The sequence below is a fragment of the Cydia amplana genome, chromosome 4, assembly GCF_948474715.1.
Source record: "Cydia amplana chromosome 4, ilCydAmpl1.1, whole genome shotgun sequence".
Classification (NCBI taxonomy): domain Eukaryota; kingdom Metazoa; phylum Arthropoda; class Insecta; order Lepidoptera; family Tortricidae; genus Cydia; species Cydia amplana.
The window spans coordinates 4,509,653-4,653,831 of NC_086072.1; the positions used below are offsets into that span (position 1 = coordinate 4,509,653).

General features: G+C 37.9%; 3 protein-coding genes and 1 long non-coding RNA gene across 4 annotated transcripts; 3 read left to right on the forward strand and 1 right to left on the reverse strand.

Annotated features, from left to right (window-relative positions):
* Positions 1-13,903: 13,903 nt before the first annotated feature.
* Positions 13,904-108,833, forward strand: LOC134663123 (uncharacterized). Its single transcript, XR_010098124.1, has 2 exons — positions 13,904-13,959; positions 108,695-108,833. It is a non-coding gene; the product is annotated as an uncharacterized LOC134663123 (long non-coding RNA).
* LOC134663081 (heat shock protein 26-like) lies at positions 67,500-68,956 on the forward strand. The gene has a single exon (XM_063519406.1). It carries the CDS (start codon positions 67,549-67,551, stop codon positions 68,407-68,409), a length of 861 nt encoding a protein of 286 aa, XP_063375476.1. The 5' UTR covers positions 67,500-67,548; the 3' UTR covers positions 68,410-68,956.
* On the reverse strand, positions 83,857-87,025 carry LOC134647578 (uncharacterized). The gene is made up of 2 exons (XM_063501935.1): positions 86,884-87,025; positions 83,857-84,353 (listed from the first exon to the last, which is right to left on the reverse strand). The coding sequence occupies exons 1-2, from the start codon at positions 86,999-87,001 to the stop codon at positions 83,896-83,898; spliced, it is 576 nt and encodes a 191-aa protein (XP_063358005.1). The 5' UTR covers positions 87,002-87,025; the 3' UTR covers positions 83,857-83,895.
* A 16,980-nt stretch (positions 108,834-125,813) lies between the features above and the next one.
* On the forward strand, positions 125,814-130,017 carry LOC134647445 (uncharacterized). Its single transcript, XM_063501793.1, has 2 exons — positions 125,814-126,301; positions 129,713-130,017. Exons 1-2 carry the CDS (start codon positions 126,187-126,189, stop codon positions 130,015-130,017), a joined length of 420 nt encoding a protein of 139 aa, XP_063357863.1. The 5' UTR covers positions 125,814-126,186.
* The last annotated feature ends 14,162 nt before the right edge of the window (positions 130,018-144,179 follow it).

A 144,179-nucleotide genomic window follows, 5' to 3' on the forward strand; every position in this document is an offset into this window, starting at 1 on the left:
TTCCATGGAAAGCATCATTTGATCACCGATCAGCCGTCATAGAAAATGACATGTCGGACCTCGGCCCGGCCAAGGGGCGTTCTCACAGTATATTTTAAAGAGGTTAGAATGGCTATCGCGCGCAGTTAGTATCGGAACCGGTGTCGCCGCTCGTTCCTCTCCGCATTTACTAACATTCGCGCAACGGTAGTAAAAACTTGGGTGCCTGGTGAATGGATACGCGGGCCTCCTTTAGACAGATTTGATGTCTGGCTTCTTAATCTGAAGGTTATTGTGGCGCAAAAAGGCATGTTTACTTCGTTTTCGGTCAGCGCGGGCGAGTAGCATCCGAGCGTTTGCTCAAAACCGTACCCTGCTCGCATCGTCATTCTAACTTGTTCTGTGGGCGTTCTAGCGTGAGTCATCCTTTAGTTCACTTCATAATAAGTTTAGTGAGATAATTATGGGCCAAAAAACAAAGAAACAAAGGATCTGCATTTATACATCCAAACTTATTAAAATGAGAATAGAAATTAATTCCAGCAAAATAACCATAAAAAAATTATAAAAAATATCCATATGTAGATGTGCCAAACAAAGCCACAAAGACATTTTACCCTAATGAATCACGTAACCACGTGTTAAAATCCCACTCACCCTCGCATGATATACTTAGGTAAAGTACCTATTTTGAACAAAAACGCATTCCCCCTTCCATCGGTCGCCAGTAGATTTATATGGGGCATTATCTATGAAAAGGGACCTTATTGTCGATGGCGCTTACGCCGCACAGCGTAGTGCGGCAATGGTATTTATATCGGAGCATCGTTAATAATGGCGTAAGTGCCATCGACAATAAGGTCCCTTTTCGTAGATAACGTCACATATGTACCTACATTTGAATTTCGCATTGAATCGCATTAGCCACATACTCTAAGCTGCAGAACGTTTTTTGTTGGCACGTTTTAGAGAAAAATGTTAACGTTCCACGGGGATATTTGTTTAATAACGAAATGGTGGTCGTATACAACAAGAAACACGAAGTTTGTGGCGAAATCGTGTAACTAAATATGAGTTAGGGCCTGTTAAACAGGTTAGGCCTCTCCACACGTCAGCGATAATACAAATGCGTTACATTGGGTCATTTTGATCTATCAGTTGAATTCGTTGCATCTATATCGGTTATATAGGTGTAACGAATTGAATCATCAAAAAATAAACAAAAAATAATTAAAAAATTAAAAATAAACCAAAATAAAATAACTTAATATAATATCTTTTTAAAAAAAAGGGAACCGCCTTCAAAAAACCAACCCACTGAAAAGTACAAAATAATTTTTATATGGCACCCCTTTACGTGTCCAGTCCCTATCCCACGGCGTAAAGCAATTTTTTGCCAAAAAGTAATTAATACCTAATAATAAGAAAATTAATAATCATCCGGGTAATTACTCAGTTTTTGAAGTCGGTGCCAAACCAAAATGTTTGAGAACCGATATTTTAGACAACGAAGAACGCTGTACTTACTTGCATTATAAAGACATAATTAGTTTACTCATTAATTTAGTTCTTGTAGGTACTACGTACTCGTATTGTTTTTCTGATTGATAGTAAAGACTGTTTTTGTTGGTTTGGCACCGCCTTCAAAAACTAAGTAATTACCCGGATAATTATTAATTTTCTTATTATTAGGTATTAATTACTTTTTGGCAAAAAATTGCTTTACGCCGTGGGATAGGGACTGGACACGTAAAGGGGTGCCATATAAAAATTATTTTGTACTTTTCAGTGGGTTGGTTTTTTGAAGGCGGTTCCCTTTTTTTTAAAAAGATATTATATTAAGTTATTTTATTTTGGTTTATTTTTAATTTTTTAATTATTTTTTGTTTATTTTATTTTATTTTTTACTTTTTAGTGATAGGTAGATATATACTTCATTTATTTTAGGTTTTGGGCTAAAATACTAGTTTGTTAGGCTCTCCATTTAGTCTACTAATGTTGGTGATGGCCTAACTCGATGATAATCGCGACACAACATAATATGACGTTTTGGAGCTAAACGATTTGTATGTATATTCCTCCCACTCCCATTCCCAGTCCCAGTCCGAGTCCGACTCCCACTCCCACTATTTTATCTAAATCGGTTTTAGCAACATAAATTTGTTTGTAGGTATACCGATAGCATGGCCACCTACCGGGTCCAATTGGTTTTTCAAACCATCCATGTACTGTACACTAAAACCTTCTCCAGAATGTAACAAACACTTTTCTGAAAACCGCATCAAAATCGGTTCAGCCAAACGCGAGATAATCACGAACAAACATACACACATACATACGTACATACATACGGGTCAAACTGAGAACGTCCTTTTTTTAAAGGCAGTTAGAAAAAAGTTCATCGACCCACCTAGTGGAACTCCGCAACATAGGCACACGACGACAAGTCGGTTAACCAAAACAAAGTGTGCCTATGTTGCACCAAACCTAAGTTCCACTAGGTACAGCAAGGGTTCAGCATCAGCTCTATCTTGGGTACTGCTCTCCCAAGTGCTCATCAAGATGTGACAGATTACCAAAATAGCATGGGCCTATGTTGCACCAAACCTGAGTTCCACTAGGTACAGCAAGGGTTCAGCATCAGCTCTATTTTGGGTACTGCTCTCCCAAGTGCTCATCAAGATGTGACGGATGACCAAAATAGCGTGGGCCTATGTTGCACCAAACCTGAGTTCCACTAGGTACAGCCAGGGTTCAGCATCAGCTCTATTTTGGGTACTGCTCTCCCAAGTGCTCATCAAGATGTGACGGATGGCCAAAATAGCGTTGGCCTATGTTGCACCAAACCTGAGTTCCACTAGGTACAGCCAGGGTTCAGCATCAGCTCAATCTTGGGTACTGCTCTCCCAAGTGCTGATCATGATGTGATGGATGACCAAAATAGCGTGGGCCTATGTTGCACCAAACCTGAGTTCCACTAAGTACAGCCAGGGTTCAGCATCAGCTCTGTCTTGGATACTGCTCTCCCAAGTGCTCATCAAGATGTGACGGATGACCAAAGTAGCGTGGGCCTATGTTGCACCAAACTTGAGTTCCACTAGGTACAGCCAGGGTGAACCCTGCCAACCAGGGTGGTTTGGTGCATCAGCTCTATCTTGGGTACTGCTCTCCCAAGTGCTCATCAAGATGTGACGGATGGCCAAAATAGCGTTGGCCTATGTTGCACCAAACCTGAGTTCTACTAGGTACAGCCAAGGTTTAGCATCAGCTCTATCTTGGGTACTGCTCTCCCAAGTGCTCATCAAGATGAGACGGATGACCAAAACAGCGTGGGCCTATGTTGCACCAAACCTGAGTTCCACTAGGTACATCCCGAGTTCCACTAGGTACAGCCAGGGTTCAGCATCAGCTCTATCTTGGGTACTGCTCTCCCAAGTGCTCATCAAGGCGTGTCGGATGGCCAAAACAGCGTGGGCCTATGTTGCACCAAACCTGAGCTCCACTAAGTACAGCCAGGGTTCAGCATCAGCTCTGTCTTGGATACTGCTCTCCCAAGTGCTCCTCAAGATGTGACGGATGACCAAAATAGCGTGGGCCTATGTTGCACCAAACTTGAGTTCCACTAGGCACAGCCAGGGTGAACCCTGCCAGCCAGGGTGGTTTGGTGCATCAGCTCTATCTTGGGTACTGCTCTCCCAAATGCTCATCAAGATGTGACAGATGGCGAAAATAGCGTTGGCCTATGTTGCACCAAACCTGAGTTCCACTGGGTACAGCCAGGGTTCAGCATCAGCTCTATCTTGGGTACTGCTCTCCCAAGTGCTCATCAAGATGAGACGGATGACCAAAACAGCGTGGGCCTATGTTGCACCAAACCTGAGTTCCACTAGGTACATCCCGAGTTCCACTAGGTACAGCCAGGGTTCAGCATCAGCTCTATCTTGGGTACTTGCTCTCCCAAGTGCTCATCAAGGCGTGTCGGATGACCAAAACAGCGTGAGCCTATGTTGCACCAAACCTGAGTTCCACTAGGTACAGCCAGGGTTCAGCATCAGCTCAGATCTATGTATACTAAAACCTTCTCCAGCATGTAAGAAACACTTTTCTGAAAACCGCATCAAAATCGGTTCAGCCAAACGCGAGATAATCGCGAACAAATATACATACATACATACATACATACATACATACATACATACATACATACATACATACATACATACATACATACATACATACATACATACATACATACGGGTCAAACTGAGAACCTCCTTTTTTTTTTGAAGGCGGTTAAAAATGGCTTGCAATTTGTTGCAAAGTTAATGGTGCTCTTAAGTATCAGGATCTTCCACTACATAGAACCTCACTCAATGTTATTATCCACGACAATCGTTAAAATAGTTATATTTTCCCACTACAACCGTTATCCACGACAACCGTTAGGTTGTCGTGGATATTATTATTCAGCTACTACCCTAATTAAGTTATATTAGTATAACGCGCATTTTCATTATTCCGCCTCTAGTGCAACTTTCCCGATGTCTTAGCACCGTTAAGTTCAATAAAGTCGTATTTGTCGAGTATTTCTTTCTCAGATAAATCCTTTTCAGAGAGAAGGGTGGAGTAATAAGCAGTGATGTGCCGTGCCATTGTCGTTTACGGTAAATTTGGCAAAGGCATTTTGCCTCAGTAATATTTCCCATGGGTACAATACGTTCCTCTGGTAATGGGCGATAAATATCTTATACAATGTTTTATTTGAAGATTATAGTCGAGGATTTACAAAATTATATTCATATGTAATATAAGCTAGAAACAATGCCAGTTTTAGAGATGAACCAAGCTAAATTTCATGTCGTTTTCTGTAGGTATTCAAGATATACGGCGGGTAATATATCATAGAATATAGGGTAAGTTGTTGATCAATGAAACACTAAAAGTTCAAGCCTTCCTATCTCTGGTGTTTTTAAAGTTATTGGTGTGATATTTTGCATAAAGATAGAGAATTTAGTTGGCTATCGTATGGCATTCTTGGTTTTTACATATTTTTAACAGTTTCTGTATTATAAACCTATTTTCAAAAAATGAGTTTTGTTTCATTGTGTACTTGTGCATGTTTTCAATGAAACACTCTCATTTTAACAGTGAAACAGATGTAATAGTCTACCATGAAACATCGTTAATAAACATTGAAACGGTGTAATAAATCAGTGACATTACTACACATATGCTTTCAATCAATTAATGAAAAATGAAAGGAGAAAATAGTGGTAGGCTCAAATTGGTTATTTAAAAGGTTTCCGACATATGGAATCACTATAAGATTGCTGAAATATCTAAAAGCGAAAGACTTGTTTCATTGTACACACACCTGAGTTTCATTGTGAAACGAAAATCTGGTCGGCACGTATGTCATGCTGCGAGAAAGGTACGCCTTTTAGGTCCACGGAGCATAATCGCCAACTAGGTGGAATCGGGAGGGTTTTGAGCATCTCCATGCTGTATATCATATACTTTCTTGCAACATAGTGTTTATAAACGACTGTTTCAATGTTAGACATGTGACCTTAACCTTACTATCAATGAAACATTCAACATATAAACTATCCTATCTCAGCCATCTTTAAAGTTAAGTATCTTATATATTGTCATATGATAGACAAATTAGTATCCATTTTCATGGTATTTTACTTTCACAAATTTCGCACATAGTCTTTAATTATTAAAAAAAATAATGATTTGTTTCATTGTGTACTGGTACTTGTGTTTAGTGAACATCACGTTTCATTGTTTACTACATAAAAGTGTTTCATTGTGATACTAGGGGGTGTTTTTTAAAACAATTAAAAAAACTGCACCTAAGAGTGAAAGAATTTTAAAAATATTTAGCTCTAAATAAACTTTAATACACATAGAACATAACAAAAAAAAAATATCAAACTCGATTCTATATCTTGTTAAAAAATTGTCAAACTTAAATAAAATAATTTACTTTTGTCCCACAAATTCACAATAACGATCGTAGCAACGTGCTCCTTCTCCGAGGCTCGCTCGCGTATTGGGGAGGTGCTGGGGGTCCCTGAGCCTGTCCTTGCTTGACAGACGGCACTAGCTGGTAACACCTAGTTTCCGAGATATCGCAAAGTTTCACTGTGTACTATTGTTTCAATGTTCGACAAGTGACCCTACTTATTGTTTCTTTGTTTTAATCTTTAACATTGTAGACCTGTGCCCGCTTCACTAGCAATAAGACATAAGTGCGAATGGGGTCGGTGGTTAATTATTTTTTATTGGAGCAGAGATTGCTGACGGGGCGTTATTCGGTGTTAGACGCCATCATAGAACTGGGAAGATGGAACTACGAGACTGGAACATTATTGACTCACGCTAGACCGGGCCGGGGCCGGGCCGGAACTCTCTCATACACCGGACACGGATAACATAAAGTGTGTTTTATTGAGGACATTAAATTTGTGCAGGATGAGGCTAAACAAACTATCTTTGCCAGTTAAGAGGAAAGTGGACTTCCGTTTCTCCATACAAACGTGGACTACATTTTCCTCTCTGGATACAACATTTCTGGATGGAACATTATGAACAATATTTTTATATAATATATTAACCATAGCTATGGCCCTTATGTTTGACTTTTTTCGATTTTTTTACTATTGTAAAAATTAGAAGCGAATAATAGATTTCATACAAGTTTTTAAATGCTCCAGTCCTCACTCTTATAATACTTAAGGTTCCGTCTCACAGGCGCGTTTTCCGAGCGGGGCGTTAGCGGGGCGCGCCGCTTTTACATATAAAACGCGTGACGGAACCTTTAATAAAAAATAAAAAAAAAAGCTAACGTGTTCACATTAACATAGCTGTGGTTGATATACATAAAATTTTGTCAAAATATTTTAAATAATGTTGATATCCGGAGAGAAAAATGAGGACTACGTTTTACTAAAAGGCGATTTATATATCCTCCACTTTCGTCTTAAAATCTTATAAAAGGCAGAGGGGCTACCACGAAAACCGATATTCGCAAATTGCGGGGATCTTTCTCTTTTACTCCAATGAAGGCGTAATTGACAGAGAAAAAAGGCCGCAATTTTCGAACTTTGATTTTCGCTGTTTATAGCTCAGGGTTCTAGTAGAAAACATCTGAATTACCACGCGAGTTCAATGGAAGTTAGTAAAAAGAGTTCTAGAAGAAACGTCAACAATCACGCATGACATAAAATATTAATTGGTCATCGGTATACACCTAATTAGTAATTATCACACGGATAAATGAGCATTGAGGTGTTATTGCGTTACATGTGTCGTGCAATGGACCGTATTTGGCCCGCTTTTTGCCAACGCAAAAAGGACGCGGTGCCTTTGTACCGTAAAGAAGTAACCACACATAAATCTATATTAGTTGAAATTTGTGTTTTTTTTCTATAACAAGTTCAACTGGCCAAACTTTTGTTCAAACAACGAGAATTACTAATTACTGCAATGTTCTGCCGCCAGAGTGCAGCTCTAATAGCACCCATCGTAAACCATAGAGTAACTTATACATACTGTGCCTTAAACTGTTTTTTGACATGTTTTCACCATTCACAGACAATAAAATATGACATTGATACATCAAGGCGGTTTGTTTACAAAGGGCTTACCGGGAAACACGAAAATCGAAACTCAGCTATCTGCCTCTTTATCGCTCGAATATGCAAAAGTGATAGAGAGGTTAGATAACAAAATTTCGACTCTCTCGTTTGCGGTACACCCTTAGAGTGTGACTGATTGTGGTAGTTGCGCCCCCTACGCAGAGTTTCACGTAATATTTCCTATTTCGTTTGAATATCATGCACTTATGTCACATACTCTGTGCAGCTAAGTGTGTAATCAATCATACCCCTCAACTCTTAGAATATGGTACCTTGGTGCGTAGCCAACGTGCAATCGTTAACGCTCCGTAGCGAACGAAACGCAACTGTCACTGCCGTATTCGAACTTCAAGATATTCACAAGAGACGACACGTAATAGATTCATTCTAGAAACGTTATAGTTTAGATTTCAACTAGTTCTCTTTTGCAGCGCGATTCGGGCAACCAATGTCACTTTTTCGATAGATCGTGTTAGATATATATTAGATGTGAATTAGATCTCTAAGTATATATCTTGTGGAAATCGTTCAAGAGTATCTCCAGAATCGCGGAAATGTCAAATCAATCGGATCGGGCCCACTGTCGCACTAGTCGCAGTCTAGACGCACTCTAAACATGTTGTTAGTGTTGTTACTTGTAATGTTACTTTTGAATTACTTTTTTTTTTTTACTTAAGAAAACTTTCTCATTGACCATCCAAGAACCTTTTTTTTTATATACCACATCGGTGGCAAACAAGCCTACCGGCCGCCTGATGGTAAGCAGTCACCGTAGCCTATGGACGCCTGCAACTCCAGAGGTGTTAAATGCGCGCGTTGCCGACCTTTTTAAAAACCTGTACACTCCTTTTTTGAAGAACCCCATACTGTAGACCCTCGGGAAAACCTCGGAAGGGAGCTCATTCCACAGCCGGAGCGTTCGCGGGAGGAAATTCCTCTTAAACCGCACAGTACGCGACCATTTAGGTTCTAGGGTGTGTGGATGAACACACTGCCGATGGCGAGCGGTGCGGTGATAGAAAGCGGCGAAACCTAGGCAAAAGTTGTTAAATATGGATCGCTTATGTCGGCTTATTTATTATGTATTCTTTTCCAAATTATCCTAAAATACTAGTGAGTAACTACCATTTATCTCAGGCGGTTGGCAAAAAAGTTGCACGGTGTATTATTATGTAGAATGTAGATTTGAGCTAAGTTTTGAGAAATTGGGACTAAAACTTGTTTATATATTATAATGTTTTTTACTTATAATTATAATATAAATCAGCTTTATGCAACCAAGCCTTCAACCAGCCATTGATGACCATAAAAAAACTCTTAACATCGGATTTCCTAGGATAGCGGCCGTTTCCATACTAAATAATACGGCTAAATATGGATGTCGTAGTATTTGTATTGAGACGGCCGCTATATGACGGCACCGCTTTCGAGGGAAACCAAAGCTTTACCAGCAATCTCCGTTAAACGGTAGACCTAATATACATGCCTCTAGTTAGTGTTTTTTTTTAACTAGTCTATGTGTGTGTCCCACTCCTCGACAGAGGCCTCCCCTCTCCAATCCTCCCTGTGCTGAGCAAGATTCCGCCAATCTCGCTGTCATTAAGTATACATATTAGAAAAAAAATACTCAATCAAAATGATGCTTAGGGATGCAAAATCACAGCGACGAATTAAAGGTTCGGTTTCGATCTCTCTTCAGGCAGAGAAAATTGAGGCTAGCCGGCATGTGTGTGGGGCCAGTAAATAAGCGAAATTACGATAAAATTAACACAACAAGAGAACGATTCTTTTTTTAACAATTGAGTTTAATTTTCATCACGTTTTGGTAACACCCTGAGTCGTGTTATCAGGTGTCTCACGCGCACAAAAAAGTACGAGCAAAATGCCTTATGAAACGACCCCTAGATGTTTTAGCCAAAATGCCAATCGCTTAATATGCTTCGTAGTGAACGAAACGCCTCCGTCGCGCTATGGCCAATGTCTCTGTCGCACCATAATATGGAAGAGTGATAGCGAGACACTAGAGAAGAGTGAGATCGATTGGCATCTTGGCTACGCACCCTGATTGCACTGTGTCAGCACGAATCCGCGTGACCTGTAACGCTGATTGATCCTCACTTACAAGGTTGTATTAAAATAAGATGAAAACCATATCGCATCACAACAAAATCGGCCTAGTTTTTCCATGTTACATGTTACACAGAAAAGGAAACGCGCTTGTGGAAGGAGAAATGATTGCCAATATTTTTTATATGAATGACACTTCTCTGTATCATCTCCAATATCAGAATTATCATTGAATGGCACAGGTTAAGGCAGTTTGTAGGGAATGCCATATTCATTAATGTAATTTTACGAATTCTTTATTGCCCGAGAAAATCATACGAATACCCGTATAAATAGCGTAAAATTTTATTAAATTGAAAACAAAAAGCATGCATGACGCATTGGCTAAGGCGAAAACCATAGGTGGGAACGAAAGGTCCGATCGCTGTGTCTCGCTCCAACCTATGGTTGTCGCCTTAGCCGAAGCCAGTCACGCAATGTCGTGGCCAGGCCGTCAGCTCGTACTGCCGTGGCGTCAGCTTGTACTGCCGTGCCGAAAATATTCAGGCGCGATACGTAAAGCGCCTTAGGCCCACTTGCACCATCCCACTAACCCGGGGTTAAGCAATTAAATCGTTAACATAATGTCAAATTGTACTGGTAACCATGGTAACGGCAGGTTTAACCGGTTAACCCCAGACCAGAAGCAATATCCGGCTCCGCAGTGTCACACTGACTCTTGCGAGGAGCCTTGCGTGTCTTTAATGATGATATAATTTACCTAATGAATAGCCAAACATCTCACTTGCTCAGTTGTGTTAGAAAGCCGATAACCGATGAAAGCGATGATTTAATATGAAAGACGTACTGGTAGTCTATGTGTACCTACTCTACAAATTGATCTCATTCTGACATAACATAAATATAATATTTTTATATTGAAGCGAGCGATATGATGCACATTGAGTGATGTCAAATTAAAAATGACTTGTAAGGAGCACTCGAAAGTATTTCTAAATCTAGTAAATCTACTACCTGTTTTATTCGCTATTCCAACGTTTCATGGCCCCATTAATCGAATTATAGCGTTAGGAGCAATTAAGCGTCGCAGCTATAATGGCGTCGCCCAAGTCTGTTCAAATTAGTCGATTATCGGCTGAGTGCCGTATCACACGATATAGGTATTCGGTACAGGAGGTCGATTTTCAGGTGGAAATTGGCACGGACGGTCCACTTACCTACACACACTTTTTTAGTTAATTGCAACATAGATAACGGGGTTTTATTGTCACTGCCAAGAACGTACGGATATAAATCATTTTTTGTTTTCGTGATAAACTAGTTAAACATACAAAAGTAACATGAGAAATTCATAATAATTACATATTGTTTACCACGAAATGGGCTCGCCTCAGCATAATGCTGACCCGAGAGTCTGCGCTGATCTTTCGGCGAGTCCATTTATTGTGGGCCACGATCGCAGCTGTACGGCACGGCCTCCTAAGGGCGATTGTGCACTACAATGAATTTTACTGTCCGGCAGTCCGAGTTTTCATGGTCCGATATGGCATGAAAAAAACGGATGATTGGCTTGTGCACTTGTCCGTCTTTTTACTCGCAGGTGCGGCGCAGTGTCATGAAAAAAACGGATGATTGGCTTGTGCACTTGTCCGTCTTTTTACTAAAAGAGAGGCTACGTCAGCCACCTAAGAGCCCACGATCGTCGCTCTCAATAACTAGTACAATCCCAGTCGCCGTGGCCGAAACCGGCCAGGAAAGGATGATGATGAAAGAGAGGCCCGCCCCCGCTCGGCCAAGTCATGAATTATACTAATTCCACACGCAGTGCACAAGCATAAACACGTTTTTCATGGCTGTCATCTCGGACCGGAAAAAAACTGTCCGGAATGGGGAAAAGTAAAATGTCGGACGGTAAAATTACGTCTAGTGCACAAGCTACTATATACATTTAATAGCGTGCCATATCGGACCGTAAAAACTCGGACTGCCGGAGAGTAAAATTCATTGTAGTGCACAATCGCCCTAAAACTGAACGCATCCACTTGCGGTGACTGCCAGCGCCATCTGGCCTACGGGTGTGACAGATACTGATAACCTAAAAGGCAATGCCATACAAGATGCTAAAAATAACAAACAAATTGAGAAATACTAGAACATATCAAGCATAAAACACATGAAACAACAGTGAAAACATTACAGATATTTCGATACAAACATATTTCATAATTTGTCCATGTATCGTGTATAGGTAGTGCTTGTCAAATCTAACCCAAATCTTTTCCACATATACCTACATGTAGTAGTAGTAGTACACTCTTTATTGTACAAAAAGACATAATAACATACAAGTAGTGAGAAGTACAAAGGCGAACTTATCCCTATGAGGGGTCTCTTCCAGGGACGTGTCGGACGCCTCGGCCAGAAGCCGGACCATTCTAGCCGCTAGAATGGTCCGGGTCCTGGCCGAGCTAGAATCTAGCGTGAGTTAGCCTTTATGTATTTACGGGCATTTTGAGATTACGCTCTTTTTTTATGATCAAAACATTTATATAATATGATATATTCTAAGGTAACCTACAAAGCTCAGTGTTGTCAAACTTCAAAGATATATTCGGCGAGGCACTTAGCTTGTAGAACATATAGTTGAAAGAAATGATTTTTGTGAGTAACTTTTATAAAGGCACACCATGAAAAAGCTTCGAGAATATATACGGATCTAACATGCTCCTGGTCAGCCACAATCCATTTTAACGCAAAAAAAATTCTCTACCATACCCTATAGGACTTTGTGGCTGACTATAGTCAGCCACAAAGTAACAAGAAAAATTAAATTTTGTTAAGTCCATAAAAAAATACACTGGAACGGAGGGCCTTAGTCTTGTGGGCGGCAAGAGTTTTTTTTGTGCCGTGACGACTCAATCCAATAATTATCTAAAAACTTGAAGTGCCACAAAAGATCTTGCTCCACTTTTCAAACATTTCCTTCGACAAACTCATTTTCTCCGACCCATCCCTTTGTCCGAATCGATCTCGTAGTCAGACACTTTAGAATCACTCTTCAATCCTGACGGGCATTGACATTTCTAATTTCCCCCGATAAAGAGGCAAGTGGTGTTCAATTAGGCAAACACTTTCCTCCGGATTACCGGAACCCTTTTCAGATCGATCCTCGATTCACTTTTGTTATAATTGACTTTCGCCACTCGAGCTTGACGAATGCTGAATGTCAATCGATGTTCGATTGTTTTTGGAAGGAGTTCTAGGGCACTGAGGATAGATAAGGGCAGAGACGAGAATAAAAGAAACTGTAGTTCTACAAACAGAAGTCAGGTTCTTGTCATTTTGGGGGATGAAACCACCATGCGATGCTTAGCTAGGTCTCTAATAATGATGTACAGTGCTTTGATTTCCCCTTAACTAGTGTTATCCCATTTGTTTGCTGCAGGGTCTTTTCATTCAAATTTACTGATGATATGCCATAAGTTCATAAGTGCTAGTATTCTATAATCATATTTTTTTTATTTGCAAGTACACGATTACAATAGGTCTTAAACATAGAATACCGCCTATAGAAACCTAATATTGGTCATTTTGTTCGCGACGCAACTCACCAAACTGTGAGGTGCGGGAGGGGTGCTCACGGCGTTGCGATTGGTCGTTTCAAATATGGCGCGATGTCACGTGTCAGCGTAGGGATGGGACACGTTCATTACGGACAGTGGTACAGTGGTACAGTAATTTATTGTGGTAAAATTGTTATCATTTAGTTTAGGTAGGTACTTAAAGTAAACTTATTTAAGAATATTATTGACTAATAATATTTTAGCAATGTAAAAATGTAGGTAAAACCTAAAAATTTTACTTAACATAATGGCATTTATATTTAAAGTTGTTCCCGCATCTTGCATTTTAAACTTTAGATCTTTATATTATTTCCACTTAAAATCGCGATCTCTTTCAATACTAATACGAGAAAAAATTGTCACCTAAAATTCATACAATTTACTTTCCGTTTTGTTACGGTCATTATAGAGTGTTCTATTAAAAACATAATGAAATAGGCCAAAAAAATTGGGTACATTGTTTTTTTCTCAGTAAAAATGGAAATGGTTTGTTATTCTGAGTAGTGTCGCGGGTTCGAAACCCGGTTCGTACCAATGAGTTTTTTGGAACTTATGTACGAAATATCATTAGATATTTACTAGTCGCTTTTCGGTAAAGGAAACATCGTGAGGAAACCGGACTAATCCCAATAAGGTCTAGTGTACCCTCTGGGTTGGAAGGTCAGATAGCAGAAGCTTTCGTAAAAACTAGAGCCTACGCCAATTCTCGGGACTAGTTGCCAAGCGGACCCTAGGTACCCATGAGCCGTGGCAAAAGCCGAAACAACGCGGGGAAGATGATGACGTATGTCTATCACAAACCAAAACCGAGTTCCCTCGCACTTCTTTGAAGTTCATCATCGGGTCCATCTCGTGACATGAGGCCTAACTGCTCCCCTAGAGGATTCTAAAAAACCCACACAACATATGCCTATCACAAACCAACACCGAGTTCCCTCGCACTTCTTTGAAGTTCATCATCAGGCCCATCTCGTGATATGAGACCTAGCTGCTCCCCTAGAGGATTCTAAAAAACCCACACAACATATACCTATTACAAACCAACACCGAGTTCCCTCGCACTTCTTTGAAGTTCATCATCAGGCCCATCTCGTGACATGAGACCTAACTGCGCACCTACGCGATTCTAAAAAAACTCACCGATTTCTTATTTTAATACTAGAACTCTATAATGATTATACTACTAGCAAAAAACGAAAATACGTACGTATACCTACTTAATATTTAAGATAAACTACCATTATATTAAAACTACAGATTAATTACATTATTATATTCAATTAAAAGTAAAAGAGAATCACAGTTTTGTTTTATATTTCTTAAAATGGTACAATACGGTACGAACGAAGGCACGAAGTTCGCGCAACTGACGAAACCATCATCGTCGCATCCCTAGTCGTAACGTGAAAGGGATAGCACATTGCATTTTCAAGTTGACGAAAAGGGACGGACATACTTCGCCCTGAGCTTATTGACCACTATAAAATGAACCCCGCGGACAAGAAACAATTTTCAACGTAATAATGAATTTGACTTTCCCGTCGAAGGTAATTCCATCTGTTTTGTAAGTAGAAGTCTAAGATGACTTGCCACACCATATTACTCTGCAATATCCCATGATTTCCTCAAGAATTCAATAGTTTACGATTTATTTTCTTAGACACGTGCACACTGCTAACGGGTCGTAAGCTTGGTCGCTACTGATCGGAGCGGCGCGCGTGCAATATTATATTTGACCTATGCACCATACGGGTGATGACCGCGAGTCGTCCTATAAGCTCTGTCTATAGGGGTTGGTCTGTGGTCTTAAACATACAACAGTTCCACCAATATAATTTTTATGGATAAAGGAATGAAAGGAATGAAAGTGCGCATCCCATACCTCAACTACTTGTCAATTTTTTCCTTAATGTTTCAACAGATGTCTTTTGCGACACCTTTTCAATTTATACTTGGAATTGGAAAAGATTTTTTAATTATGTTATTCCTTTTATATGTTTAATATTGTAGAATTGTGTAATTTGTGCCTATCGTTCCAAAATTATATACCTATATACTTACCTACTGATCAAAAGGGGCAGAGCACGCCATCCCGCCACCTTAAATATAGGCAAATGTCATGCATATCCTTGAGAAATAACGTTCTCACGACAAATCAGTCTACATGTACCTAATGCGGCACGGGAATGCACTCGCAATTTCTATTTACCCTTTACGCAATTTTATATATATATACGTATTTTAAAACTGGAAGAGAAGGAAAGGGAGAACGTCTTCCTCAAGACCCAGGTTGTAGATCTCCAAAATCAATTAAACCAGCAAGCTCAGCAGTCGCTAAGTTCAGAACTGGAGATAATGGGCCTTCCTGAAACGCCAAATGAAAACCCCTACCACATAGTCCTGACTACAGCCTCGACGCTAGGGATGAACCTCGATGAAGTTGATGTAAACTTTGTGACCCGCGTGGGCCCGCGACGCCAGGGTGACAAAATCAATCAATCTAGGCCCCTAGTGGTTTCTTTTGTGAGGAGGGCGAAACGTGAAGAGTTCTTAAAACAGGCAAAAACTCGGCGGTCAACGCTCAGTAGCAAGGACATCGTACCAGCAAGTCCCACGACGAGGGTATTCGTGAATGAGCGCTTGACCAGTGACGGCAGGCGCTTATTTCGTGACACACGGTCATGGGTTAAGGAACACGGTTATAAATACTGCTGGATTCGCAGAGGTAACATCTACATCAGGAAGCATGAAGGTAAAGATGGAAGCCCGGCCCTTCAGATTCGATCTCACGAAGATCTCCAAAAGTTTTCAGGACAATGTAACGAATAACTTTCTAGGAATGTGTTTGTTTACCTGGTTTTATTTTGTCTCACGTTTTTCGCTAATAATGAGACAGCAGTGTCTAACCATCATGGCCTTACATTACTTTTTGAATAGAATGTTGACATATGTTACCCACATCCACATCAACTCTTCACTTCACACACACATACATACACACACACATACTTATAGGAAAATATACGTAATAAGCATACTTTACTTTATACATTATGTCATTGCTCATACCGTAGATGGGATGCTCACAACCCGTAGAGGCATTATCACTTTCGAATACAATACTCTCTTTTATTTATTCTTGTATTGTGAATGGCAGCGTTAGAACTAATGTCTGAAATCGACAACTCCTTTAATGTTGAATGCCATGCAATATCCACCCCTGAAGAGTGTAGTCCCATTATCTCTAAGTATTCATTGAAACTTCTTCAAATAAACATAAGAAGTGTACAACGCAACTTTGACAACTTCTTATTGATTTTTGCTCGTTTAAATATAAGTTTTGACATTATTATTTTCAGCGAATGCTGGATCAATGATAACTCTACGATTAAACAAATAAACGGATACACATCCTTTAGTACAAGAAAGTATATAAACAAATCAGGAGGGGTAATCGCTTATGTGAACAACAAATGGTCACCAAATGTGTCAGAGCCAGATATAGCTGACGCAAACTGCTTAGAGATAGACATTCCAAGCGTTTCTACAGTTTTAGCTATCTATCGGTCCCCGTCTTTTTCTAATGTTGACAATTTTTGCTTATCCCTGGACCAGTTTCTTAGAACCGTCTGCCGAAAGTCATGTCTAATAGTGTCAGGTGATATGAACATTAACATTTTGGAATCAGCAGCAGATGACGAAAATGCATCAAGATACCTGGATGTGCTTGCTTCGCATGGATTACTCTCCTCGGTCAACAAACCAACACACAGTAAAACGTGCATAGACCATATATTCATATCAAGCAGTCTTTCTGCTGAATCGATTGTATGCCAGTCCGACCTAACTGATCATGATCTAATTATGATCGGCATCGTAACGGAAAGTATTAGGAATACTACTCAAAAAAGATCAAGACTAAAGGTCAACTACGCCGGACTCAGCAGAGAACTTGAATTTGCTGACTGGTCCCCTGTTGTGCGGGCAAGCTCTGTGAATGATGCCGTGTCGGTTTTCTCAACCATTGTCACAGAGGCGATCTCCAGAAACTCCGAAAAGATTCAAGTAAGCCGCTCTAAATTCTGTATCCAACCTTGGATGACTCCGGGGCTAATTAGGTGTTCAAAACAGAGAGACAAACTACACCGGATTTCGCGGCAATCTCCGAACGACGAAACTAAAAAACTTGTATACACAAGATATCGCAACTTTTTTACTAATCTTCTAAGAAATCTTAAAGTGGAACATCAGAGAAAAGAACTTACTGCCCACAAAAAGTCGCCAAAAAAACTATGGAAAACCATAAATAAAATTACACACCGGAACTCTACAAAATCTACTGCGCAAAATCTGACAAAGATTAAAAATACTGAAAAAGAGTCCCTGAACGTATGTAACGAATACTTTGCAACTGTGGGTCAGAACCTTGCGAACACAATCTTAACAGAGGAAAATGAAACACAAGAGTCTTTGGCAGCCAAAGTTAAAGTAAAATCATCGAGATTTAACTCAATTTTCATTTGCCCCACAGACAAAAGTGAGGTTCTCAGCCTGATCCAAAAATTGGACACAGATAGTTCTCCAGGCCTTGACAATATTAACAATAAAATTTTGAAAGCCACTGGTTCGGCTATTGCTGAACCCCTTGCAGTGATTTTTAACCAAAGCATAGAAAGTGGTATATTTCCCACGGCTTGGAAAATATCGGCAATAGTTCCGATTCACAAAGGGAATGCCAAAAATGAACCCTGCAACTATCGGCCTATATCACTACTGGGATGTTTCTCAAAACTTCTAGAGCGAATTGTAAATAAAAGGATAGTTACTTACCTTGAATCCAATGGCCTTCTAGCGGATCGTCAGTTTGGTTTCAGAAAGGGGAAATCGACCGAAGATGCCGTTACTCTTCTTACAGAAATTGTCTCATCACACTTGGACGGGGGCCGGGCCTGTGTCGGAGTCTTTCTAGATTTAGCAAAAGCCTTCGACACGGTTTCTGTCCCCATCCTTTTGAGAAAACTAGAGGCATACGGGTTTCGTGGGAATACACTAAGTTGGTTTACTAGTTACCTGACTGAAAGAAAGCAGTGTGTTCAAATTGGGGAGCACTTTAGTGACTTGAGGGCGGTTTCCTTTGGCGTACCACAGGGCAGTATTTTAGGTCCTACCCTTTTTCTATTGTACATTAATGACATTACACTTACTCCGCTACAGAATGCTGAGCTACTGTGTTATGCCGATGACACCGCTATCGTCTTTCACGGTTGCTCTTGGGAAAACGTCTTTAGCCATGTCGAGCATGGTATGTCTCTACTATCAGGTTGGTTAAAGCAGAACCTTTTAACTTTAAATACAACCAAATCGAAATTCCTTTGTTTCCATAAGACAGCGGCTTCGTCACCAGGGCTTCAGATGAAACTTAAAGTGCACAATCGTGGTTGCACTGATTCTTCAACTCAAACTTGTATGTGTGACCATATGATAAGATCGAACAAAATAAAGTACCTCGGGATTGTGATAGACGATAAACTAAACTTCGGGCTGCATGTGGAGGCAGTGGCGGGTAGGGTCAGAAAGCTGATATACACCATGAAGATGTTAAGGGAATCAGCTGACTTACCCCTATTAAGAACTATTTATACCGCACTTGGACAATCGATAATCAATTACTGCATCCTTGTCTGGGGAGGTACATCCTCGACTATCCTTCTGAAATTAGAAAGAGCGCAAAGAGCGGTGCTTAAGATAGCCTTGAAGAGACCAATTAGGTATCCTACGAAGGTCCTATACAATGACGCTCAAGTACTCAGTGTTCGGAAGCTCTATCTTCTGAGGGTGGCTCTGTCTGTACACAAAATGGTTCTAAACTCATCAAACTACAATAGGTTACTTAAAAATCGAATATTTAAAATTCCTACGACTGCCGTCAAAACCACATTTGCACATCGTTTCTCAGTCTTTCTCCATCCCCGAATCTACAATCGTTTAGTTAACTTGTACAATTTTAAAAATTACTCGGTCTTCGAAACAAAAAAGCTCTTAACAGTTAAGATGATAAACTTATCCTTTTTAGACACAGAAAACATTATTAGAATAATATCCTAACATATAACACACTTATACACACCACACACCCACACACCCACACACGCACACTCACACAAACACACACACGCACACACACACACACACACACACACACACACACACACACACACACACACACACACACACACACAACGTGTTGACACTCAATTAGAATAATAATTTTTAGGCCTTAAATATATTGTTTCTCTTATAAATTAATTTCCTAAGTCTACTTTAATTTTTGTGTTCAAAATTGTTCAATAGCCGCTCATGTAATACCTACCTTTAAGTATATCGTATGATTTCCCTCACGGGACAGGCTTTGCCTAGTGTGGGGGTCAGTATAAAGTGTAAATGCTGTAATGTATTTTTTGGAAATAAACTATTTGTATTTGTATTTGTATTTGTTGTATTTGTATATGTTGATTGACAGTCTATACTTTTAACTTGTCTCTAAAGGCACGAAGGACAGATTGGGGCTTTAATTTAGTATAAGCTAAGTCGCTTGAGACCCTTTTTTAATCGAGTTCGTTTCTGTTAATTGACACGGAGGCGGCGATTTCAGATAATGGCAAAGACAGGCCATTTCGAACGTGCACCTGACATCAAACTGATATTGGAATCATACATGAATCATATCAGTTAGTCTCACGCTAGAACGGCCCGAGTCCGGGCCGAGACAACCAACACTTCATTTTTGATGACAGGTGACCACGTGATTATTTCTATAGAAAACAAAGTGTCGGATGCCCCGGTCCGGTTCTATATAACGTGAGTCTGTTACTGAATATTACATAAATTTACCATAATTACCCAAAATATATAATTTTATAGGTAGGAAAGTTATATTATTTACTAGGTACCTACTGAAACAAAATATCCAAAAAAATGTTCTCTGAATAACATCAGTAATGGTCCTCAAGGCCGGGAAAATATCTTTTGAAATTATTGAATGGCGGTAAATGGCACGATTACTATTAGGTAATAGTGTTTTTCTCTGGACACTGTTCTATAAATTCAATAAGAGCTCCCTTAAGGAAAAAGGAGAAAAATGATTTAGTAAAAGAAAATGCGAAAAATGTTTGCTATAAATATGTTGTAATATTTTTTGCCGCTTTTTACACACTTTTATTTAGCTTCACTGCGTACGAATACCTATTTCTCTTTGTACCTATGGTGCTTCAAATCTTGTAACTTAAATTTGAACCACTTCCCGCCCTTCCCGGTGTCTGATTGAGCTGAAATTTCGTATACTTACTTCCATATTTCAGATGACAATGCAATAATACGCTAACATGGAGCTGATCTGATGATGCAGTCGAAAGGTATCCAAAGGAACTCTTTAATGGAAAAACATAAACACATTGAGTACTTATAGGCTCATTTGAAAGGTCCCGAGAAGTACAAAAACTCAATCACTATTGCAAAATGTCTGCAGCACTATGTATAATTGAGGTTAACGCCATCTAGCGTTATTTCGTTGCATTACTTGAAACCCCCAAGCACATCACTGTTAGTACTCGAGTTATATTAATAATAGTTAGATAGAAACTCACTAGATGGCTTTGATCTCGGACTGTCTAGAATACAAAATGACTAGTGTAATATTTTGCCTATATCTCTTTTAGTCTACATCGCAATCGGTCTAGAACACAAAATGACCACATATAGGTAGGTTAGGTTCGTTAGGTATCTTCAAATGGCCGAAGGCCGAACCGCACAGAAATAGGAGCCCCGCGGCAGCGGGGCTCCGTCGACATCGCTAACGTAAAGATAAACCGACGAAATGTAGGTAAATAAAGGTCTAAATAATTGTAGTCATTTTGTGTTCTAGACCGTTTGCGATGTAGACTAAAAGGGATATAGGCAAAATATTACACTAGTCATTTTGTGTTCTAGACAGTAGACAGTCCGAGACCAACCCCGCTAAAGAAGTTTTCACTTATTTCAACTAAATCGGTTCAGCGGTTTAAGCGTGAAGAGGTAACACAGACAGACAGACACACTTTCGCATTTATAATTTTAGTATGGATAATTCGTTGTTATTGTAATCGGTTATTTTTTATGTTACTTAACCGGTTATATTTGTTGAAGGACTCGTATATTCCATATAACCTCTCTCTCTCTCTCTCTCTCTCTCTCTCTCACACACACACACAACACACACACACACACACACGCGCACATCCACACACACTTTTGTTATTTTTAGGGTTCCGTACCTCAAAAGGAAAAAACGGAACCCTAATAGGATCACTCGCGTGTCTGTCTGTCCGTCCGTCTGTCACAGCCTATTTTCTCCGAAACTACTGGACCAATTAAGTTGAAATTTGGCACACATATGTAAGTTTGTGACCCAAAGACGGACATGTAACGTAAACAAATGAATTTTAAATATGGAGGCCACTTTTGGGGGGTAAAAGAGCAAATTCAAAAATAAAGTTTTTCAAACTATATCGTGTTACATATCAAATGAAAGAGCTCATTTTGAGAATCTCAAATATATTTTATTTATATGTCGGAGTGAGATCTATCAGAATGCTAACAATGCGTAAACCATGAACCATGGTTAGTCGATTTGTAACTTAAGAAACGTCAGATAGTTGCCTGGGTGAAATCAGAGATGGCGTTGCGGAGCTGTCACCTGGACAGTGACAGTTGGCGGCTATATAAGAAGGGCGGAAAAGACCGCCCCGGGGGGAGAGCCACTCGGAACCTCGCACGGACGCACCTCACCAGCACCTGCCTATCCGACTGACGATTTTCTGTGAAAATCGAAGCCGGAACGCGCCCGGCCCCTGCCGGAGGGGAAGCCCAGCGGTGCCCAGAACCCATCCACCGACGGTCGCCCTGCCCAACAGGACCGACTGATGGTGACGCGTCGCGCAGGTCCCGCATCATCACGGACAAGAAGCCACCGATGTCCCCCCCCGTCCCTTCGGGGCGGGTGGGTAGACAAGAAAACGGATTTTACAATCCACCCGCAGCCACAACAGTAAAACTCGCGACCCACCCGGTCCCCTCGGATAGGGTGGGTAGTTCGCAACGCGAGTTTTACGAAGTACCCGACGACACCAGGACCCCGGTGTTAGCATTTCATAGTCATAATTAATTATTAAAATATGTAATCTAAATTTCTATATATTTTGATAAACAGTGTTAGACTGTTTATCAAAATACATTAATTAATATGTAACGGAAGTAAGCATTTGACATCTCGAGCTGGCTCCCGATTGGTCGCGCCGTCTTAAATCGTAAAGCTTCCGGTGAGGCAAGATGGCGGCAACTGGCGCTACGGTTGGGAGGCAGAACGAGTGAGGCAACGAATGAGTGAAGATCGGATTGTCATATTGTAATAACTAAACGTTGTGATTTGATGTAAAATTAATTGGTCGTGTCGGAGAATACGTGAATACACATCTTGCTGGATCATCGGATTGTTTTATTGAACTGTCGTTTCACAGTTCAGAAGGCGGGATTAGTCGAGGTTCTCGTATAAAAACTTCGGTGAAAAAACTTACGCCCTTGAAGGTATGTAATCTAATCGCAAATTATTGGCCTTTCTAATTTGATACATTTGGACATATTTCTTTTTTTTTTCTTTTCTCATCTTTTTGTTTGGTGATTATTTGAAGTTATTTCACTATCACAAGTTTGATATGAAACGAAAACGGTTTTTATTAAGTGCTTCGACCGAAAGAATTATTTTTTTTAGAGGGTAGCCTATTTACATTATTTTTATCTTATCTTGATTACATGTAGTCGCTATAATAAATGAGTATAGACAATAAATAAAGAAAAATTAGATTAAGGCACGCATGACGTTATAACAGTTGTTTACATGAGTCAACAGTTGTTTAAAAAGAGTTTACAAAAACTTACAAATTTACAAATGCTCTTAATTATCAAATTGTGTTAGTGTGCGATAATTGCAGTGTCTTATGGTAGTTTACTATAGTTTACAATGAGTTTACAAAAGTTTACAAATTTACAAATGTTCTGAAAGTCCCAAATTGTGTCAAATTATGTTAAATACAACGTTTCACAGTAGTTTACAATAGTTTCCAATGAGTTTACAAAAGGTTACAGATTTACAAATGTTCCGAAAGTCCCAAATTGTGTCACATTATGTTAAATACAACGTTTTACAGTAGTTTCCAATAGTTTCCAATGAGTTTACAAAAGTTTACAAATTTACAAATGTTCCGAAAGTCTTAAATTGCATTAGGGTAAGTTAAATATAGTGTTTACAGTAGTTTACAATGAGTTTACAAAAGTTTACTAAAGTTTACAAATTTACAAATGTCGGAAATCTATGAAATATTTATTTAGTAGAGTTTCTACTTGGATATCTCGTATTTTACACAAGTTTACAAAAGTTTACAAATTTACAAATGTTCTGAAAATGTCAAATATCCATAGTATGTGCCAGATTAAGTGTCTTACAGTACTTTACAAAATTTTACAGTGAGTTTACAAATTTTACAAAAGTTTTAAATTTAAATAGGCTTTAATATAAATAGTGATTTATTGTTGTTTATATCAGTTCACATCATTTGTAAGAGTTTATAAATTTACAAATGTCGAAGAAAGTTGAAATTTTCAATAAGTAAGGTTGTGTATGGTGTTTATGCGTTTACAAAGAATACTAACATATTAGTAATAGCTTACATAAGGTTTACAAGTTATATTCTGAATTAGAATCATAATCGACTCAGTTATTGTTATTATATTTTTAGAACATTCACTTTTGGTGGACTTTTGCAGTTACAATCATGGCAAGTGGAGAAGAGTCGAGTCCAGGACCTTCTCGTAGACGAAAAAGAGACGAATCGTATGAAGAGGATGACAGCTGTACCCCAGAGCGCCAAAGACGTCGGCACTCGGGGCACCGCAGCAGCCGTAGCCGGCATAGAAAGAGCAGGAAGGTGAGGAGTTCGAGATCTCGTCGGCGGAGGACACCCAGTTCTGCGCGCCGCCAGCGCGGGCACGAGCTGAGCCGATTACAACCAGGTGAACCCCAATCAGTCGTACCACCTAACCCTAGCCAGATGATTCCGACAGGTGCAGATGCAGATACAATTTCACCGGATGTGTCTAATTCAGCTGTTAGTAATAAGGAAATGGCAGATTTTGCTACACAATTTAAAGAACTCATTCAGACTATGAAAGCGGGAGGCAGTAATGAAAGATTTCCGACTATGAATGTTATACCTGAATATGACCCTGCTAAACGGACGCAGACGATTAGTACGTGGTTGTTGAAGGTTAACGAATGCGCGCAAATTTATGGCTGGACAGAACGACAAACAATCCATTATGCCTTACCGAAGTTAGTAGGCCTTGCACAGCAATGGTATCAAGGATTACCAAGTCTCCTGTTTTCATGGTCTGAGTGGCAGGAGAAACTGAAATCAGCTTTTCCAAGTGAAGAGAATTATGGGCGACTTTTGACGGAAATGTTGGCCTGTAAAGCGCGATTTGGTGAATCGTTAGAGGAATACTATTACAGAAAAATTATCTTATTGAATCGCTGTAATATATCGGGTAAGAACGCAATAGACTGTCTGTTGTTTGGTATTGAGGATAGGTCAGTAAGGACAAGCGCAGAGGCTGCTCAATTCACAGAGCCTGATAAATTGTTAGTATATTTAAGAAACGTTAAAATTACCAAACCCAGCGAAAGGACCAACACATCTTTTCAGGCCAGCACTTCCGACAATAGGCGTCCTAGGTTTAATAAATCTGTGTCCAGTAATAATGAGCCTAAAGGCAACACAAAATGTTACAATTGTGGCGAAGAGGGTCACCCATATTTTAAATGTAAACTTCCAATCAAAAGGTGCAACTTATGTAATAAAGTTGGGCATATTGCCAGTGCTTGTCCATCAAAGAAAGATAATACTGAGAAAAAGACCGTTTTACGCATATCGCTTAAACAGGGTAATGATACTAAATATTTCAAGTCCGCGACAGTTAATGGTACAGATTTAGAATGTTATGTAGATTTCGGCAGTGAATGCACTGTAGTGAGGGAATCGGACGCTCGCAAATTATCAGATGATTGGATTCTAACAGACTTACCGGTGCTTATAGGATTCGGTGAAGGACTAGTTAACTCCATAGGAAAGGTTAATGTCACTCTAAAAATAGACTCAGCTCAAGCGGGTTTGGAAGCGTTGGTTGTCCCAGATCATCTTTTGAAAGTTCCTCTGTTGGTAGGGCAAACATTTACCGAACAAGAACACGTTGTTGTTTATAAAACTAGCAAGACGCTTAAAATATCAACAAACGCATTGCAGGTTAAAGAAAATATACCATTGTATGTTCGTGAGTCAGTAAATGTTAAGGGCTATACGGTTGTAGACGTGTATTCGAAACCAACGTATAATGGGGATTTGTTTATTGAGCCAAGTATGTGTTTACAGCCAAGAAAAGAATACGACAGTATACAAAGTACACTAAGTACAGTAAGTAGACAGTATACAAATGGTAGATGGCTGTGGTCAGGTTGTGATCAAAGGTCTAGTTGCAGAGGGCTTTAGTTTAGATAAAGAAGTATTGTTAATCCGTGCGATACCTTTAAAGGAAGTTTCTATGCCTGCAGAAACATTCAACGTCAATAGGGTCGAACGTAAAAATGGTAATCAAGGCAGCGATTCTTTGATTGATGAAACGATGATAAATGTAGATAAAAATATAAAGGATGATGACCGGCATAAATTAGTTAATTTGCTCAATGAGTACAGGGATTGCTTCGCGTTTTCGATCAAGGAGCTAGGTTGTGTTACCAACACGGAAATGAGTATTAAACTTAATGATTCTACACCTGTGGTATATAGACCATATCGGTTACCCGTTTCAGAGCGAGAGGTAGTTAGGGATATAGTTCAGGAACTAGAAGAATCAGGTATCGTGCAACAGTCTTCTTCAGAATACGCATCACCGATTTTGTTAGTTAAAAAGAAAACAGGCGATTACCGCCTCTGTGTGGACTTTAGGACTCTAAACAAACGTACAATCAAGGAACATTATCCTCTCCCGAGGATAGATGACCAATTAGATAATCTTTCTGGACATAAATTTTATACAACTTTGGATTTGGTTTCTGGATATTATCAGATCCCCATGTCTGAATCCTCGAGACACCTGACTGCGTTCATAACGCCGGACGGGCATTATGAATTCACAAGAATGCCCTTTGGGTTAGTTAATGCACCGTCCACTTTTCAAAGGGCAATCAATAATATTTTAGGTAACGCTAGATTCAAAGACGCTCTAGCATACATGGATGATGTGAACATTCCGTCGAAGACTGTTGATGAAGGACTTACTAAATTGAAGGAGGTATTAGAGCTGTTTCGCAATTCAGGGTTGACATTAAATCTTAAAAAGTGTCACTTTTTGATGCAATCGATTAATTATCTCGGGTTTGAAATTAGCGAAGAAGGTATACGGCCGGGTGTGAGCAAGATAGAAGCGGTAGAGAAATTTCCCAGACCCACCGATCAGCATAAGGTAAGACAATTTGTTGGTTTGGCGAGTTTCTTTCGCCGGTTTGTCAAAGGGTTTTCGGCACTTGCAAAACCCTTAACTCAACTGTTGAAGAAGGATGCCCGTTGGCTATGGGGAGAAGCTGAAGAAAACGCATTTATTACGTTGAAAAATGAGTTAATTAAACGACCGATACTGTCCTTTTACGACCCGTCATATGAAACGCAGGTCCACACAGATGCTTCGAAACATGGGATAGCGGGCATACTTCTTCAATGAAGAGACAAAGACTCTCCATTCACTGCGGTCGCATATTTTAGTAGGCAGACTTCGCCGGAAGAAGCAAAATTCACTTCTTATGACCTAGAAACTCTTGCCGTGGTATGTTCAGTGCAGCGTTTTCGAGTGTACTTATTAGGTATTTCCTTCACCATTGTCACTGATTGTAACTCGCTTCGAGCCACCTTTGATAAGAAAGACATGTTGCCGAGGGTGGCGCGCTGGTGGAGCACACTCCAAGAATACGATTTTAATATTGTGTACAAGCCCGGCTTAACCATGTCCCATGTTGATGCGTTGAGTCGTAATCCCCCAGACCTAAAATCCACCCCTGTTTTAAGTATTCAAAATATTAGTTCCAATTGGATAACTACGGTACAGAACAGCGATCCCGAACTTCAGAGGATAGTAAACATACTTAATGACCCAGAAAGCAATAATGTTGTAGAAATTAAAAATAACTACTTGGTCAAGAGGGGGTTGTTGTTTAGGAAGACTGAAGACGGTGATCGCTGGGTTGTACCAAAAGGCGTTAGATGGCAGGTGCTTAAGGCTAGTCATGACGATATTGGCCATTTTGGTTTCGACAAAACCTATGAGAAAATTAAGAGCAATTATTGGTTTGCCAAAATGAGACGATTCATTAAGAAATACGTCGATTCGTGCTTAGAGTGTGCGCATGCGAAGGTACCATCTGGAAGAAAGGCTGGCGAATTACATTCCATTGAAAAAGTTGACCAGCCATTCCATACTATTCATATAGACCACTTGGGTCCCTTCGTACGCAGCAAAAGAAAAAACGCCTACTTACTTATAATAATAGATGCGTTCACGAAGTATATCACGTTAACTCCAGTGAAAAGTACAAAAACGGTTCATTCGATTAGGGCTATTAAACATTACTTCCACACTTTTGACGTACCAAAACGGCTAATATCCGATTGAGGAACATCGTTCACGGCTAAAAATTTCAAAAAGTATTTACACTCTCGAGGGGTCAAACATATCCTCAACGCAACCGCGACACCACGTGCCAACGGGCAGGTTGAGAGGTACAACCGAACGGTTTTATCTTCTCTTACTGCTGCTACCCATGGTAAATCGGAATCGTCATGGGATGAATATGTTGACGAAGTTCAATGGGGTTTAAATAATACCCTTAACAAGGGCACGGGTAAGACACCTTCACAAGCACTTTTTGGTTTTAGACTATCTGGAATGTCTGACTCAGTGTTACAATCACACATTGAAAATGACGAAACAGTGACACAGAGTGACGATAGCCAAAATAAGAGTACGGTAGGTGCTAATCAGTCGATAGAAGATATTCGTAGTGACATTTCTGAACATATCCGGTTAAATCAAGAAAAGCAAAAAGAAGCGTTTGATAAGGGTAGAAAACAACTCACTTTTCAGGTTGGAGATCTAGTAAGGTTAGAAAGGGACATACCATCGAGTGGCCAAAGTAGAAAGCTAGTGTCTAAACTTCGGGGCCCTTATCGCGTTGTTAAAGTACTTGACAATGATAGGTACGTTGTTGAGGACACGCCACTCTCTCGAAAGGGTAATAGACCATTTAGTGGAATTTTCTCAGTTGATAAAATGCATCGGTGGATGGTATTCAATAGGAGTAATGATATTGATTCTAGCAGTGAAAGTGATGAGTCGTAACTTTTGATTGGCAAGGAAGTGTAATGTAGGATTGCTCGCACCTGGGCGAATGAAGTATTATGTACAATTAACAATGATATGAGTAGATGAGTAAAATGTATAATCGGTTATGTGTTATGATAGAAAAACAATTAAAGCTATGGTTGATAAATGTGTTTTATCATTAGAGATTTGCTGCTTAAATTCAAATTTAATGTTATAGACAGTATGGGAGACACGAAGGGGCTCCTATACTATAATTAGATCATATGAGGTAGTATTGAAAACATAAAGGGGCTCCGGTACAGTGATTAATGTGTATGAAGTAATATTGGAGACATGTAGGGGCTTCAGTATTATGTTTAGTTATATGAGGCAGTATTGGAGACATGAAGGGGGCTCCAGTACTGTGATTAGTTATATGAGGCAGTATTGGAGACATGAAGGGGCTCCAGTATTGTGATTAGTTATGAGGCAGTATTGGAGACATGAAGGGGCTCCAGTACTGTAATTAATTTACATGAGGCAATATTGGAGACATGAAGGGGCTCCAGTATTGTGATTAGTTATATAAGGCGGTATTGGAGACATGAAGGGGCTCCAGTACTGTGATTAGTTTATATGAGGCAATATTGGAGACATGAAGGGGCTCCATATTGCGGTTCTGACTAGATTAGATGTGTTTTGAAAACGTCCAGTATTAATATTTAAAGTGATCGCATTATTATTGTTAACTTAGTGTTAATGATAGATAAATATGTTACAAATATAACATAGGAGAATAAGTATAAAAAGCAAATCCATTCTGATTTATGAATATGTTAAAGTATTAAAAAAATTAAACTAACTGTTAAGATTGAGTAATAGTATGTATATTACTTATTACTGGCATTTTATCGAGACGATAAAAAGTCAGGAAAGGCCGACTGTTAGCATTTCATAGTCATAATTAATTATTAAAATATGTAATCTAAATTTCTATATATTTTGATAAACAGTGTTAGACTGTTTATCAAAATACATTAATTAATATGTAACGGAAGTAAGCATTTGACATCTCGAGCTGGCTCCCGATTGGTCGCGCCGTCTTAAATCGTAAAGCTTCCGGTGAGGCAAGATGGCGGCAACTGGCGCTACGGTTGGGAGGCAGAACGAGTGAGGCAACGAATGAGTGAAGATCGGATTGTCATATTGTAATAACTAAACGTTGTGATTTGATGTAAAATTAATTGGTCGTGTCGGAGAATACGTGAATACACATCTTGCTGGATCATCGGATTGTTTTATTGAACTGTCGTTTCACACCGGAATCCACCTACGGCCCCTCAGAGCCGTGGCAACCTGACTTAGATGGCCTCATCGAAGCCCTCGGACGCCCCTACGCACCACCCCCATGGGTAGCCCCAGACCGACTTTCTCCTCGCGGGCAACTTGATCGTGTTTGTATCAAGGCTGCCAGCTTGGCGCAAGTCGGTCACATACCTCCACACCCGGAAGTATGGCCATCAGCCTTCCCCAGAGCAGTCCCAGGAAGAAGCCCAACCGCAGCGCCACCAGGACGAGCACCCCGTCACTCCACAACTTTCGGCAGTTGAGGAGAAGCCGGAGTGCAGCACGCCCGACAAGCAGGACCAGGAAGGATCCTGCAACACCACCCCGCCACCGACGGACCCGCGACCCCGCGCCAGCCCCGGAGCCGCCCCGCAGCCCCAACTAGGCCCCTCAAAAGGCCCCACCAACCAAGACGCCGCACGTACAGAGGCCCCCAAGCCGGGAGCCACTGTACCTGCCCCCCCGGCCCCCGCGCCGGCACCTACACCCGCAGCCCCCGGCATCAACCACGCAACCGTCGCAGCCCTGCAGCTGCGCCTAAACATAAAGTCTGAGCGCGCCGAACGCTCGCGTCCCTGCCGCCTACTGGGTATCGTGCCGCTCCACGCACGCCCCCCGGATAACCGCCGACAGCGCCAGTGCCCCCAGGGCACCGGGGCAAGAAGCCGAAGGAGGAGAAGAAGACACCAGGAAACGGGCACCGCGCCGCTCCACGCGCGCCCACCGGACAGCCGCCAACGGCGCCAGATTTCCCCTCCGGGACGCTGGTGCTAGAGGCAGAGGGAGTCAGCCCACAGCAGCTACGAGGCCCACAGCCACAAAGCCGCTGAAAGGCTAACAGCAGAAGTAAAAGCCATGACAGGCCACTCACGGCTAGTCATGACGAAGAAGCCACCGCCCTAGAAAAGGGCACTGAAAAGACCCGCCCGTAGTTACGGGCGGCGATTTGAAACCGCCAAAAATCCCCAAAAGGAATGGGAAGGCATCTCATACCTCCCTTCGGGAGGTATGAAAGAAGCAGACGAGCCGCCCCGGATTCATTATGATTGAGGCGATCGAGCAAAGCGGTTGTGACGTGACGTCATCTCTGGGATCGCCACGTTTCTTGATAACTGATTTTTGTAATTCATGACAACCGAAGTGATCTTAAGTTATTTTGATGTGTAATCGATAGTGTTAATTAAAACCAACTATCGGCTATCTCGACGTGTTATTATTTCATCGTCCACTTGTGAATCTATCCTCAAGTGTGCATATTTCAACGGTAGAAGATGATCCTGCCGATCTACCAACGGTTTTCCTATCCTCTTCTACACTACTGCTTCGTAATATAATTTTATGATAAATAGTTTAGCAGTTATTCAAGAAAATAGGCAAAAAATAACCATTCCCCCCTTTATCTCTGAAACTACTGGGTCTAAAATTTTAAAAAAAAATTCACTAAATGAAGGGTACACGGAAAGAACATGTCTAGTCACTTTTTTCGGAAAACGAGATTATTATCTCTAAATGAAGAGCTCTTAACCCTTCGTATGTCTAGACCCCCCCCCCCCTTTTATCTCTAAAACTACTGAGTCTAACATTTTGAAAAAAATACACTAAATAGTTCTTTACCTAAAGATGACAGGAAAACCTATTAGAAATGTGCAGTTTTTGATGGGTTTTTTAAAGATATTTTACTCACTTTTCATTAAAAAAACATATTGTTAAAAATTGTGTAACGTACGGAACTCTTGGAACGCGAGTCCGACTCGCACTTGGCCGGTTTTTTAAGCTTCTAATCACTAATGTTTCTAAACACTTAATTGTGTTCATTTATTTTTGTTAGTAACATGCCGGAAGAGCCTCCTGTCACAGGTAGTGACTATACCTACTAGGAGATCTCAACCTTTATTAATTAACCTATATTGTTTAACAGAAATAAACATTTTTCATTTTCATTAGCTTAGGTATATTGCAATAAGTATATTAATAGAGAACGTGATGAAAAAATCTGCAAATGCACATTATTGTCTAATGATTAATTGTAATAATTACCCACAATCGTTAATCGTTAATGATTAGACAGTAGACTCCCACAATGAAAGAGATGATAAAATGACATTAGCAATATATCACCGTGGTCATATTTTATGTCATGAGATTATCTGGTTCCGTCTGTCATTGCTATTCCGGGAAATATTTTCCTACTTTTACTCTATTTTTCTTGGACAGAAGAAAAATAGAGATTTGTTAGGGTTTTTTGATAAATAAAGACCAATGGCTAGTAAGGTTTTATTTTGATACAGAGCCCCTAGTGTAAATTTTATTTGATAGCGTGACGAGCTGACGAGCGTTCGCGTTGGCGTTAAGTATGTCTATTTTTGTATGGGATTTTGAACAGCGCTCCAAGCGGGACGTTTTGGAAACTCAAAATCCCATATAAAATGACACTTAACGCAAACGCGTAGGTACGTACTTCACGCTATTGAATGAAATGTAATAATATTTGCAGACTTTTTTGCTTACATTACTTACATTACCTATAATAACGAATCAACAATAAAAAACAAATACAACATTTAAGAAAATGATGAAAGCTTGGCTGTGTGAGAAATGTTTCTACAGTGTGGGCGAGTTCCTTAATAGATAAGTTAATAATAATTGCCTCCCAAAGGTCCGGGACCTCATGGTCCCGAGATATGGCAAAGACATATAATATGCATGTAATTAGGCTAGTTTAATTAAATTTGTATGCCAGTTTGTAGGCACAATGTGGAGATCCTATGCACTTACATGTTGTAAATAGTTTTAAGACCTCTTTGTGAACCCACTATTGACAAATAAATGATCAATCAATCAATCAAGCATGTTATTACTTTTTCCTGGTATGAAAGATGTTCCATCAAAGTCTTATAGGTAGTATTATCTCGTTATTACATGAAACTTCGTCACGGAGGGGAATAAAATATATATGATATTTAATATATCGTATTGTTGAAAGAATTAGCCACAATGACCTTACATCAATTCCGAAGAGTTCAGCATATTAGTCAGAGTTAGGGTTTGCAATCCGGATCCGAAATGTATGAAATTATCCGGATTTGGATCCGGATCCGCGGATATTCCCATACATTTCGGATCCGTCGTGCAAACCCTAGTCAGAGTTGACCCATGATTTGAACGCGACCTCTAGATTGAAAATCGGACATCATATTCACTCACCACCTCTCTTTAAATCAAATTATCTAATATGGAGTCACAATCAGATTTTAAATTTCGAATGCCCCCACCTCCAGGTTACCGCAATTTGACCCTTATAATCACGGTTAATGAGTAGGAATATTTGTAAATGAGTTATTCTTAATTATTTCGGACTTGTCGCGGCGCGCTTATTATTTTCCATTTAAAGTTAATTAGGTATGCAAAGCAGGGTTTCCTAATTGACGTTCGTAAAATAAAATAGCGGGGTTTTATTGTTAAAGGTTGGATACCAATGGATCTTCCTTTCTTTGGAAACGCGACTGCCTTATAGGTACCCCAAAGCAATGAAAATAGGTAATTTTCTATGGAATTTTCCAACCAGCATAGTCCGTTTTCTTACAGTTTTTCATAATGACGGGACACCGGGGGCATTATGAAAAACTGTATTCGTGTACACGATTGAAGATGCCCATATATCTCCAAAATAGCTTCATTGATTTGTTTGCGGTGTTTTTAAAGATTACGACACGTGACCCACAAAAATTGCATTAAAAGATACAAATCAATTTATTCAAGTAGGATCGCTTTTGCATCGTCAATATCTAGATTTTATCTTGAACATGCACAATTACAGTAAGAAATCAATTAAAATCTCATAAACTGAGCAGAATCCAGTGAAAATTGCATAATGATTAATTTCGGTACTCAAAACTGTATCATTTACGGAGATTCAATCTATCTCCATCTCCATAATTGCACATTTACATATAATATTTTGATACCTATGTTATTTTCCTAATCGTCAGTACATCGGTTTGGGTTAAATTTTCTAAAAATACATTTCTCAATACGGCAGAAGAAAATATTTGTTTGAAATTTATTTCACAAAAAAAGGAAATGTATTGTTTCGGTGACCGTAGGTGACGGCTGACATGCGCGACCGCGAGGCCAATTCGAACGATCCGAAATTACATTGCGATATCAAAACGATGTGATTTTGATATCACGCGCCCATCCGTTCGTGCATGTCCGAACAAGTAGAAACAGCAACATTTAACTGTCCATCAGTGGACCTTATGCCTTTTGTAATAAGGTCAACCGATGGACAGTTAACAGTGTGGGCGATAGCTCAATAGTGGGACCGGATTTTTGCACTAAAAGTTTTGATAATTCTAAAGATGTGGAGACTGGTCAATTTAAGCTAACACGAGCTATTATCACAGAATAACTAATAGTACTACCGCTATTATACCTATTTAGTAACTTTATTTTTGAGGATGATTACATGGACACACCTCATTCGGTTCTCGTATGCTATTTTTATTATCATTTTCTTTCTTAATGAATGTTTTAATTAGGTATACAGGATTTTAACTCTTGGAGACCCTATACATCTCTAAGGATAATTTGATTAACTACTATATATTGTAATCTTTTATTTATGATGACACTTAGAGACATTTACTTCTCTAAGTAAATAATTTTAGATTGTAGTTTTTGTACCTTTGTGTTTTTTTTTTCAATACTATTGTTATAGCGTTTTTTGTAATTCGATATTTAGAGACTTTATACATCTCTATGTAATACTTTAGTTTGATCTGATATTTGCGGCTTAGTTGCATTTTATAATTGGACGTAGTTACGCGAAAACGTTCCAACCCACAGCGACCCCATTTTGAGATAAACGCAGTTTTGTGTTTTAGCGGTACACTTTTTCCCTGTAATTATTTTAGGCAAATACTATTGGTTTTACTGTGGAATGCCAAACTGGTTATTGAATGATATGCATATTTTTTGTAAATACATAATACAAGGGGCATATAAATAGGTAAAACGAGTTTGAAACGTTTTTGCTAAATTTAATTTTGTATGAACCTTGTTAAATAGCAATTATGCATAAACGTTCCAAAACGAATTTATGTGTATTATTTATTTTTATAAATATATCTAAAATAAATTTAATATGTAAAATAATAAATAACAATGAGGAACATACTAAAACAACAAAAAAAAACTTGAAAATGTATTACAAAAAAATAGGACGTGATATTTTGAGCTTAGAACCTATGTCAAAAATTTGCTGATATGGTTCCAAAAGTTATCAAAAACTTATATTAAACATTCAATCATCATCGTATTCTATAATCTCGAAGTCCGGAACTCCACCAAACCCATCAACATCATCAGTAGCTTCTTCAGAACTTTGAAGCGTTCTATAAAATTGAAGGCAATCCTCAGGTATGTAGTGGTACATGGATTGTAAGATTTGTAAGTCCACTAATTTCGCTGGAGCAATCGGTTTGCCATTAGGCCAAAATAAACAAAAAGCGGCCAAGTGCGAGTCGGACTCGCCCATGAAGGGTTCCGTATTTAGGCGATTTATGACGTATTAAAAAAAAACTACTTACTAGATCTCGTTCAAACCAATTTTCGGTGGAAGTTTACACGGTAATGTACATCATATATTTTTTTTAGTTTTATCATTCTGTTATTTTAGAAGTTACAGGGGGGGGGGGACACACATTTTACCACTTTGGAAGTGTATCTCGCGCAAACTATTCAGTTTAGAAAAAAATGATATTAGAAACCTCAATATCATTTTTGAAGACCCCACGCGTATAGGTTTGATGAAAAAAAAATTTTTGAGTTTCAGTTCTAAGTATAGGGAACCCCAAAAATTTGTTGTTATTTTTCTATTTTTGTGTGAAAATCTTAATGCGGTTCACAGAATACATCTACTTACCAAGTTTCAACAGTATAGTTCTTATAGTTTCGGAGAAAAGTGACTGTGACATACACGGACAGACGGACAGACAGACAGACAGACAGACAGACATCACGAATCTATAAGGGTTCCGTTTTTTGCCATTTGGCTACGGAACAATTTTGCACACCGGCGAATTTCCTCAAGATTTCTGTCACTCTAATATTATCCTTCTCCATAAAAAAGGCGACAAATCCGACATCGGAAACTATAGACCAATTGGTTTAATTTCACACATTTATAAATTATTTATCAAAGTCATCGAAAACCGCATCGCCTCACTGTTGGAAAAACACCAACCCCCAGAACAAGCTGGCTTCCGACCCAGCTTCTCGACAACTGACCACCTGCAAACCGTCAATCAAATAATAGAGAAGTCCAATGAGTTCAAAATACCACTCTACCTTGCATTTGTGGATTACAGTAAGGCGTTTGACAGTGTTAAACACTCTGCCGTATTTTCTGCTATGCGTGAACAACAAATCGACAACACTTATGTTGAGCTTATTGAGACCATATACCGCAATAGTACTGCAAGTATCAAACTGCATGTTCCCGGCCCTAAATTCCGCATCCAAAAAGGAGTCAAACAAGGTGATCCGCTATCTCCAAAGTTATTTACCTCTTGCCTACAGGAAATCTTCCAGAAGCTGGCGACCAAGTGGGAAACAATGGGCATTGGCGTCGGCGAAAAAAGGTTGACAAACCTACGTTTCGCCGACGACATTGTGCTATTCTCCCACACTGCACCCCATCTACAGAAAATGCTACAAGATCTTAGCGTGCCGTGGCAAGTCTTGAAGTCGGAAATGAACAGGTTGAAAACCCAGTTAATGACCAATGGCGCGAAACATGGGGTCAAGGTAGATGGGCAGGATATACATCTATCTGGGCCAGATAGCATCGTTCGATAACAGGCAGTCCAAGGAAATCGATCGACGCATCGAAAACGCCTGGAAGAGCTTCTGGTCCATGAAGGCGTTAATGAAGGGCAACCTTCCACTAGCACTAAAACGCAAACTCGTCGACATGTGTATTCTGCCTATCCTAACCTATGGCGCCCAAACTTGGTCATTAACAGAAGCCCAAAAGTCCCGATTCAAGATTTGCCAGCGAGCAATGGAGCGCAGTATACTCGGAGTCCGTAGAACCGATCGGATAAGGAACACAGAGCTGCGCTCCAAAACTGGTATCGCAGATGTGGGTGTGAAGGCCGCCAAGCTCAAGTGGGATTGGGCGGGACATATCTGTCGGATGCACCCGGACAGATGGGCCAAAATAGCGACCGACTGGGCACCACAGATCACCCGAGGCAGAGGCAGACCAAAAATGAGATGGCGAAACGACCTGGACTCATTCTGTGGCGACTGGCGGGAACATGCACAAAGCCGTGACGAGTGGCGAAAGACAGGGGAGGCCTTTGCCCAGCAGTGGGACAATATAGGCTATTAAAAAAAATATATATATATATTTTGGTAAAAAATAGTTTTTTCTCTCGAACATATTTAATAGCAAAAATGGATCAAGTATATGTGGATCGTTTATAGCAAAAAATTGGAAAATAATATATTATAATAAAACGTTCCACTTTATTTAGAACAGTCTTCGCAGCTTAAAAAAACAGTATGGATTAATCTAAAAGGTTTCAAATCACATGGAACATTTTTGCAGAAATAAAAAATGTATAAAGATTTTGCAAAAACGTTCCAACCCACATGGATCATTTAAGAAACAATTAAATGTGCGTTTTATGAATTTAGTATAATGTTCCAAGACAAGTGGAACATTATAACGATATGTTATTCTATTAAGAGTTTTTAACAATATGTTTCAGTATGCATGTAATGTTTTTACTTTATTTTGAGTACACGTCCTTGGCATAATGGTGGGTTGGAACATTTGGGTCAAATTTTATTGATGAAACTAACCTAAAAATACTAGCATCTTTGTGTGCACATGATGTAATATGTCAAAAATAGTACCCTGGTTATGGTAACTCATTTTCAAGTGACTTGTGGGTTGGAACGTTTTCGCGTAACTACGTCCAATTGTTGATGTGTTTTTTTTGCTGTATGTAAATTCCATGTTGACGTGTAAAAGTGCCCTTGTGGCCTATTTGCTGAATAAATGTTGATGTTTGATGTTTGTTTGATGGAAAAGTGATGCTTATCTGACATGGGACATATTTTTAAACATATTTGTAATATGTGACGAAAAGTTAGAACGAGCGTTAGATGTAAATTCGAATTGGCCTCCGGTATTTTTTGACCGCTTGACATATCATTGTTACATCGTTAGTGAAAAATGGAGGTTTTGTCGTGTGGGGGTTTGTTGAAATGTATTTTATCGGGTTGCGTTTTTATTTCAGTTTGAGGTTTTCTGTGCTTGCGTTATTCAGTTTAAGGTTTTTCAGTGTTTTAGAATATAAGCAGTACCGTAATAGGCCTTTTGAATAAAAATAAAAAAATAAAATACAGCAAAAATCCTCCCCCCTAAAGGAGCCCACTGAACGGTATCGGCCTGTCAGTTGTTGGGAACTGTCAACTTTTTGTTCTAACTGACAGGTCGATACCGTCCGGCGGACTGTTAATCAGTGGGCCCCTTTATAAACCTAGTCAACCTCTGACAATTAATTGTACAAAACTAATTGAAAGTTGAAAATTGCGACATTACAGCGGGAGGGAATTGACAGATACAGCGGCGACATCAACGCCACCTCAGTAATGTCGCAACAGTAATGCAGCTGCCCTTGAAATCCGACTGTCACCTTTAATGTGACAGTCCATTTCCAACCGCAGCTGCACTACCTACTGTTCATTTTACTATGGAAATTGACAGTAACAGCGACGCGTTCAGTATAGGGCTTGCAATCCGGATATCCGGATATCAGTTTTCTCCGGATATCCGTGAAATTTACTATCCGGATTTCGAGTATTATTATTATTATTGGGGTGGTATCGGGCCTTTGAGTGTCACGTCGACCAAGTATTGATCTATTGTGACGGCCCTTTAAAGTTCATTACTAATGCCCGTTGCATCCAGAAAATTACAGATGCTTTGGGCCGTAACGTTCTGTACCTCATAGGGTTGCAATACATGCCGCCCTAAGTAGGTACTTCTTTTTGACATTAGTGGTCCACAGGAACAGAGAATGTGCATTGCAGTCTCCTCTGACTCCTGGCAGAACCTGCATGTCGCATCTTGTTTCTTGCCAATTTGAAACATGTGCTTGTTCAACTTACAGTGTCCAGTCAGTATTCTAGTCACCGCGCAAGTTTTGTGCCTTTTGAGCCCCAGAAGCTCCTTAGCGATTTTGCTGTTGAACCCTTTGATTAGAGCTTTCGAGTGTACTTGTCCTTTAGCGAACTTCCACCAATCGATTGCTCTCTTTTTTCCTAAGTCGCTGAGCAGAGAATATGCATCCCGTTTTGTGATTCCACAGAACGGTTCTGGGCCGACCAGGGGTGTGTCTGCGCCCTTTCTTGCAAGTTCGTCTGCTTCTTCGTTTCCGTTAATGTCGGAGTGCCCTGGTACCCATCTAAGTGTGACTTTGTTGGAGTTAGCCAGTGCATTTAGGTTTGTTTTACAGTTCTGGACTAGTTTTGAGTTTGACTCAAGGGATTCTAGTGCCAGCAGAGCAGCCTGGCTGTCTGAGTTGATGTAGATATGTTGGTGTCTTAGGTTTCTGTCCAGGTTAATCTCCGCACATTTGTTGATGGCGAAGACTTCTGCCTGGAAGATTGAGGCCTTTGTGCCCATGCTGACGCTAGCTCTGAGCTTAGGTCTCTCACCATAGATCCCACATCCTACATCATTTCCTTTCTTTGAACCATCCGTGTACCAGATGTGGCTTCCCTCTTCAACGTACATTTGTTGTTAGTCCATTTGTCTCGATCGAGTCCATGTGTCATCATTTGATTTCGAGTAAGTTGATATCCGGATAAAACGAATAATTCGAATACTAAAATTTTTAAGATAACTACTTAAAAAACGTTGAAAGTTATAATGTAAATCACGTTGTCGGTGGACTTTATTTATTTAGATACATTTTTACGTTATAAAAATTGTTTATTTAAATTATTACTCCTTGATTGCCGATTACACCCTTATTTTTTTAATATTTGAGAATAATCTTATGCAGATCGGCCTAAAGTGTAAAAATAGAACATGCTAAATATGTAAACAAAAGTTAGGTACTAGTAAATTGACATTCAGTGTCAATTTTAGTATGTCGGTTTGTTTCTTACATAGTTAGCAAGTTCTATTGAATGGCACTTTAGCTCCGTAAGAGTAACTTTGAGTGTACTTGTACCGTGTTCCTGTCAAACTGATGCGCTGTCATAGTACATGATTAACAAAGTGCGAACAGAACTAAAATGAGTCCAACGGAGGAGAACTTCGGTTCATATTGAACTGCCAAACGAAATGCAGTAGGATTTAGCAGATATGATGAAGGTTTTAGCATTTTGTATTTGAATAAATCTGTAGTGAAAACCTTGACTGACTTTAAATGCAATGTAAAATCTCAACAAGAAGAGACCCTTCTAACAGGTAGAAGATATTCGATTCTCTAAATATTATCAAAGCCACTATCAAGAAAAGAATTTCGCAGCGCAGACTGCCAATATTAAATGGAGGGTTGAAGTGTCGCCGTCGCCATAGCCTAGTAAATAATTGCAAATATAGTTTGTGTCAGCCGTTCGAATAACCATATCTAATCAAGCAAAAATGATTTTAGTTTTTGGTGAGTATAATTACATTTTGCCATTATCACGCCACGTGGCAACTGGCAACTCCAGACAATAATAATTCGTTCTACCTTAACTAACCTAACCTCACGGTTACACCAGCTGTATGTTTGTACTTGCACATCAACTTAAAAGCATCGGCGAAAAGGTAGAACGCCAAAAAATAGCTTAATACTTGCTGTTACGCAGCCTAGTATACGTAAAATTGTATTATATTATACTTTTTATTAAGATTTATTAAATACAAAGTAAGTATTCGAATTATCCGTTTTATCCGGATATCCGGATAGTCAAATAATAAATATTCGAAATATCCGGATACGAAAAAGGGGCGGATATTGCAAGCCCTAGTTCAGTACTAGCACAGTATAATAAAGAGTACTAGCATACAGTATGGACGCTCCCTGCCTCCCGTTGAAAGTGCCGCCCACCCGCTGACCCGCTCTCGGTTACCTCACAGTTACCCTACAATGTCTTATTTCACTCACACAAGCATGGTACTCGTTCACCTACACGAGCTTAGGCTGTGTGCGTAGGAACGCGTTTGTTTCATACATTTTATCGCCAGTGTCCGAGGTGTGGTACTAGTAGTGCAGCTGCGGTCAGAAATGAAATGTTACCCTAGCTGATATATCGTTACAAAGAATAGGTTAAAGAAGAGTACAGCTGGCGATAAAAGTTTGTAACAGAAATGAAATTTTGCCACAAAACTTTTTTACAAATGAAACTGACTTGTTGCAACAGTTTTATAGGAAAAGGACCGTGATTTTACGCCGCTGAATAATTCATGCGCTGCCGGTTCAACGTCAGTTACGTTCTTACGTTGTTACCACAGAACAAGTTAGAATGGCGATGCGAGCAGGGTACGTGTCGCCGCCGGTTTTGAGCAAACGCTCGCATGCAGCTACTCGCCCGCGCTAACCGAAAAACGAAGTAAACATGCCTTTTGCGCCACAATAACCTTCAGATTAAGAAGCCAGACATCAAATCTGTCTAAAGGAGGTGTATCTATTCACCACGCACACAAGTTTTTACTACCGTTGCGCGAGTCTTAGTAAAATATGTGGAGAGGAACGAGCGGCGGCGACACCGGTTCCGATACTAACTGCGCGCGATAGCCATTCTAACCTCTTTAATATGTTCTGTGGTTGTTACTGATACCTGAATAAAATACACAGGAGCTCCAACGATACGATTTGATAGATTATCACTTTCAAGCTTTTATATTTTCGGTGAAATTAACTACAGGACTTACGGATGACTCACGCTAGACCGGGCCGGAGCCGGGCCGGAGCTTCTGGCGCTTCGTTTTCTATGGCAAGCACCACGTGATCACCGATCAGCCGTCATAGAAAATGACATGCCGGACGCCTCGGCCCGGGCTCGCCCCGGTCTAGCGTGAGTCAAACTTTATGGTAACACTAGCTTTTGGCCGCAGCTTCGCCCGCGCAAGAGAGTTTTTTAAATTTTTTTTTATGAATTTTGTAAAATCCTTTCTTAGTGGACCCCTAGACCTTATAAGGAACCTACTTGCCAAATTTGGACTTTCTGGTCCCAGTGGTTTGGGCTGTGCGTTGATTTAAGTCAGTCAGTCAGGTCTTTCACGTTTATATATATAGATTCGGAAGCACACCCAGCAGGGAAGACAAAAATGCGTTGGTATCACGATATCAAAAGAACTGCTGGATCGAAATGGGCGCAAAGAGTGCAAACACAATGCACAATGCCAGAAATTTAAGGAGGCCTAAGTAAACATCTCTAAGATCAAAAAGGACTAAGAAGAAGAGAGGAATACATAAAAAGAGGAATACATAAGAGAGGAATAAAAAAAAAAAAAAAAAAAGAATACCGAATAATATTATAGGTTAAACCCGTAATTGTTCACTCAAGCGTTTCCCGCCGACGTCGGTCCAAATAGTCAGATATCAGTCGAAACTAAAGCAATTAATCACCCAAGTCCCACACCACATTACAAATGCTACAAACTTGAAAACAAGATCTCTTTTGATTCGGTACCTACATTGAAAACTGGCCGGAGGCAGACTTCAATTGATTGCCGCTCGAAATTGGAAATTCCATTCAAAGCAATATCATTGAACGGCCGGTCTATTAGGTGCCTTCGAAAAAAAAAAACCACCGAGTGCAGTGCATGTGCAAAGGAAAAAAAAGTTACTGTCTCAAATATTACTTTGATAGTATCCTTTGATAGTAGTACTTTGATAGGATTCGTCATGTCTGTCTGTCTGTCTATCCGTCTGTCCGTCTGTCCGTCTGTCCGTCTGTCTGTCCGTCCGTATGTCACAGCTACTTTTTTCCGAAACTATAAGAACTATAATATATACTGTTGAAACTTGGTAAGTAGATGTATTCTGTGAACCGCATTAAGATTTTCACACAAAAATAGAAAAAAAAAACAATAAATTCTGGGGGTTCCCCATACTTAGAACTGAAACTCAAAAAATTTTTTTTCATCAAACCCATACGTGTGGGATATCTATGGATAGGTCTTCAAAAATGATATTGAGGTTTCTAATATAATTTTTTTCTAAACTGAATAGTTTGCGCGAGAGACACTTCCAAAGTGGTAAAATGTGTTCTAAAATAAGAGAATGATAAAACTAAAAAAAATATATGATGTAGGTACATTACCATGCAAACTTCCACCGAAAATTGGTTTGAACGAGATCTAGTAAGTAGTTTTTTTTAATACGTCATAAATCCCCTAAATACGGAACCCTTCATGGGCGAGTCCGACTCGCACTTGGCCGCTTTTATACCTAATTGCATAATTATTATTTACAAAAACGGGACTTCATTTGCAACAATGAGTGGGAACTAAGTCCACTAAGTCTTATTGGGATTGTGGATACCTCACATTTTCTTTTACCGAACAGCTACAAATAATCAATTCAATTAATGATATTACGAGTAGTAGGTACACTAAACCCGTCTCTATCATTGGACCGTAATTGAATAATATTCAATATTCATACATCGTCTGTCTCATAAGACTTACATGTTTGCTTAATAATGAAGATATTAATAAAAACGAATAATAATAAGCAATTATACAACCAATAGATAAAAAAAAATACAATAGCAATAACAGGCTGTCCTAGATTGTATTTATTGACTGTAATATGTACAAGTATTTTTTCTTTATTTATATCACAAGTAACAACATAAAAATTCCATTCCAATAACAAGCTCCCAAATTTGGGTGAGCAATCATTTCTGCCTCAAAAATGTGTCCAATGTGATCAAATGAATTCAATCGCTGAAATTAAATGGCACCCACGAAGGGGCAGACACAATAGCCACATATTTTGCAGTCCCTTGTCTTCAATTGTGAATTTATTGGACTATATAGGGATGTTGACTGTCTTTAAAATTAATTGTTTCACATTATGCAAGAAATAAAGCACCAAAATATTAATAGAGAAACCTTTTTACTCACAATTTATATTTTATAAATGGTATAGCTACTTTATAGAGTAGGTCTATATCTATGAAATTGATATATATTTCAATTTCATTTCATTTCATTTCAATTTCATTTCAAGTTTCAGTTTCGGCAGGTGGTTCAGTTTCGGGCAAAATACTGCCGAACTTCTCGGTTGCGCCAAAACTGTCTTTTGGTATAGTTCGTTTTTTTTTGCATTAGAAAGAACTTGCAAGAAGGTAAGCGATCTTGACATGTCTTTTAATTGAAAAACGCTTTTTAAAAATCAAAAATGATTTCTTATGAAAGCAGAAGAATATAAATGATCGTATTAGATTCATAATTGCTACATATTTGCCGTAACTTATTTTTAAAATGTGTTTTTCAATTAAAATACACATCAAGATTATTTACCTTATTTCTAATGCTAAAAAAACGGACATCTTTCCGAAGTTTCGGTTACGATTTCGGTAGGTTTCGGCAAAAAATCTGGTTTCGGTCGGATACTACCATACCCACAAAGATAATTTATAACGTTAGCGTTGCTCTCTTGTCCTTAACGTATTGTCTTCAATTGGAACAATTCGAACCCCTTTTTGTGCATTGCTCCGATTAATTCGATTGAACGGGGTTTTCACATATGCCAATTCGTAAGGTACAATTGGTTACAGTGGACCATTATATGTTTGTCAATTTCATCATGAAACGCTTGAAGTAATGTTTTAGGTATGTAAGTTTGAGTATTATTCAATAGTTAGAATCAAAGTAAAGTCAGTCTGTGTTCTACTTGGTAAATACACATAATTATTAACTATAGGTAGGTACAATATTATAGTGTCATTGATCCATTGAAGAAAACCATGTAAATTAATCTCTAGGTCCGTAATCGAGGGAATTCAATCGACTTCATGAAGTCGACAGTTGAAGTTGAAAATAGTGCAAATGATATAACTGTCAGCGATAAAAGCTTGAACAAAAATGTGGTATGGATACAGTTTGAGGCCCGAGGAAGGACATAGGATAGATTTAGTAATCATCATCATACTACGCAGACGAAGTGCCGGCCAGAATAGCTAGCTAGTAGGTAAGTATAGATAGAATATAATAGCTGGTACAAAATATTACTCCAAATGAAAAGTACCTGATTTTGTTACGATTAGGTCGGATATGAGCCAGGATTCAAATTGAAGACTTTCAGTTTCAAAGTCCCACGCCACGCCACTGAATAACACCGCCTACTCGTACTGAAATAGTTATAGCATTATTTATTATTTTCCTCCACCGCAAAAATATTTGTAGAGAAATATCTATGTCCACTAGAAGAAATTAATCTCTAGGTCCGTAATCGAGGGAATTCAATCGACTTCATGAAGTCGACAGTTGAAGTTGAAAATAGTGCAAATGATATAACTGTCAGCGATAAAAGCTTGAACAAAAATGTGGTATGGATACAGTTTGAGGCCCGAGGAAGGACATAGGATAGATTTAGTAATCATCATCATACTACGCAGACGAAGTGCCGGCCAGAATAGCTAGCTAGTAGGTAAGTATAGATAGAATATAATAGCTGGTACAAAATATTAGTCCAAATGAAAAGTACCTGATTTTGTTACGGTTAGGTCGGATATGAGCCAGGATTCAAATTGAAGACTTCCAGTTTCAAAGTCCCACGCCACGCCACTGAATAACACCGCCTACTCGTACTGAAATAGTTATAGCATTATTTATTATTTTCCTCCACCGCAAAAATATTTGTAGAGAAATATCTATGTCCGCTAGAAGAAATTAATCTCTAGGTCCGTAATCGAGGGAATTCAATCGACTTCATGAAGTCGACAGTTGAAGTTGAAAATAGTGCAAATGATATAACTGTCAGCGATAAAAGCTTGAACAAAAATGTGGTATGGATACAGTTTGAGGCCCGAGGAAGGACATAGGATAGATTTAGTAATCATCATCATACTACGCAGACGAAGTGCCGGCCAGAATAGCTAGCTAGTAGGTAAGTATAGATAGAATATAATAGCTGGTACAAAATATTAGTCCAAATGAAAAGTACCTGATTTTGTTACGGTTAGGTCGGATATGAGCCAGGATTCAAATTGAAGACTTCCAGTTTCAAAGTCCCACGCCACGCCACTGAATAACACCGCCTACTCGTACTGAAATAGTTATAGCATTATTTATTATTTTCCTCCACCGCAAAAATATTTGTAGAGAAATATCTATGTCCGCTAGAAGAAATTAATCTCTAGGTCCGTAATCGAGGGAATTCAATCGACTTCATGAAGTCGACAGTTGAAGTTGAAAATAGTGCAAATGATATAACTGTCAGCGATAAAAGCTTGAACAAAAATGTGGTATGGATACAGTTTGAGGCCCGAGGAAGGACATAGGATAGATTTAGTAATCATCATCATACTACGCAGACGAAGTGCCGGCCAGAATAGCTAGCTAGTAGGTAAGTATAGATAGAATATAATAGCTGGTACAAAATATTACTCCAAATGAAAAGTACCTGATTTTGTTACGATTAGGTCGGATATGAGCCAGGATTCAAATTGAAGACCTCCAGTTTCAAAGTCCCACGCCACGCCACTGAATAACACCGCCTACTCGTACTGAAATAGTTATAGCATTATTTATTATTTTCCTCCACCGCAAAAATATTTGTAGAGAAATATCTATGTCCGCTAGACGAAGGTGAAAGCTGAGAAAGCTAGTTCCAGTTCGATTCTCCGTAGAGGCAGATATAAGGAAAATCTACTGTTTACCGCAAATATAATAAAGTTCAATAACATAGAAAGTCAGTATTTTCTGTATCCTCCTAAAACCCTGCATACAATTTTTTGTAGGTTAGTACATATTATTATTCAAAATCAAAGCTTCTGGGTCTCAGGACATTGACAAAATTGCACATTATGAAGCCTTTATGTACTCGGGATTTTTTTGTAGAATCTTTCGCTTCATTCAAGATTCAATGTACGCCCACGCCGTAAATATGTTATTTTGCTCCCTTATTACACAATCTATTTTATGTGTATGTGTGTGGGTGTGACCTTATGGGTCCGGCCCTTTTTATTACAGTGGAAATCCAATACGGGCGAATATTTAAACGGTGGTTAGCATAGGACCTAAAAAGTATAGTGAGATAGATTTTACATAGAAATGCATTGAAAATTTTAACCATACAAAATAATTCGGCCCGCAATGTAATACACCACACAAGTTACGGGATACGAGCTTTTTAAAGTAACTGTCAACGCTTGTTGGCAGTTACTATAAAAAGCTCGTATCTCGTAATGTCATGTCATCTTCTGTTTCTTAATGTTTGCAGTACATTGCTGCTCGGTACATGTGGAAAAAATTAATCACGGGGTCATAATTAAGTGTAACTTAGAAAAACATTTTAATTAATGATAAGACGGGTAAATTCTATATCTGGTTTAATTTATTGCCCGTATTTGACTTACACACTGTATAGAGGTAATAGTGAAACTCGGATAAATGCTTCGTATATAAAATTTGATTTAAGGTACCTATATATCTTATCAAATTCGTTATTTACTTTGCTTAAAAGTTTGATTAATTTCGTACACGAGATTACGTCGATTATGAGATTCAAATAAGGCCTGTGCCGAAAAAAAACTGTAAATTTCAAACGATTGTCATTTTATTTCTAAGCATGATGACGACGGCTTTCTTATCGCAAAAGTCCTATTATTAGATTATATATTTTAGTGCAAATCATTCTGGTTTTGCGCCATGCGACGTTACACCGCTGAATAGAAGAGATCACTGAAATTTGGTCTTTTCCAAATGGCAAGAAAATTTTCAACATACTTCATGCTTGCTTTCGATACACTTAAAATAACCTCGTAGATTCGTGCATTTCATAATAACATACTACTAATTTAGTAATTTGTCTCTTGAACAGAGGTCTCGGAGCGGCAGACCTCTAGGAACAAGTGACCCATCAGAAATATTGTTAATAGAATTTGCGCCCGCCCCCGCATGCCCGTCATATTTATCGTGAAAAATTGGGGTAAATATTCGGCTAAAGTGAAATGAACTATAAAATACATAGTATTTAGATTCATTCAAAAGTTAGGATAGCTAAAGTAACCGAAAATTTGCGTTATTAATTTCTAGGCCAAGTCAAAAAGCATACAATTTCCTTCGTACAAAAAGTCACATTTTTAATAGAAATGACTTGAAATGAGCAAAGTAAGACAACCATACGTCCTGCAGTGCCGTTCTCTCGACTATTAATGGGTTCAAATCAAGAGTATTAAAAGAGAAGGATAAAACAGCCAAAAAACTTTGACATATCCAGCATGTGTTGGGATGGTGTAGGCAAATATGAAAAACGGGCCAAGTGCGAGTCGGACTCGCGCTCGTAGGGTTCCGCACCATCAACAAAAAATTGAGCAAAAAAATCGTGTTTGTTGTATGGGAGCCCCCCTTAAATAATTATTTTATTTTATTTTTAGTATTTGTTGTTATAGCGGCAACAGAGATATTTGTGAAAATTTCAACTGTCTAGCTATCACGGTTCATGAGATACAGCCTGGTGACAGAGAGACGGACGGACGGACGGACAGCGAAGTCTTAGTAATAGGGTCCCGTTTTTTACCCTTTGGGTACGGAACCCTAAAAACGGGCCCGTAAGTAGCTGTCACTGAATGCGCTAGGAAAAAGCTGCCTATCACTCCTACAGAAAATATAATAATAATAAAAACTGACGAGCGTGGGTGTAGCATGCGATGTGCGGTGAGCAGTGATCGGACTCTCCGATCCAGGGCATCCAACTCGGTCTGAGTCCACCTTAGTATGCCAAAGGAGTATGTGAGTAGGGGCATTACCCAGGCGTTGAAGGCGCGCACTTTGTTGCCTCCTGACAAAAGACTGTTAAGGACTTTTGTAAGCCGACTGAAAAAGCGCTCCTTCACCGACCGTCTAATACCCTCGTCCTCAAAACCCAACGACTGTGACATACCAAGGTATTTATAGGTTTCTGATTCAGAGATAGATCTGAAAGACATTGTCTCAGGTGTACCGCGAGGTGTACAATCTCAGGAATTATTTCCTTAACAACGAGTGTGGGATGCATCGTGATGTGGTGGCAGTAGACAGGAACCTCACGCCGCTCTCCTTGGCAAACGAGAACTGGCGCAAACCTGTGGTACTAAGTACTGCGGATCGCAAGGCGGCATGGGAGAGTAAGGTGCTACACGGGCGGTTCTACAAGGCCCTCACGGGACCCGATGTGGACCTGCTCGCGTCGGTGAACTGGTTACGATTCGGGGACCTCTTCGGAGAAACCGAGGGTTTTGCCTGTGCAATTGCGGACGAAGTAATGATGACGAACAACTATCGGAAATATATCCTGAAGGACGGTACGGTCGACATTTGTCGGGCATGCCGCCGTCCCGGAGAGTCACTCAGGCATATCATCTCCGGTTGTTCTCATCTTGCTAACGGCGAGTACTTGCACAGACATAATCTCGTAGCCAGGATTATTCACCAGCAGCTTGCTCTCCTATACGGCCTTGTGGACCGCGAAGTACCGTACTACAAGTATTCACCTGCGCCAGTTCTCGAGAATGGTCGTGCCACGCTCTATTGGGATCGATCTATCATCACTGACAGGACTATTGTAGCCAATAAGCCTGACATTGTGATAATAGATCGAGCGCAACGCCGGGCCGTGCTCGTTGACATCACCATCCCCCATGATGAGAATCTCGTGAAAGCCGAGAAGGACAAGTCCAGTAAGTACCTAGACTTGGCTCACGAGATAACCGCCATGTGGGATGTTGATTCGACGATCATTGTTCCGATAGTTGTTTCAGCGAACGGTCTAATAGCGAAGAGTCTCGACCAACATCTTGAGAGACTCTCGCTAGGTGGTTGGATCAAGGGCCAGATGCAGAAGGCGGTGATCTTGGACACGGCGCGGATAGTCCGCCGGTTCCTGTCTCTGCAGCCCTGACCACCGGTAGCTTGGGCCCTGCCCCGCTGCTGGCGGCACCCTAGGTTAGGTTTTTTATAATGTGTTTATATGTATTTTGTATTGTTTTTGTAAGTGTTTTTGTATTTTATTTTTATATCCATATTATAAAATAACCTAACCTAAGATCAGAAATAAATAAAGAGAATAAAAACTGATAATTATTTAAATTAAAAGTAGCTTTATATTCTAGTAATCCTAAAATCCTTATCAATTGCATCAATTTTTCATTTGAAGATTACAGTTTTTTTTCGTTACTCCCTTTAGAAAATTTAGTTAGGTAATTTATTTAGTCCGTTTTTGTGAACGATACACAATTACGTGTAAGATGGTTTTAACTAATAATTGTTGTACCTATTCACGTCTACACAGCCTTGATTCACTAGGCCGTGGTCGCTACCCCGACTTGCAGAGGAAATGTTTTCAGAACCTTAATATTTAGAAAACTTAATATTATTTCCACTATAGACGTCTTAGCTAATAATTATTAACTCTTAAATCACGATTAAGAATTACAAATTTGCACCTCAGTGCTACGTCATAAGATTCAAAATTATAAAACCATAGCCGCCTTCGGTTAGAAATGATGTTTTCATCAAGTTGCCTCCAGCTCACCTCATTATGTGCGCCAAGACAGCCAAGACAACTTTTCTCTTACACAACCTCTTAACTACCTTAATAACATTACAAAATCAACTTTGTTTCTTTTCGAATAAGGTTCAAATATCCTATGCAATGAATAAAATATGCGAGGTTTCAGTAGTAAGGTGTGGAAATGAAATTGAAGTCGCATAAAAAATACGGAATTAGAATTCGCACCTCAAATTGAATCTTCGCACTTGGGTGGTGTCCGCAATTTTATTAGACCTTATTAAATAAGGTTGACAGTTATTTTAATATTCCCACTGGTACAGTCGCCATCAGATATATTGGAGCGGCCAAGGTGCTCACAGATATCTAATTCATATCTATAAAATTCACTAAAGATTTTTTTTACCGTCTTAAATATTCTAGAACGCCCAACTCGAGCGTCCACTCATGGCCTTACACTTAGACGCACGGCGGGTTTCCATCCTTACTTGGTAGATATTCCACCAATTCGCACGAAGCGCTTTGCTTCCTCGTTTCTTATGCGCACTGCCAAGGAATGGAATTCCTTGCCGGCGTCTATATTTCCGAGCTCATATAATCCGGCAACCTTCAAATCAAGGGTGAACAGGCACCTTCTGGGCAGGCTCGCTCCATCGTAGGCCACGTTTCCCCTCGGCTAGTCTGTGACCATGAGTAAGCCCATTTATAATAATAATAAAAAACCACAGACTTTAATAATACGGTACATAACATATAACTTAATTCGTTATTCACATTTTTATTTGCGTATGAATGTGTTTTCCAATAAATTATTTCAGCACAGCCTTGAATTTATGAAACACTTGTACAAACATTGAAGCTTCAAAACAAGTCTCGTTTTAATTTAATAATTTTACATTAACTATTAGACAACGTTTCCAAAGAAACCATAACTAATACTGTAACTTGAAATAGTTACAGTAATACCTATTAGTCGAGAGTGGAGGCCCCACGGAGGCCCTAAACGACGACGTTGCATGAACAAAAGATTTCGTTTGGCATGATTGGTTCTTAGAACCCAAGGATGAATTTAAGAAGTGGAGCCACCGAGATTTTTGATGTAAAAAATGTGGCTCTCATATTTATCTTGTTATCTAGGTATATTATTTAAGCTACTAGGCCAAGTTTGGTATCGTTTTTATATTAATCGGAGATGCCGAATTTATTTATCATATCATAATGACACCATTCCGAAGTAAAAACACATAAAATATGAAAAAAAAAAATCTTTTTTTAATCTTCACGCTCTTCACTGCTGAACCAATTTCGTAGAAATTTGGTATAGGGATAGTTTGAGTCCCAGGGAAGAATACTTTTAATCTCAAAAATAATCCCTTAAGGGTGTGAAAAGTGAGGTGGAAATTTGTTTGGGGATTCAATAACCGCTGAACCGATTTAGATAAAATTTGGTATAGAGATAGTTTGAGTCCCGGGGAAGGACATAGGATAGTTTTAATCCCCAAAAAAATCCCTTAAAAATGAAAGGTAAGGTGTAGAATTGGATGGGGAATCAATAAACGCTGAACCGATTTGGATGAAATCTATGTCTACATCTTTGATTTTGTTGAAAATGATACTAAACTTGACTTAGAATCTAAACTTATTAACCTCAGACGTCGCAGACGCTTAAAACCCCCTACCCCGGACCTGCATCAAAAATCTGGGTGGCTCCACTTCTTAAATCCATCCTCGGGTCCTAAGGACCAATCCTGCCAATGGAAATCTCTTGTTCATGCAACGCCGTCGTTGACCTTTTTCGTCGTAGAGCACACTGGACTATATGTAGGTTTTATGAACATGCGACTTTCTGTACCTCTAGTGTACATTCGATAGCGTGACGTGACGTATAGCTTGTCCGATTTCTAAGATCAAGTTCGCCATAGGTTCACTATGGCGTACTTGATATTAGAAAAGCGGACAGGCTATACGAGTTTGCGTTAAGTGGGTTATTTTGTATGGGATTTTGAGTTTCCAAAACATCTCGCTTGGCGCGCTGTTCCAAATCCCATACAAAAATAGACGTAAAACGCGAACGTACGTCATGCTTTCGAATGAAATTTACACTAGGGGTTTCCCTAAAAAATATGTTAATATGTCAAAATATTCATCCAGAGATAATGTGATGACAATGAACTTTAAAGTTTATTAATCAATGCATAAATCCAATTAAATATAAAAATATAAGGTTGCAAGACCAGAAAACCACGAAAATACCTAAGCACATATTTACTTTGGGGATGTTGTGCGGAGTTGTGACTAGAAAGAGTTACAAAAACCGGCCAAGTGCGAGTCGGACTCGCAGACGGAGGGTTCCGCACCATTAACAAAAAATAGAGCAAAACAAGCAAAAAAACGGTCACCCATCCAAGTACTGACCCCGCCCGACGTTGCTTAACTTCGGTCAAAAATCACGTTTGTTGTATGGGAGCCCCACTTAAATCTTTATATTTTTATTCTGATTTAGTATTTGCACAGAATAACTAATAGTACTACGTATTTGTTGTTACAGCAGCAACAGAAATACATCATCTATGAAAATTTCAACTGTCTAGCTATCACGGTTCGTGAGATACAGCCTGGTGACAGACGGACGGACGGACGGACGGACTGCGGAGTCTTAGTAATAGGGTCCCGTTTTTACCCTTTGGGTACGGAACCCTAAAAATCGACGGATTCACGCGATCATTGCATTTTCGTCTCGTTCCAATAGTTGTTAAAAGTTCCTCCCGTATAGCCTCATACAAAAAACATGATCCAACTTTGCACCGTAGTCGGCAAAGCAACATATTCGGAATATTGTCTCGCTTCTAGAACGTTGTGGCTACAGACAGCGGGTAACATGTAATTTGTGCAATCGTTCAATTCCAGTCTATTATATGAGGAGGATGGGGACATTTGGACATCAACTATCAACCTTTATTTGTTCCTGGTGTTTCTATGTATATAAGCATGTATTAATCTATATAAGTATGTATATCGTTGCCTAGTACCCATAGTGCAAGCTTTGCTTAGTTTGGGGCTAGGCTGATCTGTGTAAGATGTCCCTTAATATTTATGTTATTTTATTTATTTAAATACTTACCGTGTTGTATGGATGTCCGGAGTGCATCTTAATTTTCCGGCACCGGGTTGGAGCCAGTTTTTTATTTATAACTTTAGTTGTAGTGTTAGTTTGAATTTTTCCCCTTTTTGGTTTAATGTAGTTTTTTTTTAAGTTACACCTAGTATTAAACGAATGTTATCCGTTAACTATAGATAATGGTCCAATCCCCTGCGTGGGAAATAAACAACTTTTAATACGAAACCAGCCCCAATACAATTAATAAAGAAACTGTATAAAAATATGAGACAAATCGGGGAAATGATAGGTAATCGGCCCGATTCGAACTTTAAGATACGTCAATTAATAGATCTAGAAACGATATGGATTAGATATGTCAGTGTCAAATATGACTTTTCTTCAAACAAAAACGTCACTTTTGACAATGACACACCTTATCCATATCATTTCTAGATAGGTATATTAATTGACGTATCTTAAAGTTGGAATCGGGCAGTGAGTCATTTTTAGTAGGTATCTGGAATATAAAAACAAGGTACGATATACAACCATATGCTATCACTTACTTATCTAATTTTCTCAAATGTAGTCCATTTCCCATAATATAACGTAAAATATAAGAAGCTTCTAAACTCTCAAAACGCCATGCCACAACACATTTATCGTCGCCAGAAATATCACCCGTGGTTATCAAACTTAGAAATTTGCTCACTTAAACTGAAGTAAACTGAAACCTTTCCTTAACGTTTCAATTTATGTACGAGTAACTCGTATTCCGTGGTACACTTACATACCTATATATTTGCAGAAAAAATATTACCTATCGGTAGCGCAGAGCGCTGAATGTTCGCTCTCTGAAGCTATAAACATGTCTGATAAAAACAATCTCTTTCATTCTCTCTGCAGAAGAAAATCAATACCCACTCACATGATTCCAGCAACTAGAGTTTCAAGATTGCGCACCTCTAAAATGATCGTCGCAACTCGAGTTGCAAAACGGAGTGTATGCGGTTTTTTATTTATTATCTGTGAAGGGCTGCACAGATACGGCATAAACAATTTTTAAAACACAGACTACCAACGTGACAATATTTAAAAAATGTTTCAACCATATAGACATAACCACAGTATTTCTTATCTATTTTATTTTGCAAGTTGTTCAGGAAGTGCGATGTGTAAAAAGTTGCTGCGTGTTTTAAAATGCCTCAAGTATTCAAATTTAGATATTTCTATTAGTAATGTATATTAAACTACTCCGCGTTTATTGGTCTATTAGTTTAAAACTATATTTTAGACCTACTTAATATTGATGACCAAATAATATCACTTCAAAACAATAGTTCTGTAGATTTTTGACGTGTTTCTTATTTGAATGCCCTACATTTCTAAGATTACTAAATATATCTTGAGCAACCAATAGCCATTAAATAGTTCGATTATTAAGTTACATTAATAAACCATATAATGTATTAAATCACTGTGTATTACACAGGATTAGCGATCAAAACATGTGACGGTAAATTGTAAGTACAAACCCGGCAACTGTGGTTGCTTAAAGCATTTCTGCATATCGTAAGGCATGTGGTGTACTAGACGCGTTGCATACGCGTTTTGGGATTTTTTTTACTACTTACTTATAATTTGTATTTACTAATATTTCTTTGCTATTTACATTGAATAAACTAAATAATTATACGATTAAATAAATAATTAATTAGGTATTACAATTTTAAAGTTCCTATCTCTGTTGAACATCTGCACCACGCGCTGTTGTGTCTCCACCCTAAATGGGTAGCCATCTTTATTTTTGAGATGGAAGAAGTCAGTTTACCGGCTTATTTACGTTTGTAATCAGTATAATTTTATGTGTTAATAGTTATTATTGGTTTATTGTGCTTAATATGTTGTGAAGTGTGTGTTATGGTGGATGTATTAAACGTGTTAGTGTAGTTATAAGTTAGTTCGGTTGTTGGTGATCGGAAATTATAAAAACACCAAAATTTAGTAGGTACGTAGATACTCTTTTGTTATTTTAAGTTATATAGCTACTATCATCGTTATAATTGCATAAGTTATGCATTTTATTTCAAGATTATTAGTATCTTAAACTGTTTTTTACTATATTTTAGTACTTCAGTGTCTAAATTAGCCACAAAAAAATCATGAACATAATATCTAGTTTCACAGCAGATTGAGCAATTCGAAAGTTTCTTATCGGAATTTGAATTAGTTTTACTCTGCAATTTCATAGGTGAGCTATCAAGGTGTTTAGTACCAATTAAAAGCTTATTAAGTCTTCTTTAAATTGAATACAAAAAAAAGATACGTTATCGATTTAGATTTTTAATTAAAAATAGTTTTCTACTATAACGCGGACATTATTTCATTGGGTAAACTTTGTGAATTTTTAATAATTATTTTTAGTATAACAGCACAATGCTATAGTAGTAAAATAAATTCTTTGTTTCTTTAACAACCTTAAAAACCAAAAGAATCGTTGAAAATGCTTTAGCAGAAGTAAAGTTATCGATTTTTGAAAATATCATGACACTGTGCCGTCGTATCTGCAAAATGGCAGAGCAGTTCAGGGCACCTTTTGTTAAAATCGGAATCATGTGAGTGGATACGAAGCTCTGCATTTAAGTACTTACGCTGAAATAAATCTATACAATTTTCCACCTAATATTAGCCAGCCACTTACCTTTCAATAAAGTCCCCAGTTTCCTCACTCCCCCCCTCCCACCTGTTGCAACGAGTTTGTTTACATTTTGCCGGCATTACTCGAAAGCGGTCGACCTTCTCGAACATAGAAGTACGTACTGTACTAGCCTCAAAGGAAAATAAACCTTAACAGGTTGACCTTAAAGTTGGTTTGTACTTGGTGTTTATTTCACTTATGATGTTTGTAGTAATTGTTGTTATGAATTGGCCGGATTATCGTCTGGTGTGATTTAAGTGAGTGAGCTTGATACAATCTTTTTAAATTAGATACAGAAGCCATAAGACAAACAAAGTGGACTTTTGTTAGATAAAGATAAAAGATAGTTTATTCAAGTAGGCATAATTACAATGCGCTTATGATGTAAGTACATACAATGATGTTACAATGTATTTTCGTGTTAAATCCTACATGTTTTAAGACTGACACGAACCTAGCCGTCACCATACAATCAAAGCGCTCTCATTTTATAAACGACTATCTGTTACAACATGAAGTTTGACAAGAACACTCAAGTACCTAGAACATTAGTTATTTGTTTTACAAGGGGGCAAAGTTGTTGTTTAAACGCTCGTGCTAATGTTAATACCCGAGTTAGCGAAAGATTCCAAAATTGAACCATAATGGTTCGAAAAATGGGATCTTGTGCATTGCGAGGGTTTCAAAGCACGAGTGAAACACAAAAAATTTCACCACAGCAACCCGAAGAAAATATTAACTGTAAGATATTAAACAAAATCAAACCAAATCAATTCCAAATATTTCGTATGAAGATAAACAATTTATTTGGCTATCATATGGCGTTCTTGGTTTCTACTTATTTTTAACAGTTTCTGTATTATAAAGCTTTTTTTGAAAAATGAGATTTGTTTCATTGTGTACTTGTGCATGTTTTCAATGAAACACTCTAATTTTTACAGTGAAACAGATGTAATATATATAGTCTACCATGAAACATCCTTAATAAACATTGAAACGTTGTAATAAATAAGTTACATTAATACATACATCCTTTCAATCAATTAATGAGAAAGGAAAGGAGAACATAGTGGTAGGCTGAAATTTGTTATTTAAAAGGTTTCCGAAATATGGAATCGTTATAAGATTTCTGAAATATCTAAAAGCGAAAGACTTGTTTCATTGTACACACACCTAAGTTTAAATTGTGAATCGAAAATCTGGTCGGCACTTACGGCATGCTGCGAGAAAGGCGCCTTTTATGTCAACGGAGCATGATTGCCAACTAGGTGGATGCGGGAGGGTTTTAAGCATTTCCATGCTTGATATTATACACTTTCTTGCAACATAGTCTTTATAAACGACTGTTTCAATGTTAGACATGTGACCTTAACCTTGCCATCAATGAAACATTCAACATATAAACTATCCTATGTCAGCCATTTCTAAAGTTAAGTATCTTATATTTTGTCATATGATAGACAAATTATTATCAATTTTCATGGTATTTTAGTTTCACAAATTTCGCGCATAGTCTTTAATTAATTAAAAAAATTATGAGTTTGTTTCATTGTGTACTAATACTGGTGTTCAGTGAACATCATGTTTCATTGTTTACTACATAAAAATGTTTCATTGTGAGACTAGGGGGTGTTTTTTTAAAGAATTAAAAAAAAACTGCACCAAAGAGTGAAAGAAATTTAAAAATATTTAGCTCCAAAGTAACTTTAATACACATAGAACACAACAAAAAATTAAATAACGCCAAACTAGACTCTATATCTTGGTAAAATATTGCGAAACATAAATGAAAAATATTACTTTTGTCGCACGAATTCACAATAACGCTCGTATCAACGTGCTCCTTCTCCGAGGCGCGCTCGCGTATTGGGGAGGTGCTGAGGGTCCCTGAGCCTGCCCTTGCTTGACAGACGGCACTAGCTGATAACATTTAGTTTCAGAGATATCGCAAAGTTTCACTGTGTACGATTGTTTCAATGTTCGACAAGTGACCCTACCGTAAAACGGGGTCACCAGAAATCGCGGGGTGAATAGAGAAAATTTCGGTACTTTCCTTTACATTGTTATATTTTAAAAACTAGACTACCATTCCCAATTCTTTTGAGATACCATTATAGTAGAATATCCAATCTTTAATCTAGTAACACGAATCAAGCATGAAGATGATCACAAGTAATAAATATTTTAGTTTGAAGTGAGGCCTTGTGAAAGTAAGATATATTGCCTGTCTGAACTTTTACATAGCCGTGAAATACAGCTTAGTTATTGTGTTATTTACAATGTATTAAGTAAACCAGTTCTTCTAGTGTTTAAATAATAAAAGATATTGCCGATTTTCCTTATTAATTAAAGATAAATGTGCAAAAAACAAATCATAACCGTTTTTACATCCCAACGGGGTGAATAGACACGACAACAGGGTGAGGAGACACGCCATATGGGGTCAACAGACACGCCATATGGGGTGAGAAACGACTGAAAACACGACTGAGGGGTGAAGAATAACGAATGGGGGTGAATGGAAATATTTATGCTAGGGTTGTCAAAACGTATTTTCTCCAATTTTTTCAATTATAGAATACTATAAAATATAAAATTTAGCAATGTTTCATATATTTTGGTATTAAATATGAGTTTTGAGTTTGAACAGTTTTTTTATCATAGTTATTAATTATGATTTTATGTATTGGGATGATTGTTATAAAAAAGCTGAAACAAGCCTTGCAATTATATCAACTTGGCTAAGATTAAATCTACTATCACTAAATACTTCTAAAACTAACTTTATTTGTTTTTCAAAATATAAAATACTGCAGCCGCCAAACAAGCAACAAATAAAAATTCACAATTGTGACCTGACCGACGCCCTGAACTGTAACTGCACACAACAAATAGAAAAAGTTACGTCAACTAAATATCTGGGGGTAGTTATCGACCAGCGACTCTCGTGGCACGGACACATTGAGTACATCACTAACAGGATTCGGAAGATTATTTGGATTTTTAAAATTCTAAAACAAATTGCTCCCACTAATTTGCTTATCAAATTATATATTACCCTTGGACAATCTATTATGTCTTACTGTATACCAGTCTGGGGCGGTGGCAATAAAAGCAAATTTATCGAGGTTGAAAGAGGACAAAGATGCCTAATTAAAGTTATGCTCTCTAAACCGCAACGCTTTTCTACTAAAGAGTTATATGGGAACACGAATTTACTCTCTATGAGAAAGCTATATATTTTAAGAACGATATTAAAAATTCACCCTACCATTAAATACAATCGGAGCGTAAATTCCCGAAGAAGGACAGTAAGAGTAATCCCAGTACCATTATGTAAGTCTGCATTCGTAAAAAGGCAATATGAATCACAATCTGCCAGACTTTACAACGCTATAAATAATAATGTATCTATCTATAACCTGACATCACATAAATGCAAAATTACAGTTACAGAAAAACTGAAATCCTTAACCTATGAAGAAATAGAATCCCTCATTTCTTTTGAAGTATAGTGTATTATACGTAATCAGGATCGTAGAATCACACACGCACACCCACTCACACCCACACACACACACGCACGCACACACACACACACACACACACACACACACACACACGCGCGCACACACACACACACACACACACACACACACACACACACACACTTAATAATAATAATAATGTATATTTTAGCTTAAGTTAGTGTAAGGTCGTTTTTAGATTAGACTATACTAAACTAAATTAAATTCAAATATATATCGAATTGTTAGAACGAAAATGTTGGCTGGGAAGAGCGGGGTCTCCTGTCACAGGTATATTTTACTTACTAGGAGACTCCATTAACTGTATTGTTAAAACGAAACATTTAGGTAAACATTTAGGTAAATAAATAATTTTTCATTTTCATTTTTTCATTTTCATGTATTATGATATGAATATTAACACCCTAACACCTGTACTAATGTATTTACACCTATGATGACGAAATAAAATTATTGATTGATTGATTGATTGATTGAATATTTATCACTGCTCCTTAAATAATAGGTAGGTACTTAAAGAATATGCTTCTAGTGTAAGCTAAGTTGATTTTTACATACAATTCTCATACGTTTCATGATTATGTGACTAGTTTAATTATGGTTGATTAATAAAAAAAGTGATTTAGTGAAAGTCAGCTTATTTATTTACTTTTATCCTAATAAAAACCTACTTATTTGAAGTTTGTGACAGCCCTGACTGTATTTTCTAATCACCCCATATGACGTGTCTATCGACCCCGTTTGACGATATGTCGAAGACGGGTAGTTTTTCTTGATTTTCCCTAAAATCAGCGGGTTGAAATTAAAAATAAGTATACAGAATTGAAGAACTAAGCAAGACTCAAATCATGATGTAAAAATTATTACTTAATTATAATTTGGATTCTTGGTGAAAATCGTCCTTGAAGTTGAAAATCGTGTCTATTCACCCCGTTTTACGGTACTGTAAAACGTTCTACGATACACGTGCGAATAGGTAATTCGCAACTCGTGTCAATTTAAAACACTCCCTTCGGTCGTGTTTTAATTTATCGCCTCTCGTTTCGAATTTCCTCTTTTCTGCACTTGTATCGTAAATAACTAAAATATGTATCATTCCAAATCATCATTTAGAAGTCAACTCTACCAGCAAACACAAGAAAACAACTAAAAATTTGCATTTGATTACTTTGCGTCACATGTGAATAAAATGCAACTTTGCTATCCGTTTTTGAACAATCAAGAGAGCCTTTACCAGTTGGTGTAGTGAAAAATATTATATCTATTTATATCCGGTACTAGTTAGCTGTCGTTGCTAGAAATTGTAAAACGTTATGTTATAATTTATAATAATTAATTAGTGCCTACCTGAAATGTAAAATTATTTAAGCATAGTTAATAATTATTTAATTTTAAAACGTAACAAATATAAGAGCCTCGGTAGAGAGTACCATTTTGTACCATTTGGAGTTGAAACTCTAGGAGTCTAGGTCCATGGGGTCCCAGCGCGCATAAGTTGTTCGCAGAAATCGCGAAGCGTCTGGTTGACGTAACTGGTGACCGAAGAGCTGAGCTGGCGGCTACCTCGCACAACGTATCAGCATTGCGATACAGCGAGGAAATGTCGCCAACATCCTTGGTACAAGGCCTCAAGGGCCTATTTTAGATTTAAGCTAGTTTTTAATTTCTTTTAGTAATACACTGTATATATCTTGTTTGTAAATAAATTATTATTTTAAGCATAGTTAGATATTGTACATTTGTTTATTGACTTGGAAAATGATTGCCTTTTATCAATAAAACATTTGAATCTGAATCTGATACTTCGGCGCCTATCATAAATCACATAATGTCAATTACTGCACATGTTTCTTGTTTAGCATATCAAGTTCATTGGCGTTACTATTACTTTTCCCATTAAATTCTTATCGCTATAGGAATGTTACATTTTATAACCACGGCTAACAGGTTATTAATTGCGCAGGTCGTAGACTTATAGAACCTAATATGTCGATTTTTGTAACTGAAAAACAAATACTTGGAACTTAATTAAATATATTGGCAGGATTGAAAAGACAAAAGTAGAAGGGAAACCTAGAATTATTTATCTCAGCTAAATAGAAAATAATACCTAGGTACATCGTATGAAGGAATTAAAAGACTGGCACAAGAAAGAAACGATTGGCGATTACCCACTCCACCGAAAAGAGCAAAGCTCTTAAATTATGATGATGATGATGATGAATTAAACATATTATGATATAATACAAAAAAAAAAGATTGATCTGCGCAGACGCAAACAGGCGTCTGGTGGGCCTACTCTAATAGTTATCGATTTGTCAAACTTATTTAAGCTCTAATTTCTATCACGATAACGGACTGAGATATATATATGTTACTTAGGTACCTACTTCAATGGCCACATAAAATTACAAGTGATTTCAAAAAGTCGTTTTAAAATGAGAGCGTAATTTCGTCGTATAACGTGAATATCAAGATTTGCAGTCTTATATTCACTTGTCTTTGTCAATATTTTTTGAAACTAATAAATAACCTGTTATGACTGGCGCTACTAAGTAGTATAGTACGTAAGTACGTTCACAACAAAAATGTTGACAAACAAACTTTCATCATTACATAAAACTATGTGAGTCATCGTTGATGCTCAACATATTAATTTGTATGTCTATAGAGGTTATTGATCTTTTGTGATTTATGTAATGGTTACAAAGAACCTTCAAGAAAATAGCGTACGTCGAGTTCATAAATATGTATACATTTCTTCACCTTAATACATTGCAATAAAGTGACAAAATGGTTTACATATTTGTGAAGTCGACTGTACCCCCATCTTGCGACCCCTCTGGTATTGCAGGTGTCCATGGGCGACGATAATTGCTTACTATCAGGCGATTCGTGTGCTTGTTTGTTTCCTATATCATAAAAAAATGATAATTTATACTAAAGAACCTTTTTGTGTTAATTGCGTCGCGCGTCGTGTAGTAAAAACTAAATTTTGTAACAATTACTCAAAACTAGTTTTCACCGAGACCTTACGGAAAATAACTAAGCGCTACTTACACCATCCCACTAACCCGGGGTTAACCAGGTAAACCGTTATCCCAGTGTCCAATTGTACCGGTGACCATGGCAACTCCAGGTTTAACCGGTTAGCCCCGGGTTAGTGAATGGTGAAAGTGGCCCTAAGTCGAGTAAATAAATAAATTTACCAACATAACTACTTTATTTTATTTTATTTTATAAGAATGTAGCTAACGACTAAAACATGCAATATATTATTGCAAGTTGCAACGTCAATGCATGCTATCCTAATTTTTTTTTAGCTTTTGAATGCCTATACAAAATAAACTCTTTATACTTCGAAATAGTCGTAGAAAGTCTAATTAAATCAACAAAGACACGTCAATCAAACCGCGATCAATTTTAACCCGAAAAAACCGGCCGAGTGCGAGTCGGACTCGCGCACAAAGGGTTCCATTACGCAAAAATGGCAAAAAATCACGTTTGTTGTGTGGGAGCCCCATACAACATTTATTTTATTTAGGTTTTAGTATTTGTTGTTATAGCGGTAACATAAATACCTACATCATCTGTGAAAATTTCAACTGTCTAGCTATCACGGTTCATGAGTTACAGCCTGGTGACTGACAGACGGACAGGGACAGCGGAGTCTTAGTAATAGGGCCCCGTTTTTACCCTTTGGGTACGGAACCCTAAAAACCAAGTACTTTCTCTAGTGGGAATTGGGAATCCCATCTTAAGAGAAGCCTTTGAAAGGTATCGTCAACAAAACAAGGAAAACGTAAGCGTCGAGTGACCTACTGCTAACGGTACACCCACACTACGCTGGCCGCAGAAGTCGTCAAGCGTTGGTCGTTTTATTATAGAAAGTATTTGTTTTTATTATTTTGTCAAGAACTCACTGGTTTATTCTGTTAAGCTAAGTAGAATAGAATATAAGTTTAAGATTTATTCAGGACGCTTATACAACAAAGTTTTACAAAAACATGTCGCAAAAATGGTTTAAAACTACGTCTATGAAAAGGTTTCCACTCAGCTTAGTGTCAAGGTATCTTATGAATACCTTGACGCTGGTCTTCCGTGGAAACCCTAAGTCAAAATAGTGTATACTTTACTCATCAAGTTTCCTAATGTACCTATGTACATATATAGTGATGAGATGACTGTGCCAATATTCTATTATTATGTTTATCGTTTATTATTATTGTGTTTGTTTTGTTTATTATATTTGGTACGATCTTCTTGCATAGCCATAGGGGAGTCTTAAGATATTATTTTGGTCACGGTTTTTTCCAAAAATACATTTCATTTCATTTCATTTATTTCCCACATATAAGCTAACAGTATTTCACCAAAACGCTTACACGGTATAGGTACAATAAAAAATAAAAACTTAAAAGTAAACAGTTGTGGGTAACAGGCATGCAATAAAAATTAAGTCAGAGAATATACCAATTAATTACACAGAAATCACAGAATAAATAAATGTCGCTATCAATAAAAGTCATTAAACATAAACAAATAAAAAATAAGTCAATAAAAATTATAATAATACAATTCATTTACATAGAGTCGAGAACAGGTATGACAGCTTCTAGGAAAATGCCTAACTGGTTAGCAAAGATGTCGGCATCCGGGACCTGCATCAGCAGATTATTTATTAGTGCGATGGCCCGAGCGGAGGGCGCACTCGCAGCACGTACAGTCCGCGTCACAGGGCCTGCCAGTAGGCGCCTACGCCTTCGTGCGGGACGTGCGCCACCCGAAACCGAATCCCCTTCCATTGGACAGAAGCTGGGTAACGGAACAGCCAGCCCCACGCGGCCCAGGACACTAGGATTGTCGACTCTACCCCAGAACAAAGAGTGGAAATGCGCTACGAGGAGCTTTTTGCGCCTGAGTTCCAGAGAGTCCAGGCCAACCATGCCCAAGACAAAGCGGGAAGGGTAGAGAAAGGGATAGTAGCCAAACATCTTTTTATAGGCAAACCTGGCAAATTTGCGCTGCACTCTTTCAAGCACGAGCGTATACTTGGCCTCATGCGGATCCCACACGATAGCTCCATACTCCAACCGACTCCGAACATAGGCAAAATAGAGCGCCAACGCTGGCCTAAGACTTGTAAATTGGGCAGCTGTTCTAATGATGAACCCTAAAGTTTTGCACGCAGTTTTACAAGTCCCAGTTATGTGTTTTCGGAAGTCAAGCTGAGTATCCATAATAAGCCCAAGATCTCGTATATCAAAAACCCTTTCTAGCTCAGCACTGTTCAGGCGATACGGTTCAATGATAGGGTGCTTTGCCCTAGAGAATGTGATGACTTTACATTTAGTGGTGTTAAAAAGAATGTGATTCTCTTCACTCCATGCTACGACTGCACTGATATCATCCTGCAACCGTCCACAGTCAGAAGCACCTTTAATATCTAAAAAAAGTTTAAGATCATCCGCAAACAATAAGCATTTGGCAGCACTGACGACCTTCGGCAAATCGTTTATCATAATCAGAAATTGCGTTGGGCCGAGAGTGCTGCCTTGGCTCACTCCTGAGCGGGTAAAATAAGGCCGAGAGTTATAGCCTGCCAACCGGACAAATTGACTACGATTGCTTAGGTAGTTTGCAAAGAAGCACAACAAATTTGGAGCAAATCCTATCATTGCAAATTTTTCAAGGAGGATGTCATTATCTATTACATCAAACGCCTTCTTAAAATCGAAATATGCTGCGTCCACCTGGCGTCGACCATCCATGGCCATCGTGACATAGTCCACAAAGTCGCTAAGGTTGGTAGTAGTAGAGCGACCTTTGCGGAACCCATGCTGGCTATCGTCAAGCTGGGTAGATATCTGCCGAGTTATTTCACAGTCAAGGATCATCTCAAATAGCTTTCCGAAAACCGGCAGCACAGCAATTGGCCTATATCCCGCGACGTCCGATCCGGAACCGCTTTTAGGCACAGGAGTCACCCTGGATCTCTTCCAACAATCAGGATAGGTAGCAGTTTGCAAGGAACGATTATAGATGTGCAGGAGTGGAACCTCTAGTGCCGATATGCAGTCCCTAGCCAGAAACGGAGGAACCGCATCGGGGCCAGTCGAAGATCGAGGCTTCAGTCTGCGTGCCGCTCTGCGCAGCTCCACGGCACCGACGCTATCAATAGAGACACGCGTTGCGTCGTTCGTACTTTTACGTGCAGCTTTATTTGGATCTAATTGCGGTACCTCTGATTGGAAAACACTGAGGAAATAATTGGCAAAAGCATCTGCAGCATCTTGCCCCGTTACTGCAACATCCCGGTATGTGTACACGTTAGATTGACGTCGGTCATTCCGCTTGCTCTTGACATGATCCCAAAATTTCCTGGGATCGCTTGTGATATTTCGTTCAATACGTTCCTTATAAAGTTGATACGCCTGATCTATTAAAAATTTAGCTTGTCCTCTATAATATTTATAAAGCTCACGATTGTATATTGAGCCAGTTTCTTTATACTTTTTGAAATGTATAAATTTATTACGAATATTTTGTATTATTTCCTTAGTATACCACGTTGGATAACAATACTTACAATTGCTAGAGGGTAGCCGATGTTTTTTTGTAGGTACATAATTGGAAAAACATGCCTTTAACTTGTTATAGAAAATATTACAAGCCAAGTCAACTTGCTGCTCCTCGCATACTTCGCTCCAGTCAGTTTTTGCAATAGCTTCGTAGAGCACACTAAGATCAGCTTTACATAACCATTTCTTATCTAAATCTGATTTAGCGTGATATTAGAAATAATTAGGCAAATATTTTACTAGCATTCCGAAGCCAAACGTTAGCATTTTTAATAAGTAGGTAGATATTTTACATATATTGAAGGAATCTACTATAAGTACGTGTTGTAGGTTCGCAGCGCTCTATACAAATATAGACACAAATAAGCAATTTAGCAATAACATTCCAGTTTTCCAATATTCTTATTTCAATCTACTATTGAACTACGAAAACAATATTATTTGCCATTCTTATTTATTCAGTGTGCTCAATAACGTTACCTACTTGACTCAGAAATAAATTACTCATCAATAAAGTAAGCTGTTTACTTAAAACCAGCTTTATAAACATGAGTCAACCACTTTCACGCATTGTGCCAGCAGTTAGCGACCACTGGCGCGCGCGCAGTTATCAATGAACGGTTCTGGAACATTCTCCCCACACGGCCGAAGCCTATATAAGGCCCGCCGGACGCCGCGACCGGCATAACATTACGAAAGCCGTACGAGAACACGCGAACGATGCATAAATACGTTGCCCTAGCATTGCTGCTGCTTGCAGGCGCGCAAGCCCGTAAACACCACCACAAACATGAAGACCCATTCGCGGCGCTGGACCAACAACTCTCACACTCCCTAGCCTTCCACTACCTCTGGCCATGGAGTCAACTCGTCCAAGCCGCCGCCGCCATGGATAACGAGGACAACCTGGAAGAACCAAAAATAACATCAGACCCCAAAGGCTTCGAAATCACCATGAACGTCAAGAGATTCAAGCCTGAAGAACTCAGGGTCAAAGTTAAAAACCAGTACATTATTGTAGAAGGAAGACACAGAGCGACGTCTGATAATACGCGATTCATGGCGAACCACTTCGTCCAGCGCTTCAATTTACCCCCTGGAACCAATCAGGAGGAAGTTAAGGCTGTGTTGAAGGAGAATGGAATTCTTAGCATCTCCGCGCCTAGACACGAAGTACCACCTCCGCCACCTGAAAGGATAGTCCCCATCGAAGTGAGACTGCCTGAGCCTTCTTCTGAAAAACCAACAGAAACTCCCACCGAGGCTTCCACAGAGAAGATAGAAACGTCATCTGAAAAACTGGAGACTACACCAGAAAAAATCGAAACTTCCTCGGAGAAAATCGAAGCTTCACCGGAGAAAATCGAAACTTCGTCGAAAAAGGTTCCTGAAATGGAAATGGAAGCGTCCGCAGAAAAAGACGATTCACTATTGGAATTCCGATTGGTCGATAAGAAGCACCATGTTGGAAAAATCAGGAAGAAGGAGCTGAAAAACACTTCAAAACACGTAAAAGACAACGAAGTGTCTAAAGGAGATGGCAACGGCTTAGATTACGCTCTCATAGAGGCGGAAGAGTGAACGCAACGGTAGTTATACCTTAAAAGACTGATAGCTTTAAAGCGGTGCTGTGAAAACTATAATCTCGTTTGGTTTCGGACATACAGGCGTATTCTTATTGGTGCGCGAGCGTGGGCGAGTGGATAGTTCCTGTGCGAACCAGTATAAGGAGATCTCGAGGTTTCTTATAGCTAAAGAGCCCTCCTTATACTGGTTTTCTTGATCGGCCACTTCTCCCACGTTTTGCGTGCGAATGAAATCAGGCCCTTGCTTCGACAAATCGATACCTTGTCGCTTTGACTGTGAAATCGAGGAATTGGCGAAATAGCGCAACCATGTTAATCCGACAAGGTATATACATGTGTAACGAATTGTGTAACTCGTATGAGCGTGTATGTGTGCCTCAATTGCCATTGAAATCGGGCACTTGTACACGCTTGGTGACATTTTATTTACGATGTCGTTAAAAAGTTTTTTATTGTAAGTCAGACTGTACCTAGAGGCTAAACTAAGATTTATAAACGTTATTTTGTTTCGTGAAATAAAAAATGTTATTTATTTTAAGTTATTATTTTGTTTCATTTTAGATCGATATTCTTAATCGTATACCTATTCATAAATTGATGCATATAAAAATAGCTTCTGTCCACTCATAATACAGTAGGTAACTTTATACATTTAATTTAGCGTTTGCATCAAATCCGGTAGTTCAAGATGGCGGCAGAATTTAATTCACGCATGAATAACAGACTGGATTAACAATAATATTTTGTGTACCTAATTGTGAGATCTAAGTTTATTTTGTTATGTGTCGATATTTATAACTATGGTACTTTTATAGCTGAAATGTAATTGACACAAAAAACATTATTTCTTGCTTAAACAGAATTAATTGATACCTACCGGAAATGACTTGTAAACTGGCAAATAGTATTTTAGAACTTTTATTGTCTAACAACTCACACTAAAAGAGTTTTTGACCCAGGTGGGACAATATATCTATCATAAAGCATAGGTATAGATCAGCGGTCGGCAACCGGCGGCCCGCGGGCCGCATGCGGCCCGTGAACCTGTCGATTGCGGCCCGCGAGCCTCCCTGGCTATTTTGTATGTAATATTGACAAACGACAATCTATCTATACATATAATAAAGCTGAAGAGGGTCGAAAGTCTGTACATGGAAGATATTCGAAAAAAGTTGGCCGGGGATACTTAGAATCGATAACAGATCACGTTCCAAAAGTTTTTTAGAATTTTTGTCTGTTTATCTTCTGTCTATCCGACCGCGCATCACGTGAAAACGGCTGAACGGATTTTGATGCAAACTTTACTAATCTGTCGAGAAAATCCCTACCCATGTTTTGGCTAGAAAAATTCAACCAACAAAAATTAAAAGGGGGGTTGGCCACTATACTCGATTAAGTTAAGTTTGCACCTGAATCTTATGGCGCTAACTTAAGAAAGTGGTGCAAACTTTTTTTTGTGTAGGTACTTTGAAAAAAAAAAACAATTTTTTTGAGTGCTTTAGGACTCCCAGCACACACATTAACCTACATTCAATACTGTTGTTCTGTGTTTAAGTACTGACAGCCTGGACGCTTCGGTCCTTCGGCCCTACGCGGAGCACGGCCTTCGCATTTAGTCACTTATACTATTGTTCTGTGTTTAAGCACTGACATCCTGGATGCTTCGGGCCTTCGGCCCTACGCGGAGCACGGCCTTCGCATTTAGACACTTATACTATTGTTCTGTGTTTAAGCACTGACATCCTGGATGCTTCGGGCCTTCGGCCCTACGCGGAGCTCGGCCTTCGGCCTTCGGATTTAGACACAGATATCATTGTTCTGTGATTAGGCACAGACATCCTGGACGCTTCGGTCCTTCGACCCTACGCGAAGCTCGGCCTTCGGCCTTCGCATTTAGACACTTATACTATTGTTCTGTGTTTAAGCACTGACAGCCTGGACGTTTCGGGCATTCGGCCCTACATGTAGTTCGGTCTTCGGCTTTCGCATTAGATATCCACACCAAAATTTCACGTATACCATTGCAGCGGTAGCCTCAATTTTTTTCCTATCACAAATTTTCAAGTTCCATTTCAGCTTAGCGGCCTTCATGCCCACATCCACAATGCCAGTTTTGGAATGCAGTTCGGTATTTCTAATACGGTCGGTTCTACGAACACCCAGTATGCTATGAAATAAGAACATATTCTCATCTGAAATGATCATGTCTACAACATTATTGTATAATTTATAGTCTATTGATTTATAATATTTGCAGCCCCGCGTCCCAGCCAGCAGCGTCCGGTGGGTCGGCCCAAGTATCGCTGGGAAGACAGTGTGATGGCTCCTCTACACGATGGGCCAACGCCGGCCACTCCAAGGGACGCAGCCATACGGTAGAATGAGATAGCAATATCACTTGCTCCCTCTAACGCATAAATGCGTCCCTTGGAGTGGCCGGCGTTGGCCCATCGTGTAGAGGAGCCATCAGCTTCGCGTCGGTAACTGGCAGGAAGTTGCGCAGGTTCGCGACAGGTGGCACGCTCTCGTTTCGGAGGCCAAGATTCTTTTTGGATCACCGAGCCAATATAGTTCTTTAGTTAGTAATATTAACAGAGATATTTAGAGGTTTAGAGATTTACGTTGTCGTATAATGCCACTTGTAAAATGCGACCTGTAGAGAACACCTGGACATACGAAAGCATTGTTACTTAAGCTGAAGCGGAGACCTTCGCTAACGCTAAATTAAGAATTTCAAACAGTCGAAGTCAACAGAACCAAAGAATTGCCTAAACTATAAACATTATTACAAGTTATCATAATTCTGAAAACCATTCCCAACCAGATTCAATTTCCATGCACGTGCTATACAGAAAACATGTTAAATGCAATAGCCATAAGATCCAGAATCCTTTTCAGACCGCAAACTGCCATGTTACACCGCAAAACGTACGTTTGTGTAATTTTACTGCGCGTTTCTCGTTGCGGTTGTTGCACAGATATATTTAGAAATAAATGTTTTTCAACACACTTGCTCGTAGCGTACCTACCTACCTGCCTACCTAGTACTTTACGTGGTCTGCCGCCAACTGCAGCAGTACTTTTACTATTAATATATAAATTTAGATTTTTTTTCTCGCCACTGTTTTGAAAAACGTCGTATGAAACACGTGTGTATTGTACATTATACACATCGTCTTTCTTATTACGCGCTCGCTTTTAGCTCACGCGCACAATATCGCCCCGATTGTATAGTTTGTATAGCTTTCTAGTAGAGCCCGAAGGCTTATCCTATTGTCTATTGTTCAGTAAAACCGCACGTGCTACTTACCTGCAAAAAAGGGTCTTAATTATTCTATTTGGCACCTAAGCGCGGGCTAGTCCAACGCTCAAAAAACCAGTGTTGTTGTGCTCTCCGATAACGCGCCTTTGTTACGCATCTCGATGACACATTTTAGACTGGTTCTGTAGCGTTCGACTCGCCGGCACTCAGTAACCGAAGTACTGACCACACTTATATACTACAGAATGTAACAAAAACTAAGTGGATGTATTAGGTTCTTCAAAAAAGTTTCGAAAGCCAAATAAGAAAAACAATGGAAAAATCATAAATATCTCCTCATTTCAAATCGACAAATTTATGTTCACAAATAATCATTCGTCAACTTGCCTATCATGCCAAACATATCCTTGCTTGATCTGGATCGTCTACCAAGTAAAGACCTTTATTAGGAAATAGCTATATTATAGACAGCTAACATGGGAATGTTTGACATAAAGGGCCAGACAGTGTGACACCCGCAATTACAGTAAATTTAAATTTACTAACCTACACTAAGTCATTGTATTATGTTATAATTTGTCTTGTCACGTCTATAAGCTGACACGTGTTTTAAAGAATACCTGTCAACTAACTTATTTGCTACCGGAACCTCTGAAAGCTTCAACCTGTACACCTGCATGGTCTATTAAGATAAATGTCTGTGGTGTAACGGGAACGTTGCGGTCGTAAAGGCAAGTGATGAGTGTAACAACATGTATTACAGCGTACCGTGCCTTAACTACTGGGGCAGCTACCTACAGGGGACGAGTCGAGTGTAATGTGACATTGATTCAGCGGATGATAAAATAGGGGATCGTGCTGTTCTCAAAATAAACTACATCGCCCTACGCGATAACATTACCATCTTCACCACTTATATGGTTGGCAGTCCTCAACTGTGCGTTTTTCCAGAAACTTCCTGCCTCGCACAGCCAAACTGTGGAATGAACTGTCGCCTGCGGTATTTCCGGACCGATACGACCTTCAAACCTTCAAGACAAGAGCGTACTCCCATCTTAAAGGCCGGCAACGCGCTTGCAACCCTTCTGGTGTTGCGGGTGTCCATGGGCGGCGGTAATCGCTTACCATCAAGTGATCCGTCTGCTCGTTTGCCTCCTATATCATAAGAAAAAACTACTTAAAATGCAGCGAGTTCAGGCGGTCTAGGATGAGTTGCGTTCTCGCGCGCGACTTCAAACATCAAGCGCGACTTCAAGTAGGTATAGGTACACTTGCGCGCTAGAACGCAACTTATGCTAGACCGCCAGGTCCTTTTCTGAACGCAGCCAAACGCAGCTCGCGGAGCCGCTCCGCGCGGCGGAGCACCGAGCGGACGACCATGCGCTGCCGGGGTTGCGGATAATGCGGATATCATTGTTATTACTAGGTATCTAAAAAAAAACTATGATTTTGATCAAAAACAACATTAGGTTAGGTACGCATTTTTAGAACCAGTTGTCATGTTAATAGCTTTTTTGAGAAAATTGTAACAATTTTGTTTTATGGTGTATTTTAAACATTTTAAACCTCGTCTCTATCGAGTGAAAGAATTCAAGTAGATGAAGTTACTAGATAAATGCTGAGTTGGGGTAACTGAGTAGGACTTTGCTATAAAATATTTCAAATTAGAGTTGTGTATCCACGTGTATTTTTGCTTCAAGTATAAAACAACCTTAAACACATCGCTCGAAATATTTTATGCGATGATAATCTTATAAGATTTCTTTTGAGACAAATAATATCTTTGACGCTCATCTTATGATGCCCTTGTGGTTTGGCTCTTTTGACTTTCATACGTGTTCAACTTCTTCATATTATTTATGGCTTAAATGAAAACATATTTCGCCTTTGTGAAAGGTAAAAACAGCATCAAATATCTTCTCTTAATTGTGATTATTATAATAACTTCATTTAGACTTCGTTAATGTTTCTGCAATGAAACCAGATATGTTTGTGAACATCAACCCTTAGGTTGTTAATTTTATTTTAATGGAACCTGCTTATTTACTTTTGAGATGAATCTAATGATAATATATCTTATAATTTATTCTAAGTATTCTTATCTATTGTGCTTTAAGTAATTAGTAAGGATGTGACCCGACATCGGATTTTAGGGGACAAAATTTAATGACAGAAGAGAGATTTAATGACAAACTATTACACTATTGAATATATATTAATAACAAAGAGAAAACAAACAAACCTAATAAAACTTGCTATTCAAGTACAAAAACCTATAAACAATTTGGCCCAGATTGCCGTCAATATAGGAAATTACGGTGCCCAGCCAGCCTATTATGGATAGCTTCATCCATCTTTATCCACGTGATAAAATAACTGTCACTGTTTAACACCGTGGGAAAGAAAGTGACGGACACCGTTTTATCACGCTGTCACGTAGACAAGAACGACCATCATATCCGTACTGAAGGCCGGCCGGCCGTATTTTCCTCGCTGTATATGGCGATAGTACCTAATACGAATTTGTAGGTAAGTGCGTATATTTTTGTAATTATTAGGTACTAGCTTTTCCCCGCGAATTCTTCTAAGTGGAATCAGTAACATCAGCTAGAGTAAGTATAGCGCCTGAATAAAGTGTAATAGCAATAATTCAATTTTAGCATTGCTTACATCTTGCAATTCATGAATTCTTTCAATTCGACGCCCCCATTGCACTCTCTTCAGGGATGATTTCCGACATAAAAACTATCCTATCGGCGCGATTCGGGAAATAGATTAGAGATTCACTAGATATGAAATAGTAAAGATATGTGACGTTCCACGGAAAAGGTACCTTATGGCGGCCGCAATAATAATGGAGCTGCGTTAATAATAGCGTAAGCGCCAACCGCCATAAGGTACCTTTTGCCGTGGAACGTCACATATCTTTACTATTTCATATCTAGTGAATCTCTAATTTTATTAATTTCCCGAATCGCGCCGTATGTCCTTCCCCGTGCGGCCCGCGGCTACAAAACAAAACCGTAGTATTTGTGGCCCTCATAAAAAAGGTTAAGTATGGCTGCTATAGATTAATCTCCAAAAACGGTAAGTAATACTTGAAAACAGTGAAACAGTAAAACTACAATGTGCTCGGTTTATAGCCAATGCGTTAGGACACTTGTTCGCTCTGCTTTACGACTCTATTACTGCTGCTATCGTTTCTTAACGGACACTAAAATACTATTCTGTACAATGTTCGTGGAGATTAAGAGAACAGATAGGCTACGATCGTTTGCGATCGAATACAGAAAGATTCCGACGAATTTGACGACTGGTCTGGCCTATTGGGTAGTGATCCTGCTTGTGAGGCCGCGGTCCTGGATTTGAATCCCGGTAAGGGCATTTATTTATGTGATGAGCACAGATATTTGTTCCTGAGACTTTTCGTATGTATTTGTATATTATACAAATATAATATATTATATATACATATTCTTGAGCTTATACTGTGGGACTTTAGTCAATCTGTGTAAGAATGTCCTATAATATTAGTAGGTATTATATTTAGTTGTAACTCCAATTTGGATTTCACGGGCCTATAAAACCATTATAATTGAGAACCTCCTCCTTTTTTGACGTTGGTTAAAAATAGTAAGTACAGAAGTCGTTTTTTTTTCGATATAGGTAGGTATTTTTCACTTCAGTTTTTTTCCAGCTGTTTGGAGTAGGTACTCAATTTTTGCAATACTAGGTACTGTAAAAAAATGTGAAAAGTAGTTACTTATCAGTGTAGATACAAAAACATTAGTTTTACCTCTACACAAGTTTTTAAACACTTTTTGGAACTCATCTCTGGAGTAAATTTCATTCGATTGCATGATGTGCGTTTGCGTTTGCGTTAGGTACGTCTATTTTTGTATGGAATGCTGAACAGCGCGCCAAACGGGACTTTTTGGAAATTCAAAATCCCAATAAAACAACACTTAACACAAACGCGTCCTTCACGTCACGCTACCGACTGAAATTTACACTAGGGGTACTGATTCCGTCTAGTTATATTCTGGCGTCAAAAGGTCAGATATTTATAGTCGGTGTGGTGGATCCATTTTGGATCGCTGAGCAAGCTAAGCGCTGCACTTAGACTTTATTGAAATTGTATCTCTTCATGTGTCGAAATTGCGTCTTCCATATACGAGGGGTGTTCAAAATATTCTCGGTATGAGAATGAAAACAAACAAGTACGAAAAGTATGATATTTTTATTTTTCAATATACTCCCCCCCTATGTTCATACACTTAAAAGATCGATCAATTTTTTTTTTAATCCTGCATAAAAATATTTTTTATCTTTGGTGTAAAAATGCTCCTCCACTGCCGCCTTCAATGCTTCATCATCGGAAAATTTATTTCCACGCAGATCCTTTTTAAGATTGGGGAACAATAAGAAGTCGCTGGGGGCTAAGTCCGGACTATACGGTGGGTGAGTAACAGTTTCAAACCCACATTCAACAATAGCTGCCTTGGCAATATGAGCAGTATGGACGGGGGCGTTGTCATGCAGAAGCATAACACCTTTGGTTAACTTTCCTCGCCTCTTTTCTTTGATTGCATCCTTTAATTGACGTAGAATGTTAGCGTAGTACTGTCCTGTGATATTTACACCTTTTTCTTTATAATCGATCAGTAATACTCCTTCACAATCCCAAAATATCGTGGCCATGACCTTGCCAGCTGAAGGGATGACCTTGAACTTCTTGGGATGAGCTGAACCCTTAATGTGCCACTGCATGGACTCTTGTTTACTCTCTGGGTCATAATGATGAACCCAGGTTTCATCTCCAGTAACTATTCTTTGCAGCACCTCATCAGGATTTTCACCGCACAGGTCAATAAAATCGGAACAACAAGCTACACGCATGTCTTTTTGAAGCCGAGTCAGCATTCGCGGAACCCATCTTGCACTTACTTTTGACATATTTAGATGGTCATGGATAATATCATGTACGGTACCAATAGAGAGATTGGTTACTTGTGCTATAGATTTTACCTTCACTCGACCATCTTCCAATATAAGTTTTTCCACTTTATCAATATTTTCTTGTGAAGTAGCTACTACAGGCCGGCCAGGTCTAGGGTCGTCTTCAACACTCTCCCTTCCACGTTTAAACTCGCTTGACCACTTTTGAATGGTAGATAAAGAAGGAGCAGACTCACGGTAAACACAATCCATTTCCTCTTTTATGGTTTTTTGATTTTTACCCTGTTTTGTCAAGAATTTTATCACGCATCGATGTTCTAATTTAGTTAACATTGTCAATTCCCACATGATGTTCATGTTTGTTCAGCAATTGCAGAAAAACAAAAGAACATCTCGCTTCGAATTATACTTTTTTTTAATGTCAATGAATAAACCTTAGCGGCCAGTAACGAAAGAAATTTTAGAAGAGGTTGTAAGATATCAATACCGAGAATATTTTGAACGCCCCTCGTATCTGTCGCGGCCAGTACCCGTACCACGAGTAATTGACTGTGTCAACACTGACGTCTACGTAATTTAGGTACTTTCTATACATCTCGCTCGCACAATTATGCCAACTGGCTACCAAACAATTAAAATAGATGCTGTATAAAGTGTACGTTCTGTTTCCTTGATACATTTCTTAGTCTTACCGTTCAGGTATTAAACCAGTATTTCCGGAATTACGTAGTTATTTCGGCCAAGTCATAGAAACTTTACTTTGTAGTATAACTTTGGCATTCCTCGGGAAACTGGCATAAATTCCTTGCAAAATTACGAGTATTGTAAAGGCCGTTTGTTCTCAAGTTGAATTAGCGTTCGTTAAAGTTTCGTCGTTCAAATTCATAGATTACCTCTTTAATGTGGTGCTTAATTATTTTTCATCGTATTTTCATGGAATCGTACGAACGTGTCTTGCTATTTCAGTCAGTCTCGGACCTCGGTACAAAAATTACTGACACTGACTAAACTAGCATGACAAATACGAACGTTTTCGAGAAAATACGATGGAAAACAATTATGCACTATACATCTGTATTATACCAGGGATGTTGCGGATGCAGATTTTTTGACATCCGCGGATGCGGATGCGGATGCGGATGCGGATGTCAAGATTAGGTACTTGGAAAACGTCAAATAATACATTTTTAGTATTTTTTTATTAAAAAAAAAACGAAACGTTTAGTATTTTGAGCAAGAATATAGAGGTGCGTTATACTTACTAAACAGTAACTTGGCCGACTTTTCTGGATCTAGACGATTTCGTTACGCCGCCGCTAAGACGTTCCTGTACCGACTCGTTCGACATCTGCATCCGCATAAGCTCCGCATCGGTTTTATGCGGATGCGGATGTTGAAAATAATGCGGAAGTTCCGCGGTTGCGGATGCGGATGCGGATGTTCGCAACATCCCTGTATTAGACTTCGTGGTATCCTTTTGTTACCCTGAAACGGCTTATAATTCAATGGTGATTTGGATACAATTTAATTCATTACTACGAGTATATTAGGGAGAAGGCAAAAAGGCAAAAAGCGGCTAAGGACCTACCAAAAATTTAGGCCAATTCTTTTTCACCACACCAGCTCGTAAAAGCTCTCTTCATCATTCAAAAACTGCTGAGAAAGTTGTATTTTATCCGCAAGAGTGGCAAAGTAATTTGATTCCTCATGTTAGCTGATGATAAGATTGACTTTTAAGTTTGTTTATTAGTGCATACAAACTTTATATACAATACATACCTAGAAACAAAACATAATTAAATAACTAACCTACAAAACTTAAAAACTAAATCTAAATAGTTATTTTCGATACAAGTGCGAAAAAGAGGAAATTAGAAACGAGTGGTGATAAATTAAAACACGACCGAAGGGAGTGTTTTAAATAGACACGAGTTGAGAATTACCTATTCGCACGTGTATCGAACAACGTTTTATAGTACATATGGCACTTTAAAGTTTCGAATACTTACGCACGAAAAGTGCTATTTTACGCACTAGTGGGGAAAAGTAGCCCCATATGTACTGTAAAATAAATAAAACTAATCTTAAGATAATTTTTAAGTAGGTAATGATTTTCTAGGTTTGTGTGACTCTTGAGAATGGTTAGGTTTTTTTAGGACTAAAATAGAACATACGCATTCAAAGCCCTAATATGTCACTTAAACTTAAAGGCACACTGTTTATTTTAAATCTTATAAACTTACAGCTGTAAGAAGTTTGATATAGGATAAATCGTCAATAATTGACCACCGGCTAATAACTGGTCACCTTATTGACAGTGGCCAGTTATTGACGAATTACCCTAAGTATATTAAGACAAGTAGATGTACCAGTTTGTGATTCAGATCCCAAATCCATATTTTTTGGGACTACATAGATCGCATCTTAACGGTACCTGTTGCACAAGGAAAAAGGAAGTAAGTAATAATGTTGAATTCGCTACTATACATCATCTCATAAAGAAACTTGGTGTATCGAAGGAAATTCGACTTTGACGTCATGAAAATAAGGTATATAATATGAGTGTCATCGTTAAATGTTAAGACGTTTAGTGATTAGGTAATTAAAAACCTGCCAAAACTTACAACTTTCTCGTGCAACTGTAAATAAGACGAGGAGGTCACAAAATGCATTTTTGACTGGATTTAGCCCGTGGCTTTGCTTGTAGCAATAAAAAACATTAAATAACTAGCGCACTGAGAGTTTCTTACTATTTCTTACCATATCGCAGCTTTTCCTTCTTCTTACATCTACGCGGTGGTCACACTGATGCAGATCCGCACGCTGCTCTGGTGTGAGGTTGAGACAGCGCTATGCACGTATATAGCGATGTCCCGCTCGCACTTGCGGGTGCGGATTCGCATCCAATGTGGGGACCGCTCGTACCAAACAATATAGGTACCTAAATCTAAAACTAATATTTAGGTAGCACCTACGCTTACCTACACAAATAAAGCACCAAAATTGTTACCTACTTACGATACAAGTGCGGAAAAGAGGAAATTCGAAACGAGTGGCGATAAATTAAAACACGACCGAAGGGAGTGTTTAGTACATATGGTGCTACTTTCCCGCACTAGTGCGTAAATAAGCACTTTTCGTTGCTATGTCAAATATTTAAAGGGGCATATCTACTGTAAAACGTTGTACGATACGCGTGCGAATATTAGGTAATTCGCAGCTCGTGTCGACTTAAAATACTCCCTTCGGTCGTGTTTTAATTTATCGCCACTCGTTCCGCACTTGTATCGTAAATAACTATTATTATATAGTTTTTTAATTAAACCTACTTTCAACATTTCGGAACATAGGTATTTATACCTGTTTTACAAAATGCAACCTAAAGGTTCCACAAAATCTTACTCCAAGATCGTTAAGGCAACGACAGTAGTCGCAATACCGGGGACAAGAACTGACTTAATTGAAGACTGTTGAAAAAATCTCAATATTTGTAAAAAAGATAAAACTACGGAACCCTCGGTGGGCGTGTTCAACTCGTACTTGCCCGGTTTTCATTTCTAACATTTTGCTATTTTAGCTTATAAATTATAACCACCGTGTGATATGTAGGTACAGTCAGCAGCAGAAGTTGCTAAGCGGGTGAGTTGTTCAAAATGATCTTGACGCGACCTTATTGTTAAGAGAATAAGAGCGTGTCAAGGTAATTTTGAACACCTCGCCCGCCTAGCTACTTCTGCTGCTGACTGTACCTATCGTCAGCAGGTAGTTAATAAAGTTAGCCAGTTCCCGACAAACCGACATGGCGACTAACACAGTTACGGTTCCGACTTCGATGGAGTAGGAATTTCTAGAAGTTTACCTGTTCCCGAAATGCTTAAACTTAAGACGACACAGGAGCTGAGATTTAAATATTTTAGGTAAATATACCCGTCTCGCTAACGGAAGCGGCTCCTAAAACTAGTGCGATAAGGACAAGGCGAAAAATCCTGCGTAAAAATCTCAAAAATTGAGGTTTCGTACTCGACTGTTTCCTTCTCCAAAACTTAACCAATCGTAACCAAATTTGGAAATCTAAATGATTATGAAATTATCTGTGTCGGACCGTTTTGCTTTTTTAGCTAATTGAGATCAGTTTTGAATACCACGCCTCTCATTGCGGCATAGTCAATTAGGCCATTTTGGCCATTTTTGAAGGGCTCTAGCGCCTTAAAAAACCAAAATATCAAAAAAAGCAAAACGGTCTGACACAGATATTGACAAGATTAATCTGTGTTGAAAAAATCATTGCTCTAGCTTCAAAACCCACGGAGGAAACAGTCGAGTACGTTTGTATGGAGAAATGACCACTCCTGTTGGCTCTTCTCGCATTTTTACTGTCCTCGGGTTAGAATAGGTACTTTTGTGACATACGCCACTTAGGTATTCATATCGCCCAGAGATAACTCCAATAACTGTACATCCAGATTGGTAGATAAATGAGTGAATCAATATTTTCTTATCACCAGTTGCCATGGTTACGGTAGCCTGAGGCACTCTTAACCCTTAATCAAATAACGGGAAATTATTTCCCACTTCGTTCTAATTTACGAAATATTTTTTATCTTTTTAATGGCAGCACTCAGCGATACCAACCATACAGATTTAAAGTCTTAGTAACATTTTGAATTTGAAAAATGGCAACACTTTTCTAATGGCCGCCATTTGTGACCATATGTCAAAGACAGTTGTCGTGATTTTTTTTGCACAAAACAACAATCTTTTTGGTGTTTTGAGCTTAAGTGCGTAAAAAAATCTGGTAAGTGGATACACTGAATACTTATATTTTCCCTGTGTTTTGCTTGAAAATAATTGTGATAACGATATGAATTAGCCAAGATTTTAAGGTTTAAGTAAGTGGGAAATTATTTCCCATTGTTTGTTCCTGAACTTACGATTTACAAAAAAAATGGTAGGTTTTATCAAGTGGGAAATTATTTCCCAGTGTTTGTTCTAAACCAAAATTTTAATTTGATTCCACTTATAAAAATATATGCCCGTTTGTCTGTTACACAACAGAATCTGGGTCTCCTTTTTTCTTTTATTTATTTCTTTGATTTTTATTTTTTATTTTTGGCAGCATCGGTTTCATGAAATAATTGCTCTAAACTCCGTCTAGAGAATTCCTAGTCTATGACCAAGCCAAACACGATATATAATACGTATAACGTAGAATTTAATTTCCGATCCATTTCGTACCTTAATTGTCACAGTAACAATCAATATGAAAGTCGGTAACAATCAATCAATATGTCAGTGTGACACGGTACAAAATAGGTAGGAAATTAAATTCTTTGACTGTACATGGTAGTTCTTGTATCAAACTGTGCTACGGTTGTCGATTAGCTGAAGAAACCGAATAACAACAATACATAGTTAATTCACCCTATAAACCCTAATGCGCGTAAGGGCTCATTTAGACGATGCGAGAACTCGCATGCGACTTTCATTACATTGCGCGTTTTGATCGGTCGGTTGAATTGGACGTAACCAACAGACCGCAATGTAACTAAAATCGCATGCGAGTTCGCGCGCCGTCTAAATCAGCCTTAACGCGTTTTACATAAGTCACATGTACAGTCGACGACAAAAACATGTTTACATTTTTAATCATAGGTATCTTTGATGTCGACTGTACACTACGTAATGTAGGTAAGTACACGAGATTGACGCTAAAGATGCATTTGCGGCGCATTCGCCAGGTCTGGACGCACACCGTTACACGTCATCGTCAATAATTCTGACCTTTCATATTCATATCTATCTATCTATCTAATACCTTTAAACGAGCAATTCTTGTTTATTTATTTATTTATTTATTTATATATATATATATTTCGGGGATCTCGGAAACGGCTCTAACGATTTCGATGAAATTTACTATATGGGGGCTTTCGGGGGCGAAAAATCGATCTAGCTAGGTCTTATCTCTGGGAAAACGCGCATTTCTGAGTTTTTATATGTTTTCCGAGCAAAGCTCAGTCTCCCAGATATTTAGATATAAATAATGATTATGGGATTTATGGGTGACAACAACTTTCCCTAATCCAATCGCGTAGGAAACTTAAGTGACGTATCACCTCCAAAACCGTCGCCGAAACTTCAGTTTCGAATCAAAACTTATAACGAAATTCACGAAACTCTGTCATTGGCACTCAAATGTAGAAACTTGGTTAATCTGAATTATAGTGCCAAACTTGGAGGATTTTACAAAGATGTCGATTTGACGTTGACTTCTATTTACCTACTTATGGTTTTTATGTTTCGCATTCTATCAATAGAAAACCATAATTTTACAAGTACACATATACTGTCAGCAGCATAAGACTTAAGAGTCATTGGCCTTTGCGTCTATTGGTACCGACGAGTTATGGTGTAAAACCGGAGAGACCCGTTTTTTGGTGACTGTATAGACCGATGCGAGACTGACATGGAACGCAAGCCTGACAAGACGTCACTGAAACGCCTTGTCCTGGTTTTTACTCTTGTCACCGAGTGTGGCGAACCGACTCATCACAAAACTCGAACAACACAAGAGTCACATTCAATAGAAGAGGTACTCATAGGTTACCTACATGTAGCTATTTATTCCTTTTTTGCTACCTTATAGATTTAAAATTTAAGATGCTGCATAAGGTCCTCTTGGACGATCCCACTAACCCGGGGTTAAGCGGTTAAACCGTTAACCGAGTGTCAAATTGTACTGGTAACCATGGTAACTCCAGGTTTAACCGGTTAACTCCGGGCATTAGAGGTCTTGTAAACCATAAAGGAAGCAACGTGTAAGTGGCCACGTGTACCGATACATTTGCAAATAAGCGGCCCATTACGGCAATCTATCTATCAAGCCAGACCCCTGGGGACCCCAGGCCATGTCTAACTCTAGATTTAATGCCCGCGTCTGCGTCTAATAGAGATGGTTGGCCTTCGAACGTGTAAATGGGTGATTCTTTTGGGATGGGTGTTTAATTTTGTCTAATTTTGATAGATTTGTATGTGAATTCTTTTATGTATTTTCAGTTTTATTCGCCGAATGCAGAAGCATTTAATTTCTCTTACCATTCCTTGAAATTGGTATGAAAAATTGGTAATAAATAATAATGCATTTAAATAAAAAACGTGAATAAAAGATTATTCAGCTTATTCTTTTATATGAAAAATAACTTAAATAACTAAGTACATTAATTTAAAAATATATTTAATTACAAGTTTTTCCTTAATTAGTTAACTGGTCCCTTTCACAGAGTAAGATCCATCCGCATCATACATCCCTTTCTTCTTTTGTGGATAATACTCTTCTTTCCCATAAGAACTATACCCCTGGCCCTGGTAAGGCTCATGCTCATAATCATGATGTTTAAATACATGATGGCCATAACCGTGAGGACCAATATCATGACCATAGTCATGGAGACCAAAATCATGATGACCATAGTCATGGAGACCAAAAACATGATGACCATAGTCATGGTGACCAAAATCATGATGACCATAGTCATGGTGACCAAAATCATGGCCATAATCGTGTTCTATTTCTATGTGGGGTTCCCGTTTCGTTTCCTTTAGGTAGTGGATGAACCAGAGAACGAACTTCCATGCTTTGAAGAGTAGGGCGGCGAGAATGAAACCGTAGACTATTTTAAGGATGACCAGCTTGGTCACCACGGTGTAGGCGAAATGACCTGGGAACAAAGAAAATAAATATGTTAATGCAAATAGTATTAGTCCGTATGTCCGGATATTCTCCTCTAAGTATAGGTCTTATTTCTCAACCAATTCTCGTGAAACTATGTGAGCAGGTTCGATAATTAGGTAGGTAAATGTTTTTTTCTATAGATTCTGTTTTTTTTTTTCAAAATGGCGATACCATATTATGGGTGTCACGAGGTCTACAGCTACAACACTAGTAAACCGTGTAGGCAAAAGTTGTTAGGTGTGTCCTTAAACTTTAGGTACCTTACTAAACAAGCTGCTTAAATACTTATGCATTTGCTCATTGTATATTTTATCCAGTACTTTTAGCTAATATTATTTGTAACAACCATGCAGCTTTACCTGACTCACGGTTTCAAATATCCCAAAACATGGTCCAAAAAGTTGCTAGGCCGGTCATGCACATTATCATGATATTTATCATATCCGTGATAAGTAGGGTCCGCATGCTTGTACGTGGGCCACACGTCCGGGGCGTATTTGAATATGGCCAAGGCCCAGGCCATGACGACCATGGCCTTCATGCTGGCTATAACTAAGCCTATGGCCAGGGCTATCTTGTAGAGGCCAACTTTAGCAGCGAGGAGAAAAGCTAAGTGCGCTGCAACAAAGAGTTTCTAGTTTTAAGGATGACTCACGTTAGACCGGGCCGTGTCCGGGCCGGAGCTTCCGGAGCTTCGTTTTCTATGGAAAGTATCACGTGATCACCGGTCATCTGTCATAGAAAAGTAAGCTCCGGCCCGGACTCGGCCCGGTATAACGTGAGTCTTCCTTTAGGGGTCAAATTTTTTTTAATATGATTTTTATGGGATGCATAAATCGATAAGATGGCGGACCGACTTGGACACAATACGAAATAGTGGAAAAAACACAGGACCCAGTGAACAAAAAGGCCTTTACCTAAACCGTGACACTAAAATAGGATAAATAATAAATGTTAAATATATGTTTACCCACTTAAATAAATGGCCAGGGCTGGGCATGACGACCATGGCCTTAATGCTTGCAATGACTAGGGCTATGATAGAGCTATTTTGAGTTAGGCTCCGACACGTCGAAGTAAACAGAATATTATAATATAACAAAAACTAGGCGTTTTCTAAAACTGATATTACAACACCTCAATAAGTACTGAAAGATCCCTGACAATGGTACTATAAATAATATTCTAATCTTATGAGTAGAGCTGGAGCAGCTAGCAACTTTCGGACCAACCCGCGTAACTCCTGGGCCGCGAATAACCGCGAAAATTGAAGTTCGCAAATCTTTCACTCTAATTACGCCTTCATTGGAGTAAAAGAGAAAGATCCCCGCAATTTGCGCGGTTTCCGCGGAGCCCCTCTACTATTATAATATTCTTTGAATGCCAGCTGTCACAAAAGCCCCTGAAGAACCTATATTAGCAATCGGTATGCAGGTAAACATTGCATGTTAAAAAGTATGCTTTTGATAAAATAGCATTAATAAAGTATGACTTTTTTTAGTTTAAAAAATCGGTTTTAATCTAGCGCCTCAGACCGTGAACTCAAAACACACCAAGAAAGCAAATATAAAAGATTTTATTTTAACTGTAGGGAAGGCCACTTCAATGTAATATATATTGGCAAAAGTTAACCCTAAGGAAGGAAACCTTAAAAAACAAAAAAAAATACGACCTAGTTTTTCATATAGATATGGATCGCGCGTAATCTCAGTTACAGTATTCCAGCCATTTATCCACTGGCATCAAAATAAATAATGCTTTGGTTTATTTTACATTTCCTTTTCTCAAAATTACTTTAATGCAATTAATCAAATGTGAAATTATTCCCCCTCAGATTAAACAGCACCAAAATCTGCGAACTACACCTAATTTCCTTGAGAATTTCATTTGCCAAGTGCGCGCCGAATAACCTAAGTACGCAAAGTCAAATCAAAGGGTTATTAAAACTGAAATTGAGCTTTATGTTGTTTAGTAATTAGGTTAAATTTTAAGTATCAAAAAAGTGAGATACGCCGTAACAAACGTATGGTAAAATAAAAAAGGCGTTGAGCGCGAGCGATCAGGTCTGGGTTTAATATAAGTAGAATTTGAATGCATTTGAATTTAATCTGAGTTTTTACTGGAAACCCAAGTTTTTACTGCATAGGTATCTGATGAGGAATCTAATTAGCTTTCAAGAGAATTTATTAAACGAAGTTCTATTCAGTTTTAGTTTCCACCGTGACTTCCGACTAACGATTTGGTTGGCCGTTTTTAACACACTTTTTACGAACATAACTAAGTGAAGTAAATTGTACTCATACTACATAATAGTTTATAATTATGTTAACGGAAAATTTAAAAGTGCAACTCCTTAGCGAAAGGCAAACCTGCAATATTTATACTTACTAGAAAGGACAAAGTTCAGTTTTCATTTTAATTTCTTTTGATGATAGCTTTTTTATATCTTTTACAAGAAATTTTCGTATTTGATGCAGATCAAGACCCCTATATAAAATAAAATTAAAAATACTTACTCAGTAATGCGTATTTTCCGTGCCCTCGCGCCTCGCTCACCTCAGTATCATTTTCAGCACCATCTACTCCATAAAAAGTCAACAAAATAGCAACCAAACAGTTCATGTAACTCTTCATACTTTCTAATATCCTGGTAATTTTGCAACAAAATAAAACCAGATTTCTAACTGACTTTTAAAGCATTGCACGATAATTATCAAATATTTTATGGCAGAATTTTTAAAAATTTTAAGATTTTTAAACTGATTTCTTTTGTACCACAGAGCAATGGTCACATTTTTTTTCGAAGATGGATTAACACAAACGATCAGCAGATTATGCCACAGAATTTTTTAACTTTGACTTTTTAAACCGATTTGGACTAAAGCGCGAGGCATAATGCCAACATGCCGGCTATGATTTAAGCGGCTTCAGATGATAATTTACAGAGCAAATATTGAAAGCGGGAAAGTGGCTCTAATTTTCACGTAACGTTAAATATGGAGAGTGTCGAGTGTAATGTTGTGACATGTAATATTTGAGGTTTCACTGATGAAACGGATTTAGACAGCATTCTTAACAATAACAGTAGATAATCTGGCAAATCTACTTTGTCAGTAGAAAAAGGTGCGAAATTCAAATTTTCTATGGCAGGACAACTCTTGGCGCCTACATTTTTTAAATTTGCCGCCTCCACTGACAGAAATGGCGTGCCTATAATTATATCGACAAATATAGGTATGTAGTTGTAATTTTAGCGTAGTTATTTCAAGTATTATTCCTATGTAATAAATACGATACTAAAATGAAAGGTTACCTTACGAGATATACACTTAAACCTACAGGTAAAAGACATAGCAAAAGCAGCGGGGCGTGAATTTGATTTGGATTAATTATGGATATGATCTATAGTTTGTCAAAGGACTTTCTCATTTCAAACATAGACAGAGAGAATCATACTACTCGTATCTTTGTCTTACACTAGTACTAGTACATTATTAAATTATACAACGGGACTTAATCGCGTATCTAAGTTTTAAGATTTACCTCCGACGTTTTTCGTCCTCGAAACGTCGGAGGTAAATCTTAAAACTTAGATACGCGATTAAGTCCCGTTGTATAATTTAATAATGTGTAAAAATCGTGAAAGTTTAAATCAGTGTTACTAGTACTAGTACCCAAAAGAAAAGGATGAGTATAGTTTTCCTGGTTCTTATTGACTGACAAATTGGTTTGACCAACTACATATATCAGTGTCAATGCAAAAGGGGATTTAGCTAAGTTTATGGAATTATGCAACACCATATTAGGCATCACATGCGAGTTGCCGACCATTTATCTTCAGTAAAATGCCGTAAACAAACAAGTTCATGGTACACAAAATGGTTATTTTCTTATACATTTCAATTTCCACTGGGGTTTTACGAAACAAAATCGTAATTGAAGTGTGTAAATTGTTGATACCTGGCGAAATGACAACGAGGATAACAGTGCAGTTCACTGGTTCAGAAACAACCGATTCATTCTTGCCCTAAAAAGGCACAAATTCCATTGCAGAGACAAGGTTTATGTTAAAGACTGTGTAAGGAAGGACTACAATCTTTCAATCTAGTTACCTACAGATGTAAAAATGATAAACTCGAGACAGCGTAAGGCGATCACGTGACCGTAAGGGGCGTAAGGCGATCACGTGACCGTAAGCCGCGTAAGGTGGCCACTCAAAATTTAAATGGCATTTAAATCAATAAAGAAAAACTCAATGTCATTTGACATTTATGTTGCGGACTCCTTTTCAAGACTCTTTTACCTATGTTCAAATAATTTGACGTTGTCATGGCAGTAGGTAGGTATGTAAATAAACATGTCAATGAAAAAGTGTGATCTTATTTGAGAATGATAATAATATATAATAAATAAATAGAATACCTCCGCTAAACGTATGTATCGTGTTACCGGGCGTCGGTAACATAGTGAGGTGATCGAATTTAAACTGTTGTGAGACATACTAACATTGAATAATTGTACGGTTTGGACTCACTTGTTTTAAGTCACTCGCGCGACATGTTTCGGATAGTGAGGTGAGTTTTCACTTCTATCGGCACTCCCGGGGTGCAACCGTTGTTGCTTGTTTTTGTAAAAAAAATCATTCTCGCAATATAGCTTATACCGCTGACTATACTTTTCTTTCGACAGACAGCTAATACTCATCAAGACAATTCTGACAAACCCAAACTTAATTGGGTTGTATTGTTTTATATCGCAGAGGTCCTATGACCATCTCCTGTACCTATCGATCATCAGATCAGCTCAATGGTACTATAATATTATCTATAGGTAATCGAATTATGGGAAGTGGGTCTAATTCAGCTTGCAAGAAGTCGGGTTTGCGGGTCAAAACTCGAATGTACTTACATACTTTCTCGTACATACAAACATTGCAAGTTAAATAAAATTTTGTAAAAAACCGTCCACATTAAACAGTTTAATTCCATTAAAATTTATATTCTTCTAAAAATTAAAATTTTTCCATAGTTGTAAAATACTTGTCTTGATGGATTCTATAATGAACTTACCAGTAGTTATTGTGAACATATCTTTGTCCATGGAAGGGACCGGGCAACGAATTCCATTGCTTAGCGGTCCGTATCATGAAAGATGAGTCACTTCGCGCGAATGAATGGAATATTAAACATGAAGGTTACATACAGCGTAAATACTGTAATATCTAAATACTTACTGTATCTCTAGATTATACGTTACTAGCGACCCGCCCCGGCATCGCACAGGTTAACAAATTATACATAAACCTTCCTCTTGAATCACTCTATCTATTAAAAACAAACCGCATCAAAATCCGTTGCGTAGTTTTAAAGATCTAAGCATACATACAGACGACAGACAGACAGCGGGAAGCGACTTTGGTTTATACTATTGTAGTGGGTGCGCTACGCGTACACTCACACTCCCTTGGTTTAGCCCTATATAAGCTTTTACATGACGTTATTCAAGACATTATAGATCGATACTCCAAGCAAGTTGTTTCATTCAACGTCCCACATCACATGGCGATCCTGCCAGTGCGGCCTTGCGCTGCACTGGCGGCGCGCCGCGCCAGGCAGAGAACCAAAAGCAAAATTCATCATTAAATTAAATATGAGAAATAATTTATGGACAATTGTGATTACTATAAACAATAGTGAAATTGACAGTGGACAAATTTAAATACTGCGAAGTGGAATTAACTATTAACTACTATTAAAATCCGTGGAACTGTTTAAACACTTATACTTAGTGAATTGGTTGCTGGAACTTTACTTCATCAATTTGTGCTTTGATAAACTAGTGACAATGGACAGTTGGACACATTTCATTAAGTTATTACTAGATTTACAGTCATAAAAAGACGAAGTGCGTGAACAGTGACTCTCCTTCGATCGTGAAATAAATTCGTTATTTTGAGAAAGTGTAAAATCTTAACTACTGGTGACTTATGGACAAAAATTTGGATGGACAGAAAATAACGGTTTTAAAGATGGTATATTTCAAAGTTATGTAATAAAAAGGCGGGATTAGTAGTGATGGTGTTGGTATGCTGCTGGGCGTTGTTCGTGTCGTGAGGCCGAAGGATGGGTGCTATATAGAAATAAAAAGGATCGGCACAGACGACGAGAAATCCATCATGTTAAAATGAAAGAATGCTTTATTGATATAGTTATAATTTCGTAGATTTTTTTTTTCTGTTCTGAAGTTGTATTCCTAAAATGTGTAATACCCAAAGTTATGTAGTTAGTTGTTATGTAGTCTAAAAAAAAAAATATAGGTATTCTAGCAATTTATTTGGCTTAAGGGTATAGGTAGGTACATAACATACTTTCATCCTTGACAAATATGGCACATGACGGCGGCGCGTGCACTCCATACAAGGATTCGCAGGCGTCGTCTGTTATTTCATCTCAAGTTTCATAGTCTTCGTACACAGATTTAGATCATTTAAAATATATTGTAATAAAATTAAATTTAAAGATTAATAAGTAACACTTAAATTATGTTTCAAGTTTCAGATTTAAAAATATGACAGTAGGTATGTCACGTAATATGTTACGACTTTATCCATATACATTTAATGTTTAACTTTCATAGATTAAGTTTATTTTTACTTCGAATTTTAAATGTTTTTTTTTAATGATGTTGTTTAATATTGTATCAGTCTAGACATTTTTTTTATACACGGATTTGACATAAGAAACAAACAAAATAATGACTTTTATATTAATGGATATGACTTTTAAAATAAAATGCGGTATTATAAAGAATAATACTGAATTAGGATTAGGAACAGAGTTTGCGGGTATTCGGTATGTTTAAAGTAAAGTTTAATGTTGGATTTCAAGGGTTGAATTAAAAGGTCTGTAAATATGTTTGTAACTGTGTGTATGGAAAGTCCTAAAGAAAGTTTGGTTTTTGATTGTTTTATGAGTAAAATGGAATTTGTTTGTTATTAGAAAAGTGCGTTAGCAAAATGATTGGGAAAACTAAAACAGATAAGTTTTTCAAAAGACGATTAGCCTGATCAACTAAGAGTTGCTGAAACTCTTATATGTTGCAGTTTTCATGGTGTATGTGGTTGATTTTTGAATGTGTTTCTTTTTGTGACAGTGAAATATGAAAGAAAATGAATAGAAATAAGTATATATACCTATCGCATCTTCGGTGGCCCGAGAGGCGGCCTTGAGCGGTTAGGTTAGCAAGGGTACGCCAGGATACAAGGCAGGCACGGAATCCTTGGATGTCTGACCATGATTCGGTCGAGCATCAATCGTGGAGACTCCTTGGACACATGGAAGGATATGATGTAAGGAAGTGTTAAAAGAACTGCCTGAATGTGAATATAAATAAATAGTATGTGTGCGCGCTTAAAAAGAAAATTTCCTTGTATCCTGAGTAAATAAATAGATATATTATTGTATGGTCGGCCGACCACAAATGTAAATGCGTTGTGTACCCTTGCCGTAAAAGAGATGCACGCTTTAGATGCACACTTTATGAAATAATTTAGTAAATATATGTAAATGATGAAAGTACTGACGTGTTTAACTAGTGAGTAGGTATACCTAAATGAAATGAACTTAAAAATAAATGCTTGCAAGAACCATGATATGACAAGATAAATTAATGAAAAAGAAACTACGTACGAAAAATAACAAACATGGACTATTTTTTTTTATTGTATTTTTTAGTGTTTTTTTTTTATATTGATTTTTGAACTTTTACTTGATATAAAAATGTTTTCTTATTACTATTATGAACTTTCTTTGTGTGAATTTAAAATTATTTTATCGAATATAATTATGCTAAAAATAAGCGATACATATTATGTGAAAGTTTCGTTTCGTCATCAAGGCACGAATTTGTAATTAAGTGATTATATTATAAAATTAAGTACTTATGCATGCTTAAATTGTAATCATCATGTTTACGCGTTATAGAAATAGCTATTCCAGAGTAGCTTACATAAACATAAGATATTTCTTTTATTGATTTTACATAAGTACCTACCTAAAAAAAATGTTTATATTGAGAATTTCAAAATTAGAAACTTTTCGTTTGTGTTACTTATCTTAATGTCTTATTAAAAAAATTTTATCATATAAAATTACAACCATGAATTATTGAACCATAAATGTTACAGGTTAAATAAAAAAAAATAGATTATTGAGTTTAATATATTATATTACGGTAATCTATTTTTTTTTTCTCAAGGAATGGAGATGTAGTGGGTGCGCTACGCGTACACTCACACTCCCTTGGTTTAGCCCTATATAAGCTTTTACATGACGTTATTCAAGACATTATAGATCGATACTCCAAGCAAGTTGTTTCATTCAACGTCCCACATCAATAATCAGCAATAAGCAAATAAGGTATTCATTATTTTTATCTGACATATCATAAACCCTATTCGAAAACAGAAAATTACGGACAGCATAAAGTTAAGTTGCAACAAATTTCTTATCTGTGTAATTCCTCGACCTGAGTGGACGCTCGAGTTGGGCGTGTAGCGGGGCGGGGCGTGCGGCGTGGATGTTAAACAAATGCAAGCGTATAGGAGCGGCCTTAGTGCACGCTGCTCAAATTACTTGTGAGCCCGACGCCACGCTGCACGCCCCGCCGAACGCTCCGCTTCGAGCGTCCACTCAGGCCTTACACTAAATGTACCGATATTATTGCGTAATAATGCCATTCTAATTTCAAACACCTCTAAAAAATAAGAATTTTATTTGACCTTATTTCTACAATATCAAATGCTATAATGGAATCTTGAGCGTTGCGAGGGTTTTTAAAGCACGTGGGTTAAACACAATTTGCACCCGAGTGGAACACAACATTTTTCACCACACCAAACCTAAGAAAATATTAACTGTAAGATATCACACAAAATCAAACCAAATCAAATCCAAATGATTGTTATTAAATATTTATCATTCAAAAGTCAATTCTACTAGCAAACATAAGAAAACAAATCAAAATTTGCATTTGATTACTTTGCCCCACATGTGAATAAAATGCAACTTTTCTATCAGTTTTTGAACAATCAAGAGACCTTTTACCGGTTGGTGTGGTGAAAATTGTATTTTATTATGCACAAACATTCAAGAATACTTATCGAAGTGACCCCTTTAATTGCCTTTGAGTATATATTGCCGTAACTCAGCTGTAACCCCAACTCTCAGTAAGTTTACACGGGTTGATTACAAATAACTATCACAACAAACAGTTAAGGGAAGTTGTAAGACTATAACTTAAATAATTGGTGCTCCTCTTGTAATACTTCGAGCATGACGCTGAATAGTCTAAGAGCGAACCCCGGAAAATATCATTGTTTTTGAATGGACATGGCACCAGTAATGAGACCTATATTACCTATACCACAAATTGTGTGAAATGAGTATCTAATTAACATCAGTTTCTAAACACTAACAACATTTTACCATAAAATAGTTATAGAGCTACTTAAGTTTGACGTGTCAATAATTTATGTTTTTTTTTAAAGAAACGGCGCCATACTGCTCCTAATTGGAGAAGAAAAAAAAAACATTTCAAATTATGTTGAAACTAATTGCAGTGTCTTTCATCAAACATTTCAAAATCATAGTTAAGATGACGAATAGGACTTTCAAATTTGAACGCGCAAAGCGGTAGAAATTTTACATTGGTAATATATAAAAATACTCAAAATGTTCTCTTAAATGTCACGATTGGCACCGTTAATACAATTATTTAAGTTGTATATAGGTTTACAACTGTTCCAATAGAGTCGAAATTAACTCACATTATCATATACCATTTTTCTAGGGCTAGCTCTCCGTCTAGAATGTATCCGCAACAATGAGGCTCTTTGAGACAAGTTTTAACAAAGAACGTCTTGAAAATTTAACGCTTATTCGCTTTCTTTGTAAACTGAGTGCGTCTTACGATATTTATTTAATAGTTGTAGGATTCTTTGTGAGATTTTCAAGAATACTTGTAACAATTTTCGCAATTAAGTATCTTGTACTCTTGCTATAAAACTCAGTTTAAAGTCAGTTTTTCCTTATTTTTATAGGTTAGTTGTATTTTTCCAGTTTTAGTTTTAATTTTTTGTTATGTGTAACGTATTTTTGCACGTCTGCACTGCCGTGTCACGCGCATCTCATGTAACTTTTGAGTTTCGAGATAATTACGCTTAAAGTTTTAAAGATACAAATGCTGTTATCGATGACGGTTCATCGAATTTTTTTATTTTTTTTCTAATCTACATGTAGGAAATATGGTCACAGAATAGGATCTTCAATTTTTTTTTGCATAATTGAATAGTTTTCATTTTATTCGAATTAAATGGTTTCGCATGACCAACACTTCCATATTACGTGGTCACACGAAATCATGTAAGTCAAGTTACATGACATACGCGTGATCAGGCGTGCCACGTATTAAGAGAAATAATATTGTTGTCGTATAAACCAAGCGCTCGGCCAGTCATGCCTAAGTTGCCTAACTCCGGTAACTTAAGAACATATATCATGCAACTCAAGTTAACTGAGTTGTGTCTGACGCCATCGGCAAAAAAATGAAGTTACGTGAGTTAGGCATATGCTTTTCTCAGTAAATAATGAAGATTTTCAAACTTTTCTTTTTGGAGATATTGAGAGATATTTAATGGTTTTTAAGACGATTTCGACTGGTTATCCGTAACTCATGTAACTCGAGTTAACGGAGTTTGGCGTGACACGGCAGTGCAGGACTTCGTTTCTGCCTGGCCAAACGGTCATTGTCGTTTCAAAAGTTTCGCGCTTCTTCGGTCACGTTTCAATTTTTAACGTTTGTATCTGAATTAAGATTTGAGTAGGTCCCTTAATTATTCATGGAACTCATCATCAGAACTGGACGTGGATCTTAAAAAAAATGTTTATTAGAACCATATTTGCTTAGCAAGGACATAATTTCAAACCTGAAGTTCTTCTATTTAAGCGCCATCTTCGGAATTACTTATTAGCCCGCAAACAGAGCCGTGACATTTCACAGTTTTGTGTAAGAGTCGCGGAGTTTTCTGATTGAACTTCAAAATAGTTAAATATAATAATACTGGGCTGTGGAGCTAGGTCGATTTGTGACTGTCCCATAATATTTATTTGTTTAGATATTTATTTGTTAACTTTAATTTTACCTACTTAGTAAAAGTTAATAAATAATTTGTAACAACATGTCTCAACATTCATAAAAATATAATAAATTTTCTTCATTTTGTATTCAATTTGTTCTTTGAACTGTTCTAATTTAAAGTATTTATTATACTTCTTCTTCTTCTTATTTAAGAGCTGTGCTTTTTTGTTATACATTATTACATTATACACTAGTAAACAAAACCGCAGAACTGAAGTACTACCTAAATCACCTCAAGTTATAATTGTATGTAGGAGGATTAATTCCCGTAATCACAAAACGTTACAATTTCAGTTCATCGACCATCAAAACGAAAGACCATCAAGACGTTTTAATTCCCACAAGCGACACAGGGATGTTTCGTGTTATATCGATAAACTACGGGTCTCTATTGTTTTCCAAAAAGTTTTAAGTCATAATGTATTGTTTGCCCGCATTTTCGTTAGTCATCATTCATTTGGTTCAGAAACGCGTCACTTTCCAGGATTGCCATAAAACAAACCTAACCTAACATAACCTATCTATAGCATAACCTTACGAAAATCCTGAAAAGATAACGGTTTCAGTTTTATGACTAATGATAATATGACAAACAATACATTATGACTTGAAACTTTATGGGAAACAAAGAGACCTCATAAACTACACAGAAACATACCAGATTCTCATAATTTTAAGTGCTTGGAAAGTAGTTGTGTTTTATGGGCTTTAAAACAGCTGTAACTTTCTATGTCTAATGCATTTGAAATGGTAAAACTTGCCAGTTGTTTATTTCCTTTACATCAAATTTCATAACTACTGAACTAAAGTTGCCAAACCTAATACCTGACTTTAGATAAGTTGTAATCAGTGCGTGTCGTTATTCCAATAACACTTTTTTGAAAGTTATATCCCATCAAAAACATTACATGTAAAAAGGTGCAAGTCTCGCAACGCTTCTACGACAAAAAAGTTGTGAGATGTAATGTGAAACCAAGTCGGTTATTTTAATCAGTGCCAGGGGGTGTTAAACCGTATCAATAAGATATCTTTAATTTGTAATACGTATAATAACTTGGCCATCGCACGGCTGCATAATGACATAAGGATCTTCGTCACCTATTAAAAATAATTCTAACTGAACATAACGCTAGCGCTAATTGCAGTTTGAGCATTACACATTAATACGAGTACGGTACGAGGTACGAGTAAAGCATTATGTGCGATTGCCAAGTCATTATATGTATTACAAATTAAAGATATCTTATTGATACGGTTTTAACACCCCCTGGCACTGATTAAAATAACCGACTTGGTTTCACATTACATCTCAAAACTTTTTTGTCGTAGAAGCGTTGCGAGACTTGCACCTTTTTACATGTAATGTTTTTGATGGGATCTCATCTCTTTTTGTAGGCAGTCCTTCTTTTCGGGTACCTATACTATGTATACACATATCATAACTAAACTAGTGTACATACCTTTACTTTACCTACTATTTGTAGGAACTTCAACAGTAACTTTGTAATTGCATATATTTATATGGGATTACAAACTTACTTATGCAGTTCTTAGATCTTTAAAACGTGACTGATATTGCAATATTTTTAGGTTTTCTATGGCTTGATAAGCTGAAAACTACTTATGTTTAAAATTTGAAGCTTGTGGGTGTGCTAGAAGTATGAGATCGAGTATGATGATCGTGACGCGTGAGAGAGTGAGTGTGTCAGTGTCGAAAATAAGGAACATTGACATACAATAATTCTTAAACTACAAATTCAAATTGAATGTTTTTAAGAATATATCTTATGCATGTTAAGCCCTATATATTACTGAAAATTCAGGTTTCTAGCTTCAGCCAGCACAAAATTACAGGACGTCGAAAATGGCCTGAATCGCTTCGAGAAAAGGATGGTACGGCCGTGCCTCTTTGTTTTGCTCGACTTGGCGGGGGCACGCAGATTTAAGCAACAATCATTACGCAGCGTACTACGTAGGCGAACAACACGCGAACGCGAAGCGAAGCGATGCGGCGCGGGGTGAATCAATCCTTTGATACCTATAGAAGTGTCCTACGTGGACGATCTCGTTGCGAACGCGAACGCCTTGGGCCCGCCGCGCCGCAACGCGTCGCGTTCGCGAGTCGCTTACGTAAGACGCAGCGTTAGCTTCATATTTGAACTTCATACAAACTGATACGTTGACTAAAACTGTTTTGTATTTTCAATCAATCAATCGGGGATATAAAGGCTGATAATTCAGATTGTTGCCTTATGGCAAGCACACACTAACGCCATCTATACTACGCAGCGGCACAAGTCTAATTAAAAATAATAATTTTGACTTGTCAAAACAAGGATTCAAATTAGAATGGAACAGGAGACCTTTTTATGGGTCTGTGGGCTGATAGAGGATAATAGTAAAAGTCTCAGCTCCAATTTATCGATAACCGACCATCCCTATCGCCATATCTTCGTCGTAAAAGCGATCTCATTATTCCCAGTTTAACGGCAATTGCCGCGATATTAGTACATTCTATCCAGACGTGATTCTTAAACGTGCATAATGTATCAAAATTACATAGAAAATGTGTTGGTTGCGCTAGCAAAGCGCAACTGAGTGTGTATGAAAACGGCGCCGTATTAAATTGGCATAATATTATTGGCGATTTTTCGATCCTAAATAACGCTTCTGCTGCTAATCTAATAGCTTCGCCATTTAACCAGTTAACCAGTTAAAGCATGCCCTCTAGATCCTTTACAGCTATGCCTAGTCAAAAATCAAGTTATACTAGTTATCCGGCAAGAATAGTAAACGATGGTATTACTAGGTCCTAGCCGCTGACTCTTGCCAAGAAATCATTCAGCCTTAAGCCATATTGCCTGAAGTGGCAAGATTTCCTGCGGCTAAGCCAAGTTTCAAAGATATTGCCAATAATAATCCAAAGTTACGAGTATATTAAAGACTCACTCGTGAGTTATAGCTTTTTTCACAATTCATAACTCCCGCGGGAACAACATAGGCCTTAGTCCTTTAGTACACCTCTAATCTCCATGAAATAAGATCTTTTTCGAGCAAGTGTGATGAAAAATCACTGTGTGTAACTCCGGGGGTAAGAATATTGCACATAAGTAAGAACTTTAACACCCTCGTTTCTAATATTTCACTAACCCCCCTCTTTGCAAAATGTACTATAATAATATCTTTGGCTAATTCGACGTACAAATAAATAATAAGTAAACCAACATTTCTATATTTTCGCGTGAAAATAACCAACATCCTAATAACATTTAGACAGACAAAAAGCTTTTTACTTTTATTATGTTCAGACAAATCTCATCGGCATTTTTCCGAATGTCATTCTGTCTGTCTGATGACCTTTAACCTCAAGTTTGGTCTTGCGTACCTTTAGAAAAAATATAGACTTAATATCTCACCCATCTGATTACAGCGTTTTTTTACATTCTTACATAACATAACTTAATAATATTTTTTCTAATATAAGCTTTCCGAAAGTCCCTCTAACTTTGAACCGTGCATCCATAAAGAATAATACAGAACAGAACTAAAGAAAATGTAGGTATTTTTTTTATTCCGTAAATTACCATGAATACCAATTCACTTTAAAATTAAAAAAATATATGACTTGAGTGTACAGTTTTAATACCTCCCAATCTGAACCATTAGTAAAACTGCTTATTTCACAATTACCTATTCGCTACTCTCCTTTTTACTAGCAAAGCTATCTGTTAGAGTGAGATGGTAAAACTTTATAATTTTGTCTCTCACCGATAGCTGCCACTATGAGTCTAAGTTATATTAGCAATCAGTGTACGAATATAATTACCCAAAGAACTAGTTAGCGTTGTAGACAAACTGCGAAAGTTAAAATTGGCTGCCGCGCGCCACCGTTAGTGGTTTTATGTGGCATCAACGTTTAATGACTTTAAACGCCTTTGCTTGTAACGTACGAAGTTTTTGTTGAAGGATATTACATCGTATGACAGGGTGATTAGTGCCTCCGCCACGCATACCGTAAGAGAATAGCCGTTGGAAAACTCATCCCATTGTTTACCGCAAGTATTTAAACTCGGACAAAATTTTCCGCATTTAATAGTAGATTGTGTCACAACTCACAAGGGAGCAAAATGACATATTTACGACGAGGGTGTACATTGGACCGTGGACCAATCATCATGAACTTAAAAGTTATTCTCTTGTCGGTGAAGCGCAACTCTCGAAATAACCGTAAAGGTGATAGTTTTTTGAAAAAAGTAAAAGGTATGTAGGTACTCGTACCATCAGCTGTAAAATGAATTCATTCATAAATCCATGCTTTTTCGCAGCTCACTGTACACTTTTTTAAAAAGCTAAGTTCTGAATCCGGTTTACTCTACCTATGACCCTGCTTGTGACCCAGAACAACTGAGGTCTTCTAGTACTCTATAAATCAATCACTGTGCCCACCTTACGAGGAATGTCATTTATCATGTCAAGTGGTCGTCAAAATCGGTGTCTGGTGAAGGCTGATATTATATAATTATAATATACTAGCGACCCGCCCCGGCTTCGCACGGGTTAACAAAATATACCTAAACCTTCCTCTCGAATCACTCTATCTATGAAAAAAACCGCATCAAAATCCGTTGCGTAGTTTTAAAGATCTAAGCATACCTGGACAGACAGACAGCGGGAAGCGACTTTGTCGTTATACTATGTAGTGATAGTGATATATATAGGTGCTTACTCACCCCAGTCATCACATACTGAAGTAGGTACTTGTACTATTAACTGGACGGAACTTTGCCCGCAACGAACTTGTTTCTTACAGCATTTTGATCTTTATAGGTAGGTACCTATATGGGAAATGGGAATATATCGTCTAGTCTAGAACAAAGTTGTACAAACGTTAACTACCGTTAACCAGCGGCTTATATACAGCATTATTTACCACTTACCAGAATGAAAAAACGTTTCACAATTCATGAACAGATTTGCTATTCAGGCCCAAACACTATTCGGACACTGGAATGGCCGATCCATGGTTAATATGCATTGAGTGAGACCTAGAATCTATCTAATAAGACCTAATAGTCTTTAGCACCGACTATTTTGGAAGTAATTGGATAAATAGGGGTTCGGAGTGGCAGTGGACTATTTTATAAAGCTACAAGTTACAATTTACAAGCGGAAGTCTCTTTTTAACCCTATGTGTTAGTTAAATTGTAACTTGTAGCTTTATAAAATAGGCCACAGGTCAAGTCAGTTATCACCAGAGCCCGTATTATGAGTCACTGACAGTGTCAAAACTGACATTTACGCTATCGAGAACATAATTTACTTTCTATACATCTCGTTTGCACTAATGCGAGTATGAGCGAGATGTATACAAAGTAAATTACGTTCTCGACGGCGTTTATGTCAGTGACAAACTGATGGTAGCCGTACAGAGGGCCTACCGCGAATCACGTTCGACGTGTTGCCTCTCTGTTGCACTTGTGAATTCGTACGTAAGTGTGACAGGGAGGCAACACGTCGAACGTGGTTCGCGGTAGGCCCTCAGTTATAGCCAGGGGGTGAAACTTCGGTGCCGGTGACACGCGTGTGACGCCGACTTTCGGGAAAGTTGGTTTGAAATAATTTATTTGAGATTTCGCTGATGACACTGCCTTCTGTTGAGACGCGTAGACAATAGAATTTTTTTTTATTGATGGTATAATAAATAAAAATTTATAAAGTAGGTCAGTAACTTGCATGTAACACTCTTGAAAATTGTAGGTACCTACATGAATGGGTTATATACTATTGAGAGCTATGTAGATCGCTTACCATCACCGTATGGTTGTTTACTGACGTGATATAAAAATTATAATACTGCTCTACTTGAAAAATTCAGAGGAGATTGGTGAGTACCTATCATATTTAAAGAAATAATAATATTTTCAAATGCTACTTATTAAAATTATTGTGGTCAAAGTGCATAATAATCATCTTATGACTATGACAGTTAGCCCAAAAATAGGATACATATTTGAGTAGTTACGGTAATCTTTTCACCGTTTAATTCCAAAAAAATATGAATTTATAAGTTATAAGTCAATTTTAAAACAGTTTTAAAAATATTTTTGAATAATCAATCATAATTTAGGTATAGGCCAAGGGTATATGTATTATAGATGTTTTATATCCATACTAACCAACAATTTCATATTTAAACACCAAAAAGAGGCAATAAAGAGGTAAAGAGCGTATGCAAATACTAGAAATCGGCCACACAATAAATCACAAGGCCCGGGCCCAGGGCATTCAGTGCGATCTAAACCCTGCTAATACGGAGGGATGATCGCAGCTCCGTAAAAATGAGCGATTACGATACCACAGATTACGTATCTTAGACGGGATAATCATTTTGACAATTTGATCAGAGAATTACAAACATAGCAAAATTAATATAATGGTTCAAATGTATAAACTTTTAAGGGGGGTATAAATAAACGCATACTTAATGCATTTATTTATAAATATTACATTAGAAAATTATTGACTACTAACACTACTAGCGACCCGCTGACTTACACACGGGCTTGCACGGGTTAACAAATTATACATAAACCTTCCTCTTGAATCACTTTATCTATTTAAAAAAACCGCATCATAATCCGTTGCGTAGTTTTAAAGATCTAAATATACATAGGGACATACAGGCAGCGGGAAGCGACTTTGTTTTATACTATGTAGTGATTTTATATGGGCGTCATTTTTTTTCCTTGTTCGTAATAAAGCCCAAATAATTTCAAACTCTCATAAATTATTAACTTTCAGCTGGTGCCTTGTATACCATTTAACTTCTATTTAAATTTTATTTCGTAACTCTTTGTTACTTTTTAGCTATGGCGGTCATTTTCCTGCTAATGGCGTAATATTCCTGGCTCGATTTTTGTAATACATTATTTCTCTATTTATTTAAAACCGATGCATATGTTTTTTCAAAGGTGTTTCTTACTAAGATATTTTGCTCAAAACTTAAAGAAAAAACCGGCCAAGTGCGAGTCGGACTCGCGCACGGAGGGTTCCGCACCATCAACAAAAAACAAGCAAAAAAGCGGTCACCCATCCAAGTACTGACCCCGCCCGACGTTGCTTAACTTCAGTCAAAAATCACGTTTGTTGTATGGGAGCCCCACTTAAATCTTTATTTTATTCTGTTTTTAGTATTTGTTGTTATAGCGGCAACAGAAATACACCATCTGTGAAAATTTCAACTGTCTAGCTATCACGGTTCGTGAGATACAGCCTGGTGACAGACGGACGGACGGACGGACGGACAGCGTACAAAAATTAAATACTGAAAATCCACCTACCTGTTTTATAAATGCTGCGTCTCATATTTCAGATGATCCAAAAATAAAATGCTAAAACAAAGTAATAACAGATGAACATTTTCTGCTGAATTATTTTAAAAGGAACAGTGCAGTCGTTCTTAAATAAAAAACATAATTATGAACTTGAACTATTGTGTGCTCCATCCAGTCTGCAAGTGATCTGAGACTGCAAGACCAATCCCACCTGACCCCCCATAACGATCGAGTAAGGTGCAACACCACCCAAGGGACCAGCCAAGATTGAGGGCCTTTTCTCACTGGTCCGCACAGATTTCCTCACTCAAAGCAATTTCTTAGCCAGATTTCGACGGCCACCCTCTCTGTCCTTCTCAGTTATTACAAGATTGCTGGAAAGAGATAGATATATAAAAGGATTTTTAGTTCAGATTAGCCTCCAGTTCGCCTTTGAATCTGAAAGGATATTTATGGCAGTCGTTAAAATGATATGTGATATTTGAATGTACCATAATAACGGAATTTAGGCGCGTGATATGACGTTTATGACGGCCATTTAAAATTTGCGTTTCGGTCATATGCAGAGCAATATCAGGCGTGTGTCGGCTGTGTTTTGGTTGCTTAACGAGGCCAGCCCTAGTAGCACGGTCGCATTTTTATCGTTTAACACCATGCCTGTCACGTTCTAACAAGTATGTAAGTGCGAAAGTGACGGGCATAGTGATAGTCGATAAAAATGCAACCGTGCTGGGCCCGCTGGGAGTCGTTCTTATGTAATGATAATGACAGTCATTAAATGACTACAGGATTAGGCTGCCTTCCCACTAAGGTGGAGATGAGCGGAGGCGTGCGAAAATCAAACAATAATGCAAGTGGCATGAGAGTTATCTTGGTTCGACTTTTGTTTTATTTGTATAATAATTTCTATTAATGACTACTAGTACCAGACATATAGATACTACGCATATACAGGGTGCTTCCTGTAACAGGAGCAATAAATTAAACTAAAGGCTGTACTCCTCAAACCGACCAACATTTGTTCAGCAACTTTTAATAATTATGAATCGGTTAGACTTCCTCTTTTTCATACAAAATAAATATTGCATTCAATGTACGCTGATATCAGTGTATTTGACGTTACTTGTCACGCTTTAAACATAACAAAATTTGCAATACATTTGCGTCTTAGAATAAACTTAAAAGTGTAATAAAAATCAAAACGTGAATTATTTTCAAAAGTTGCTGAACAAATGTTGGTCAGTTTGAGGAGTACAGCCTACAGTTTAATTTATTGCTCCTGTTACAGGAAACACCCTGTATATGTTATTACGCAAAGAACGCATCTAGATGGCGTGGCGCTCATTTCGGCTGCAGGCGATTGTTTTGCTGAGATCTCTATCCAATTATTAACGCGATTGATCATGTAAAATTTCAAGCTATATCTTCTGATATATTTTATTTAGCATGAAATTTTACATGAACAATCGCTATATCTTCTGATATCTTCTGATATAGCATGAAATTTTACATGAACAATAGCTATATCTTCTGATATCTTCTGATATAGCATGAAATTTTACATGAACAATCGTTTGTCGTTTTAAAATGAGAGCGAATTTCGATTGTATGGTGGCGGCTAGGTTCGTATGACCTTACGAGTTACGAGTAAGTTCGATTGGCGTTTTCTAATAAACGATTATCACTTTAAGTAGCTAGCGCTCCCTGGGTGCCTAGCCAACGTGCAAATCGTTAACGCTCCATGGCGTAACGTAGTCATATCTCTCTCACTCGTCCATACTAGTGCGACGGAGACAGTTGCGTTTCGTTCGCTGCCCGAGCCGAAGGTTTGGAAACAACGCGCAACGCCCAGCAAACGTTATACATTTCCAACACGCTTAAATAATTATACCTACTCGTACTTGGGCGTTTTTTTTTTGTTGTCCTAAACACTTTTTTTTCAAATTTGGGATTTTTTATGTTAGTTCTACTCAGAATCACGAGCTCTTTCTATCCTAATAGGAGAAAAAAAGTGTCCCAATATTTCCATACATTTTTCGATCTTTCCATTACGCGACCGCCATACAAAATCTATGAAAAATGGTGACGGAATGGAAAAAAAAACCTTGGGACACTTTTTTTCTCCTATTAGGATAGAAAGAGCTCGTGATCCTGAGTAGAAATAACATAAAAAATCCCAAATTTGAAAAAAAAAGTGTTTGGGACAACAAAAAAAAAACGCCCACTTACAGGAATTACGGGCTTCCGTGTGCAAGATGTATGGTTACATAATACAGTGGATGGAGGCATTATATAGAATGTTTACCACAGTTAAAAATCTAATATCTTTTTCAGCAAATGGTGTTATACGATGTATAATATGACATAAACGACTTGTTTTAATGAAAACGGCTCACTTTGTATGGTAATCCGTTTCTCACTTTATTATTGAGTACAGTCAGTGTCAACAGTAGCGGGAAAAAAAAATAACGCACCAAAAGTATCTGCCACCCTGGAATACTCTTCCAATGTGCCATCTACATAAATCACTACACCTTATCAAACAAAAGTCCCCCGCCGCGTCTGTCTGTTTGTGTGTTTGTATTTTCGCGATAAACTCAAAAACTACTGAACGGATTTCAGCTATCGATAGAGTGATTCTTGATGAAGATTTATGTATAATTTGTTAACCCGTGCGAAGTCTAGTACAATTTAAATTATGTAATAATTTTATTTCATACCTTACAATTGCCGCGTCATTCACGTCAACACTTTCTTTTTCAGCGGGATCCGGATTGCCAAGTTCATTGTTAAGTATTTCGTAACTTATTAGAGCCTAAAGAGACTCACAACTTTCCACTTAGTATTACTTGTTACTTACTTGGCACTTAGCGAAAAGGTAACTCTTCGGAATAGAGTGAATATCATCATTATGTCACTGAAACCCGAGGACAAAACATCTCATATTTCATTTAAAAGCATTTTTTATCCAAAAAATACTGTATCAGACATCTTACAACGTTATCCCATAAACGTCCCAAAAAGGAAAAAAAACTTCACCAAAATAAGCGAAGGATCAAGTTGTAAAAGAAGAAGATTAAATTTTTTATTGTGAGAGTAAATCTGGCCAAAATGCGTGCTAAGATCGTAATATCGTTTTTAATCTGTTTTGTGGCATTTTGCAACGCGTTTCCTGAGTCTCAGGGCGTCGAAGCGAGAGGGAAGAAAAAGAAAATCGCGCTGTTTAGTAAGTACTTAAATCTTTTGATTTTATTTTCTGGCATTATATTATTTACGGTTTTAGAAATAAAACAGAAGAAACAGATCATCAAGGAATTAAAGCCTACGGAACTATTTTGACACGTTCAATTATCTGGGGACCTAGCCAAGCCTAAGCTAAAATATACGTATAATAAACGCCTAAAATATATTCATTTATAAAACTATAGTACAAACAGTACATAAAATCGCAAACTGTATTGTGCCCGAGTCAAAAGTTATAAGAATAGGTAAGTATGTCATGAAAATTATTTGCAAGAGTAGGTAGGTATAACTTTATACTTAGGTACCCGACGGGTTGTTCATTCCCTGACGAGTCCCATTTGCATCTGCGGAACAATTTACAGTGGAGCTATATGGAACGCCGATAATGGCTTTTCAATATTTAAGTTATATCTGCATTTAACATGTGCTTACTGATTGGGGATATTGATCAGGGGAATATTGAAGAATACAGTTGTTTTCTATATGTAGATCAATTAAATTGTATAAAACAATACGAAAACAGGTACTTACCTACACTAATAAATCACGATCATACATGTTTTAAGTTTTTTAATTTATAAATAACTAGCGACCCGCCCCGGCTTCGCACGGGTTAAAAAATTATACATAAACGTTCCTCTTGAATCACTCTATCTATTAAAAAAGCGGCCAAGTGCGAGTCGGACTCGCCCATGAAGGGTTCCGTATTTAGGCGATTTATGACGTATAAAAAAAAAACGACTTACTAGATCTCGTTCAAACCAATTTTCGGTGGAAGTTTACATGGTAATGTACATCATATATTTTTTTTAGTTTTATCATTCTCTTATTTTAGAAGTTACAGGGGGGGGGACACACATTTTACCACTTTGGAAGTGTCTCTCGCGCAAACTATTCAGTTTAGAAAAAAATGATATAAGAAACCTCAATATCATTTTTGAAGACCTATCCATAGATACCCCACACGTATGGGTTTGATGAAAAAAATTTTTTTGAGTTTCAGTTCGAAGTATGGGGAACCCCAAAAATTTATTGTTTTTTTTCTATTTTTGTGTGAAAATCTTAATGCGGTTCACAGAATACATCTACTTACCAAGTTTCAACAGTATAGTTCTTATAGTTTCGGAGAAAAGTGGCTGTGACATACGGACGGACAGACAGACGGACAGACGGACAGACGGACAGACGGACAGACGGACAGACAGACAGACATGACGAATCTATAAGGGTTCCGTTTTTTGCCATTTGGCTACGGAACCCTAAAAAACACATCAAAATCCGTTGCGTAGTTTTAAAGATCTGCGCATACATACAGACAGACAGACAGGGAAGCGAATTTGTTTTATACTATGTAGTGATAGTGAAACGCATAAATACATTGTTCAAGTACTACAATTTTGGTCCCTATATTTAGTAACCATATTAAGATGTTAAATTTTATCCGTGCCACATCAAGCAATAATTGTGAAAACAGCGCTGTCTAAACTTGTTCAGAGATGACTTACGAAAAATAGTAAATATTATATTGAATTTTTACACGTTTTAATTAAGGGCGATACCAACCAAAACCTAAAATGGTTAAAATTTCTTGATAGAAAAACACACCACAAAATATGTATATAATTTTTGTTTACTTTCCAGTAAATAATTTCAATTTTTTTTTTGCGAAAGTCAAATAATTTTAGCATAAAATAACTAGTCGTATAGTCGAGGTCGAGGGATCTGACGAGCAAAATTTTAAACAGAAGTACCTATATTTCAGAGAACTCTTAAGTTAGAAATTTCGCACTGCGAGCCATATACAGGATGCTTCCTGTAACAGGAGCAATAAATTAAACTGTAGGCTGTATTCCTCAAACTGACCAACATTTGTTCAGCAACTTTTGAAAATAACTAATGTTTTGATTTTTATTACACTTTCAAGTTTATTCTAAGACGCAATGTATTGCAAATTTTGTTATGTTTAAATCGTGACAAGCAACGTCAAACACACTGATGTCAGCGTACATTGAAGGCAATATTTATTTTGTATGAAAAAGAGGAAGTCTAAGGGATTCATAATTTTTAAAAGTTGCTGAACAAATGTTGGTCGGTTTGAGGAGTACAGCCTTTAGTTTAATTTATTGCTCCTGTTACAGGAAGCACCCTGTATAGATATGTTTTATTCTAATTTTCTGTCTTTACGCCCCCTCCCAAGGCAACTGAGGCATACGGAGCGCAGGCCGTATAATGGGTTTTTAATATTAAAATTCTTATCTGCATGCTCGTTCTTAACGATGTGCTGTTGGCGGGAACAGCGGGAAAGTTGCCGACTCTAGGTAATATTGGGGAAATTTGCTTTTCCATATGTTATTAGCTACCTATGTATATGTAAATAAGCGTGGGTGGCCTAGCGGTAAGGGCGTGTGACTTTCAATCCAGAGGTCGCGGGTTCAAACCCCGGCTCGTACCAATGAGTTTTTCGGAACTTATATGTATCATTTGATATTTACCAGTTGCTTTTCGGTGAAGGAAAACATCGCGAGGAAACCGGACTAATCTCAATAAGGCATAGTTTCCCCTCTGGGTTGGAAGGTCAGATGGCAGACGCTTTCGTATAAACTCGTGCCTACGTCAATTCTTGGGATTAGTTGTCAAAGCGGACCCCAGGCTCCCATGAGCCGTGGCAAAATGACGGGATAACGCAAGGAGGACACAGCCCCTTATAATAGTAAATTTGGTTTCGGAATAAATTTCATTACAAAAGGTAGGAAGTGCAGTGCAGTGTAGTCAGTGAACACTTTTTTTTCTTTACAGTATACTTCGCCGACCTGGTCCTAAAGAAGTTCTTTATCCTCAAGCTGATATACGCCTTCGTGTTCTGGCTGGTGATCCACAAAGCCGGTTACTTTCTCACGTGGTTTGTCAGTTACCTCAAGGAGACGAAGAAGGACCATCACGACCATGGCCACTATGGCCCTCATCACTACGATGACGGCCCTAGTTATGGACCCCCGAGCTATGGACCCAGTTATGGACCTTATAAGAGAAAGAATTTTTAGTTATATACGAATAGGGTTTGCAATCTGGATCCGGATCCGCGGATCTTCCCATACATTTCAGATCCGTCGTGAAAACCCTATATACGAAGACTGCTTACCATCAGGCGGGCCGTATGCTTGTTTGCCACTGACGTAGTATAAAAAAATACATAACGACCGGATGAAGTATGATCTTATAAGCTAGGAGCGCATTTATGAATTTCACGTCTTTTAAGTTACATTCGACGACAAATTCCTCAAAGTTGGTATAGTTATTTATTTATTTATTTCGTTAAGATGGATTAAAGTATAAGTATAACTGCATTTTTGCCGTTTTTTTCTATATTATTAGTTCCTTCGCTTATTTAAATTTAATCTTGCTAGACTCAGAAGCGTGATGACGAGAAAAAGTTCTTATGAATGACTTGCGATTTGCGAAAGGGTACGTGTTTTCATGAATGAATCGCAAGTTATTTACAAGTACAAGTTTTTTAATATCCCGAAAAAATTGAAAATTTTTAACCAGTCCAAATAATTTCCTTTAGTCCGGTTTTAGGCTAATATACCAATAGCGAGCTCCATCGCACTAATGGAGATTCTATGACTCCAATTACCGGTTACTTAGCCGGAATTTAGGCGTGAATCGGGTTAATTTCAGGGGTTTAAAACCTAAACATTGTTTCGTGAGATATTGTTACTTAGCTCTTTACAAAATTTCACTTCCAGGATGCTTATCGTGAAACAAATATATACATAATATATTACGAAATTCATTAAGTACTTAAGTGTTTTTCTTTGCAAAGAATAGTTATCTATTTATTTTTGTGTAATATAATTATTAATTTATAAATGGTTCCTTAGGAAAAGAGAACCTATAGGGCTGGCGTCACGTAGTTTCACGTTGAAAAATGTAGACATGATAGAAAATCGGGCGTACCTCGCTTTAAGACGCGGTGTATAGTAAAATGCGCTATTTTGAGACGATATTTACAGACTTTTACAAGGATTTCATGCATTATTTTCTAGTATGTATAACTTCAGTCTTTGAACTACTTGTTTGCTTGTCAGAAACACGAATACCACAGAACAAGCAACGGCGATGCGAGCAGGGTACGTGTCGCCGCCGGTTTTGAGCAAACGCTCGCATGCTACTCGCCCGCGCTGACCGAAAACTAAGTAAACATGCCTTTTTGCGCCACAATAACCTTCAGATTAAGAAGCCAGACATCAAATCTGTCTAAAGGAACCGTATTCATTCACCAGGCATACAAGTTTTTACTACCGTTGCGCGAATGTTAGTAAATGTAGAGAGAAACGAGCGGCGACACCGGTTCCGATACGAACTGCGCGCGATAGCCATTCTAACCTCTTTAATAATGTTCTGTGACGAATACTCATAATTTTCTCGATAGAATTTTCTATTGAAAACATGTTTAAATTTGTTTTTATACTTATCCTTCTATGGTTTTCTATGGAAAGCACCACGTGATCACCGATCAGCCGTCATAGAAAATGACATGTCGGTTGCCTCAACCCGGGCACGGGTCTAGCGTGACTAGCGTGAGTCATCCTTAATACCAAGACCGAATGGGTTGGTCGTATAAACTTTCGAAAGGCGTGGCAGGGAGCGGGTTAAAGTTTTTCTTACTTTGTACTAATAAAAAGTATAAGTCGCATTTATATTGAGATTATCATGTACGCTACGCATTGAATATTGAGTAAAACCAGTCATGTTAGTATGCAGCACACGGCTCTAGCGTTTTCACATTGACCCATATCGAATGTCGATGACCTTTGATATAAAAAAAGGAAATTGCTTTCTTTTGATCATTAATAATTATATATAAAAATACACTTTTTTACATTTCATCCGATAACATTGGATAATGTAAAAACGCTCTGATTTCAAGTAAATATAACGTGATACGTACTCGTTAACGTAAAAGATTTTTTATAGTAAATAACAACAACAACGCCAACAATTTATACTCTCGGGAAGTCGGCTAGGATTACGCTGATTGGACAAAAAGTGGGCTTTGCGATAGGTCGATTAAATATTTAATATTCCAAGCATTAATAATCCCGGCTTTCAAGACAGTTTTAATTACTTTAAAAGAAGAGTTTTTTTTTTCTAGGTAGGTAGGTACAATGTAAATGTTGTTGACAAGGATTACGCTTCTGCAGGCGAGTCTGTTCCGTATTCGTATATTTTATGTTTCATGTACGAGTAATTAGTTGAAACTTGAGGTAGTTAAACAAAAGGCGGCCTTATCGCTAAAGAGCAATAAGGGCGCCGATATAAGTAAGTAGCCTTAAGATATAAGATACTACAAATTGTTTGTTTTTTACTAATCGTTCGTGCTAAATCAATAGAAAATATCTATGGTGTCTCGGTGAGAACTGCTGGGGATAGTGTTGAGTCGCTCACTCGTGAGGCACCTCATTTGTACAACTCATTTTGTTAATTTGTCGCAGTACTTCGTACCGCAAAAATGTCTTACTTCACTCCTCGATTCATTTTACTCATTTACTCGCGCGCATCACAAACACCTCTTGCCACACAAATCATTCACACACTTCAAATTTCAAAAAACTCTTATCCGTTCAAATTCACTCGCGAGTCTCGCGACCCTCAAAACTCATACACTCCTCACAACTCGCAACAGAGTCCCTGGATCGCGCGAGGCGCTAGGTGCTCGCCTGCTCGCCGACACTCAAAACTCAAATGTCTCAAATGAAGAAACGAGTAATGATCCACACTGTCAACTGCCGAACTACAAACCTTATTGCAACGACAAAAGGTCCACTCACCGCCTCTCTGTGACATGAACCCCTCAAAAATCCTTTCAAAATGAAACAATGAATTAGAAATACCCAAAGAGGGAGTGAGACCGACACGCGACGTACTTCAATATCGCTTCGCGTCACCGCTGAAAATACGTTAATAATTAAACACGAAAGACAACAAGCGTAAGCGCTGCAAGCTTTCATACATCTTAAAAAAAATGTCGCTGTTGGAATTAATGGAATAGTTGACGCTGAAAATATGCTAGTACCTCACCTCATTTGAAGTAAGACATTGTAACACCTCATTTTAGAAAATGAGGTACTCATACAAACTCATTTTAAATTGATGTCCTACCCATCACTAGCTGGGGAGGAAAATGCATGTTTTAGTATGTAAGTTAGTTTTTAATAGAATCTTATGTATATTTTACGCTATTGTTCTCCTAATAAATAAAATAAATAAAAATAAGATATTTAATCTTATAATTGTACACTACAGGCATCAGATTTTCCAACCTAGAGGTGAAACTGGGCTCTAATGGGATCACATAAGTATGTATATTGATTTCATCGCGATTTCTCCCTTCGTCAAAATATTAGAATTTAGGTAGATGGCAGGGGAAGGATTTGAACCCACGACTTCTGCTTAAAAGTCACACGCCTTAAGGATGACTCACGTTAGACCGGGCCGTGCCCGGGCCGGAGCTTCCAAAGCGTCGTTTTCTATGGAAAGTATCACGTGATCACAGTAAGCGCCGCAAGCTCCGGCCCAGACACGGCCCGGTCGGCCCGGTCTAACGTGAGCCATCCTTTATCTTACCGGTTTTCACCCAAATACAGTTGCAATGTACTTACCTACTAAAAATAAACCCTGTTTCATCCGGATCCGTAATCCGGTTTAACGTACATCCGTAAATCCGGACGCCCTCGATTATAAACCGTTTACGCTTCTCATAAAATTACAAAGAATAAAATTGGAACCAGAAGCGTGCAAGGTCTGTATACTATATTTATAGGTATCAGTGAGTACAAAATATTACCGATGGTTGTGCGAGGAATAGGCTTAACGAATGTATTTTATAAAAATCATAAAAGATACCTAACTTTTGTTAGTTAATTAATCAAGAAAATGACATGTAACAATTGTAGTTAATGGACGAAATTGATCCGATCTAACGGGCATCGAGAAATACGGGCGCGCCCGATTATAAACTGTTTACGAGTCTTATAAAATGGCAAAAATTGAGATGGACACAGAAGCGACAAACAAAGGACGCCATACTAAAGTGGCACGAGAAGCCCCTGATGACAGCGATGGCCGTGGCTCATTATAAAAGTGGACCTTCTTCAGAGCGAGCGCGAACCTCGAGCCAACGCTTTGTTCCAGCTTGGGCAAAAATGCTTTCGTAATGCCAGCTGTCAAGATCAGAAGTTCACCTCTAGAAGTTAAATTTCTCGACCGAATCTTGTGAAATTTTGCGAGCTGGTTCAGTAATTATACAATTTTTTTGTCAACATCGTTTCTGGAAAATTTCAAAACGGCGGAGCCATAGGGATCGCGATCTCACAGAGCCATTAGTTGATAGAGTCTGTGCGGAAAGAGAAGAGCCGTGGAATATATGGAGCCCAATACATTCCACGACTCTTCTCTTTCCGAACAGACTCTATCGTGTGTCGCGTCTGACGTAACATGATCTGTAATCACCCAGAGACTGGTTAACGATGATTGCCTTAGGTTTTGTAGCGTTGTTGTTGCCGAACACCAGAGCTGTTAGTACGCCCACGTTGCAGTATTTCTAACTTACATTGTTGTAATGTTATCTAAGCCCACCCCAGACGAGCGTCTTTTGAGCGTCGGCGTCTAGTCAGCGCTGTTACGTCAACGTTGCGCCGAGCAGCAGCCATAGAGTTTACTAGACGCCGACGCTCGAGAGACGCTAGTGTGTGGTGACTATAAAGGTGACATCTGACGTCAACAGCATTACTGTTGCGACATTAGTGCTGCGGCGTTAATGCCGCCACTGTATCTGTCAATTTCTTTGAAAAAAAAAAATGGGTGACGCTTGCCGCCTCATTACGGCCGTCATTATGACATTCAAGCCGTCACTCATTTCATCAAGGAAATTGACAGATACAGTACAGGGCCTGCGACAAGGTCGCTGCAGTAATGTCGCATCAGTAATTCAGCTGCAATTATCATCTGAATTAATCAATCGTCCATTTGCAGATAGAACTTAGTACAGTCACCACACGGGATGTTTATGCCATTTAGGGTTCTTGCTAAATTGGTAAATTTACCTAGGATCCTAAAGGCGCAACAATCGCGGAGCATGATGGTACAATGCATGCAAACATACTTTATATGAACAATTAACAATTATTTATATTTACTGTTAACAATTAATTAGTCAATTAGCTAAGTTTACCCATCTATGTTTTAAGGGAGTTCCCTCTGACAACAAACTGTCCTGCAGTTTGGCAGAAGAAAAAAATATGTAAGTATGTTAGGGTTTATTTCATCTGAATAAACGATTTATTTATTTATTTATTTATTTTTATTAAACATTACTACCGGTAATGTCAAAATTACTTAATAACCAAAATCAAAAGAATACAAAATCAATTACAATTAAAAATGTCACCTGAAAAATAGGGGGCTGCATCACCCAGTATCAGCTTACAAGGTGATATGACCATGCTACTTCTAATAAAATATTTTTTGGAACTTCTAAGAGTATAACTGGTATGTCACAGGAAAAATATATATTCAAGTTGACTTGTACCATCATTTAACGATCCTAGCGGAAAGGGAACTCAATTAATTGAGCCAGTAAGGCTCTTTATATGTCTGTGAGTAATATAAATAACATATCAATAATAAATTAATAACTATTAGCAGCTTCGATAAGTTATTGGTAGTTCTCTCGATAGAATCGAAATGTTTACTGAAGTGAAATAGAGTCCTCCTTCGTTTGATCTAAATATATACTGAACGCGACCTGTACATAAATAAACATACACCTTCTAACGTTATAAATCGAACTACCAGATTTATTATAGTAGTTTATGCAACAGTGATATAATAAGGGTTCTTAAAATTCAAGGGTCGAAGTTACAAAACGAGACGTAGTCGAGTTTTGTAAAAAAAGACCCGAGAATTTTAAGAACCAATTATGAGCTGTTGCATACATTACTTTTTCTATGACAGCTGCAGCAAAAAAAAAAAAAAAAGAGTTATTATTAAAAAAAAAAGAGTTATTATTTAAAAAAAATTGAGTTATTATTTAAAAAAAAAAGAGTTATTATTGTAAATGAAAACATACCTCTTTCAATCAAGATGATCGGAACTTGTATCTTTAAAAAAAATAAAGCAGTTGTATTATACTCATAAGATGACTGCTAGCAGTCATCTTATGAGCCTATAGACAAAGCATTCAAATGACATTGCTTTAGATATCACTGTCAGTCATTTAATTGACACATTTAAGTGCTGGAGTAGAAAAATTATATTTTAATATTGCAAAGCAGAACCATGCAAAAATGAGCGAAATTGAATTGGTAAACATTTTTATGGCCGTTTGTTTGAAACCGGCAATGAACACGAACAAAAACTCTTTTATGAGCCAAAATTTCGAGTAAGTGTAATAAGGTATGTTTTCCCTCAAAAACTTAATGTTTAAGATGTTTGAACCATCTCGTGAAAAATTTCCCAAGCTAATGGATTAACTCAGCGAGTAAAAGTGGAAAAAACCTTTTAAATTTCTTTACTTCTATTTTTCATTTGTATCGCAAAGGATCGGATTCTACTCGAGAGATGCTATTGAGAGAATCAGTTAACACTAGTGATGTTCACTGTTCGTGGCAATAACCCCGGGAATTATACATTTCTATGTAGGGCATGATTACCGGAATATTTATAACAATAACGAAATTGAAGAGGCCCAACACTTGGAGGTTGTATTGGAACTTTTTAGTTTTGTTATAAACAAATGATCATATACGATGCGTATCTTTATAACTGCGTTCTCGTAGACTATAATAAGTGGAAGAAAGAGAAGAAGGCCTTTGCCCAGCAATGGGCCACTAAAAGTCATATGTCCTTAATATGATTCCCTAATCTTCCCGAAACTAATTACAGATAACCTTGGCCTCTCTAAGCAACGATTGTTGAATTGTATTTCCCTCGTGAATATTTTATTAGATACCAATATTACATTGCCTGTGATGGTTGTGGTCAGTAGGCTTCGGAGTATTTTTAGCACGGTAGGACTAAAGTTTAGTGAGCTATGGAGTGGTTGTTAACATTAAAATGAAAGTCATACTCATACTCTTCCTCATAGATTAAGTTCGTCCGGATCGTTTTAAAATATTCAGACTACTTATATGTAATACTGTTTTCATATAGGTATGTAATTACATATATTTTACATTATAAAAATAGAATCAATATTACCTATATTGCAGTCTAATCGTTCCAGTCACAGACTTATATATACCTAGATGACGCAAATGCATCTACTTCGCGTGTCCGAACCCCGACGAATCGTCGAGGTTGACCGTCGCTACTGACAGTCCACGCGCGTCAGTTGTTGCAGCCGGTAGTTCGTAAAAAATTAAAAAATGCCTCGTTGCGTGATAAGTAACTGCAACAGCTCAAAAATTGCAAGCACCCAAGGGCAAGGACATATTTCCTATCACAGGTAAGTAATTTTAAAATGATATTATGCGTAAATTCATTTTAAAACAATTTTTTAAGTATTGCAAGTTGTGTTTCCAATAATATACCTAAGTAAATATAGATTAACGTTACAAAACTATATTTACATTACATTGCGCGTTTGCTTTGAGCGTTTGATCTGACGTTGTGTGTTAAAGAGTCGATGAATATCGTAACAGCGATACTGTCGCGCATCGCTTCGACTTCGTGGTACAGGCCATTTCTCATTCGTCCGTCAAATTTAGCGACGAGTGTTGTGTTAAAGTATGATTTCAATGTAACGTGTATATACTTATATTTGTGAACTAGTTTTATACTGGCTTATGATGATGTAAGTATCTCTATGATAATTTTATTTGAATTTTGTATTTCGCATATGTTCTAATTTGTGTCTGCTTGACATCATCATGTCACTCGGTTTTGGTTGTTTACATTGAGATATACGTTCGTTAATATATACTATAAAATGCTTAAATAGTATTGTTATTTAACCACTGCGTGCTCAGGGAGCTCCGCTACAGTGGTTATGGGCCCAGGGAGCCCGAGGTATATTTAAAATTACAGTCGAGTCTGTTTTAGGTACACTTGATTTGAGGTACGTGCGTTTGATGAAGAAGTAGAGTTGGCGTAGAGAGGCTAACAAAATGAATACTACTATCAAAATAGAACCGCTTACACAAGAAAATTATGAGACGTGGAAGATTCAAGCTGAAGCGGTTCTTGTAAAAAACGATGCTTGGAGCTACGTGGATGGGAGTAGTTTGGAACCGGCCGAGCCGGAAGAAGCGCGCAAGTGGAGGGTCGGAGATGCAAAGGCTAAGTCGGACCTCATACTTGCTATAAGTCCTAGCGAATTGCGGCATTTGCAATTGACTGCAAGACATCGCGAGATGTGTGGCTGAAACTGGAAAGCGTGCATGCGTCCAAAGGACCCGCTAAAAAGGCGACATTATTGAAACAGTTGTTGCTTCATAAGATGAAAGAAGACGGTGACATCCGGGAGCACGTCATGCATTTCTTTGACGTAAGGAACAAACTGGCCGACATGAAGATTGAGATGAATAACGATTTAATATCCATTATGCTCCTCTATAGTCTCCCACCGAGTTTCGAAAATTTTAGGTGCGCCATCGAGTCCAGGGATGAGTTACCAGATCCAGAGGCCCTAAAGGTAAAAATCATCGAAGAGTTTTGTTCGAGGAAGCAGAAAGGCGTAGATGATGGAGCTTTTATTGCAAGAATGAAAAATTTTAAGCCAATGAGTGGTGCCAGTAAAACTTACTTCAGAGGTAAATGCTGGAAATGTCAAGATTATGGACATAAAGCTTTCGAATGTAAAATGAATGACAACAAGGAACGGTACAAAGAGAGTGGTGATAAGTGCGTATCAAAGTCTGACCGCGATACACAACGTCATAATTTTGGTCTTGTAACGTTCAATTGTATTTCAGAGAATAAGGCTGCTGCGTGCAACGGGAATGAGGGCTGGATCATGGATAGCGGGTGCACTTCGCACCTTTGCAATGAGGCTCCTAAATTCGGCAATTCTCTGATACCTGTATCCGGTAAGCTAAGCTTGGCTACAAATACGTCTGCAAATGTAGAAGGTAAGGGCACGGTAAGGTTACTTTCATGCAACGACAAATTAAAAACATTAGTGGAATTACAAGATACTTTATTTGTTCCGGATCTAAGATGCAATTTGATTTCAGTTGCAAGAATTACAGATAGGGGCTATAGTGTTATATTCGATAAATACTCAGCTCATGTTGTGGATGACAGTGGCAATATTGTTATGGTCGCAAATCGTTCGGGTAACCTTTATCAAATGGAAGAACGACTTGGGACTGCTTCAGTAATTGTTGGAAAGAATGATGATGTAAGGTCGTGGCATGAGCGCTTTGGGCATTTAAATGGAAGAGATTTAGCAAAGTTATTGAACAAAGCTGGCGTGAAATTTACAATGACGGATTTAAATCAATTGTATGATTGTAGTATTTGTGCAAGTGGGAAGATGATTGCGTCTCCTTTCCCGAGGGGTAGTGGACCGTGTGAGGAAAAATTGAGGATTGTGTATTCGGATATTGTCGGTCCTATGCGTCATGAGGCCCTCGGTGGAGGAAAATACTTTATCACGTTTATTGATGATTCGTCTAGATGGTGTGAAGTGTATTTGCTTAATAAGAAAAGTGAAGCCTTACATTTTTTTAAGATCTATAAGAACCATGTTGAGAATTTTACCGGTAAAAAAATTATATACTTGCACACAGATAATGCTGGAGAATATTGCAGTAGAGAGTTTGATGAATATTTGCAGAACGAAGGTATAAGAAGAAGGTTGACTATCCCTGGTACACCTCAGCAAAATCTCTCTGAGATTGGGGAGGTTGGTGCGTTGGACAGGCGTTCATACTCTGGTTATGCTTTTGTGTTAGGTGGTGCGTGTGTGTCATGGAAGTCACAAAAACAGAAGTGTGTCGCGACGAGCACCTGTGAATCAGAATACGTTAGTTTAGCGTCATCGATGAAGGAAGCGATGTATCTGAACAGCTTGCTAACTGAAATCGGATTGGGTAAGTTTGCACAAGTAACCTTAAACGCGGACAATCAGGGAGCAATCTGCCTAGCCAACGATCCAGTGTTTCATTCCCGAAGCAAGCACATTGATATAAGACACCATTTTATTAGAAATGCTTTAAAGGAGAATAGGGATATTAAGTTGGTGTATTTGCCAACGGATTTCATGTTGGCAGATATATTAACAAAGGCTTTACCGAAGGTAAAGCACCACGCTTGTATGTCTGGATTAGGCATTATTTAGTTCTTTGTCTTAAATATTATTGTCTTTTAGTTATTATTTCGTTCTTAAGCCTGAGGTTATCCAGAATATACACATTAAGGGGGCGTGTTAAAGTATGATTTCAATGTAATGTGTATCATGTTTTTTTTAAGTAGGTGCTTAGAATACATGCTATATTGTTGCGATATAGAACTATAAGAACTAGTTATTATTACCCCCCCCCCCCCATCTCATGTACCTTTTTGTAATTTATTACTTACACTAATGATTAAAAGCAAATCGTTTTATAAAACTGATAAATTGATAATGGTTGATTATTTAAAACTAATTATTTAAACTAAACTGCTGTTGAAATTTTACTTCTCAAATGCCCACGAGGCCAATTGTAGCCATGTCACATTTTTTTGACCATTGCCATTTCCGATATCCCGAGAACTGAATTACCCGGAATGTTTAGCACATCACTAACGCCGAGTGCTATTTAGATTTGTCTGAAACGTGTTGTATTGGATTAGCTGGGTGTGATTGAAAAACGGGGTCAATGTTTACATAATATATGTGAGGCGAATAAAGGGGCGATAGGAGATACGTGAGAATAGAAGAATTTAAGCCATAGTCAAATTATGTACAATGATGAAAATGTTGATACTTTTAATGTTTTAATGCTTTGTTGATCTAAAATGCCGTTACCTCTATTCGAAACTTCAGAACATACGATCAGAAAAGAAAATACAGAAAAATAACTAATTATAACAAAAAATATATTATTCTGTGTCAGTCATTTCAGATTTATGATGACAGAGTACAAAGTATTGTACATTTCACGGATGTTTTTCTTAGGCTTAATATCGATAATGGACGAAGTATTTTGTCGAAATTCCGGGAAGTTACTTAGTATAATGTGTCGCGTGTCGGGATTTAAAATATTGTATTATTCTTTCCGCGGGCTGAAGAGGATTTTTGTTTAATACCAAATTGTTTTTTTCGAACACTTGCGGAAACTTAAACCATGAAAGGCGTAAACAGTGGCGCCTCGTACGCACTGTCAAAATTATTATGTTGCAAAACTACCCTCATATAAATAATGATAACTAAGTAAACTAGGGCTAGTTATACAAACATACATACAGGATGGGTTGATAAAACTGGTTACACATTACAATTATTTTATTGAGACTGATTGTTTTAAAATACTGTTTTTATTAAGCCAAAACTACGGAATCGATTGGTACTTATACGTAGTACTTAAACACTCCGCATTTATCAATTCTTATAAAACAAATTAAATTTTGACAGCTAATTTGCCAGTCAGAGGCCGACAGATGGCACATCATTTATCAAAATACCAGCGATAAATTATGTTTTTCCACAACCAGCCAAACTTGTACCAACTAACTTGCTAAAACTATTTGCTTGCTCACGGTCTATACTTTAGTATAAACGGTATAAACTTTCTTCAATCGTTAAGGTTAGATTCGGATGGCGACTGCACCACGGTGCAGCGTTATTGCTACATCGTTGTTATACCTGTCGGTCGCTTAGAATGATGGTCCTTATGACAGTTTCTCCAAATCTCATTTGAGTAGCTTAATAATGTTATTTTGAATAAACATGTTTTACCGTATTTTTATTTCTTAAATGTTACATTTGTAAGTAAATTAATATGTGGGACTACTATTTTGAGATAAAAAAATAATAATTAATCTCTGTAAATTAAAAACGAATTATCTTTATTTTGACATAACATGGAACACAAGTCGTTCAAAGGTAACACAGAGGTATTAAATAGGCTTACCGGCCTGCGTTCGCAGGCGGAGAGGTAAACCAACCAAAGAGGTTCGCCACAAATATGCAAAACTTAAAAAAAAAAACAACGGGTTGCACTCCGGGAGTGCTGGCAGAAGTGAAAACTCAATCACTATTGCAAAATGTCTGCAGCACTATGTATAATTGAGGTTAACGCCATCTAGCATTATTTCGTCGCATCACCTGAAACCCCTAAGCACATCACTGTTAGTACTCGAGTTATATTAATACTAGTTAGATGGAAACTCACTAGATGGCATTTAAATCAATAAAGAAAAGCTCAATGACATTGTAAGTTTTTCGATCAGGTCACGTGTCCGTCTTACGGTCACGTGACCGTCTTACGGTCACGTGATCTGTCGCGAGTTTAACATTTTTTCCCCACCTCAAAAAGTTCACAGCGCCGCTAAAGAAGTTTTCACTTCAAAAATCTACAAACATTCTACGTGACAGCTACTCCATATAAAAATGAAGTGTCATAGGGGCCATCATTCGACGTGAGAGGTGTAGAGCAACTTCATATATCACTGTCAATTTCCTTGATAAATTGCGTTGCTGCCGCCGGCGCCGCGACACCCATTTTATTGACGGGATTCACAACCATATATCGCCCGTTTCCTACTGCTGCAGCATTGCTGCTGCAATTGTCATTTCAATGTAATCTTTATCTAGGTTAAGTATTGTAATACATCGAGGAAATGCTGCCATCATTTACGGCACCACATGCCGCAGGGGTATATTTAGTTTTTAGTTATTTATTTTAAGATTCGTTTTACTTATTATTAGATTTAGTTTTTAAGTTTTATAGGTTAATGTTTTTGTATGTTTACTGAAAATAAATTACTAAAAACAACTTAAAAAAAATATTTATCTTTAATAGCATCACGAACGCTATATTGCCATTGACAGTAAAAATCACCATTCTAGAGTCTGTGCGTGCCTTAAATGTATGGGTCCCCTTACATTCCACGACTCTTCTCTTTCCGCACAGACTAACAAGGAACTAGAGTTTAGCCTAACACAAAATCACTTAGTAGGTACCTAAGGGCATCAGATGCAAAAGAAGTGCAAACCCTCGCAGTGCAGGGAATAAACAAAATGAGCAAAATGGTCGCGATGAGACTGCGGAATGAGCAAAGTGAAGGCAAATCGGCGGAGATTGAGCAAGAATCGCTTGCATTTGCATGCATCGGTGCATTCAAATGTAGACGGGGAGACGAGTGCAAGACACTATACCACACTAACATCCTTCGTCGAGTAAATTAAAAAGACTGAAGAAAACAATCTTTTGAATCATCGAGTGTCGTAAAATATTGGTATGTTTTTTTCTGATTCTCTGTTTACGTCTTCTAATAGTTTTAATAACAAGACAACTTTTAATAAATACGTGAAGTCGTGGTGTTCTTGCAGGAAAAAGGCAAAAGGCAGCTTGTCATTCGCCCGCCGTGACGTTATGCCGGAAAAATAACAAGAAAATTCTATCTTATATCATATTAGGCATCTAAAGTCTGAGCATATTATTGAATAACTAACATGATAAGGACAATTACTATCCAAATATACAACTTTTCGCAGTTTTAACATTAGTATGATTAAAGATTAGGAAGGCGATGATGATTAATGATGTTTTTTGCTAAAAAAATAAATGAAAAGTATGTACAATGGTAGAGAACTACACTTACAACTACATTACGTAAGTCTAGTAGGTAATCGCTATCAACTTGCAGTTTTCATGGCAAAGTATGGGTGCCAAATAATTCACAAGCATTTTTCGGAAAATGATTTTGAATGTTTTGTACGAGAACACAAAAACAATTAAATGGCATTTTGAATATCACTTACGGTTGTAAAATACATGATGGGGCAGTATTTACCTTATACACAACCCGCTGCCCTTTTTTGAATTCGCCTTTCTGTCTAAATGCGATTTTCTAAGCGAACATCTTCGCACATCAACGGACTCGGCAAATCGCAGTCCTAATGATATTCGACGGTAGACGTATACTTGGTTTACTTATGGGGTTGCTCTACGTATATCGACCGGGCTATGGACCGTGATTACCTTTTGTATTGTTTTGAATCTGTTGGTTTAGGATCTGGGCGTCCCCGCGCTCGCTGGGCAGACGACATAGTGTAAGGCCTGAGTGGACGCTCGAAGCGGAGCGTTCGGCGGGGCGTGCAGCGTGGCGTCGCGGGCTCACAAGTGCTTTGAGCAGCGTGCGCTAAGGCCGCTACTATACGTTTACATTTGTTTAACATGCACGCCGCACGCCCCGCCCCACTAGACGCCCAACTCGAGCGTCCACTCAGGCCTTACACCTAGAGAGAGTGTCGAGCAACTGGCTCACAGAGCACAGAGGTACAAGACCGAGAACGGTGGAAGAGGTTGGAGGAGGCCTAATCTCCTGAGTCCCTGAGGCCTTTATTAAGGATTAATTCAAATCGAATTTTGAATTAAAATGGAATAGAATACAAGAAGGTTCCAAATTAAAAACTGGAATAATGACAAGGGGGACTCAGGAGGCTATACCCGGAAGGGGTCCAAAAACGTAATTAGATTAGTATAAAATAGTATAATTGGTTACGGAATAAAAAGGCTTTTTTTTATTGTTTTGAATGAGGGTAGATCGAGCGCGAGGGTAGAACTTTGCACTCACCCGCTATCTTCAGTTACCCGTGAACAAGATGCATGAAACTGCGTCGAAATATCGGGAGCTCGAAAACAATACAAAAGGTAATCACGGTTCATATCCCGTTCGATATAAGTCTATTTAGTGAAACTAACCGTGAATCATTCAAAACTGTTATGGGGTTGCTCTGCGATTTCAGCCTGTTTTGAATAATTTCAATGCAAATTACATTTCGAATGGAGCATTGACATAGATATCTAGGGACTGGCTTTACGGGCAATAATAATGAGGCATGACAGGGGCCAGTACAGCGGTGTGAAATCGCTACAACGCGATTGGTTGATGAGTTCGCATCACGCGCGCGATTTGTTGACGAGTTCGCATTACGCGCGCTATTGGTTGCAACTAGTCGCGTTAGACTGCACGATTGGCTAGAATTCGTGGGTAGCACCGCTGAACTAGTACGATATTTAGTGCCCCATTAGCCCGTCCTTAGACATTATACGTCAATGGAATGGAGTAAATAGTGTTTTTTTTTTTCTGATTCTGTGTAGAAAGTTACCATCAGGTGATCCGTCTGCTCCTTTGCGTCCTATATCATAAAAACACCGTGCGACATGCATAACATGTAAAATACTTTATAAACTTAGTGTTGAAATTAAGCTGGCACTCAATTTAAATTAAGTTCACAACTTTCGAGTCATAAAAGTGAAAATATCAAAGTAAAGCGCCAGTTAACTGAACTTTAACTCACAAGTTTGCTACTCTCGGATTTTAAAAGTTAACCCGGGAAAATGAACTAAATAATTTTCGTAGCCATGAGGACAGAATTTGTGTGAATAAAATGAGTTAAACATTGTATGTATCATTTGAGGTCAGTCAGCCAATAGAGGGTCATAGCGCTGGTTTCTGTCCATGCTCTATACTTCGTTTTTTTAGCATTAGAAATAATGTAAACAATCTTGATGTGTCTTTTAATTGAAAAACACATTTTAAAAATAAGTTACGGTAAATATGTAACAATTATGAATCTAATACGATCTTTTATAGTCTTCTGCTTTCATAAGTAATAGTTATTGATTTTTAAAAAGTGTTTTTCAATTAAAAGACATGTCAAAATCGCTTACCTTCTTTCAAGTTCTTTCTAATGCTAAAAAAACGAACTATAGTTTTCGTCCACTTGACAGATTCGCAAATAAAATATTTGAATTTTAATTTTCTACTTGCGAAATAATCATTTTTATGTAGATAGATATATTGTTTTGACAGTGCAATACGTACAAATTTGTGCAGCGATATAGGTTTATATTCAAATTTCCTCAAGTGGACGAAAACTAGAGCTGGACGCAAACTAACGCACCTACCCTATATTACTATTGCTATAATAAGAAGGATGCTTAAAATGCTTACTCTAATACATGTCTACGAAACTCACAAGGCCAAAAACCATATAATTACAATTATTAGCGAGCTTAAAACTTATTAAAACTAAGTTTTACTATCTTTTCCACAGACCTATAACTTATTTATTATTAGGTAATAAGTTATGCGGCAAAAAGTAAAAATAATAAGTTATGTCATAAGGACAGCCTTGTATGGAGTGAGCATTTCGAATAAAGCTGATAATAGAATAGAGGTCAAATCCAACATGCTTTGTTTTCAGAGTAATAGAAAATAGAAACGGATCGGATAATTTCCTTCTTCATTCCTTTTGCTGAATGACAAGTTTTTCTTGTTACGTTGCTTTCATCTGTTGAAATGATATTATAACAAAACGTTTCTACAGTCCACTTATCCACGTTACTTAGGTACGCGAGACAAGAACACTTCTCGTAATACCTACGTTATTACAAAATGTACGCCTATTAGCGTACCGTACACACTTTCCTTCATTCCAAAAGCGAGGGAAATTCCTTTGCATGTTAATAACGGTATTCGCCTCAAAAGGAGAAATTTTTCAAAAGCGTTCGATTTTAACAAACGCGGAACGCGACCGGTATACAATAGAGCTAATAATCGTTTCCTAACACGTATATTAGTCACGGATATTCGTTTAACTACTGAAAACAATGTAGAACTTTCATCTGTACAATCTATGGGTTTCTATGACCGACTGTGTGTATTACACCTTATTTATTTACGAGACGTCAAACTGGCCAGTTCAGTTCGAATTTCAAAATTAAAAAAGTAAGCCGTGCACTGGCTGTTTAGAAGTTCCTTCGCGATTTAAAAAGTAAAAGCCCGGGTCATTTACAAAGTTATAATATTTTGAGGTTAAAAATAACAATGTTGAAAGCGATTATATTTTTTTCTGCGTTACTGGTGTGTTGCTACTGTGAAGATAATTCGTTGATAGACGAAGCGAGGGCAAAAAAGAAGAAAAGTGTAGCTCGTCTCTGGAGTAAGTGATAAGAAAGTTTTTATTAAGTAACTTTTACTCTAAAACAGCGGTCAGCAACCTTTTAGCAGCCAAGGGCCACATAGTAGGTAACGAAGTTGACGCGGGCCACACTTTGTTAATATTTATGACTAGACTAGACATTGTCGTTTGTCAATATTACATACAAAATAGCCAGGGAGGCTCGCGGGCCGCAAGTGACAGGTTCACGGGCCGCATGCAGCCCGCGGGCCGCGGGTAGCCGACCGCTGCTCTACAAGCTTATGGTGCCTATGGGACCCACATTATGGTGCTATTGTTTGTCTCTCGTGTTAAGTGAACGATATTTTTGTTGTTTTGTTTCGGATGTAAGTATTTAAGCTGTCTCTTCCCTATTAAGTACGTCCTAGGGCCCGTTTCGCAAAAGCTTGTAACTTGTAATACAATTGTAAGTCCCTTTCTAACAAAAGCTGTCAAAAGGTGACATCCGCTTGTATTACAAGTTACAAGCTTCTGAGAAAGGGGCCCCTTCTGTCATAGCTGTGTCATTGTCATGTTACTATAGTGTTTGTATTGATTTTTGGGACACTAATATTTCCAGTAGGCCGGACATAGCCTAAGTGATATGTTAAGATTTACTAAGTGGAAAACGTTTTCTCCCTAAATGGAAATTGTATGAAAAAAAAAAATACCTTTTGTCAGTAGCTATACTTTCCTCTTAGTATTATGTATTCAAACATTAATATTATTTTGAATTCAGCAGCCCACAAATTGCGAGGCTCGTTGCATTCATATTTAAAACGAAAGCATATGTCACCGAAAATCTTATAAGTTAAAAGTGATGCCAAGTCTAACCAGCTTCTTCACTTATATTCATACAATTTTAAATATCTGCCTCCTTTAGATAAACATGTGTTTTGTCTCTTTCTAACATACACATATTATTGTGTCGTAGTCGATGGGCATAAACAAATTGGTAATACATACGTAGGTATATTTGGTCAAACAAATTTGTCAGTAAATAAAAACAAAGAAAAACTATACATTTTATAAGGTACCTACTCATCCTTTCCTTTTGGGTGCTAGTACTAGTGTAAGGCAAAGATAGTATGGTTATCTCTGTCTATGTTTGAAATGAGACAGTCCTTTGACAAACTATAGGTACGAGTTTTTTTAAACCAAGGGCTCATTTAGACGGTGCGAGAACTCGCATGCGAGTTTTATTATATTGCGTCATTTGATCGGTCGGCTGAATTGATGTAACCTAAATGTTCCGCAATGTAACTAAAATCGTATACGAGTTCGCGCGCCGTCTAAATGAGCCTTAAGGGAGGCTCGACTCAAAATAAGTTACGAACAACTATAAAGTATAAATGTTTGTATTATACAGGGTGCTTCCTGTAACAGGAGCAATAAATTAAACTAAAGGCTGTACTCCTCAAACTGACCAACGTTTGTTCAGCAACTTTTAAAAATTATGAATCCTTTAGACTTCCTCTTTTTCATACAAAGTAAATATTGCCTTAAATTTACGCTGACATCAGTGGGTTTTACGTTGCTTGTCACGCTTTAAACATAACAATATTTGCAATACATTGCGTCTTAGAATAAACTTTAAAGTGTAATAAAAATCAAAACATGAGTTATTTTCAAAAGTTGCTGAACAAATGTTACAGTTTAATTTATTGCCCGTTATTCCATTGCTTCACTGTTCATTATTATATTGGACTATCGCTGGCACGTGCAAGTTACCAAACAGATAAACGGATAAAAATATACAACTAATTAATAAAAGGTACTTATTTACAGTCAGCTGCAGAAGTTGCTAAGCGCTGGAGGTGTAAAAAATGAACTGAACACAACATTATTAATACGAGAATAATAGTGTGCAAGTCATTTTGAACATATAGTTTACAACCTTTAGTTTAGATGGTCTTGGCAAAGGCGCTACCAAGCACTCAGATAAATTTAGAAATGTTAATACAGATTATGGTAAATACACAAATACAGGAAATACATTGGCTAAAATGCCGTAGGGAGCGATTTGTATGCATAGAAGCCGTCACATACGAATTTACGAAATAACTTACAAAGAGGTGTATCTTTTTCGATCTTTAATTTGGATAAAATGCTTTACGTGCTTGAGAATAATGGCGATATTGAAAAATCACACGGATTATGATACGAGAATGGGTTAACAGCCGGTAGATTAGCGAATGGCTCTCATGACTCCGAACTGAGCTGTGACCGACCCGAATACGAGCAGCTTACGTAAAACTAAATAAAATATTTATTAACATCTACTACTCATGTCTACAGAGAGCCCACTCTCTCTCTCTCTGTAGACATAGTTGTGTTATATTGTGGTTATTTCCATAAACACGACTGTTCAGAGAAGAAACGGTAATCCAATCCACCGGACACCTGTGTCAGATACGGCTCGGTGTAACATGCGCCTTGCTTATCGCTACATGTCGGCGTTGTGACACTACCCTAATTTCCATGCTAAATACCACTCGGACGATTTCCATGAATAATTTCGGTGGGAATTTTGTTACTAATTTGTTGTTTGATATACGTTCTCTAATCAGCCGTGTTACAAACTGTAGGTAATGTCTATATTTAGGTACATTTGAAAATTTAATATATATAGAATTGTTATTTTTTGTAGCAAAGATGCTCTCGCTCGTGTAATTAAATTAAACTTGGCATCATAATTCCCGTCCTGACCTACGTAGAACAGACTTATTTGACAAAAGTTCAGAAATCCGTCAGGCTTGTCAGTGCTTATACTCCGAGTCGTAATTAGATTCCAAAAAAAGTAAGACAATGTTGCCACTTTTTACTAGCGCGGCTTGTATTTATGTAAAAATAAGTAAATAAAAGTACTACTTTAAATCGTAGGAGTAAAATTACCAATAAATAAATTATCTTAGCGTGTTTATTTATAAAAAGGAATTTACTATTTTACAATCAAATTATTGCAGTGGCAACATTCTCTTACTTTTTTTGGAATCGAATTACGACTCGGAGTTTCGAGCATGGAGCGTAATATAATATTCTCGGCGTGAAGTTGACCGATCGCATCAAAAACACTACGCTCCAAAACTACTGATCTTGAAACCTTTGATAGGAATTGGTGGGAGACGGGTCAAGGCCGGGATATGTGGAAAGAGAGGAGGTCAAACTAAATACTAATCAATATGTAAACAGGCCCTAAGGCAAGTGTACACGGTCGTAGGGGCCTTATAAGATAAAATAAGTTCATTGATTATTTCGAAACTGGAGCTAATTAGAATACCGGTTTCTATGAGAAAGTTACTTAATTTAACCTGAGGAATGCACCCTTGAAATTAACGGACTTACTGTTAACTTTTGTCATCGTGGCAAATAATATATTGCGTTTATTAACCATTTGCTTTCTTCTCCTTCCAGTAATGATCATCCTCTTCATCTTCTCAAAAGTGGCTATCCTCAAAATCGTCTCGGTGTTCCTGTTCATGGCCTTCTTTCAGAAGTTCTGCTACATCATCGGCCTCCTCATCAGCTACTTCATGAAGAACCGCGAGGCCATGAGGCCTGTGGCCTCCCCGTCTACCCTGTACGGACCCCCGGCCGACTATAACACTATAGGGTACAGCTACGGACCCCCTGAGAGCGAACCGTTCACGAACCATGGGAATCCCGGTTCCGGGTTTCCGGATTTGGGAAACTTTAATTGGCCATTCAAGAGGAATTAGATTATTTATGTAGGTATTTGTTAGGTATTTATTATATTAAATATAAGTTTTTATATGTTGTTTTTATTTACTACTAACAGAGCAGTCTACTACTACTTTGCTTACTGTCATATCAAGGGCATATTGTACGAAGTTAATATACATACAGGACTGCCGGTGGACAAGCGGCAGATTTCCGATTATTATCATTCATGTTTTTGTTCTGGTTTATGTTTTAGTTACCTTTTAAATCTAATTTTGAAATCGGAAATCTGCAACTGGACGCCAGGGGATTATCTCCAGCCTTAACTAGATATTTATCACGCCTTAACATAATCTACATGAAACAATATTTTTCACAAACTACTATAGCACACTTTGAATTATTTCGCAGTTCGTTTCCTTCACTGAAAAACAACTGGTACCGAAATATCAGATACCGTAAAATGGGGTGAGTAGGTGCAAAACTGACATTCAAACCTCGATAACATTTTATTTTTAAATATCCAAACTGAATGGTGTATAGGTATATAATAAGTGTTCCGGACGTATGTATTTTAGTTTTTATTTTATTTTGGGTAGTTCCATTTCATAACTTTGACGATAAACAGGAAATCCCACCTCACCCCATAGTCCCTCGTTTTGGGGTGAGTTGGGTTTTCATACAAAGGAGATTTTGGAAGATTCTTGGATCGATTTTTTTTTAATTATGAGTATTACTATAGCTCCATTTTAAATTGGAATAAGTACATTATTTTTATAGCAGTAGCCTTAAAAATCCATCTCACCCTCCTTTAATCCCTTCTCTCCCCATTTATAACCCAACTCTCCCCGCGAACCTTACTCACCCTATTTTACGGTAATGATATTATACTAATTGATATTTCATTGTTGTGAGCCTGTGATGCTACTTTAATTGCGTTTAGTCTTACCGTTCACCTACCAATGCTTGAAATACAAACAGAATTTTAGATTTTAAGGTGACAGTGAGATGGCAACTGCAGCTGCTTTACTGTGGAGGCGTTACTGCTGCGGCCTTGACGCGGGCACTGTCACTGTCAATTGCCTAGATAAATGAGCGATGCATGGGTTGAACGTTCGAATCTTGATAGTAATGAGGTGGCAAACGTCATTTTAGGTATCATAGACCAGCATCTCTAGAACAGTGTCGTATACATACATTATTAGACTGCAGTTTGACTTGTGATGCTTGTAGATATCTAGGTGAAACAGGACCACTTTTCAACCTTGCAACATCGGGTTTCTAAAAGCGTAGGAAGTCCAGGAACACCACTTCAAGGATCAGGGGGGCTACCGCGAAAACCGAAATTCGCAAATTGCGGGGATCTTTCTCTTTTACTCCAATGAAGGCGTAATTAGAGTGACAGAGACAGATGCCCGCAATTTACGAACTTCGATTTTCGCGATTATAGCCCAGAAGTCAAACTGCGACGACGCTGCTCTAGAGATCGTATTACTCTATAAAGATATTGATATAGTGTGTCAAAGGTCTGTTTGATTTCAAACATAGACAGAGAATCATACTATCTTTGTCTTACACTAGTACTATAGTTCGTTTTTTTAGCATTAGAAAGAACTTGCAAGAAGGTAAGCGATCTTGACATGTCTTTTAATTGAAAAACGCTTTTTAAAAATCAAAAACTATTACTTATGAAAGCAGAAGAATATAAATGATCGTATTAGATTCATAATTGTTACATATTTGCCGTAACTTATTTTTTAAATGTGTTTTTCAGTTAAAAGACACATCAAGATTGTTCACCTTATTTCTAATGCTAAAAAAAACGAACTATAGCACCCAAAAAGAAAAGGATGAGTATAGTTTTTTTGTTCCTATTTACTGACAAGATTTGGTTGACCCAGTATAGTTAACTACATCGGCCGCGTTCACGCTGCAACAGTAATGCTGCCACAGAAACGCAGCTGCGATTCGAATGTCAACTTTAGTCTAAAAATACCATTTTACGAGTGTTTCTATTAACAAAACCTCTTAATTAGCGGGACTACAAAGAGACACGATTGCAACCCTTTTGATTATATTACATTGCCGCTCCACCTACCCTTGTAAATGTGCAAAAGTAATTAAAGCCATGTTTATTTACAGAATGAACAGTTTTGTATGCAGACCGAGCAATTTAATTTTCAACAACAATTATACGTACTTTAACAGCACATAATATAAGGTAAACGTACTGGTGCTCGACGTGGTCCCAGTACATGTCACCTTGAAACTTAAGTCATCAATATATGTATATAATAAAAGCAAGTGTAGGTACAATGTGCGTGCCGCTAAAACTCAGAAATGAGCCCCGATACGATCAAGGAAGTTATATGGTGTGGTAGCCCTCTACCTCCCGTCCATGAAGAAGTTTCCCGTTTTTATCTGAAGCGTGTGCTTTAAAGATATAAGGCTGAAAGTTTCGCCCAGACCCAAACCCAGAAGCAGTCGTTATGTTTTTGAATTTTGAACCTTAACTTAATAGACAAAAGTTCAGAAGAGATCGTGAAATATATACCTACAAAAAAGCGTACCTGGTGTGGTGTGTCGAGTCTCGGAGGCTAGACATTTCTAGAACAGTCCAGAACATTCAAGAGTATTCGAGAGCACTCCACAGCACCCCAGAACATTCCGGAATGCTATCGAACGCTCGAGAATATCCCAGATCATTACGGAATATTCCAGAACACTCTCGAATGCTGTGGAATATGCCGAAATATTGAGGGCCATTTATTTTTTTACAACTACCTGTCAATGGTATGTCAACTCTCTGAGCGAAGCCGGGTACCTCAGTTAGTTGTCAATAAAGATGACAGCAGGGTGTCATCTATTGGGCACTAACATGTCGAGCACTCGTACGCTTCCTACCTTACGTAACAAAAAATATTATTGTTTAATTATTATAAAGTTAATAGAGGTACCTCACCAGTTCCTTCACCATGAGTTTCACGCTAGCGATCGCGTAAACTTAAACGCAATGCGTCTCGCTTGCACCAATGTCAGTACGAGGGAGATGTACTCTGAGTTAGTTTACGCAGTAACAATACGTGAGCGAAACGTCGAATTAAGGCCGTGCATCGAAAAATAACAGGATCTTAGAAACGTGGCAGTGGCTAGCCCCGGAAACAAACAGTAGTGATTTTCGGATATATGTTTCTTGACTATATGATAAGTGATTTCGTAGTAGTCGAAACACGAATGCTTAAAATTTTCTCGATAGAAAATAAATCCAAACTTACGTGTTCATATTTCGGTTTTAGCTTCGTGCAACTAGAAAACACATCCATATCCAGCACAATCCACCTTACAGCAAAGGTTTTAATCTCGTCTTAAATTTCAAAGAACTAAATATTAACTTATTATCCTTTACCGATGGATTTATTATCGATTTTTGATTTTATGAATTCAATAGCAAACGCCCATTTTACGCAGTTCGGGTTCTCTTTCTGTCATGCGTCAAAGTCATAAATGCATCCTTTATGCCAGTAATGTTAGATGGCCGTCGTGCCTCAAAGAGGTAAGACCTATGTCACTTCGCGCAGCGCTCCGAATTACGTAAAATTTTAATATCCAATAAACGTTGAGTCGTAACTCCATTGAGTAGTAACGGAATCCGAGGTAAACCTATGATGGTGCCTTCTTACAGGCCTATACGTTACGCATGTGTGCGTGTTTGCTTAGCTACGTCATGCTACGTCGAAACGAAATCTATACTCTTTGTCAGTTACAACGGGTTAGGAAATTTCGACAGATATTGAAATGTATCGGTAGCTGTTTGGTATTTAGCCATCAGAATCTAACCGTAACTTTTTGCTTTATTTTTGTTTGAAAATAAAATATCTATAAGAATATATTTTTTGCTTTTTTTCTATTGTAATGATAAAAATAAATCTAGTATGTTTCATGCTCAAATAATTTAAAATAATTGAATAAATATTAAAAACTAATTGATATTATTCGTATTAATTATTATATTATTAAGTTTGTTTGAATAAAATATTTTATTTCAATAATACGAAAAGTTATTATATATAAGTATCACTAAAAAAGGTCCCTACTTACAAAAACTCACTTGCACGGGCCGGGGTTCGAACCCGTGACCTCCGGTTTGAAAGTCGCACGCCACTATTATCATGCCGCGATCAGAAAGGGATTAGAAATAACAGATTTCCATACACTTACGTCAAAATCAATATGGATTGACAGCTATCTCAATCCCTTTCTAATCGCGATTCAGTAATACAATTTCACATAAGTAATTAACGCTACAAATTTGAATTTAGAATTTTAAACAAGCTCACTGACCAGCAATTTCGGAACTAAAGTTTTTCAATAGAAAGGAGGATGGGTCAATTAGTTATTTTAGATTACAAAATTAGCGCATCAAAAAAATCAAAGTGCATAGAAAAAAGTCTCCTGAGTCATAATAAAATTGATGTCTCTTGGGTCACCAGAAAAGTCACCAGGGATAACGATGACCCAAAACACATTTAAAAGAAAATTTAAATTTTGTGTACTACCTACGAACATTTTTCAATAAACTATGTTTTTATAACATATTAGACCCAGGATAGATCTAATACCTCTTTTCGTACCCCGGATAAAATGGTCGGCGACTAAAACAGTAACTGAAACGTTACGTTATTAGGTTCACGATGCCGCGTTGTACCCTTGCCTTCGTTGCGATATGTTTGGTAAGTCAGGAGACTTAAAAATGAGCCATGATTTTGGGACATACTAACAAATATGTTTTTGAATATATATAAATTTTAGCGGACTTCAATAATTTACCAGTTAAATTAGATGCAAATACCTTTTTAGTTAATCGTTAATATGATATATTAGTAGCAGTAAAACACTTTATTGTACAAAAAGACACATAAAACATGAAAAAACACACATCCTTCGTATATGGTAGAATATATTTTTCACACTTATAAGAGTTATAAGTAAAAACCAAAACCGATACGCGATTGGGATACATTCTTTTTGTAAGGGATACAAAAAAAATTCTCCTGGGTCACCAAGAAAAATCGACATATTAAAATAATTCTGTTCGTTTTTAAGTTCTAGTCAGATTGGTTTTTTGGTTATTTGAGATAAATTACAATAACGCTTAGATTTGAAAAATATGATTTTCTATTTTGTTGCGACACGACCCGGGTAATAAAAATACTGCGAATTTGAACTTTTGTTTGTTGTCGTTGTAAAATGTATTAAAAAATTATGTAGGCACCCCTGACAATTGAAATTCAAAATTATCCAGAAAATGGGTGTTTCAAAAAGACATCCTGTATTCCTTACATAAAATAATCTCTTATTCAATAAAACATAATTACTAAACACTGATTTATTTCAAATAAATGCAAATCGATCGGATAAAAGATATTAATACCTACCTATACAATGAATACGAGTACAGTCAGCTGCAATAATATGTTACACACCGAAGGCCGTTTTGCGGTAGATCGTGTTAGATCTTATTTGTAGAGCCATAAGAGCGTGTCACATATTTTTGCGGCCGTCGAAGAGTAACTTATTATTGCAGGTGACTGTACCTATGAAAAATTCGAGGGTTAAAAAGCATTTCAACCAAAGCATTTATAATAATAACGACTATGGACGCCTGCAACCCCAGAGGTATTGTAACCTCATAACAATAAGGTTGAAATTTGCATTTAGTGACCGCAAAGTCAGGTGAGCGTAATCAAGTAAATAAATCTGTTTTCATCATATTTTATCAAAAATAATCTCTTTTCTGTTCTTGTGCTATTTTCTTATTATCAATACTCTTAACTTATATGCTATCTACGCTGCTGCTTCTATGCTGTTAACATCTTCCAAAAACAACAATAAATATTTAGGTTTATTGATTAATTATTTTATTGTTTGCTATTATGAACAAGTAACAACGCCATCTGTTTCTATTTTTTCCGAATATAAGTTTCTGGCCGACCGCAGCGACCGCGTATAATGGTAGTTAACTTCTGTAACGTTAGATGGTGCTAAAAGGTCACACCAACTTCACGTGCGGCGCGAAGCGTTTCCATGTGTGCGTGTTAGCGGGGAGGGAAGAACTAGCGGGCGTGGTTTACAAAGCGCCAGACGCGGCTGCAGTAGGCCCTTAATAAAATGAAAGCTTCTGAAGTACACTGAGAGCCAGCAGCGAAAATGTTAATTTCGTTATGGCAAATTAGACATAGGAACGAACGAAATGTTTGTGGAAATACGGACCTGAGGGCCTACCGCGAACCACGCTCGACGTCTTGCCTCTCTGTCGCACTTGTAAATTCGTACGTAAGTGTGAACGGGAGGCAACGCTTCGAACTTGGTTTGCGGAAGAGTCGCTGTTTTCAATGAGGCGGGCAGCGGAAAAGATAGTAATCTGTTATAAAAACTTTCCCCTTTGCTTTACTTTTCCTTGTAATTGGCAGTTCATTAACACCCCATTCTTAAGTAAGTAATTTTGGTAATTTATTATTCTGAATTTAAGAACAACCGTTATAATTTAACGTATGTGCCTACTTCATTAAGATCTATATAGAGCCTTGATCTATATAGAGATCTGTAGAGAGGTAACTGTTATGATTATGATCATTCAAAAAATCCTTCATATGGATGTCGATATTAGCAATGAGGTCTGCCGCAGGTCTGAATCCGAATAACACCTGAGGATAGTAAGGATGGTATTCCACGTATCCAATTTTTGGTCCAACATCATTGCGTCTCACTCTCTCAGCAAGATTTAAGTATTTAAGTGTGTATACAGTGGGCTAAGAAATTGGACCGGTGGAATACCATCCTTAGCGCGATGACCGTGTGGTCTGAATTCGAATGATACCTTAGCGCGATAACCGTGTGTAATGATATCCCAATATGTTCCCGTGCCCGCCATGCATACTAATGTACAGGATAAGAATTTTATCTAATTCTAAGTTAGAATTTCTAACTCAATATCTAATTATCTGACTTGTATTTGGTTAGGCTGTTTGGGTAGGAATCGTGCTTTAACGTTGATAACACAAGAAGTAGATTGAGTACGTGACCTGGTACCGTGTTATCTGTAGGTAAACTTTCCGACTTCGTATACCAAAGTGAAATCGCATACTTTTTTCACAATGGGACCCCAACTCAACTACCTATAATATTCATTTTGATACAGTTTAGTCAACTATAATGAGATTGACCAATCGAAAGCGCGGAGCAAGTACCAAGGCCTCATGAGTTACGAGAAGGTGTCGTTGACCAACCGGCCGAGGGCGCGGGGCGCGGGGTCGGGTCGCTAGAGTATGAATGTATCGCGGCTGCTCGTGATACAATCGTGATATAATCAAGCTTTTCAATCTCGTACCTTACTTAGGCAACTCAGCAAGCTTCGTTGCCTAAACATGGTACTCGACTGAAAAGCTCTCCATTATATCACGATTGTATAAAATACTATTATGTACCAAGACTGATTGTACTTCTTGAAAACACGACGAATCGAAGAAGTCAAAATTCTTGGAAATTGAAGTAAGAAAATGTTTGTTTTGGATTATTTTCTAACATTTTATTCCATTACACAACTATGTTATGGTACACGCTAAGTCAAAATTAGTTTTCACTAAATAATTTTTTGAAAAGTTAAGCAATACTAGTTTTCACCAGAGTACTAACTCTGCGAAAACGAATAGTAGTTTTGACTGAAAAAATCCAGTTAACACTAGCGTTCACCCTGGCTTTACGGAAAACTAGTTTTAACTAATGACAATGCGCGTTTTAGAGGCTACACGGGAAACTAGTTTTAACGAGGGAATACACGTTTTCACTTAAAACTGATTTTTACGGTAACATATACAATTTATAAAGTGTACCAGAAGCCTGAAAATATAAAATCAATGTGGATAGGCAGGTAAGTTCCTAGTAAATTGTATGAATCTGAAAGAAAAGGATTTTTTTTTATAATTTATATAACGCCTGTAATGGTTTCGTGCTTACGCCAACGAACGAATATAAAAAATAACGATAGCCCGATATGCAGAGTTGGGTTTTACGGAAAACGAACCCAATTACTGCAGATACGTATTATAATGTATGGCGGTTAAGTACAGCTTGGTCGCTATGTTGGGTTCTGTATAATATTGGACTATAATATGAAAGTTTGGTATCATTTTGTATGGGATTTTGAGTTTCCTAAATATCCTGATTGGCGCGCAGTTCAAAATCCTATAGGTACAAAAATAGACATAAGTAACACAAACGCGAACGCACGTCACACTATCGAATGATTTTACACTTTTAGAGTCTGTTCGGAAAGAGAAGAGTCGTGGAATGTATTGGGCCCCATACATTCCACGACTCATCTCTTTCCGCACAGACTCTACATTTTAATTGTATGTGTTTTTCGCGGTTTTAAACACAGATCTCCAAAGTTCTATTCTGTGAATGCTATTCACGATTTGAAAACCCGAATTTAAACATACCAAATATCAAACATGGAACGGAACCCTAATAAAAATACGTTTTTTTAGTTGCCCGAAATGAATACAAGCAATTTCGCTCGTTATCCACAAAAGGCTTATTTTAATCCCTTCTTCTTGTTAAGAGGTTTATTTTATATTGCGTCTTATTTTTTATTGTATTTTATTTTAAATGCGTAACGTATTTTTGCTCTTATGTTTGTTTGAATAGTTATTCGATATGTAGGTATGAGGGTATGTCTATAGCTGGTAAACTCATACGAATTTTAGCACCTCACTAAATTCGACTAAATTGAAAGAAAGTTAATTGAGGTGCAATTATTTTTCTAAGGGCTCTTTAGAATTAATTTTAACTTAGGTACAGTTACATAAAAAATAGAGCTGAAAGTAATAAATTTATGTATCTGCTGTAATAAAATATTATTAACTTATTGTTATATTCTAGCTTTTTTCGACATCATAATGAATATTTTGGGGATATATTTTCTGGGAAAACAATGCAATAAACAGAAACATTTGCAACGCACATTACTGGATCTACTAAAACGTGCTTGTTCATGAAAAGCATATACTTTCTAATGTTAATTTCGTTATGGCAAATTAGACATAGGAACGAACGAAATGTTTGTGGAAATACGGACCTGAGGGCCTACCGCGAACCACGCTCGACGTCTTGCCTCTCTGTCGCACTTGTAAATTCGTACGTAAGTGTGAACGGGAGGCAACGCTTCGAACTTGGTTTGCGGAAGAGTCGCTGTTTTCAATGAGGCGGGCAGCGGAAAAGATAGTAATCTGTTATAAAAACTTTCCCCTTTGCTTTACTTTTCCTTGTAATTGGCAGTTCATTAACACCCCATTCTTAAGTAAGTAATTTTGGTAATTTATTATTCTGAATTTAAGAACAACCGTTATAATTTAACGTATGTGCCTACTTCATTAAGATCTATATAGAGCCTTGATCTATATAGAGATCTGTAGAGAGGTAACTGTTATGATTATGATCATTCAAAAAATCCTTCATATGGATGTCGATATTAGCAATGAGGTCTGCCGCAGGTCTGAATCCGAATAACACCTGAGGATAGTAAGGATGGTATTCCACGTATCCAATTTTTGGTCCAACATCATTGCGTCTCACTCTCTCAGCAAGATTTAAGTATTTAAGTGTGTATACAGTGGGCTAAGAAATTGGACCGGTGGAATACCATCCTTAGCGCGATGACCGTGTGGTCTGAATTCGAATGATACCTTAGCGCGATAACCGTGTGTAATGATATCCCAATATGTTCCCGTGCCCGCCATGCATACTAATGTACAGGATAAGAATTTTATCTAATTCTAAGTTAGAATTTCTAACTCAATATCTAATTATCTGACTTGTATTTGGTTAGGCTGTTTGGGTAGGAATCGTGCTTTAACGTTGATAACACAAGAAGTAGATTGAGTACGTGATCTGGTACCGTGTTATCTGTAGGTAAACTTTCCGACTTCGTATACCAAAGTGAAATCGCATACTTTTTTCACAATGGGACCCCAACTCAACTACCTATAATATTCATTTTGATACAGTTTAGTCAACTATAATGAGATTGACCAATCGAAAGCGCGGAGCAAGTACCAAGGCCTCATGAGTTACGAGAAGGTGTCGTTGACCAACCGGCCGAGGGCGCGGGGCGCGGGGTCGGGTCGCTAGAGTATGAATGTATCGCGGCTGCTCGTGATACAATCGTGATATAATCAAGCTTTTCAATCTCGTACCTTACTTAGGCAACTCAGCAAGCTTCGTTGCCTAAACATGGTACTCGACTGAAAAGCTCTCCATTATATCACGATTGTATAAAATACTATTATGTACCAAGACTGATTGTACTTCTTGAAAACACGACGAATCGAAGAAGTCAAAATTCTTGGAAATTGAAGTAAGAAAATGTTTGTTTTGGATTATTTTCTAACATTTTATTCCATTACACAACTATGTTATGGTACACGCTAAGTCAAAATTAGTTTTCACTAAATAATTTTTTGAAAAGTTAAGCAATACTAGTTTTCACCAGAGTACTAACTCTGCGAAAACGAATAGTAGTTTTGACTGAAAAAATCCAGTTAACACTAGCGTTCACCCTGGCTTTACGGAAAACTAGTTTTAACTAATGACAATGCGCGTTTTAGAGGCTACACGGGAAACTAGTTTTAACGAGGGAATACACGTTTTCACTTAAAACTGATTTTTACGGTAACATATACAATTTATAAAGTGTACCAGAAGCCTGAAAATATAAAATCAATGTGGATAGGCAGGTAAGTTCCTAGTAAATTGTATGAATCTGAAAGAAAAGGATTTTTTTTATAATTTATATAACGCCTGTAATGGTTTCGTGCTTACGCCAACGAACGAATATAAAAAATAACGATAGCCCGATATGCAGAGTTGGGTTTTACGGAAAACGAACCCAATTACTGCAGATACGTATTATAATGTATGGCGGTTAAGTACAGCTTGGTCGCTATGTTGGGTTCTGTATAATATTGGACTATAATATGAAAGTTTGGTATCATTTTGTATGGGATTTTGAGTTTCCTAAATATCCTGATTGGCGCGCAGTTCAAAATCCTATAGGTACAAAAATAGACATAAGTAACACAAACGCGAACGCACGTCACACTATCGAATGATTTTACACTTTTAGAGTCTGTTCGGAAAGAGAAGAGTCGTGGAATGTATTGGGCCCCATACATTCCACGACTCATCTCTTTCCGCACAGACTCTACATTTTAATTGTATGTGTTTTTCGCGGTTTTAAACACAGATCTCCAAAGTTCTATTCTGTGAATGCTATTCACGATTTGAAAACCCGAATTTAAACATACCAAATATCAAACATGGAACGGAACCCTAATAAAAATACGTTTTTTTAGTTGCCCGAAATGAATACAAGCAATTTCGCTCGTTATCCACAAAAGGCTTATTTTAATCCCTTCTTCTTGTTAAGAGGTTTATTTTATATTGCGTCTTATTTTTTATTGTATTTTATTTTAAATGCGTAACGTATTTTTGCTCTTATGTTTGTTTGAATAGTTATTCGATATGTAGGTATGAGGGTATGTCTATAGCTGGTAAACTCATACGAATTTTAGCACCTCACTAAATTCGACTAAATTGAAAGAAAGTTAATTGAGGTGCAATTATTTTTCTAAGGGCTCTTTAGAATTAATTTTAACTTAGGTACAGTTACATAAAAAATAGAGCTGAAAGTAATAAATTTATGTATCTGCTGTAATAAAATATTATTAACTTATTGTTATATTCTAGCTTTTTTCGACATCATAATGAATATTTTGGGGATATATTTTCTGGGAAAACAATGCAATAAACAGAAACATTTGCAACGCACATTACTGGATCTACTAAAACGTGCTTGTTCATGAAAAGCATATACTTTCTAATGTTCAAACATGGTCAATTCACTTCATAAATCAGACCAGCTATCATGGTCGTATTTTTATCACCTGTCATGCTATGCGACACTTTCGCACTTACATATTTGTTAGAACGTGACAGCCATGGTGACAAATGATAAAGAGCCGGCTATCATAGCCCTACTGCTCTACGCTTAGCATAACCAGATAACAACCGTATGTTACTTCCAAAATTCACTCAATTTTATACCTTGTTGCTATAAAATAAAGTTAACTTTTACTAGTTTTGAATATGCACTAGTGCGGTTAGCTAATAGCCGGAGAGCTAGCCACGGCAATAGGTATGCAATTTATAGAGCAACGAAATCCCTCTAGTTAGTATGCCATACTATCATTATTAACAGGGAGCGTACATTTCATGCCGATGACAGGCGTATGACGTCAACCTACATACAGGGTGGACAAAGTTTGGAAAGGGCAATGGAATAACGAACGTTTATTTATTCGTACCTAATAATGGAAAATATGATTAATCAATGATTAATCACTGTTATCTAATCAACCTCTTCCGTTTAAGTAGATATATATTGACACTTGAGACGGACATTGAAAGAATATTATCTGACATTGTCACATCACTCACATCAAAGTTTACTCTTTGTCACAAATTGTAGACGTGCGGAAACAACATTTCAGTTAAATTTAATAAGATCAGGACACTTAATGCTTTGCCAAAGTCGCTATGGAGGCTATAGAATTATTGGGCCAAATAAATCTGTCAGCAAAGTTTGCCACCAAAAGAAAGCAACATCAAGTTACATTTGCAAACAATAAAACACAAAGAACATGAGGAACATAAAGAAACACAGTTTGATTTTAACATGGACTTGACCAATTTCATGATAGCATCGAATATACCATGAAACAATTGAATAACAAAAACTTTGTCGATTTCATACAAAAATGTATCGGGGGGAAATATGCAAGTACAGTACGTATACCCTCAGAATCTAACTTAAGACTAAGGTATTTGCCGAAAAAGTTTGAACAAAGTTTCGCGTCGATACGGGAGGACATTCTTATTTTTTTTATTTCAGAAACTATTATGTTACTAATAATCAAACGTTGATAGACACGTTGTTGTGGCCTATAATTAAAAATAAAATAAAAGTCACTACGTTTCCGGTTACTAAGTCGTGTCACTACGTTTTTTGAAACATCCTGTGTGTTTATATGAATACGTCATTATGACGAAACCGGCAGGAAATGTACGCTCCCTGATTATTAATTAATCCGGGCGCCTGGCAGCTGTCTAGCGGTGGGTGTGGGAGTGGATGGGCAACAAAGTGGTTCTAAAATCAATAGAAGGTATGCAATTTATAGAGCTCTGTGTTTGGTGTGATATAATAGCTAATTATGTATTTAATTCAAATATAACAATGCCAGGCGTTTTATTTGGGGGAAAAGTAGTGCCAGGTGATAAAAATCGATAAAAATACACAATTACTTGTGCGCCTGTAGGAAGATCACGAGCAAATTGCACCTGACTCACAATCTATGCGTAATGCAATTGTGAGTACTTCCTGCAGGCGCACAAAGTGATTGTGTATTTTCATCACCTGGCACTACTTTTCCCCCAAATAAAACGCCTGGCATTGTTATATTTGAATTAAATACATAATTAGCTATTATATCACACCAAACACAGAGCTCTATAAATAGCACACCTTCAATTGATTTTACAACCACTTTGTTGCCCATCCACTCCCACACCCACCACTAGGCAGCTGCCAGGCGCCCGGATTAATTAATAATGATAGTATGGCATACTAACTAGAGGGATTTCGTTGCTCTATAAATTGCATACCTATTTACGTGGCTAGCTCTTAGACCATAAAGCTCGAAAGTGTTTCAAAGCGTCGTTTGTTCGCAAAACTTGCTCCAATGTTCTATTGTTATAATTTTCCGGTACAACCGGGCTAGTATGTTATTCTTGCACTGAGCCCACATGATTCCGCTTTTGTGGAAAACTGTACTGCTTAAACTTTCATTATTATTGTACTATCTACAACACTAAAGTGACCATAGTTGTACCTTATATAGTTGCAATAAGGTTCACGAATGATCAGTCAATTCAGGGTTTTTCTAAGGTACCAGGCCGATTTTTTTTGCTGTTTTTTGCGTAATGGTACGGGACCCTTCGTGCGTGATACCGACTCGCACTTGGCCGGTTTTTTATTCATAACTCAATAAAAATGGAATACATGTCCTTTAAAAATCACATTGGG

Excerpts from the sequence above, each read along its gene's own strand:
- LOC134647445 (XM_063501793.1), top strand. The coding sequence starts at position 126,187 with ATGTTGAAAGCGATTATATTTTTTTCTGCGTTACTGGTGTGTTGCTAC. Across the intron at positions 126,302-129,712 it reads AAGTGTAGCTCGTCTCTGGA|TAATGATCATCCTCTTCATC; the intron begins GTAAGTGATAAG and ends TTCTCCTTCCAG.
- LOC134663081 (XM_063519406.1), top strand. The coding sequence starts at position 67,549 with ATGCATAAATACGTTGCCCTAGCATTGCTGCTGCTTGCAGGCGCGCAA.
- LOC134647578 (XM_063501935.1), bottom strand. The coding sequence starts at position 87,001 with ATGAAGAGTTACATGAACTGTTTGGTTGCTATTTTGTTGACTTTTTAT. Across the intron at positions 84,354-86,883 it reads CGGAAAATACGCATTACTGA|GTCATTTCGCCTACACCGTG; the intron begins GTAAGTATTTTT and ends CTTTGTTCCCAG.